Raw genomic sequence first — 123082 nt, 5'->3', positions numbered from 1 at the left:
TCATTATCTCTATACTACTAACAACATCACACTAATCTACATCATAATCAATAACATCATTATCTCTATACTACTAACAACATAACACTAATCTGCATCATAATCAATATCATAACGTTTATAATCAATAACATCATGAGAGGTAAACAACAACAAACCCCTTTATTAAAAAATGTTTCAAAATACAAAGAATGAACAGATGACTATAATAATACCTGGACTAATAATGGAAACACTTCAAGATAAAGAATCTAAAAGACACTAAATAAGATAAAGAATCTAAGAGACACTAAATAAGATAAAGAATCTAAGAGACACTAAATAAGATAAAGAATCTAAGATACACTAAATAAGATAAAGAATCTAAGAGACACTAAATAAGATAAAGAATCTAAGACACTAAATAAGACAAAAAAATAAAGATAAGAAGCAATACTGGAACATGAAACAGACGTAATTGAGCAACTCTCTTAAAATAATTTAAAAAACGATTGTTACCGAATTCCCATGTTAACAAAACCCCATGTTACCCAATACCCCATGTTACCCCAAACTCCATGTTACCCAAAACCCCATGTTACCAAAACCCCATGTTACCCCAAACTCCATATTAACAGAACCCCATGTTACCCCAAACCCCATGTTACCCAAAATACCATGTTACCCAAAACCCCATGTTACCAAAACCCCATGTTACCCAAAATACCATGTTACCCAAAACCCCATGTTAGCAAAACCCCATGTTACCCAAAACCCCATGTTACCCAAAACCCCATGTTACCCAAACCTCATGTTACAAATCCCATTTTAATAAAACCCCATGTTACCCAAACCTCATGTTAATCCAAAACATAAATTACCCAAAATAAATGTAACCCCAAAAACCCCATATTACCAAAACCCCATGTTAAAAACCTCATGTTAAGAAAACCCATAAAAAACCCCATAAAAACCTCATGTTACCCAAACCTCATGTTAAAAATCCCATGATAAAAACACTAAACCTAAAACCTCATGTTACCCTAAACCTAAATAAGATAAAGAATCAAAATCCCATGTTACCCAAAACCCCATGTAACCCCAAAACCCCATAAGATACTAAAACCCCATGTTAAAAACCCCATGTTACCAAAACCCCATGTTACCAAAACCTCATTTTACTCAAACCTCATGTTACCCAAAACCCCATGTTACCCAAACCTCATGTTACCCCAAATCCCATGTTACCTAAAACCCCATGTTACCCAAACCTCATGTTATCCAAAATCCCATGTTACCCAAAACCCCATGTAACCCCAAAAACCCCATATTACCAAAACCCCATGTTACCAAAACCCCATGTTACCCCAAACACCATGTTACCCCAAACCCCATGTTACCCAGAACCCCATGTTACCCAGAACCCCATGTTACCCCAAACCCCATGTTACCCCAAACCCCATGTTTCTCTGGTGGTAAAAACCAAACTAAATGAATAATGGTGGTTGCAGTCACTACTTTTAGATTTCTTCCAAGGTTCTAGAAAGATAAACTAATTCTGAACTTGTTATTAAAATTAAAATCACTTCAGGTTTGTCACCACATTTTAAACACCAGTCCACTGCTGACCATCGATTTAAAACACAAAACTGACCTAAGATCAGCATGTAGGGTCAGATTCATTCTACTCCTACTCCGTCCCCTGGGCTGCTCTCTCCTCTCCCGGTCCAGCTTCAGCTCTGGAGCTCAGAGAGACCATCTCCATGGCATTGACATAAAGATCCATGCTGCTCACCCTGTTCACTCTCTTCTGCCTCCTGGTGGGCTAGAGAGACACAGCACCAACAGTCAGACATTTACTCTCTGGTATCTCCATTCTCTCTCCCTCCCTCTCCCTCTCACCCTCCCCCTCTAGTTTAAATGACTTGTAACGTCTGAGTAAATGTCTTTACCTTGTAGTACAGGTAGGAGGTGGTGATGGATGTCAGTAGGATCAGCAGCACTACAACGTGTCTGATGATGAAGGCTGGCAGAGGAGAGGCTGCAAACAGAAACACCTTTGATGAGGGGACTGATCATCATCACATAGATCTGTGGGAAATCTGTCAATGACAAAGTTATAAGTCTGGTTCATGTTCAGTTACCTGTGATGGTGAGGGGGAGGAGCTCACTCTCAGAGGAGAAGTTATGAGAGAAAACATAATTGTCATAAACACAGCTGTAGTTCCCTTGGTGGGAGTCATCTGCAGCAGGGAAGAGGAAGGCAGCAGAGTGATTGACAGCTGGCTGGGTCTGGGTTCTGTTGGAGCCGGTGAACGTGAGGAGGAAGGAGCCTCCTGGGTACTGTGGCTGAGTGGAGCAGGTGATGGTGAAGTTGTAGCCCCTGAACATCTCGGGCCCCTGGTGGCCCCTGAAGACCCCTCCCATTGGGTCAGTCAGGAAGATATCAGGCTGGACCAGGAGATCTGTAACAATAAAAGAGAACAAGAAAAACCTCTTCAACTAGTTTCCTATAGATATGACAATAACATCAGCATGTAACAGTGCCAGCCACCCTCCCTCACAGGGCAACATGAGTAGTGGGCCTACAGTCACTGAGACAACATATGTTGATATCAGGCTGAAGCAGGACATCTGGAACAAGAGGAGAGAAAAAGAAAACGTAGCTCCTCAACTACTTTCCTCATTTAGATGTGACAATAACATGACATGTGACAGTGGTAGAGAGTAGAGACGTTCACTGAGGTAACACTCACATACAAAAGCATTCTGGGATATTTAAGTTGTATTTGATTCCTACTTGACTGATTGATCTATTTAGTAAAGCAGACTGACAAGTTAAACAGTCATCATGAGAGGTGCAGAGGAAGTTGTATGAATGAAGGAAATCAGTTGAATATAATTATAATATGTTGTTATTACCTGAGCAGATCACTGTGAGTCCAGGACGGAGATCATAACTTCTAAAACATTCCCTCAGTGAAGAATCAGACCCAGAACAGGAAACTCCAAACCCTCTAGTGGTGTTTCCAGGTAGTGATGAAACAGTGGAGCCACAACCCAGCTGTCTACACACTACTGCAGCTACATCCCTCTGGTCCTCGTCATCAGCTCCCACAATCCTCCACTCTCCCTGGTCGTACCGCTCCACTCCACCAGCACAGCGACTGCCTCCTCCCACCAGCCTCACATCATCAGGCTCTGAGAAAAGAAAAGAGAGAGACAGTAATCTTACTATTTTCTCACTAAAACACACCTATATTGTCTCTCATATTCTTCACTCCAGGTGAGAAACAATGTTGATTGAGTGACAAACTGTTTCTTACCTGAGCAGGTGAGTCCAACAGCATTACCAGGTAGGCAGGTGTTGTTCTCTCTGTCTGAGGTGTCACAGTCCAGGAGAAGGGACTCTTTGCCTTTACACTGGAACTCTTTATCCCAGGTCTGACCCTCACCTCCTCCATAGAGCCCCCCCTGTAGAGCTGCAGGAGCCCCACAGCCAACATCCCTACAGACTACCTCTGCATCCTGCCGGTCAAAGTCAGCTTCACACACTGAGGCCCAGGACTGATTGGACTTCACCTCCACTCTCCCAGAGCAGAGACCAGCTCCATCCACAAGCCGCACAGACTCTGGAGAAAAAGAGTTGGTTGAACATTCAATCAGTTTTGTTGATGACACTGTCAAGGACTAAACACAAATATGTTGGATAAAAGATTGTAGTTTGCTATGTTTGATACTGTAAGAGGTAGAAATGGGTTCTTAGTCACTCAGGATCGGGTTGGGAATAATGCAGGCAGGAGACAGGAATAAGTTCACTTCACTTTATAGAAAATAAACAGCTGGACATCCATCAGGCAGCTTCACTTCAGTACCATCTGAACTACAATGATCTGCCCATGAACATCTCCCATAAACCAATATGACAAACACAAATATAATGTTTAAATACATCTGACATCTCTCCCTCTATTTAAATGAAATAAAAACACATAAAACATGATACATGGTAATATTGTATAATGTATAAATAAATCTCTCAATATGACCAGTCTCTTACCTGAACAGATCACATGACGATAATATTCACCATCACAGAAACCAGGTCCTCCTATGATGTCACACTGTCCAATAGAAGACTCATCTCCACTACAAATACTATATAGTCTGACTCCTCTTCTTCCATCTTCAATCAGAGGTCCTCTAGATTCAGATACAGGATTCCCACAGTCCAGCTCTCTACACACAACCTTAACATCTCTCATTATGCTCCACCACCTAAAACATAGACCCAACCACTCTCCTTCATAGAAGATTTCCACTGTCCCAGAACAGGAAGTGGTCCCATTCACCAGTCTGACTGAGAGTTCAGCTGTAAACAGCAGAGAGGAAAACACAGTGGTGAGGACAGATGATGACAGTGATTCTGTTATTCTAACAGCAGTGATGCTTTGTGGTTGACAAGTATTAGTAGTTCCATAAAACACTACTTGTTATTGGGGTTTAGAATGGTTTGTATGGACACATGACTTTCTCCATGTGGGATAATAAAGTTGACTAATATTGAACTGCTATAATCACTGTAGATTTATACTCTACCTACCTGGTGGACTGACACTTTGAGCCTGGAGATCTGGGAGAAAGAGAGAGACAGAGAGAAACAAATGAGAAAGGGAGGAGTCAGAGGAAGAGAGAGACAGAGGTTAAATGAACATCAACATGACCTTTCATGATGTGATGGGGAAGACAGGATTATCGTTGGTATGGTGCAACAACACCCATGTGTACATACACTATATATACAAAAGTATGTGGACACCCCTTCAAATTAGTGGACTCTATTTCAGCTACACCCCTTCCTGACAGATGTATAAAATCAAGCGCTCAGCCATGCAATCTCCATAGACAAACATTGTCAATAGAATTGAGTTAATGAACTCCCCCTCTCTTCTCCTCTCCTCTCCTCCCACCTCTACTCTTCTCCCCTCTCCTCTCCTCTTCACCCCCTCTCTCTCCTCTTCAACCCCTCTTTTCTCCTCTTCTCCCCCTTCTCCCCCTCCTCTTCTCCTCTTCTCCCCCTCCTCTCCTCTTCAACCCCTCTCCTCTTCACCCACCCCCTCTTCTTCCCCCTTCTCCCCCTTTCTCCCCTTCTGATACTCCTCTTCTCCCCCTTTCTGTTCTTATATCCCCTGTTTGGCCCTGCAGGCTCCTCTTGGGGCCACAGTCCCCCCCTCCTGTCTCAGCCTCCAGTATTTATGCTGCATTAGTTTATGTGTCCCCTCTCCAGTTTAATGTTATATCTCTCTTCTCCTGTCTTTAAATGTCCTAATCTCTTCTCTAATTCTCTCCTTCTCTCTTTCTTTCTCTCTCTCGGAGGACCTCCCTAGGACCATGCCCCAGGACTCCTGACATGATGACTCCTTGCTGTCCCAGTCCACCTGGCCATGCTCTGCTCCAGTTTCAACTGGCCTGGGCCCTAGGACCATGTCCCAGGACTACCTGACATGATGACTCCTTGCTGTCCCCAGTCCACCTCCATCTGCTGCTCCAGTTTCCTGTTCTGCCTTACTATTATTCAACCATGCTGGTCATTTATGAACATTTGAACATCTCTTCTCTTATAATCTCCCCCACCAGCCAGAAGAGGACTGGCCACCCCACATCTCTCTCTCTCTCTTTCTTTCTCTCCTCTCAGGACCTGAGCCCTAGGACCGTGCCCCAGGACTCCCATCTCTGACTCCTTGCTCCCCAGTCCACCTGACTGTGCTGCTGCTCTTTCAACTGTTCTGCCCCTTCTAACAGACCATGCTGGTCATTTATGAACATTTGAACATCTTGGTCATGTTCTGTTATAATCTCTACCCGGTTAGCCAGAAGAGGACTGGCCACCCCACATCTTCCTCTCCCTTGACTAGGTTTCTTCCTAGGTTTTGGCCTTTCTATAATCAGGGAGTTTTACCCCTCCGTGGACTTTTACACCTGCATTGTTTGCTGTTTGGGGTTTTAGGCTGGGTTTCTGTACCACTTTGAGATATCAGCTCTGAAGAGAGAGACAGGGCTATATAAATAAATTTGATTTGATTTGATTTGATTCTTTTTTTTTTTTTTCTTCTTCTCCTCTCCTCCCCCCTCTCCACTCCTCGCCCCTCTCCTACCCTCTTCTCCCCTCTCCTCCCACCTCTACTCTTCTCCCCCTCTCTTCTCCTCTCTCCCACCTCTACTCTTCTCCCCCTCTCTCCTCCTCTTCTCCTCCCATCCTCTTCTCTCTCCTCCTCTTCAACCCCTCTCTCCCCCTCTTCTCCCCCTCCCTCTCCTCTTCACCCCTCTCTTCTCCTCCTCCCCCTCTCTTCTCCCTCCTCCCACCTCTCTCTTCTCCCCTCTCTTCTCCTCCCCCTCTCTTCTCCTCTCCTACCCTCTCCTCCCACCTCTCTCTCTCCCTTCTCCCCTCCTCTTCTCCTCATTCTCCTACCTCTCTTCTCCCCTTCTCCCCCTCCTCTTCTCTTCTCTCCTCCCTCTCCTCCCACCTCTCTCTCTCCCCTCTCTTCTCCTCTTCTCCCCCTTCTCCCCCCCTCTTCTCCCCTTCTCCCCCTCCTCTCCTCTCCTCCCCCTCTCCTCCCTCTCCTCCCACCTCTATTCTTCTCCCCCTCTCTCCTCCTCTTCAACCCCTCTCTCCCCCTCTTCTCCCCCTCTCCTCTCCTCTTCTCCCCTCTCTTCCCCTCTCTCTTCTCCCCTCCTCTTCTCCCCCTCTCTTCCCACCTCTACTCTTCTCCCCTCCTCTTCTCCTCTTCTCCCCCTCTCTTCTCCTCTCCTACCCTCTCCTCCCACCTCTACTCTCTCCCTTCTCCCCTCCTCTTCTCCTCATTCTCCTACCTCTCTTCTCCCCTTCTCCCCCTCCTCTTCTCTCTCCTCCCCTCTCCTCTCCTCGCCCCTCTCCTCCACTCTCCTCCCACCTCTACTACTCTCCCCTCTCTTCTCCTCTTCTCCCCCTTCTCCCCCTCTCTTCTCCCCTTCTCCCCCTCTCTTCTCCTCTCCTCCCCTCTCCTCGCCCCTCTCCTACCCTCTCCTCCCCCTCTATTCCTCCCTTCTCTTCTCCCCTCCTCTTCTCCTCTTCTCCCCCTCTCCTCTCCTCTTCAACCCCTCTCTTCTCCTCTTCACCCCCCCTCTCTCTCCTCTTCAACCCCTCTCTCTCTCCTCTCCCCTCTCCCCCTCTCTCCTCTCCTCTCCCTTCTCTTCACCCACCCCCTCTTCTCCCCACTCTCCTCTTCACCCACCCACTCTCTCCCCCTCTCCACTTCACCCACCCCTCTTCTCCCCCTGTACTCTTCACCCACCCCCTCTTCTCCCCCTCTACTCTTCACCCACCCCCTCTTCTCCCCCTCTCTCTTCTCCCCCTTCTCCCCTCTTCTCCCCTTTCTCTTCATCTTCTCCCCCTCTCCTCTTCTCCCCCTTCTCCGTTTTCCACCTCTCTTCTCCTCAACTCCCCCTCTCTCCTCCTCTCTTCTCCCAATTCTACCTCTCCCTTCTCTCCCTCTTCTCACTCCCCTGCTCTTCTCCCCCTCTCCATTTCTCCTCCCTCTCCCACTCTCTTCTCTCCCCCTCTCTCTCCTCTTCTTCTCCCCTCTTCTCCTCTTCTCTTCCCACCCTCTCTCTTCCCCCCCCCTCTCCTCTTCTCCCCCTCTCTCTTCTCTTCTCACCCACCTTCCCCCTCCCCTCTCCTCTTCTCCCCCTCTCTCTCCCCATCTCTCTCCTCCCCCTCTCCTCCCCTCTTCTCTTCTCCCACCTCTCTTCTCTCTCCCCTCTCCTCTTCTCTTCTCCACCTCTCTTCCACCCTCCCTCTCCTCTTCTCCCCCTCTCCTCTCTCTTCTCCACCTCTCTTCCCCCTCCCCTCTCCTCTTCTCCCCCCTCCTCTTCTCTTCTCCCCTCTCTTTCCCCCTCCCCTTTCCTCCCCTCCCCCTCTCCTCTTCTCCACCTCTCTTCCCCCTCCTCTTCTCTTCTCCCCCTCTCCTCTTCTCCCCCTTCTCCCCCTCCTCCGTTTTACCACCTCTCTCTCCTCAACTCCCCCGCTTCTCTCCTCCTCTCTCTCCTCTTCTCCCCAATTCTTCCCCTCCCTTCTCCCCTTCTCACCCCTCTGCTCTTCTCCCCCTCTCCATTTCTCCTCCCTGCTCCCACTCTCTTCTCCACCTCTCTTCTCCCCTCCCCCTCTCTCTTCTCTTCTCCTCTTCTCCACCTCTCTTCTCCTCTTCTCTTCTCCACCTCTTCCCCCTCCCCTTTCCTCTTCTCCCCCTCTCCTCTTCTCTTCTCCACCTCTCTTCCCCCTCCCCTCTCCTCTTCTCCCCTGTCCTCTTCTCTTCTCCACCTCTTCCCCCTCCCCTCACCTCTTCTCACCCCTCTGCTCTCCCCATCTCTTCTCCTCCCCCTCTCCTCTCCTCCCCCTCTCTTCTCCACCTCTCTTCTCCTCTCCCCTCTTACCCTCTCCCCTCTTCTCTTCTCCCTCTCTCTTCTCCCCTCCTCTTCTCCCTTCTCACCTCCCCTCTCTTCTCCTCTTCTCCCCCTCTACTCTTCTCCCCCCTACTCTTCTTCCCCTCTCTTCTCCCCTCTCCTCTCTCCCCCTCTACTCTTCTCCCCCTCTCCTCTTCTCCCCCTCTACTCTTCTCCCCTCTACTCTTCTCCCTCCCCTCTCTTCTCCTCTTCTCCCCCTCTCTCTTCTCTCCTTTCTTCTCCTCTTCCCCTCTCTCCTCGCCCCTCTCCTCTCTTCTCCCTCTCTGTTCTCTCTTCTCCCCTCTCTTCTCCTCTTCTCCCTCTCTACTCTTCTCCCCCTCTCTTCTCCCTTCCTCTCCCTTCTCCCCCTCTCTTCTCCCCCTCTCTTCTCCACCTCTCTTCACCTCCTCTCCCCCTTACCCTCTTATCCTCTTCTCTTCTCCCCTCTTCTCCCCTCCCCCCTCTTCTCGTCTTCTCCCTCCCCTCTCTTCTCCTCTTCTCCCCCTCTACTCTTCTCCCCCTCTACTCTTCTTCCCCTGCCCTCTTCTCCCCCTCTCCTCTTCTCCCCCTCTCCTCTTCTCCCCCTCTCCTCTTCTCCCCCTCTACTCTTCTCCCCCTCTACTCTTCTCACCTCCCCTCTTCCTCTTCTCCCCCTCTACTCTTCTCTCCCTTTCTTCTCCTCTCCTCCCCTCTCCTCTTCTCCCCTCTCCTCTTCTCCCCTCTCTCCTCCCACCTCCTCTTCTCCCCCTCTCTTCTCCTCTTCTCCCACCTCTACTCTTCTCCCCTCTCTCCTCCTCTTCTCCCAATCTCTCTTCTCCCCTCTCTTCTCCCCTCTCTTCTCCTATTCTGCCCCTATCCCCCCCTTATCTCCCCCTCTCCTCTTCTCCCCCTTTCCTCGTCACCCCTCTCTCCTCTCTTCTCCTCTCTCCCTCTCCTCTGGATCTAGTCCCCCCCTTCTCCTCTCCTCCCCCTCTCCTCATCCTCTCCCCCAATCCCTCTCCTCTCCATTTCATTCTGTACTCCAACATCTGCATGGTATTCAAGATAACACACAACATTTCAGCACCAAATTTGTTTTCATCAACCTCAGACTTAAATATCAGTGTTCCAGAACCTCCACCAGGGGAACTAGACTCCTCAAACGGTCCACCACCTTCTCCCAAACTGCCTTCTCAGTCAAACCAATAAAGACATGGAATGGCCTCACCTCAACATGGATCTAGTCCAATCAGACGTGCCTCACCTCAACATGGATCTAGTCCAATCAGATGTGCCTCACCTCAACATGGATCTAGTCCAATCAGACGTGTCTCACCTCAACATGGATCTAGTCCAATCAGATGTGCCTCACCTCAACATGGATCTAGTCCAATCAGACGTGTCTCACCTCAACATGGATCTAGTCAATCAGATGTGTCTCACCTCAACATGGATCTAGTCCAATCAGACGTGTCTCACCTCAACATGGATCTAGTCCAATCAGACGTGTCTCACCTCAGCATGGATCTAGTCCAATCAGATGTGCCTCACCTCAACATGGATCTAGTCCAATCAGACGTGTCTCGCCTCAACATGGATCTAGTCCAATCAGATGTGCCTCACCTCAACATGGATCTAGTCCAATCAGACGTGTCTCACCCCAACATGGATCTAGTCCAATCAGACGTGTCTCACCTCAACATGGATCTAGTCCAATCAGACGTGTCTCACCTCAACATGGATCTAGTCCAATCAGATGTGTTCACACTGATATTGATCTAATAGGCAACAGTGATTTTTTTAATGACACAGAATAAACACTAAAAAGCGCATTACATTTAAATAGCTGTAATAACTTAGCTCTGTACACTATTCTGATTAGATGCTATTTAATGCTGAGTTTGGACACAGGTTTCTATAGGAACACTAAGACACCTGGACCACATATTGAGATGTGCCTTTAGTTAAGTAAATCAGTTGTTACATAAGGTGACAGTTGTAGGTGTCACGACTTCCGCCGAAGTCGGTCCCTGTCCTTGTTCTGGCGGTGAAGAAGGATGGCGGTCTGCGCCCTGCATTGACTATCAAGGTATCAACAAATCACTGTGAGGTACAGCTACCTGCTGCCTCTCATATCCAGTGCGATAGAGTCAATGCACAGGGCTTCTTCACAAAATTGGATCTCAGGAGCGCTTACAACCTGGTGCGTATCCGGGAGGGGACGAGTGGAAGACGTCATTTAGTACCACCTCAGGGCACTATGAGTACCTTGTCATGCCGTGCGGGTTGATGTCTTCCAGGCCTTTGTAGACGAGATTTTCCGGGATTTTCTTTGGTCAGGTAGCCAACAATACTACCGGAGGTTTATCTGGGGCTTTGGTCAGGTAGCCAACTACTACCGGAGGTTTATCTGGGGCTTTGGTCAGGTAGCCAACTACTACCGGAGGTTTATCTGGGGCTTTGGTCAGGTAGCCAACTACTACCGGAGGTTTATCGGGGCTTTGGTCAGGTAGCGACTCCCATTACCTCACTGCTGAAGGGGGACCGGTGCGACTGCAGTGGACGGCTGAGGCGGACAGGGCTTTTGGTCACCTGAGGGCTCTGTTTACCTCGGCTCCCCTGCTGGGATCTGGGTGAGCCGTGCTCTCTCAGCGCTCGGGTCAGCGCCACTAAAGGTCCACCCCTGTGCTTTCTTTTCAAGAAGCTCAGCCAGGCGGAGGAGACGAAACCAAGATGTGGGGACCGGGAGACTGAACCCTCGCCAGGCAAGGTGAAGACTGAACCCTCGCCAGGCAAGGTGGGGGTGAACCCTCGCCAGGCAAGGTGGAGACTGAACCCTCGCCAGGCAAGGTGGAGACTGAACCCTCGCCAGGCAAGGTGGAGACTGAACCCTCGCCAGGCAAGGTGGAGACTGAACCCTCGCCAGGCAAGGTGGAGACTGAACCCTCGCCAGGCAAGGTTGGAGACTGAACCCTCGCCAGGCAAGGTGGAGACTGAACCCTCGCCAGGCAAGGTGGAGACTGAACCCTCGCCAGGCAAGGTGGAGACTGAACCCTCGCCAGGCAAGGTGGAGACTGAACCCTCGCCAGGCAAGGTGGAGACTGAACCCTGCCAGGCAAGGTGGAGACTGAACCCTCGCCAGGCAAGGTGGGCTAAGACAGACACATGTTGGTTTTTACCCTTTTTGTTTTCACTGTCCTACAGACCAGTTTCCCAGAACGCTAAGGCAGACACACTGTCCTACAGACCAGGTTCCCAGAACGCTAAGGCAGACACACTGTCCTACAGACCAGGTTCCCAGAACGCTAAGGCAGACACACTGTCCTACAGACCAGGTTCCCAGAATGCTAAGGCAGACACACTGTCCTACAGACCAGGTTCTGAGAACGCTAAGGCAGACACACTGTCCTACAGACCAGGTTCCCAGAATGCTAAGGCAGACACACTGTCCTACAGACCAGGTTCCCAGAACGCTAAGGCAGACACACTGTCCTACAGACCAGGTTCCCAGAACGCTAAGGCAGACACACTGTCCCGGATGTATGACACAGAGGAGCGGTCCATAGATCACACTCCCAACTTCCAGCCTCTTGCCTGGTGGCACCGGTAGTGTGGGAGCTGGACACGGACATCGAGCGGGCGTTACGTACAGAGCCCACTCCCCTCCACCTGCCCAGAGGGATGTTACAGCCCTTACCCATTCCACAATGACCTTGGTTGCACCTTTCTGTGGACTTCCTCAAGGATCTTCCTCCCTCACGATCCTGGTCATTGTGGATCTGTTCTCTAAGTCCTGCGGTCTCCTTCCTTTGCCCGATCTCCCTACGGCCCTACAGACTGAGGAGGCCATGTTTACACATGTCTTATAGGCACTATGGGGTGCCAGAGGATAGAGTGTCTGATCGAGGTCCCCAGTTCACGTCAAGGGTCTGGAGGGCGTTCATGGAACGTCTGGGGCCTCGGTCAGCCACCTCTGGTTTTCACCTCTGGGTTTTCACCGGTCTGGCTCTCGACCCGAAACCTGCCCCTCCGCCTGCCCTGCCTGGGCCCGCTGGGCCGGGTTCAAAGTCCTGAGGAGACTGAAAGAGGTTTGCTTCAGGTTACAGCTTCCCCCGATTACCGTATTAACCCCTCGTTCCATGTGTCTCTCCTCAGGCCGGTGGTGGCTGGTCCACTCCAGGAGTCTGAGGTGCAGGTGGTTCCTCCACCCCCTCTGGACATGGGGGCACCGGTTTTATGCTTTTCGAGCCATACTGGACTCGGGCGTCGGGCGAAAATCCTTCAGTACCTTGTGGAGTGGGAGGGGTACGGTCCGGAGGAGAGATGCTGGGTGCCGGTGGAGGACGTTTTGGACCCTCCGTTGCTGCGGGAGTTCCACCATCTCCATCCGGATCGCCCTGCGTGTCAAGGGGGGGTACTGTTACAACTTCCACAGAAGTCGGTCCCGCTCCTTGTTCGGGCAGCGACGTCACCGGCCTTCTAGCCTTCGCCACCGGCCTTCTTCCCATCGCCACCGGCCTTCTATCCATCGCCACCGGCCTTCTAGCCATCGCCACCGGCCTTCTAGCCATCGCCACCACCGGCCTTTTGTCTTCTAGCCATCGCCACCGCCTTCTAGCCATCGCCACCAGCCTTCTAGCCATCGCCACCGGCCTTCTAGCCATCGCCACCGGCCTTCTAGCCATCGCTGATCCATTTTCATTTTCCATTTGTTTTGTCTTTGTTTTACACGCCTGGTTCCAATTCCAAATGACATGTTCATTATTTAACCCTCTGTTTTCCCCATGGTTTTGTGCGGGATTGTTTTATGTATGTTTGGTCTGTTACTGTGGGCTCTGTATTTACGACACGTTATTGGAATATTTGAGTAAAGTTACATGTGTTACTCATCTCTACTGTCCTGACTCCTCTGCACCAGCTACACCCAGAACATTACAGTAGGACTGTTAACAAAGTAGCTGAATTGTCAAAGACTGAGGTCACCCAAAGAAAAGTAATTCAGAACTTTCTCTGGTAAAGAATTACAAATCTACCACTTTCATATAAACCCCTCGATACACAGCAGAACATCTACACTGAATCCTTCCACCAAACATCCTGATCTGTTTTAATGAACACTTTTTATGACACTAAAATAACCTTCAACTACAGTATATATGAAGGGATGATTGTCATTGTTACATTATATAGGCTACAGGAAGTTATATTCTTCCATTGTAAATAACAGGTTCTCCCTCCATCTACAATCATCAGATCTGCTTGCAGATGAACAGAATGTCTTGGAAAGCCAGACCTTTAGACCTCATAGCTGTGTAAATTATTGTACCTGCATCCAGTATAGTTGCCTACAAGTTGGGATTTAAATTGATGGACAGCTGTGTAAACATTATTATTTGGTTACCTGTAGTAACAGTAACTTATTTGCTATTTCTTTCAGCTGTAGTTAAAGCTAGCTAACTAGCCACATTTAGCATCACGTAAACTGACCTGGTTACTATCATGGACACTGTGTAAATGGTATGTCCTGCTGTCACCAGTTTTGAGTTGCCTAGCTGTGTAAAAGGAACCTGCATCAGTATAGTTGCCTAGCTGTGTAAAAGGTACCTGCATCAGTATAGTTGCCTAGCTGTGCAAAAGGTACCTGCATCAGTATAGTTTCCTAGCTGTGTAAAAGGTACCTGCATCAGTATAGTTGCCTAGCTGTGTAAAAGGTACCTGCATCAGTATAGTTGCTAGCTGTGTAAAAGGTACCTGCATCAGTATAGTTGTCTAGCTGTGTAAAAGGTACCTGCATCAGTATAGTTGCCTAGCTGTGTAAAAGGTACCTGCATCAGTATAGTTGCCTAGCTGTGTAAAAGGTACCTGCATCAGTATAGTTGCCTAGCTGTGTAAAGGTACCTGCATCAGTATAGTTGCCTAGCTGTGTAAAAGGTACCTGCATCAGTATAGTTGCCTAGCTGTGTAAAAGGTACCTGCATCAGTATAGTTGCCTAGCTGTGTAAAAGGTACCTGCATCAGTATAGTTGCCTAGCTGTGTAAAAGGTACCTGCATCAGTATAGTTGCCTTGCTGTGTAAAAGGTACCTGCATCAGTATAGTTGCCTAGCTGTGTAAAAGGAACCTGCATCAGTATAGTTGCCTAGCTGTGTAAAAGGTACCTGCATCAGTATAGTTACCTAGCTGTGTAAAAGGTACCTACATCAGTATAGTTGCCTAGCTGTGTAAAAGGTACCTGCATCAGTATAGTTACCTAGCTGTGTAAAAGGTACCTGCATCAGTATAGTTGCCTAGCTGTGTAAAAGGTACCTGCATCAGTATAGTTGCCTAGCTGTGTAAAAGGGACCTGCATCAGTATAGTTGCCTAGCTGTGTAAAAGGTACCTGCATCAGTATAGTTGCCTAGCTGTGTAAAAGGGACCTGCATCAGTATAGTTGCCTAGCTGTGTAAAAGGTACCTGCATCAGTATAGTTGCCAGGCTGTGTAAAAGGTACCTGCATCAGTATAGTTGCCTAGCTGTGTAAAAGGTACCTGCATCAGTATAGTTGCCTAGCTGTGTAAAAGGTACCTGCATCAGTATAGTTGCCTAGCTGTGTAAAGGTACCTGCATCAGTATAGTTGCCTAGCTGTGTAAAGGTACCTGCATCAGTATAGTTGCCTAGCTGTGTAAAGGTACCTGCATCAGTATAGTTGCCTAGCTGTGTAAAAGGTACCTGCATCAGTATAGTTGCCTAGCTGTGTAAAAGGTACCTGCATCAGTATAGTTGCCTAGCTGTGTAAAAGGTACCTGCATCAGTATAGTTGCCTAGCTGTGTAAAGGGACCTGCATCAGTATAGTTGCCTAGCTGTGTAAAAGGGACCTGCATCAGTATAGTTGCCTAGCTGTGTAAAAGGTACCTGCATCAGTATAGTTGCCTAGCTGTGTAAAAGGTACCTGCATCAGTATAGTTGCCTAAAAGCTGTGTAAAAGGTACCTGCATCAGTATAGTTGCCTAGCTGTGTAAAAGGTACCTGCATCAGTATAGTTGCCTAGCTGTGTAAAGGTACCTGCATCAGTATAGTTGCCTAGCTGTGTAAAGGGACCTGCATCAGTATAGTTGCCTAGCTGTGTAAAAGGGACCTGCATCAGTATAGTTGCCTAGCTGTGTAAAAGGTACCTGCATCAGTATAGTTGCCTAGCTGTGTAAAAGGAACCTGCATCAGTATAGTTGCCTAGCTGTGTAAAAGGTACCTGCATCAGTATAGTTGCCTAGCTGTGTAAAAGGTACCTGCATCAGTATAGTTGCCTAGCTGTGTAAAATGTACCTGCATCAGTATAGTTGCCTAGCTAAAAAGGTACCTGCATCAAATGTAAATAGATTGCCTAGCTATGTAAATGGGATGTGCAGAAATACAGATAAACCTAGCTGTGTAAAAGATAACCTAATGGTATGTGTAGAAATACAGATAAACCTAGGGTATGGCTAAATGGGGTGTGTAGAAATACAGATAAACCTAGGGTATGGCTAAATGGGGTGTGTCGAATCCCTCCACCAGTTGAAGCTAATTTACTATAAACTCGAAAGTAGTATTTGGAGAACAGCAAAAACTAACAGAAATGCCCCCAGACATTCACTATTTAACTGTACTAGAATGCTTAAAAGGTCGCAAAATGTTTTATATCGGTTATCGGTATGGTTTCTTTTTGGAAAGGAAAATATTGGATATCGGTATCGGCCATAAATGTACTATCGGTGCTTCCCTAATAATAAGGTTGGTAACAAGATGGAAAATCGTTGAGGAAATCTGTTGCAGCTCAAATCGACTACAACATCCACAATGCAATGCTCTCTGTGTGGGCTGGCTGGCTAGCTAAATGTATCTACACACAATAATACCAAAGACAATATCAGCATGTGAAGTAGCTAACTAGCTGTTAAATCACCTAAACAAACTGCACTATCAATTTAGGAGTCTCCAATCTCACCATGTTCAACCTGCAGATCGATGTGTCTCCCAGAGTGGAGTTTAAATCACAACGGCAGATATACTTTTGAGGAGATGGGAAACCTTGACGAACCTACGTCTTTGGCCCACGCGGTGCATTCTGGGCGACTCTGGGACAGGGATCGCTCTCCTTCACGGAGTGAATGGAGTCTACTGGGCACTAGCTCAAAAACCCAACAACGTTGACGATGTTACGTCATTGGCCAACGCGGTGCATTCTGGGCGACGTGAGATGTGAGATAATTAACTTGCTGTCTGTAGTATCGTATAGCTTTGGAATCGTGGCAGAACGTACTTTTGATGAAAACAGAGTTTCTCGACATAAAGTACACTGACTTTGAGAAGGGATTACGTGATGATTGGTTTAGCAACCGCGTGACGCAGCATGACAACGTGAACGTGATTGGTCGACAGTCTGCTGGGTGGGGTGTTATACACGGCACGCAGATCTTTAGAAATGTGAGGATCATTTGAACATTGAAAAACGTTGCCGCCCCTGCTATAATCTACATGAATAATATGGAAATAATTACAGTCACGCAGATCTTTAGAAAAGGATCAATTGTAAATCGCTGCTCTGGCCCCCAATGGTGGAACAAACTCCCTCAATCAATCACCACCTTCCGGAGACACCTGAAACCCCACCTAATACCTGGAAATAATAATCCTTCTCCCCCTCCCCCCTTAAAAGACCTAGATGCACTATTGTAAAGTGGCTGTTCCACTGGATGTCATAAGGTGAAAGCACCAATTTGTAAGTCGCTCTGGATAAGAGCGTCTGCTAATTTAAATGTAAATGTAAATGTCACTCATGAAAAACGTTGTTGACCCCCTGCTATAATGTATATGAAGTCACCCTTGTGGAGCGGTTCGTATAGTGGACTATGACAGTGTCATTGTCTCATGTTCTTCCCACCTACATTGTTGCTCTGCATTCAGAGATGTTCCTAATGATGTCTGCACCCAGATCATGTTGTATTTGCCTGTCTGCATTATTCTCCAGGGAAAGGAAACATTCTGTGAACACTGAAACATTGCATCAACAAGGTGTCTCTGATAATATTGAAACATTGTATAAATGAACGATGCGGCTCGGAGAAACTGAAACATTTAGTATCAACAAGACAACTCTGATAATATTCATATTGCAACATAGTAGTCAACACGGAGGCAGCACGGGCCAGCTGGTCTGTCTGATATTATTGTGTTGAATACGCAGCATCTGGGTGCTCATTACATACTAAAAACAGCCCTACATCCACACTATAGATAAATAACTTAGCAATATTTAATGATGTTATGCAACAATATTGATCTGTTCATCTTTTAATTAAGGAAGATGGACAAGCAACACTGATGGAGTGAGAGGTGGAAATGCATTATACCAGAGGTAGGTAGACTACAGGTAGGGATTAGGATGCAGACAGAGGTAGGTAGACTACAGGTAGGGATTAGGATGCAGACAGAGCAACACTGATGGAGTGAGAGGTGGAAATGCATTATATCAGAGGTAGGTAGACTACAGGTAGGGATTAGGATGCAGACAGAGGTAGGTAGACTACAGGTAGGGATTAGGATGCAGACAGAGAAACACTGATGGAGTGAGAGGTAGAAATGCATTATACCAGAGGTAGGTAGACTACAGGTAGGGATTAGGATGCAGACAGAGGTAGGTAGACTACAGGTAGGGATTAGGATGCAGACAGAGCAACACTGATGGAGTGAGAGGTGGAAATGCATTATACCAGAGGTAGGTAGACTACAGGTAGGGATTAGGATGCAGACAGAGGTAGGTAGACTACAGGTAGGGTTTAGGATGCAGACAGAGCAACACTGATGGAGTGAGAGGTGGAAATGCATTATACCAGAGGTAGGTAGACTACAGGTAGGGATTAGGATGCAGACAGAGGTAGGTAGACTACAGGTAGGGATTAGGATGCAGACAGAGCAACACTGATGGAGTGAGAGGTGGAAATGCATTATACCAGAGGTAGGTAGACTACAGGTAGGGATTAGGATGCAGACAGAGGTAGGTAGACTACAGGTAGGGATTAGGATGCAGACAGAGCAACACTGATGGAGTGAGAGGTGGAAATGCATTATACCAGAGGTAGGTAGACTACAGGTAGGGATTAGGATGCAGACAGAGGTAGGTAGTCTACAGGTAGGGATTAGGATGCAGACAGAGCAACACTGATGGAGTGAGAGGTGGAAATGCATTATACCAGAGGTAGGTAGACTACAGGTAGGGATTAGGATGCAGACAGAGGTAGGTAGACTACAGGTAGGGATTAGGATGCAGACAGAGCAACACTGATGGAGTGAGAGGTGGAAATGCATTATACCAGAGGTAGGTAGACTACAGGTAGGGATTAGGATGCAGACAGAGGTAGGTAGACTACAGGTAGGGATTAGGATGCAGACAGAGGTAGGTAGACTACAGGTAGGGATTAGGATGCAGACAGAGCAACACTGATGGAGTGAGAGGTAGAAATGCATTATACAGAGGTAGGTAGACTACAGGTAGGGATTAGGATGCAGACAGAGGTAGGTAGACTAGGGATTAGGATGCAGACAGAGGTAGGTAGACTACAGGTAGGGATGAGGATGCAGGCCCATAGAAATAATGTTATTTTCGGCTCCCTACAGAAGGGTTTATCAAACCGCTGATACAGTACTGGACTACTAGGGGGGAAATGTTTTTCCAAAAAGTAAAAGATTCAATTTAAATGTTTGTATTCTTGTATTTTTTGGGGGTCACTGCAGCACCCTCATCACGCCTGCTTCCCTTGGCCTGTCCCCTCCCCTCCTCTCTCTCTCCTCTGTCCCCTCCCCTCCTCTCTCTCTCCACTACTCTCTCCTCTGTCCCCTCCCCTCCTCTCTCTCCCACTACTCTCTCCTCTGTCCCCTCCCCTCCTCTCTCTCTCCACTACTCTCTCCTCTGCCCCCTCCTCTCTCTCTCCACTTCTCTCTCCTCTGTCCCCTCCCCTCCTCTCTCTCTCCACTACTCTCTCCTCTGTCCCCTCCCCTCCTCTCTCTCTCCACTACTCTCTCCTCTGTCCCCTCCCCTCCTCTCTCTCTGTCTCTCCTCTGCCCCCCTCCTCTCTCTCTCCACTTCTCTCTCCTCTGTCCCCTCCCCTCCTCTCTCTCTCCACTACTCTCTCCTCTGTCCCCTCCCCTCCTCTCTCTCTCCACTACTCTCTCCTCCCCTCCCCTCCTCTCTCTCTCCACTACTCCTCTGTCCCCTCCCCTCCTCTCTCTCTCTCCACTCTCTCTCCTCTGTCTCCTCCCCTCCTCTCTCTCTCCACTACTCTCTCTTCTGTCCCCTCCCCTCCTCTCTCTCTCCCCTGTCCCCTCCCCTCCTCTCTCTCTCCACTACCCCCTCCTTTCTCTCTCTCGTTCTCTCTCTCTTCCTGACATATAGCATCAGGCCTGTTGAGTTTGACTCAGGTCACATCTATGACGTGACAAACCTTTAAGCAGATAAGATCAGTTAAACCCACATAACAACAGGAAACACTGACATTAGAAAAACTCCACAGGAAACTGCTGGCAGAGCAGCAAAGTTACACATATAGTCTGTGCTATAATATCACCTCTAACTTTCTACTGCTTCAGTTCACCTCTTATAAGGGTTTACTGGACAACTTGAATAAGGTCTGGATGTCTTATATTGAAAACAGTACAACAAAAGGAGTCTGTATTGAAAAGATGCCCACTTCCTGTTTTCAATAGCTGCTGGGTTGTTCAGTCCTGCCCTGGGGGTCTGCTGTCCTGTGTGTTGTCACTCTGGCCTTGACCTAATACACCTGAAACCAATAGTGAATGTTTCACTAAGACCCTAAAGCTGAGTGGGATGTGTTGGGTTGGGGCTCTGCAGGGCAGTGGACACATAGGGACAGAACAGGGAGACCCAGATATACTGTGTGGATGTTAAAGAGCTCTACAGTTCTACTAGGTCATATGAGATGAATTATATGGAGGATGTAATGTAGTGTATATTGTGTGGATGTTAAACAGCTCTACAGGACTACTAGGTCATATGAGATGAATTGTGCTGTTTCTGTGTTAATGTATGTGCAGGTGTTTCCAAACCTTTCCCTTGGGATGAAAACAAACAAAAGGTAGGAATGAAATTGTGTTGGAGAGAGTTGAGTTATGTACTAGACTGGTGGGGGTCAGGGAGAGAGTTGAGTTATGTACTAGACTGGTGGGGTCAGGAAGAGAGTTGAGTTATGTACTAGACTGGTGGGGGTCAGGTAGAGAGTTGAGTTATGTACTAGACTGGTGGGGGTCAGGGAGAGAGTTGAGTTATGTACTAGACTGGTGGGGGTCAGGGAGAGAGTTGAGTTATGTACTAGACTGGTGGGGGTCAGGGAGAGAGTTGAGTTATGTACTAGACTGCTGGGGGTCAGGGAGAGAGTTGCATAAACATTCTGGTGGGGTCAGGGAGAGAGTTGAGTTATGTAATAGACTGGTGGGGGTCAGAAGTTAGACCAATATCTGGTTGGGGTCAGGGAGAGAGTTGATTAATACTATCTGCATTAACATTCTTAGAGTACAAAAAAAAGGCATCCAAATAATGTATCAGAATTAGACCCATATCCATCACTAATTAATATCCATCACTAATTAATATCCATCACTAATTCATATCCATCACTAATTAATACCATCACTAATTAATATCCATTACTAATTAATATCTATCATTAATTAATATCCATCACTAATTAATATCCATCAATAATTAACATCCATCACTAATTAATATCCATCACTAATTAATACCATCACTAATTAATACCCATCACTAATTAATATCCAGAAACAAGTCTTCAATGTCTATAACCACATAAAAACAAGAGACCAGCACTGAAATACCAAGAGATGAACATAGAGAAAAGTCCCTTCATCCAGCTGGTCCTGAAGCTTAGTTCACAAACCACTACTAACCCAACAAAGCCTCAGGACAGAACTCAGACAGTCTGGTCCAAACAAATTATAACCAAACATACATAAACGATGGCAAACTATCTGACCACCGTGACTGAGAAAAAACGGAGAAAAAAATGGGCAATGTACAGACTCAGTGAGCATAGCCTTGCTATTGAGAGAGGTAGGCAGAGAGAAGACAGGCTATGTGCCCACTGCCCACAAAATGAGTTGGATACTGAGCTGTTCTTCCTAACCTCCTGACAAATGTACAACGATATAAGAGACACATATTTCCCTCAGATTACAAAGACCCCAAAATAATTTGAAAACAAATATAATATTGTTATCTGTTAGGTAAAATACCACAGTGTGTAATCATGTCAGCAGAATGTGTGACCTGTTGTGATGAGAACAGGGTAACCAGTGGAGAACAAACACCACAGTAAATAAAACCTAGGACTAGATTTATCACTTTAGTTCATTTCCCTTGACATTTGTACTTCTACTTCTTGTACACACAGCTCACGCTCTCCTACACACACCAGCTGACTGAGAGGACCTTAGTGGAGCCAGCTGGTTAGTGGAGCCAGCTGGTTGAGCAGGCCCTAGTGGAGCAGGCTGGTTGAGAGGGCCCTGGAGCAGGCTGGTTGAGAGGGCCCAGTGAGAGGGACCTAGTTGAGCCAGTTGGCTGAGAGGGAAAGGGCCTAGTGGAGCCAGGCTGGTTGAGAGGGCCCTAGTGGAGCCAGATGGTTGAAAGGGCCCTAGTGGAGCCAGCTGGCTGAGAGGGACCTAGTTGAGCCGACTGGTTTAGAGGGCCAGTGGAGCTGGTTGAAAGGGCCCTAGTGGAGCCAGCTGGTTGAGAGGGCCCTAGTGGAGCCAGCTGGCTGAGAGGGCCCTAGTGGAGCCAGTTGGCTGAGAGGGACCTAGTTGAGCCGACTGGTTTAGAGGGCCCTAGTGGAGCCAGATGGTTGAAAGGGCCCTAGTGGAGCCAGCTGGTTGAGAGGGCCCTAGTGGAGCCAGCTGGCTGAGAGGGCCCTGGTCCGGATGACTGAGAGGGCCTTGGTGGAGCCGGCTGGTTGAGAGGGCCTTAGTTGAGCCGGCTGACTGAGAGGGCCCTTAGTGGAGCCAGTTGGATGAGAGGGCAATAGTGGAGCCAGATGGTTGAGAGGGCCCTAGGGCCCTAGTGGAGCCAGGCTGGTTGAGCCAGGGCCCTAGTGGAGCCAGTTGGGGTCCTTATGAGCCAGCTGGTTGAGAGGGCCCTAGTGGAGTCGACTGGTTTAGAGGGCCTAGTGGAGCCAGCAGGCTGAGAGTGCCTTAGTGGAGCCGGCTGGCTGAGAGGGCCCTAGTGGAGCCGGCTGGCTGAGAGGGCCCTAGTGGAGCCAGCTGGCTAAGAGGGCCCTTGTGGATCCAGCTGGTTGAGAGGGCCCTATAGGAGCCAGCTGGTTGAGAGGGCCCGAGTGGAGCCAGCTGGTTGAGAGGCCCGACAGGGCCAGCTGATGAGAGCCCGAGCTGGTTGAGAGGGCCCTAGTGGAGCCAGTGGTTGAGAGGGCAGGTTGAGAGGGCCCTGTGGAGCCGGCTGGCTGAGAGGGCCCTAGTGGAGCCAGGCTGGCTGAGAGGGCACTAGTGGATCAGGCTGGCTGAGAGGGCCCTAGTGGAGCCAGCTGGTTGAGATGGCCCTATTGGAGCTGGCTGGTTGAGAGGGCCTAGTGGAGCCGGCTGACTGAGAGGGCCTTGTGGAGCGGCTGGTTGAGAGGGCCTTAGTGGAGCCGGCTGACTGAGAGGGCCCTAGTGGAGCCAGCTGGTTGAGAGGGCCCGAGGAGCCAGCTGGTTGAAAGGGCCCTAGTGGAGCCAGCTGGTTCAGAGGGCCCTAGTGGAGCCAGTGGCTGAGAGGGCCCTTGTAATGTTTCCAGCTGGTTGAGAGGTCCCTATGGAGCCAGCTGGTTGAGAGGGCCTAGTGGAGCCAGCTTGGTAAGAGGGCCCGATAGGAGCCAGCTGGTTGAGAGGGCCTGGGCCGGCTGGCTGAGAGGGCCCTAGTGGAGCCATCTGGCTGGAGGTTCTTAGAGGGCCAGTTGTTTGAGAGGGCCCTAGGAGCTGGCTTGTTGAGAGGGCCTTAGTGGAGCCGGCTGACTGAGAGGGCCTTAGTGGAGCCAGCTGGTTGAGAGGGCCTTAGTGGAGCCGGCTGGCTGAGAGGGCCCTAGTGGAGCCAGCTGGTTGAGAGGGCCCTAGTGGAACCTGGTTGAGAGGGCCCTAGTGGAGCCAGCTGGTTGAGAGGGCCCTAGTGGAGCCAGCTGGCTGAGAGGGCCCTAGTGGAGCCGGCTGGCTGAGAGGGCCCTGTGGAGCCAGCTGGCTGAGAGGGCCCTAGTGGAGCCGGCTGGCTGAGAGGGCCCTAGTGGAGCCAGCTGGCTGAGAGGGCACTAGTGGAGCCGGCTGGCTGAGAGGGCCCTAGTGGAACCAGCTGGAGCCAGCTGGTTGAGAGGGCTATAGGAGCCTGCTGGTTGAGAGGGCCCGATAGGAGCTGGCTGGCTGAGAGGGCCCTAGTGGAGCCGTCTGACTGAGAGGGCCCTGGAGCCAGCTGTTTGAGAGGGCCCTATTGGAGCTGGCTTGTTGAGAGGGCCTTAGTGGAACCGGCTGACTGAGAAGGTCTAAGTGTTGCCCTTCCTTGACACTTTCTCTCTCCTCCACAAATATCCCTCCCCTTCTCTCTCCTCTCCCTTTCTCTCTCATTCTCTCTCCTCCACAAATCTCTCTCCTCTCCACCTCTCCACCCTCCCCTTCTCTCTCCACTCCCCTTTTCTCTCCCCTACCCTCCTCTGTCCCCTCCCCTCCTCTGTCCCCTCCACTTCTGTCTCCTCTGCTCACCCCATTCCTCCCCTCTCCTCTCTCTCACGCTGCTCATCTCGTTCTCTCTCTCGTTCTCTCTCTCTCTCATAGTGTTGGACCTGTTGATCTTGACTCAGCTCATAGACCTCTAGCATCTACACCACTCCCTTCTCCTACTCTAACATAACACCAATCTAATATATAATACATAATATATACTCTCATTCATTTACATTAAGACAGATCAATCAATCATTGACACACTGAATATACAACAGTCAGATGCAGGACACCATCACAACTTAACTGACATTAGTGCCTGTCCCCAGATGGACAGTTAGACTACAGTAAAGTACATTTACAGGTGATCACATCATTGTCCTGCTTTGAGACACATTTTTACTGTCTGCTTCCAGTTGTATGTTATTTTACTAACCCTGCAAATTATAATATATCTTACAATATAAAAACATATCTCAGTAACTGTCACACGTGTATATCAGTATAACAGCATCTTACCTCTGCTCCACAACAGGGTCATCAGTACCACTGCAGGTATCATATCTGTCTCTAACTGGGGCTCCACTGAGCGAAACAAGTCTACTGTCATGAAGAGAGGACTGAAGAGTGAGAAATACTGCTAGGCTATATGACTTCTATCTCATTACTTCCTTACTTATATGACGTGACAAACCTTTAAGCAGATAAGATCAGTTAAACCCACCTACATGTCATACTGACATTAGAAAAACTCCACAGGAAACTGCTGGCAGAGCAGCAAAGTTACACATAGTGTCCTATAATATCACCTCTAACTTTCTACTGCTTGAGTTCACCTCTTATAGAATATTGGCTAAATGTTCCACTAAGGCCCAAGAGAGGAACAGGTTACTGGTTCTGATGACATCACTGGTGAGAAGTCAGTGATACAAATATAGTCAGTTGGTTAATATGTCAGTCTCTCTCTCCCTCCTCCCTCGTCTCCTTCTACCAACCCAGTCTGTCAATAAGTCCTATCTCTCTCATCGCTCTCTCCCTCCTCCCTTGTCTCATTCTACCAACCCAGTCTGTCAATAAGTCCTATCTCTCTCATCGCTCTCTCCCTCCTCCCTTGTCTCCTTCTACCAACCCAGTCTGTCAATAAGTCCTATCTCTCTCATCGCTCTCTCCCTCCTCCCTTGTCTCCTTCTACCAACCCAGTCTGTCAATAAGTCCTATCTCTCTCATCGCTCTCTCCCTCCTCCCTTGTCTCATTCTACCAACCCAGTCTGTCAATAAGTCCTATCTCTCTCATCGCTCTCTCCCCTCTCTCTCCCTCCTCCCCTGTCTCCTTCTACCAACCCAGTCTGTCAGTGAGTGAGTGTCACGTTTGTTGTATACATAATGAGCGGACCAAGGTGCAGCGTGAGTAGAGTTCCACATATTTATTAAAGTGAATTTTCAAAAAACAACACAGAATAAACAAACGTGAATTTCGTAGCGCACAGAGCACTAAACCAAAACGGAACAATATCCCACAAACACAGGTGGGAAAAGGACCACACTAAGTATCATCCCCAATTAGAAGCAACGATCATCAGCTGCCTCCAATTGGGAACCATACTCACACCAACATAGAAATTCAAGACTTAGAACATCCCCCAAGTCACGCCCTGACTTATTGCACCATCGAGAACTCCGGGGTTCTCTATGGTCAGGGCGTGACAGTAAGTCCTATCTCTCGCCCTCTTATCTCTCTCTCACTCCCAGTTCCCAGACATTTCAGTTCCCAGACATTTCAGTTCCCAGACATGCCCTAGCCCTCACCCTCCTATCCAACAGGTCCCAGACGTGCCCTAGCCTTCACCCTCCGATCCAACAGGTCCCAGACGTGCCCTAGCCCTCACCCTCCTATCCAACAGGTCCCAGACGTGCCCTAGCCCTCACCCTCCGATCCAACAGGTCCCAGACGTGCTCAATGGGATTGAGATCCGGGCTCTTCGTTGGCCATGGCAGAACACTGATATTCCTGACTTGCAGGAAATCACGCACAGAACGAGCAGTATGTCCGGTGGCATTGTCATGCTGGAGTGTCATGTCAGGATGAGCCTGCAGGAAGGGTACCACATGAGAGAGGAGGATGGCTTCCCTGTAACGCACAACATTGAGATTGCCTGCAATGACAACAAGCTCAGTCCGATGCTGCTGTGACACACCACCCCAGACCATGTCGGACCCTCCACCTGCAAATCGATCCCCTCCAGAGTACAGGCCTCGGTGTAAACGCTCATTGCTTCCTCACCTCTAGTGAGACAAAACCGTGACTCATCGGTGAAGAGCACTTTTGCCAGTCCTGTCTGGTCCAGCGACGGTGGGTTTGTGCCCATAGGCGACGTTGTTGCCGGTGATGTCTGGTGAGGACCTGCGTTACAACAGGCCTACAAGCCCTCAGTCCAGCCTCTCTCAGCCTATTGTGGACAGTCTGAGCACTGATGGAGGGATTGTGCATTCCTGGTGTATATCGGCCAGTTGCTGTTGCCATCCTGTACCTGTCCCGTAGGTGTGATGTTTGGATGTACCGATCCTGTGCAGATGTTGTTACACGTGGTCTGCCACTGTGAGGATGATCAGCTGCCAATCCTGTCTCCCTGTAGAGCTGTCTTAGGCGTCTCACAGTACGGACATTGCAATTTATTGCCCTGGCCACATCTGTAGTTGTCATGCCTCCATGCAGTATGCCTAAGGCATGTTCAGGAAGATGAGCAGGGACCCTGGGCATCTTTCTTTTGGTGTTTTTCAGAGTCAGTAGAAAGGCCTCTTTAGTGTCCTAAGTTTTCATAACAGTGACCTTAATTGCCTACCGTCTGTAAGCTGTTAGTGTCTTAACGACCGTTCCTCAGGTGCATGTTCATTAATTGTTTATGGTTCACTGAACAAGCATGAAAAACAGTGTTAAACCCTTTACAATGAAGATCTGTGTAGTTATTTGGATTTTTACTGTTACGGTTTTCTTCCGTCGAAGGAGAGGAGGACCAAAATGCAGCGTGGTTATCTTCATACATCTTTAATAAAGATAATGACGAACAATACAAAAACCACTAAACGTAACGTAAAAATCGAAACAGCCCTATCTGGTGCAAACAAACACAGAGACAGGAACAATCACCCACGAAACACTCAAAGAATATGGCTGCCTAAATATGGTTCCCAATCAGAGACAACGATAAACACCTGCCTCTGATTGAGAACCACTCTAGGCAACCATAGACTTACCTAGACAACTCTACTATACCACAATCCCATAACCTACAAAAACCCCAAGACAAAACACACCACATAAATAACCCATGTCACACCCTGGCCTGACCAAAATAATAAAGAAAAACACAAAATACTAAGACCAGGGCGTGACATTTACAAATTATCTTTGAAAGACAGGGTCCTGAAAAAGGGACATTTCTTTTTTTGCTGAGTTTCTCTCATCTCTCTTCCTCCTCCCTTGTCTCCTTCTCTCAACCCAGCGTGTCAGTAAGTCCTCTCTCTCTCTCTCTCCCTCCCCCTCCCCCTCCTGAGAAATATTGCTAGGCTATATGACTTCTATCTCATCTCTTCCTTACTTACATGATGTGACAAAACTTTAAGCAGATAAGATCAGTTAAACACACCCACCTACAGGAAAGACTGACATTTGAAAAACTCCACAGGAAACTGCTGACAGAGCAGCGGAGTTACACATAGTGTGTCCTATAATATCACCTCTAACTTTCTACTGCTTGAGTTCACCTCTTATAGAATATTGGCTTAATGTTCCAGCACCTAAATATAAACAGTACCAGCACCCAAAATGAGTACTGATGAGGTTTCATGTTAGAGCAGGAGAAGGGGGGATGTGGTGTAGAAGCTAGAGGTCTGTTACCCAAGTCAACTCAACAGGCCTGATGCTATATGTCAGGGTCAGGCTGGGCTGGGCCAAGAGAGGAAAAGGTTACTGGCTATGATGACATCACTGGTGAGAAGTCAGTGATGAAAATATATTCAGCTGATTTAAATGTCAGTCTTTCTCTCCCTCCTCCTCCTGTCTCCTTCTACCAACCCAGTCTGTCAATAAGTCCTCTCTCTCTCTCTCTCTCATCTCTCCCTCCTCCTGTCTCCTTCTACCAACCCAGTCTGTCAGTAAGAACTAAACTCAGCAAAAAAAGAAACGTCCTCTCACTGTCAACTGCCTTTATTTTCAGCAAACTTAACATGCGTAAATATTTGTTTGAACATAACAAGATTCAACAACTAAGACATACCTGAACAAGTTCCACAGACATGTGACTAACAGAAATGTAATATGTGTCCCTGAACAAAGGGGGGAGGGGGTCAAAATCAAAAGTAACAGGCAGTATCAGGTGTGGCCACCAGCTGCATTATGTACTGCAGTGCATTTCCTCATGGACTGCACCAGATTTACCAGTTATTGCTGTGGTGCTAGAATGGAGAGGAGATCAGTAAACGACAGAACGTATGGTGCTAGAATGGAGAGGAGATCAGTAAACAACAGAACGTATGGTGCTAGAATGGAGAGGAGATCAGTAAACAACAGAACGTATGGTGCTAGAATGGAGAGGAGATCAGTAAACAACATATTTCGATTCTCTTCACTAGACAGCACATTTGACTCATGTTGGTTCCATGTAGAACCCTCTGTTAAATGGAACCCCAAAGGGTTCTACCTGGAACTAAAAGGGTTCTTCAAAGGGTTCTCCTATGGGGACAGTGGAAGAATCCTTCTAGGTTCTAGATAGCACCTTTTATTTAAGAGTGTAAGCCTATATTCAAATCCCCGAGCTGACAAGGTAAACATCTGTTGTTCTGCCCCTGAACAAGGCAGTTAACCCACTGTTCCTAGACCGTCATTGAAAATGAGAATTTATTCTTAACTGACTTGTTAAATAAAGGTTAAAACATAAATAAAACAACTAGACAGTTACAGTACATTTGACATTAAAGTCAAATCCTAATTGTATATGTACTTATCTATATAGACACACTTCCCAGGTTTGATAGAAAAAAACTTGCTACAAAGACTATTTTCCGGACTGTCTCTCCTGATGGCCTCTAACAGCAGAATAAAATAAGTGGGATATTTAAACAGCACTGAAACAGAGTAGGTTGCTAGTTGACGATGTGTTGTAAATTGTTTCAATGCTGCCGTCTACAGATCTTCTAATGTATTGTAATACCACATGTACCAATACAGTAGAATAGACAGTGACACTGTGTAATGATACAATGACCCTCCATCCATGTTCTGCTGCTGTTGTGCAACATTGTGACGCCACTGACATGTTTACAGGTTGCCATGCCGACGAAAGAGAAGGTGTTTTCATTCTGTAACAAGGCCTTCACTTCAGTCTGGATGGCTGGTTGACTGCAGACAGGTTACACAGTATCAGTGGAGGTGTTAGGCTGTTTCTGCTCTCCTCCCAACTACTAATGGAATTGTCCTGCCAATGCAACGTATGAAAATGTATCCAGTCACTACTGTAAGTCTCTCTGGATAAGAGCGACTGCTAAATGACTCACATGTTCAATGTAATGTTCAGTTTGACAATATCAATGGAATAAACCAAAGCAGAGCCATGTATTTAGATATGAACAGATTTCTCGATTGAGGATCATGTCAGTTTTTAGCTACGTTATTAGCTGTTTTGCTCACCAAAGGCGTAACAAAGTGAAACTGTTGATGTCAAAGCCTCAGTTCCGGGAGAGTAGTGGGTGAAACCATTCACCTCAGGAAAAGGGGTGATATAAATAAAGTTTCCTGTCATTATGTGTTACTGAATTCATTAAGATATTTGCTGCCATTGTAGTAATGTTGGTAATACGAGAGATCTTCGGACCTACCATTTTTGTATAATTTTCTTTGAAAGAACAACTAGTAGGTTTTGAGTGCTTCTCCCCTATTTGGGAAGTTGGTCTGCCCGCTCCTCAGTCTGACAGATATTCTGAGAGCAGGTTCGAGTCCTCTTCCTCTGTACATAAAACTGTTTCAAACTGTATAACACAATAGTGGTTTTGGAAAACTGGTTCATATATCCTAAAGTCAATAGCGAATGTGGCTCTGTAGATATTTATTTAGCCGTTCATGAATTGAAGACCTATTTCAGCCAGTTAACCAAGTTGTTGCTGTCTTAGCTAGCCGTGTTAATGACGAGCTAACGAGCACCGTTGGTCTCTGCACTACAATGTCACGCTAGTTATTACCAGCAGGTGATTTACTAGCAGGGGACTTATTGAAATATTAAGTGAATGTTTATTTTCTTACTACCTTAAAAGGTTTATATAAAAGGGTTGTACTTGTGCTCTGTATTTATGGATTAATATCACTTCACATTGAGGGTTTGTATCAATAACGTTACTGTTGTTCCTATCTAACAGATATATTGTGTCCTACCTAACCATGTGTCACTACTATTGTTCCTATCTAACAGATATCTCGTGTCCTACCTAACCATGTATCACTACTGTTGTTCCTATCTAACAGATATCTTGTGTCCTACCTAACCATGTGTCACTACTGTTGTTCCTATCTAACAGATATCTTGTGTCCTACCTAACCATGTATCACTACTGTTGTTCCTATCTAACAGATATCTTGTGTCCTACCTAACCATGTATCACTACTGTTGTTCCTATCTAACAGATATCTTGTGTCCTACTTAACCATGTATCACTACTGTTGTTCCTATCTAACAGATATCTTGTGTCCTACCTAACCATGTATCACTACTGTCGTTCCTATCTAACAGATATCTTGTGTCCTACCTCACCATGTATCACTACTGTTGTTCCTATCTAACAGATGTCTTGTATCCTACCTAACCATGTATCACTAACGTTACTGTTGCTAAACAGGTGTTCTCTGTCTCTCTAGAGAAGACAGGCTATGTGCCCACAACCCACAAAATGAGGTGGAAACTGAGATGCACTTCCTATCCTCCTGCCAAATGTATGACCAGTTCATTCATACTGTATGTTGTAGTCTGTCCAAGAGGGGAATCACACAGACTGATCTCAGTTAATTCATACTGTATGTTGTAGTCTGTCTAATAATTAAATCACACAAGACTGACAGCCTGTAATTTTATTAAAAGCATCCAGTTGATTACATGGCAGTTTAGAGAGCAACATCATAACAATAATCTACCTCATAATCAATATAACATTTATAATCAATAACATCATTATCTCTATACTACTAACAACATAACACTAATCTACCTCATAATCAATATAACATTTATAATCAATAACATCATTATCTCTATACTACTAACAACATAACACTAATCTACCTCATAATCAATATAACATTTATAATCAATAACATCATTATCTCTATACTACTAACAACATAACACTAATCTACATCATAATCAATATCATAACATTTATAATCAAATCAAATCAAATTTATTTATATAGCCCTTCGTACATCAGCTGATATCTCAAAGTGCTGTACAGAAACCCAGCCTAAAACCCCAAACAGCAAACAATGCAGGTGTAAAAGCACGGTGGCTAGGAAAAACTCCCTAGAAAGGCCAAAACCTAGGAAGAAACCTAGAGAGGAACCAGGCTATGTGGGGTGGCCAGTCCTCTTCTGGCTGTGCCGGGTAGAGATTATAACAGAACATGACCAAGATGTTCAAATGTTCATAAATGACCAGCATGGTCGAATAATAATAAGGCAGAACAGTTGAAACTGGAGCAGCAGCACAGTCAGGTGGACTGGGGACAGCAAGGAGTCATCATGTCAGGTAGTCCTGGGGCACGGTCCTAGGGCTCAGGTCCTCCGAGAGAGAGAAAGAAAGAGAGAATTAGAGAGCATATGTGGGGTGGCCAGTCCTCTTCTGGCTGTGCCGGGTGGAGATTATAACAGAACGTGGCCAAGATGTTCAAATGTTCATAAATGACCAGCATGGTTGAATAATAGTAAGGCAGAACAGTTGAAACTGGAGCAGCAGCATGGCCAGGTGGACTGGGGACAGCAAGGAGTCATCATGTCAGGTAGTCCTGGGACATGGTCCTAGGGCCCAGGCCAGTTGAAACTGGAGCAGCAGCATGGCCAGGTGGACTGGGGACAGCAAGGAGTCATCATGTCAGGTAGTCCTGGGGCATGGTCCTAGGGCTCAGGTCCTCCGAGAGAGAAAAGAAAGAGAGAAGGAGAGAATTAGAGAACGCACACTTAGATTCACACAGGACACCGAATAGGACAGGAGAAGTACTCCAGATATAACAAACTGACCCTAGCCCCCCGACACATAAACTAATGCAGCATAAATACTGGAGGCTGAGACAGGAGGGGTCAGGAGACACTGTGGCCCCAACCCGAGGACACCCCCGGACAGGGCCAAACAGGAAGGATATAACCCCACCCACTTTGCCAAAGCACAGCCCCCACACCACTAGAGGGATATCTTCAACCACCAACTTACCATCCTGAGACAAGGCCGAGTATAGCCCACAAAGGTCTCCGCCACGGCACAACCCAAGGGGGGGGCGCCAACCCAGACAGGCCGACCACAACAGTGAATCAACCCACCCAGGTGACGCACCCCCCCCCAGGGACGGCATGAGAGAGCCCCAGTAAGCCAGTGACTCAGCCCCCGTAACAGGGTTAATCAATAACATCATTATCTCTATACTACTAACAACATAACACTAACCTACATCATAATCAATATCATAACATTTATAATCAATAACATCATTATCTCTATACTACTAACAACATAACACTAACCTACATCATAATCAATATCATAACATTTATAATCAATAACATCATTATCTCTATACTACTAACAACATAACACTAATCTACATCATAATCAATATCATAACATTTATAATCAATAACATCATTATCTCTATACTACTAACAACATAACACTAATCTACATCATAATCAATATCATAACATTTATAATCAATAGCATCATTATCTCTATACTACTAACAACATAACACTAATCTACATCATAATCAATATCATAACATTTATAATCAATAACATCATTATCTATATACTACTAACAACATAACACTAATCTACATCATAATCAATCATCTATTTATTTCATAACATTTTTAATCAATAGCATCATATCCATATATATTATTATATAATAATTTTTTATCAATAACATCACTATATAGACTGACAGCCTGTAATTTTATTATATTTTTAATCAATAGCATCATATCCATATATATACCAACAACAAACCAAAACGACGAGGAAAATATGATTTATAATAATACCTGGACTAATAATGGAAACACTTCAAGATAAAGAATCTAAGAGACACTAAATAAGATAAAGAATCTAAGAGACACTAAATAAGATAAAGAATCTAAGAGACACTAAATAAGATAAAGAATCTAAGAGACACTAAATAAGATAAAGAATCTAAGAGACACTAAATAAGATAAAGAATCTAAGAGACACTAAATAAGATAAAGAATCTAAGAGACACTAAATAAGATAAAGAATCTAAGACACTAAATAAGATAAAGAATCTAAGAGACACTAAATAAGATAAAGAATCTAAGAGACACTAAATAAGATAAAGAATCTAAGAGACACTAAATAAGATAAAGAATCTAAGAGACACTAAATAAGATAAAGAATCTAAGAGACACTAAATAAGATAAAGAATCTAAGAGACACTAAATAAGATAAAGACATGAAGACAAAAGCAAAAATCAATACATTCTGGACACAAAACAGACGTAATTGAGATCTCTCTTAAAATAATTAAAGCCACATGTTACCCAGAACCCCATGTTACCCAAACCCCATGTTACCCAAACCCCATGTTACCCAAACCCCATGTTACCCAGAACCCCATGTTACCCAAACCGCATGTTACCCAGAACCCCATGTTACCCCCATGTTACCCAAACCCCATGTTACCCCCATGTTACCCAAACCCCATGTTACCCAAAACTCCATGTTACCCCCATGTTACCCAAACCCCATGTTACCCAAACCCCATGTTACCCCCATGTTACCCAAACCCCATGTTACCCAAAACTCCATGTTACCCAAACCCCATGTTACCCCCATGTTACCCAAACCCCATGTTACCAAAACCCCATGTTACCAAAACCCCATGTTACCAAAACCCCATGTTACCAAAACCCCATGTTACCAAAACGCCATGTTACCAAAACCCCATGTTACCAAAACCCCATGTTTTTCAGCTGGTAAAAACCAAACTAAATGAATAATGGTGGTTGCAGTCACTCCTTTTAGATTTCTTCCAAGGTTCCAGAAAGATATACTAATTCTGAACTTGTTATTAAAATTAGAATCACTTCAGGTTTATCACCACATTTTAAACACCAGTCCACTGCTGACCATCGATTTAAAACACAAAACTGACCTAAGATCAGCATGTAGGGTCAGCTTCATTCTACTCCTACTCCGTCCCCTGGGCTGCTCTCTCCTCTCCCGGTCCAGCTTCAGCTCTGGAGCTCAGAGAGACCATCTCCATGGCATTGACATAAAGATCCATGCTGCTCACCCTGTTCACTCTCTTCTGCCTCCTGGTGGGCTAGGGAGACACAGCACCAACAGTCAGACATTTACTCTCTAGTATCTCCATTCTCTCCCCCTCCCTCTCCCCCTCACCCTCCCCCTCTAGTTTAAATGACTTGTAACGTCTGAGTAAATGTCTTTACCTTGTAGTACAGGTAGGAGGTGGTGATGGCTGTCAGTAGGATCAGCAGCACTACAACGTGTCTGATGATGAAGGCTGGCAGAGGAGAGGCTGCAAACAGAAACACCTTTGATGAGGGGACTGATCATCATCACATAGATCTGTGGGAAATCTGTCAATGACAAAGTTATAAGTCTGGTTCATATTCAGTTACCTGTGATGGTGAGGGAGAGGAGCTCACTCTCAGAGGAGAAGTTATGAGAGAAAACATAATTGTCATAAACACAGCTGTAGTTCCCTTGGTGGGAGTCATCTGCAGCAGGGAAGAGGAAGGCAGCAGAGTGATTGACAGCTGGCTGGGTCTGGGTTCTGTTGGAGCCGGTGAACGTGAGGAGGAAGGAGCCTCCTGGGTACTGTGGCTGAGTGGAGCAGGTGATGGTGAAGTTGTAGCCCCTGAACATCTCGGGCCCCTGGTGGCCCCTGAAGACCCCTCCCATTGGGTCAGTCAGGAAGATATCAGGCTGGACCAGGAGATCTGTAACAATAAAAGAGAACAAGAAAAACCTCTTCAACTAGTTTCCTATAGATATGACAATAACATCAGCATGTAACAGTGCCAGCCACCCTCCCTCACAGGGCAACATGAGTAGTGGGCCTACAGTCACTGAGACAACATATGTTGATATCAGGCTTAAGCAGGACATCTGGAACAAGAGGAGAGAAAACGAAAACGTAGCTCCTCAACTACTTTCCTCATTTAGATATGACAATAACATGACATGTGACAGTGGTAGTGAGTAGAGACGTTCACTGAGATAACACTCAAATACAAAGCATTCTGGGATATTTAAGTTGTATTTGATTCCTACTTGACTGAGTGATCTATTTAGTAAAGCAGACTGACAAGTTAAACAGTCATCATGAGAGGTGCAGAGGAAGTTGTATGAATGAAGGAAATCAGTTGAATATAATTATAATATGTTGTTATTACCTGAGCAGATCACTGTGAGTCCAGGAAGGAGAACATACATTCTCAAACATTTCCTCAGTGAAGGCTCAGACCCAGAACAGGAAGCTCCAAACCCTCTTGTGGTGTTTCTAGGAAGTACTGAAACAGAGGAGCCACAACCCAGCTGTCTACACACTACTGCAGCTACATCCTCCTGCTCCCAGTCATCAGCTCCCACAGTCCTCCACTCTCCCTTGTCGTACCACTCCACTCCACCAGCACAGCGACTGCCTCCTCCCACCAGCCTCACATCATCAGGCTCTGAGAAAAGAAAAGAGAGAGACAGTAATCTTACTATTTTCTCACTAAAACACACCTATATTGTCTCTCATATTCTTCACTCCAGGTGAGAAACAATGTAGATTGAGAGACAAACTGTTTCTTACCTGAGCAGGTGAGTCCAACAGCATTACCAGGTAGGCAGGTGTTGTTTTTTCTGTCTGAGGTGTCACAGTCCAGGAGAAGGGACTCTTTGCCTTTACACTGGAACTCTTTATCCCAGGTCTGACCCCCACCTTCTCCATAGAGCCCCCCCTGTAGAGCTGCAGGAGCCCCACAGCCAAGCTCCCTACAGACTACCTCTGCATCCTGCCGGTCAAAGTCAGCTTCACACACTGAGGCCCAGGACTGATTGGACTTCACCTTCACTCTCCCAGAGCAGTGACCAGCTCCACCCACAAGCCGCACAGACTCTGGAGAAAAAGAGTTGGTTGAACATTCAATCAGTTTTGTTGATGACACTGTCAAGGACTAAACACAAATATGTTGGATAAGAGATAGTAGTTTGCTATGTTTGATACTGGAAGAGGTAGAAATGGGTTCTTAGTCACTCAGGATCAGGTTGGGAATAATGCAGGCAGGAGACAGGAATAAGTTCACTTCACTTTATAGAAAATAAACAGCTGGACATCCATCAGGCAGCTTCACTTCAGTACCATCTGATCTACAAGGTCTGATGCTGTATGTCAGGGTCAGGATTGGCTGGGCCAAGAGGAGAAAAGGTTACTGGTTATGATGACATCACTGGTGAGAACTCAGTGATAAAAATATATTTGATCTCTCCCACATCTCCCTCTTCCTCTCCTCCTCCCTCCTCCTCTCTTTGTGACAGTGGTAGTGAGTAGAGACGTTCACTGAGGTAACACTCAAATACAAAGCATTCTGGGATATTTAAGTGGTATTTGATTCCTACTTGACTGAGTGATCTATTTAGTAAAGCAGACTGACAAGCTAAACAGTCATCATGAGAGGTGCAGAGGAAGTTGTATGAATGAAGGAAATCAGTTGAATATAATTATAATATGTTGTTATGACCTGAGCAGATCACTGTGAGTCCAGGAAGGAGATATAATACATGGACAAAAGTATGTGGAACTCAGCAGTGAGTTTTACAACAGAGGATTATTTTTACGCTCTATGTGGTTCAGAACTCGGCGGTCCGTTCTGTGAGCTTGTGTTGTCTACCACTTCACGGCTGAGCCGTTGTTGCTCCTAGACGTGCCACATTGAAATTCACAGAGACCTTCAGAAAATAAATTTTACTGCCAATGTTTGTCTATGGAGATTGCTTGGCTGTGTGGTCAATTTTATACACCTGTCAGCAACAGGTGTGTCTGAAATAGCAGAATCCACTGATGTCCACATAGTTTTGGCAATATAGTGTATCTTGTTATTACCTGAGCAGATCACTGTGAGTCCAGGATGGAGATCATAACTTCTCTCACACTCCCTCAGTGAAGACTCAAACCCATAACAGGAAACTAAAAACCCTCTTGTGGTGTTTCTAGGAAGTACTGAAACAGTGGAGCCACAACCCATCTGTCTACACACTACTGTAGCTACAGTCATCTGGTCTTCGTCCTCAGCTCCCACAATCCTCCACTCTCCCTGGTCGTACCACTCCACTCCACCAGCACAGCGACTGCCTCCTCCCACCAGCCTCACATCATCAGGCTCTGAGAAAAGAGAGAAACAGTAATCTTACTATTTTCTCACTAAAACAAACCTATATTGTCTCTCATATTCTTCACTCCAGGTGAGAAACAATGTTGACTGAGTGACAAACTGTTTCTTACCTGAGCAGGTGAGTCCAACAGCATTACCAGGTAGGCAGGTGTTGTTCTCTCTGTCTGAGGTGTCACAGTCCAGGAGAAGGGACTCATTGCCTTTACACTGGAACTCTTTATCCCAGGTCTGACCCTCACCTTCTCCATAGAGCCCCCCCTTTAGAGCTGCAGGAGCCCCACAGCCAACATCCCTACAGACTACCTCTGCATCCTGCCGGTCAAAGTCAGCTTCACACACTGAGGCCCAGGACTGATTGGACTTCACCTCCACTCTCCCAGAGCAGAGACGAGCTCCATCCACAAGCCGCACAGACTCTGGAGAAAAAGAGTTGGTTGAACATTCAATCAGTTTTGTTGATGACATTGTCAAGGACTAAACACAAATATGTTGGATAAAAGATTGTAGTTTGCTATGTTTGATACTGTAAGAGGTAGAAATGGGTTCTTAGTCACTCAGGATCGGGTTGGGAATAATGCAGGCAGGAGACAGGAATAAGTTCACTTCACTTTATAGAAAATAAACAGCTGGACATCCATCAGGCAGCTTCACTTCAGTACCATCTGAACTACAATGATCTGCCCATGAACATCTCCCATAAACCAATATGACAAACACAAATATAATGTTTAAATACATCTAACATCTCTCCCTCTATTTAAACGAAATAAAAACACATAAAACATGATACATGGTAATATTGTATAATGTATAAATAAATCTCTCAATATGACCAGTCTCTTACCTGAACAGGTCACATGACGATAATATCCACCATCACAGACACCAGGTCCTCCTTTGATGTCACACCGTGTATTAGAAAAGTCATCTCTCCTACAACTCCACATCATGACTCCTCCTCTTCCATCTTCAATCAGAGGTCCTCTAGATACAGTTACAGGATTCCCACAATCCATCTCTCTACACACATCCTTAACATCTCTCATGCTCCACCAACTAGTACATAGACCTGTCCACTCTCCTTCATAGAAGACTTCCACTGTCCCAGAACAGGAAGTGGTCCCATCCACCAGTCTGACTGAGAGTTCAGCTGTAAACAGCAGAGAGGAAAACACAGTGGTGAGGACAGATGATGACAGTGATTCTGTTATTCTAACAGCAGTGATGCTTTGTGGTTGACAAGTATTAGTAGTTCCATAAAACACTACTTGTTATTGGGGTTTAGAATGGTTTGTATGGATAAATGAATTTCTCCTTGTGGGATAATAAAGTTGACTAATATTGAACTGCTATAATCACTGTAGATTTATACTCTACCTACCTGGTGGACTGACGCTTTGAGCCTGGAGATCTGAGGAGAAAGAGAGAGACAGAGGAGAAAGAGAGAGACAGAGAGAGAGAGAAACAAAGGAGAAAGGGAGGAGTCAGAGGAAGAGAGAGACAAAGGTTAAATGAACATCAACATGACCTTTCATGATGTGATGGGGAAGACAGGCTTATCGTTGGTATGGTGCAACAACACCCATGTGTACATACACTATATATACAAAAGTATGTGGACACCCCTTCAAATTAGTGGATTCTATTTCAGCCACACCCCTTCCTGACAAATGTATAAAATCAAGCACTCAGCCATGGAATCTCCATAGACAAAATTGTCAGTAGAATTGAGTTAAGGAACTCCCCCTCTCTTCCCCTCTCTTCTCCTCTCCTCCCCTCTCCACGCCTCGCCCCTCTCCTCCCCTCTCCTCTTCACCCCCTCTCCTCCTCTTCAACCCCTCTCTTCTCCTCTTCTCCCCCTTCTCCCCCCTCTTCTCCCCCTCTCTTCTCCTCTCCTCTCCTCCCCCTCCCTCTCCTCCCACCTCTACTCTTCTCCCTCTCCTCCTCTTCCTCCCTCTCTCCTCCTCTTCAACCCCTCTCTTCTCCTCCCCCTCTCTTCTCCCCCTCCCTTCTCCACTTCTTCCCCTTTCCTCTTCTCCCCTCCCCTCTCATTTTCTCCTCCTCTCCTCTCTCCTCCCCCTCTCCTCCTCTTCTTCCCCCTTCTCCACTCTCCTCTTCTCTCCCTTTCCCCCTTCTCCCCCTCCTCTCCTTTTCTCCTCCTCTCTTCTCCTTTTCTCCACTCTCCTCTTCTCCCCCTTTCCCCCTCCTCTCCTCTTCTCCCCCTTTCCTCTTCTTCTCCCCTCTCCTCTTCTTCCCCTCCTTTCCTCTTCTCCAACTCTCCTCTTCTTCACCTCCCCTCTCCCTCTCCTCCTCTCACCCTTCTCCCCTCTCTCTTCATCTTCTCCCCCTCTCCCCTTCTCCACCCTCCTCCTTTTCCCCACCTCTCTTCTCCCCCTCCCTTCTCCACTTCTTCCCTTTCCTCTTCTCCCCTCCCCCTCTCCTTTTCTCCTCCCTCTCCTCTCTCCTCTCCACATCTCCCCTCTCTTCTCCTCCCCCCTCTCCTCCTCTTCTTCCCCCTTTCCCCTTCTCACCCCTCCTCTCCTTTTCTCCTCCTCTCTTCTCCTTTTCTCCACTCTCCTCTTCTCCCCCTTTCCCCTTCTCCCCCTCCTCTCCTCTTCTCCCCCTTTCCTCTTCTCCCCTCCCCTCTCCTTTCTCCCCCTCTCTTCTCCTCCCCCTCTCCCAGTCTCTCTTCTCCTCTTCTTCCCCCTCCCTCCTTTACTCTTCTCTCCTCTCCCCTTCTCCCTTTCTCCCCATCTCCTCTCTCCTCCTCTCCTCTCTCCTCCTCTCTTACCCTCTCTCCTCTCCTCCCCCTCACTTCTCCGCTTCTCCCCCTCTCCTCTCTCCTCCTCTCTTACCCTCTCTCCTCTCCCTCACTTCTCCTCTTCTCCCTCTCCTCTCTCCTCCTCTCCTCCCCCTCTCCTCCTCTCTTACCCCCTCTCCTCTCCTCCCCCTCTCTTCTCCTCTTCTCCCACTTCGTTTCTCCTCACCCTCTCCTCTCTCCCCCTCTCCTCTCCTCCCCTCTCTTCTCCTCTTCTCCCCTTCTCTTCTCCACCTCTCTTCACCTCCTCTCCACCTTCTCCTCTTCTCCTCTTCTCTTCTCCCTCTCTCGACTTCTCCCCTCCCCTGATCTACAGCCTCTCTTCTCCCCCTCTCTTCTCCTCCCCTCTCCTCTTCTTCCCCCTCTCTTCTCCTCCCCTCTCCTCTTCTCCCGCTCTCCTCTTCCTCCCCTCCCCCTTTCCTTTCCTCTTCTCCTCTCTTCGTCTCCCAGTCTCTTTTCTCCTCTTCTGTCCCTCTCTTCTCCTCCCCCTTTTCTCCCCCTCTCCTCTCCTCATCTTTTTCTTTTTTCTCTCCTTCAATTCACCTGCTCCCTTTTTCTCCCCCTCTCCTCTTCTAACCCTCTATTCTCCTCTACTCATTTACCAGTCTCTCTTCTCCTACCCCTCCCATATTCTCCCCCTCTCCTCTCCTTTTCTCCCAGTCTCTCTTCTCCCCTCTCTTATTCTTCCCCTCCCTCCTCTCCCTCTTCTCCCCCTCTCTTCTCCCCCTCTACTCTTCCCCCTCTACTCTTCTCCCCCTCTACTCTTCTTCCCCCTGCCCTCCCCTGTCCTCTTCTCCCCCTTCTCCCCTGTCCTCTTCTCCCCCTTTCCTCTTCTCCCCTTCTCCTCTCTTCTTCTCCCTCTCTCTGTTATCCTCTTCTCCCCCTCTCTTCTCCTCTTCTCCCCCTTCTCCCTTTCTCCTCTCCTCCCCCTCTCCTCTTCTTCCCCTCCCCTCTCTCCTCTTCTTCCCCTCCCCTCTCCTCCCCCTTTCCTATTTTCCCCCTTCTCCCCTCTCTCTTCTCCTCTTCCCCTCCCCTCTCTCCTCCCCCTTCTCCCCCTCTCTTCTTCCCTCCCCTCTCTCCTCTTCTCCCCCTCCCTTTCTCCTCTCCTCCCCCTCACCTCAACATGGATCTAGTCCAATCAGACGTGTCTCACCTCAAAATGGATCTAGTCCAATCAGACGTGTCTCACCTCAACGTGGATCTAGTCCAATCAGACGTGCCTCACCTCAACATGGATCTAGTCCAATCAGACATGCCTCACCTCAACATGGATCTAGTCCAATCAGACGTGCCTCAACTCAACATGGATCTAGTCCAATCAGACGTGTCTCACCTCAACATGGATCTAGTCCAATCAGACGTGCCTCACCTCAACATGGATCTAGTCCAATCAGACGTGTCTCACCTCAACATGGATCTAGTCCAATCAGACGTGTCTCACCTCCACATGGATCTAGTCCAATCAGACGTGCCTCACCTCAACATGGATCTAGTCCAATCAGACGTGTCTCACCTCAACATGGATCTAGTCCAATCAGACGTGTCTCACCTCAACATGGATCTAGTCCAATCAGACGTGTCTCACCTCAACATGGATCTAGTCCAATCAGATGTGTCTCACCGCAACATGGATCTAGTCCAATCAGATGTGTTCACACTGATATTGCCTGCTGCTACCTCCAGCCTCTCATAGCCAGTGCGATAGAGTCAATGCACAGAGCTTCTTCACAAAATTGGATCTCAGGAGCGCTTACAACCTGGTGCGTATCCGGGAGGGGGACAAGTGGAAGACGTCATTTAGTACCACCTCAGGGCACTATGAGTACCTTGTCATGCCGTACGGGTTGATGTCTTCCAGGCCTTTGTAGACGAGATTTTCCGGGATTTTCTTTGGTCAGGTTGCCAACTACTACCGGAGGTTTATCCGGGGCTTTGGTCAGGTAGCCAACTACTACCGGAGGTTTATCCGGGGCTTTGGTCAGGTAGCCAACTACTACCGGAGGTTTATCTGGGGCTTTGGTCAGGTAGCGACTCCCATTACCTCACTGCTGAAGGGGGGACCGGTGCGACTGCAGTGGACGGCTGAGGCGGACAGGGCTTTTGGTCACCTGAGGGCTCTGTTTACCTCGGCTCCCCTGCTGGCTCATCCGGATCTGGAGGGGAGCCGTGCTCTCTCAGCGCTCGGGTACGCCACTAAAGGTCCGCCCCTGTGCTCTCTTTTCGAAGAACCTCAGCCCGGCGGAGCGGGACTATGACGTGGGGGACCGGGAGACTGAACCCTCCCCAGGCAAGGTGGAGACTGAACCTTCGCCAGGCAAGGTGGAGACTGAACTCTCGCCAGGCAAGGTGGAGACTGAACCCTCGCCAGGCAAGGTGGAGACTGAACCCTCGCCAGGCAAGGTGGGGACTGAACCCTCGCCAGGCAAGGTGGGGACTGAACCCTCGCCAGGCAAGGTGGGGACTGAACCCTCGCCAGGCAAGGTGGGGACTGAACCCTCGCCAGGCAAGGTGGGGACTGAACCCTTTGGCCAGGCAAGGTGGAGACTGAACCCTCGCCAGGCAAGGTGGGGACTGAACCCTCGCCAGGCAAGGTGGGGACTGAACCCTGTGCCAGGCAAGGTGGGGACTGAACCCTCGCCAGGCAAGGTGGAGACTGAACCCTCGCCAGGCAAGGTGGAGACTGAACCCTCGCCAGGCAAGGTGGAGACTGAACCCTCGCCAGGCAAGGTGGAGACTGAACCCTCGCCAGGCAAGGTGGGCCATGTTGTTTTTTACCCTTTTTGTTTTCACCGTCCTACAGACCAGGTTCCCAGAATGCTAAGGCAGACACACTGTCCTACAGACCAGGTTCCCAGAACGCTAAGGCAGACACACTGTCCTACAGACCAGGTTCCCAGAACGCTAAGGCAGATGCACTGTCCTACAGACCAGGTTCCCAGAACGCTAAGACAGACGCACTGTCCTACAGACCAGGTTCCCAGAACGCTAAGGCAGACACACTGTCCTACAGACCAGGTTCCCAGAACGCTAAGGCAGACGCACTGTCCCACAGACCAGGGTCCCAGAACACTAAGGCAGACACACTGTCCTACAGACCAGGTTCCCAGAACGCTAAGGCAGACACACTGTCCTACAGACCAGGTTCCCAGAACGCTAAGGCAGACGCACTGTCCTACAGACCAGGTTCCCAGAACACTAAGGCAGACACACTGTCCTACAGACCAGGTTCCCACAACGCTAAGGCAGACACACTGTCCTACAGACCAGGTTCCCAGAACGCTAAGGCAGACGCACTGTCCCACAGACCAGGGTCCCAGAACACTAAGGCAGACACACTGTCCTACAGACCAGGTTCCCAGAACGCTAAGGCAGACGCACTGTCCTACAGACCAGGTTCCCAGAACGCTAAGGCAGACACACTGTCCTACAGACCAGGTTCCCAGAACGCTAAGGCAGACGCACTGTCCTACAGACCAGGTTCCCAGAATGCTAAGGCAGACGCACTGTCCTACAGACCAGGTTCCCAGAACGCTAAGGCAGACACACTGTCTCGGATGTATGACACAGAGGAGCGGTCCATAGAGCACACTCCCGAACTTCCGGTCTCTTGCTTGGTGGCACCGGTAGTGTGGGAGCTGGACGTGGACATCGAGCAGGTGTTACGTACAGAGCCCACTCCCCCCCACCTGCCCAGAGGGACGTTACAGACCTTACCCATTCCACAATGACCTTGGTCGCATCTTTCTGTGGACTTCCTCAAGGATCTTCCTCTCTCACGATCCTGGTCGTTGTGGATCTGTTCTACATTTACATTTACATTTAAATCATTTAGCAGACGCTCTTATCCAGAGCGACTTACAAATTGGTGCATTCACCTTATGACATCCAGTGGAACAGCCACTTTACAATAGTGCATCTAAATCTTTTAAGGGGGGGGGTGAGAAGGACTACTTTATCCTATCCTAGGTATTCCTTAAAGAGGTGGGGTTTCAGGTGTCTCCGGAAGGTGGTGATTGACTCCGCTGTCCTGGCGTCGTGAGGGAGTTTGTTCCACCATTGGGGGGCCAGAGCAGCGAACAGTTTTGACTGGGCTGAGCGGGAACTGTACTTCCTCAGTGGTAGGGAGGCGAGCAGGCCAGAGGTGGATGAACGCAGTGCCCTTGTTTGGGTGTAGGGCCTGATCAGAGCCTGGAGGTACTGAGGTGCCGTTCCCCTCACAGCTCCGTAGGCAAGCACCATGGTCTTGTAGCGGTGTTCTCTAAGTCCTGCGGTCTCCTTCATTTGCCCGATCTCCCTACAGCCCTACAGACTGAGGAGGCCATGTTTACACATGTCTTATAGGCACTATGGGGTGCCTGTGGTTATAGTGTCTGACCGAGGTCCCCAGTTCACGTCAAGGGTCTGTAGGGCGTTCATGGAACGTCTGGGGTCTCGGTCAGCCTTACCTCTGGTTTTCACCTCCGCCATCGGGTTTTCAACGGTCTGGCTCTCGACCCGAAACCTGCCCCTCCGCCTGCCCTGACGGAAGCTGGGCCTGCGGATTGTGGGGCCATTCAAAGTCCTGAGGAGACTGAACGAGGTTTGCTACAGGTTACATCTTCCCCCCGATTACCGTATTAACCCCTCGTTCCATGTGTCTCTCCTCAGGCCGGTGGTGGCTGGTCCACTACAGGAGGCTGAAGTGCAGGTGGTTCCTCCACCCCCTCTGGACATCAAGGGGGGCCCGGCGTATGCTGTTTGAGCCATAATGGACTCGAGGCATCGGGCGAAAGGCCTTCAGTACCTCGTGGAGTGGGAGGGGTACGGTCCGGAGGAGAGATGCTGGGTGTCGGTGGAGGACGTTTCGGACCCTTCGTTGCTGCGGGAGTTCCACCGTCTCCATCCGGATCGCCCTGCGCATCAAGGGGGGGTACTGTTACCACTTCCACAGAAGTCGGTCCCGCTCCTTGTTCGGGCAGCGACGTCACTGGCCTTCTAGCCATCGCCACCGGCCTTCTAGCCTTCGCCACCGGCCTTCTAGCCATCGCCACCGCATCGCCACCGGCCTTCTAGCCATCGCCACCGGCCTTCTAGCCATCGCCACCGGCCTTCTAGCCATCGCCGATCCACTTTTCATTTTCCATTTGTTTTGTCTTTGTTTTACACGCCTGGTTCCAATTCCAAATGACATGTTCATTATTTAACCCTCTGTTTTCCCCATGGTTTTGTGCGGGATTGTTTTATGTATGTTTGGTCTGTTACTGTGGGCTCGGTATTTACGACACGTTATTGGAATATTTGAGTAAAGTTACATGTGTTACTCATCTCTACTGTCCTGACTCCTCTGCACCAGCTACACCCAGACCATTACAGTAGGACTGTTAACAAAGTAGCTGAATTGTCAAAGACTGAGGTCACCCAAAGAAAAGTAATACAGAACTTTCTCTGGTAAAGAATTACAAATCTACCACTTTCATATAAACCCCTCGATACACAGCAGAACATCTACACTGAATCCTTCCACCAAACATCCTGATCTGTTTTAATGAACACTTTATACGACACTAAAATAACCTTCAACTACAGTATATATGAAGGGATGATTGTCATTGTTACATTATATAGGCTACAGGAAGTTATATTCTTCCATTGTAAATAACAGGTTCTCCCTCCATCTATAATCATCAGATCTGCTTGCAGATGAACAGAATGTCTTGGAAAGACAGACCTTTAGACCTCATAGTTCTGTCCAATACATTGTGCACTTTTAAAAATATTTATACTTTCCTTACAAGTTGGGATTTAAATTGATGGACACGCCATGATGTCTCAGTGAAAAATGTATTACGGAGTATCTAGCATTTCCATTACTATTTATCTAGCATACACACTCACACTCTTTCAAACATTATTATTTGGGAAAGTTATCAGGGGTAGTAACTAGCATAACTTATTTGACTATTTCTTTCACACACACCTCATTGGCTAGGTTAGCAAGCTAGCTAACTAGCCACATTTAGCACAAGCTCACGACTAAACTGACCTGGCGATCCTACTATCATGGACACTTGTCTCCAAGCAGCATGTTTGTGTTTATGTCCCTGTAGCTGTCAGCAGTTGTTTCAAAAAGACACGGTTTTGAGGAAACTGAGAAAATGATTCTCTCCTCCATGTGTCCAACCGCATGCGACCACCTGCAAAAGGTACCTGCATCAGTATAGTTGCCTAGCTGTGTAAAAGGTACCTGCATCAGTATAGTTGCCTAGCTGTGTAAAAGGTACCTGCATCAGTATAGTTGCCTAGCTGGGTAAAAGGTACCTGCATCAGAATAGTTGCCTAGCTGTGTAAAAGGTACCTGCATCAGTATAGTTGCCTAGCTGTGTAAAAGGTACCTGCATCAGTATAGTTGCCTAGCTGTGTAAAAGGTACCTGCATCAGTATAGTTGCCTTGCTGTGTAAAAGGTACCTGCATCAGTAGTTAGTTGCCTAGCTGTGTAAAAGGTACCTGCATCAGTATAGTTGCCTAGCTGTGTAAAAGGTACCTGCATCAGTATAGTTGCCTAGCTGTGTAAAAGGTACCTGCATCAGTATAGTTGCCTAGCTGTGTAAAAGGTACCTGCATCAGTATAGTTGCCTAGCTGTGTAAAAGGTACCTGCATCAGTATAGTTGCCTTGCTGTGTAAAAGGTACCTGCATCAGTATAGTTGCCTAGCTGTGTAAAAGGTACCTGCATCAGTATAGTTGGATTATATATTATATTAGGAAGTAGTTTTAATACATTTGCTTCTGTCTGAATTTCATTATTTAAAAAACAAAGGTCAGGGGTCAAGCTGAGCCAGACCAAGATTGGAAAAGGTTACTGGTTGTGATGACATCACTGGTGAGAAGTCAGTTCTGAAAAGATATTCAGTTGACTGCATGTTATTCTGTCAGCCCTATCTCTGTTGACATCTCCCTCTCCCCTCCCCTTCCCTCTCTTCATATCCCCTCCTCCTCTGTCCCATAGACACATCAAGTAGTTTGGGTGTGTAGAAATACAGATAAACCTAGGGTATGGCTAAATGGGGTGTGTAGAAATAAAGATAAACCCAGGGTATGGCTAAATGGGGTGTGTCGAATCCCTCCACCAGTTGAAGCTAATTTACTATAAACTCGAAAGTAGTATTTGGAGAACAGCAAAAACTAACAGAAATGCCCCCAGACATTCACTATTTAACTGTACTAGAATGCTTAAAAGGCCGCAAAATGTTTTATATCGGTTATCGGTATGGTTTCTTTTTGGAAAGGAAAATATTGGATATCGGTATCGGCCATAAATGTACTATCGGTGCTTCCCTAATAATAAGGTTGTAACAAGATGGAACATCGTTGAGGAAATCTGTTGCAGCTCAAATCGACTACAACATCCACAATGCAATGCTCTCTGTGTGGGCTGGCTGACTGGCTAAATGTATCTACACACAATAATACCAAAGACACTATCAGCATGTGAAGTAGCTAACTAGCTGTTAAATCACCTAAACAAACTGCACTATCAATTTAGGAGTCTCCAATCTCACCATGTTCAACCTGCAGATCGATGTGTCTCCCAGAGTGGAGTTTAAATCACAACGGCAGATATACTTTTGAGGAGATGGGAAACGTTGACGAACATACGTCTTTGGCCCACGCGGTGCATTCTGGGCGACTCTGGGACAGGGATCGCTCTCCTTCACGGAGTGAATGGAGTCTACTGGGCACTAAGCTCAAAAACCCAACAACGTTGACGATGTTACGTCATTGGCCCACGCGGTGCATTCTGGGCGATGTGAGATAATTAACTTGCTGTCTGTAGTATCGTATAGCTTTGGAATCGTGGCAGAACGTACTTTTGATGAAAACAGAGTTTCTCGACATAAAGTACACTGACTTTGAGAAGGGATTACGTGATGATTGGTTTAGCAACCGCGTGACGCAACATGACAACGTGAACGTGATTGGTCGACATTCTGCTGGGTGGGGTGTTATACAGTCACGCAGATCTTTAGAAATGTGAGGATCATTTGAACATTGAAAAACGTTGCCGCCCCCCTGCTATAATCTACATGAATAATATGGAAATAATTACAGTCACGCAGGTCTTTAGAAATTGTAGGATCAATTGTAAATTGTCACTCATGAAAAACGTTGTTGACCCCCTGCTATAATGTATATGAAGTCACCCTTGTGGAGCGGTTCGTATGGTGGACTATGACAGTGTCATTGTCTCATGTTCTTCCCACCTACATTGTTGCTCTGCATTCAGAGATGTTCCTAATGATGTCTGCACCCAGATCATGTTGTATTTGCCTGTCTGCATTATTCTCCAGGGAAAGGAAACATTCTGTGAACACTGAAGCATTGCATCAACAAGGTGTCTCTGATAATATTGAAACATTGTATAAATGAACGATGAGGCTCGGAGAAACTGAAACATTTAGTATCAACGACAACTCTGATAATATTCACATTGCAACATAGTAGTCAACACGGAGGCAGCACGGGCCAGCTGGTCTGTCTGATATTATTGTGTTGAATACGCAGCATCTGGGTGCTCATTACATACTAAAAACAGCCCTACATCCACACTATAGATAAATAATGTAGCAATATTTAATGATGTTATGCAACAATATTGATCTGTTCATCTTTTAATTCAGGAAGATGGACAAGCAACACTGATGGAGTGAGAGGTAGAAATGCATTATACCAGAGGTAGGTAGACTACAGGTAGGGATTAGGATGCAGACAGAGGTAGGTAGACTACAGGTAGGGATTAGGATGCAGACAGAGCAACACTGATGGAGTGAGAGGTGGAAATGCATTATACCAGAGGTAGGTAGACTACAGGTAGGGATTAGGATGCAGACAGAGGTAGGTAGACTACAGGTAGGGATTAGGATGCAGACAGAGCAACACTGATGGAGAGATGTGGAAATGCATTATACCAGAGGTAGGTAGACTACAGGTAGGGATTAGGATGCAGACAGAGGTAGGTAGACTACAGGTAGGGATTAGGATGCAGACAGAGGTAGGTAGACTACAGGTAGGGATTAGGATGCAGACAGAGGTAGGTAGACTACAGGTAGGGATTAGGATGCAGACAGAGGTAGGTAGACTACAGGTAGGGATTAGGATGCAGACAGAGCAACACTGATGGAGTGAGAGGTGGAAATGCATTATACCAGAGGTAGGTAGACTACAGGTAGGGATGAGGATGATCTCCACTACTCTCTCCTCTGTCCCCTCCTCTCTCTCTCCATTACTCTCTCCCTCTGTCCCCTCCCCTCCTCTCTCTCTCTCCACTACTCTCTCCTCCCCTCTGTCCCTCCCCTCCTCTCTCTCTCCACTACTCTCTCCTCTCTGTCTCCTCCCCTCTCTCTCTCTCACTACCCCCTCCTTTCTCTCTCTCTCGTTCTCTCTCTTCCTGACATATAGCATCAGGCCTGTTGAGTTTGACTCAGGTCACATCTATGACGTGACAAACTTTTAAGCAGATAAGATCAGTTAAACCCACCTACATACAGGAAACACTGACATTAGAAAAACTCCACAGGTAACTGCTGGCAGAGCAGCAAAGTTACACATATAGTGTGTGCTATAATATCAAGTCTAACTTTCTACTGCTTCAGTTCACCTCTTATAAGGGTTTACTGGACAACTTGAATAAGGTCTGGATGTTTTATATTGAAAACAGTACAACAAACGGAGTCTGTATTGAAAAGATGCCCACTTCCTGTTTTCAATAGCTGCTGGGTTGTTCAGTCCTGCCCTGGGGGTCTGCTGTCCTGTGTGTTGTCACTCTGGCCTTGACCTAATACACCTGAAACCAATAATGAATGTTTCACTAAGACCCTAAAGCTGAGTGGGGTTGTGTTGGGTTGGGGCTCTGCAGGGCAGTGGACACATAGGGACAGAACAGGGAGACCCAGATATACTGTGTGGATGTTAAAGAGCTCTACAGTTCTACTAGGTCATATGAGATGAATTATATGGAGGATGGAGAGTTGAGTTATGTACTAGACTGGTGGGGGTCAGGAGAGAGAGTTGAGTTATGTACTAGACTGGTGGGGGTCAGGGAGAGAGTTGAGTTATGTACTAGACTGGTGGGGGTCAGGGAGAGAGTTGAGTTATGTACTAGACTGGTGGGGGTCTAGACAGGTGGGGTCAGAGAGTTGAGTTGTGTACTAGACTGGTGGGGACAGGGAGAGAGTTGAGTTATGTACTAGACTGGTGGGGGTCAGGGAGAGAGTTGAGTTATGTACTAGACTGGTGGGGGTCAGGGAGAGAGTTGAGTTATGTACTAGACTGGTGGGGTCAGGGAGAGAGTTGAGTTATGTACTAGACTGGTGGGGGTCTGGGAGAGAGTTGAGTTATGTACTAGACTGGTGGGGGTCAGGGAGAGAGTTGAGTTATGTACTAGACTGGTGGGGGTCAGGGAGAGAGTTGAGTTATGTACTAGACTGGTGGGGTCTGGGAGAGAGTTGAGTTATGTACTAGACTGGTGGGGGTCAGGGAGAGAGTTGAGTTATGTACTAGACTGGTGGGGACTGGGAGAGAGTTGAGTTATGTACTAGACTGGTGGGGTCAGGGAGAGAGTTGAGTTATGTACTAGACTGGTGGGGGTCAGGGAGAGAGTTGAGTTATGTACTAGACTGGTGGGGGTCAGGGAGAGAGTTGAGTTATGTACTAGACTGGTAGGGGTCAGGAGAGAGTTGAGTTATGTACTAGACTGGTGAATATATAAGCCTAAAGAGTTGAGTTATAAAACTAGACTTAACATTGTGCAGTGAATTAAAACACACCTTGTGTTTCATCACAAAACCAGACTGTTGAGCAACATCTGTCCTGGAAGTCCACAAAACATATTACCTGTACTAACAGATACATGACCTATTGATTTAGAACCACAGAGTTACTAGACTAGTCTCAAAGACAACAGGAGCTGCCTTCACTATTCCAGCACCATTTACACTTCAACATTTCAACATCATCTAATCACCGCTGCTTAGTTAATTTAATGTTTCTGAATATGATGTGGCTGTAAACTCAATCGTTATACCTTTCCTATTGGTGTGTGTTGTGTGTGTGTCTGTGTTTGTGTGCGTGTGTGTGTGTGTGTGTGTGAGTGTGAGTGTGAGTGAGTAGAAAACACATGTTGACTCCTCCATTGTAGAGAAACGCCAAAGCCATCCTCCTCTTTCATGTATCCTACACGTCTGGGACTCTGTCATACAGGACACCATTTTAGTTATTTTTCTCCTAAGGTACCTGGATAAAATGCTTGCTGGAATAACTTCCTGACATGGGCAACGATGTGCCAGGCCAGCTAGTTAACATTAACCTACTACATCTAGCTACAGTACATGTTGAACTTCCATCCTCCCAGGCCAGTTAGTTAACATTAACCTACTACATCTAGCTACAGTACATGTTGAACTTCCATCCTCTCAGGCCAGCTACGTACTAGAACATTAACCTGTGGTCTAGCTAGAGTACATGTTGAACTTCCATCCTCTCAGGCCAGCTAGTTAACATTAGCCTACTACATCTAGCTACATGTTGAACTTCCATCCTCTCAGGCCAGCTAGTTAACATTAACCTACTACATCTAGCTAGAGTACATGTTGATCTTCCATCCTCTCAGGCCAGCTAGTTAACATTAGCCTACTACATCTAGCTACATGTTGAACTTCCATCCTGTCAGGCCAGCTAGTTAACATTAACCTACTACATCTAGCTACAGTACATGTTGAACTTCCATCCTCTCAGGTCAGCTAGTTAACATTAGCCTACTACATCTAGCTAGAGTACATGTTGAACCTCCATCCTCTCATGCCAGCTAGTTAACATTAACCTACTACATCTAGCTGGGGTACATGTTGAACTTCCATCCTCTCAGGTCAGCTAGTTAACATTAGCCCACTACAGAGCTACAGTACATGTTGAACCTCCATCCTCTCAGGCCAGCTAGTTAACATTAGCCTACTACATCTAGCTACAGTGGGGTTGAACTTCCATCCTCTCAGGTCAGCTAGTTAACATTAGCCTACTACATCTAGCTACAGTACATGTTGAACCTCCATCCTCTCAGGTCAGCTAGTTAATCTGTTAACATTAGCCTACTACATCTAGTGGGAGTCATGTTGAACTTCCATCCTCTCAGGTCAGTTAACATGTACTAGACTGGTGTTGAACCTCCATCCTCTCAGGCCAGCTAGTTAACATTAGCCTACTACATCTAGTTGTACATGTTGAACCTCCATCCTACTCAGGCCAGGGGCACAACGAGAATTTGAAATCAAATCAAATGTTATTAGTCACATGGTGGGGTAGGGGAAATAGGTTTTGTCATGCCCTTATCACAACTGTTTTGGGGTGCTTGGACCATGTTAGTTTGTTGGACTGGTGTGACACCAAGAACTTGAAGTTATGCAACCTGCTGGTTGCAGGTTGAATTTATGCTTGAGTTAGAACTCTCTGTTATAATCATTGTCCAGTACAGAGAATAAAAACAACAAGTCCAACTCCCTCCATCCATGTCTAATTAGAAAGGGACAATTTTAGCTAGCTAGACAACAACACAATGAGATGCATTCAAGATTTTCATCTGTAAATTATGACGTTTGATTGTGATGTGATTGGTCTGAAGCCAAATAATTAATATCCAAACAAGTCTTCAATGTCTTAACCACATAAAAACAAGAGACCAGCACTTTTTGTTGTAGCCAGGAGATGAATCACAGCTGAGCTCATCAGTTTAGCTCAACTGATTGGCTAATAATTAATAAAACAATTATCAAGGGAGGCAAAAAGCCTGCTGGTTTCTTATTACTCAATGCTGTGGGCAAACAAAATAATAAACACACACAGTATCTAGAACTACACAATTATTAAATATTTACTGACTAGAAAATATAATAAACCACACAGTATCTCGAACTAGACAATTATTAAATATTTACTGACTAGGAAATATAACAAACCACACAGTATCTAGAACTACACAATTATTAAATATTTACTGACTAGAAATATAATAAACCACACAGTATCTAGAACTACACAATTATTTAATATTTACTGACTAGAAATATAATAAACCACACAGTATCTAGAACTACACGATTATTAAATATTTACTGACTAGGAAATATAACAAACCTACACATGTATCTAGAACTACACAATTATTTAATATTTACTGACTAGAAATATAATAAACCACACAGTATCTAAAACTACCGATTATTAAATTTTACTGACTAGGAAATATTGTAACGATCCTGGGAAGGAGAGGCGGACCAAAATGCAGAGTGGTTGAAGTTCATGTTTTTAAAAACTCAAGCACGAACATAATACAAAACAATAAACGAGGCAAAACCGAAACAGTCCTGGTGCAACAAACACAAAAACAGGAAACAACCATCCACAAATCCCAACACAAAACAGGCTACCTGAAAGGGTTCCCAATCAGAGACAATGACTAACACCTGCCTCTGATTGAGAACCATATCAGGCCAAACATAGAAATAGACAAACTAGACATGTACCATAGAATGCCCACTCAGATCACACCCTGACCAAACAAAACATAGAAACATACAAAGCAAACTATGGTCAGGGTGTGACAAATATAATAAACCTGCACAGTATCTAGAACTACGCAATTATTAAATATTTACTGACTAGGAAATATAATAAACCCACACAGTATCTAGAACTACACAACTATAAAATATTTACTGACTAGGAAATATAATAAACTAGAACTACACCGTATCTAGAACTGACACAACTATAAAATGTTAAGCCGGCTAAATGAAACAGACAGTCTGCCACTGTGACCAGCTTTGTTCAGAAGACACGTTAATTGACATACCAATTAGAACCTCACACAAAATATTAACATCTACAATAGAACCAGTTGCCTTTATGGAGGTAAACTGTTGAGAACCAATCAAGATTGTAAATACTGCATGGAGAAATCACTAATTAATATCCATCACTAATTAACATCCATCACTAATTAATATCCATCACTAATTAATACCATCACTAATTAAGCCATCACTAATTAATACCCTACTAATTAATGCCCATCACTAATTAATATCCATCAATAATTAATACCCATCACTAATTAATATCCATCACTAATTAACATCCATCACTAATTAATATCCATCAATAATTAATACCCATCACTAATTATATCCATCACTAATTAATACCCATCACTAATTAACATCATCACTAATTAATATCCATCAATAATTAATACCCATCACTAATTAATATCCATCACTAATTAATATCCATCACTAATTAATGTCCATCACTAATGAACATCCATCACTAATTAACCCATCACTAATTGAGAGGGCACTTAACATCCACTAATTAATAGGGCATCACTAATTAACATCCATCACTAATTAATATCCATAATTAATATCCATCACTAATTAATACCCATTACTAATTAACATCCATCACTAATTAACATCCATCACTAATTAATACCCATTACTAATTAATACCCATCACTAATTAACATCCATCACTAATTAATATCCATCTAATTAATACCCATTACCCCATCACTAATTAACATCCATCACTAATTAATATCCATCACTAATTAACATCCATCACTAATTAATATCCATCACTAATTAACATCCATCACTAATTAATATCCATCACTAATTAATATCCATCACTAATTAATATCCAGAAACAAGTCTTCAATGTCTATAACCACATAAAAACAAGAGATCATCACTGAAATACCAAGAGATGAACAAAGAGAAAAGTCCCTTCATCCAGCTGGTCCTGAAGCTTAGTTCACAAACCACTACTAACCCAACAAAGCCTCAGGACAGAACTCAGACAGTCTGGCTGAAAGGCCTTATGGAGCCAAACAACGAGCCAAACTATCTGGAGCATCGGACTGATAGAGAACGGACCAAAAATGGAGTCAGCTGGTGAGATAGCCTTAGTGGAGCCGGCTGACTGAAGGGCATTAGTGGAGCCAGCAAAATGAGAGAATAGTGGAGCCATCTGGCTGAGAGGGCCTTAGTGAAACCATCCGACTGATTGAGAAAACGGCCCTAAAAATTGACAATTGTCAGACTGGTTGAGAGGGCCATATTGAGATTACAGAAGGCAGACTGAGAAAATAAATATAATGTGGAGCCCACTGGCTGTTGGGGAAATACCTGAGTGTGGATCCTGACCTCCTGACAAATGTACCAGCGTGTTGAGAGACACTCATATTTCCTAGCAGATCTGGCTGAGAGGGCCCCAAAATAATTGGAGCCAATGGTTGAGAGGGCCCTAGTGGAGCCAGCTGACTGAGATGGCCCAGTGGAGCCATGGCATGAGAGGGCCCTAGTGGACCAGCTGGCTGAGAGGGCCCTACACAGCCAGCTGGTTGAGAGGGCCTTAGTGGAGCCAGCTGGCTGAGAGGGCCATGACTGAGAGGGCCTTAGTGGAGCCAGCTGGCTGAGAGGGCCTTAGTGGAGCCAGCTGGCTGAGAGGGCCTTAGTGGAGCCGGCTGGCTGAGAGGGCCCTAGTGGAGCCCACTGGCTGAGAGGGCCCTAGTGGAGCCGGCTGGCTGAGAGGGCCTTAGAGTGTAGCCAGCTGGAGCCAGCGTGGCTGAGAGGGCCCTAGTGGAGCCGGCTGGCTGAGAGGGCCCTAGTGGAGCCAGCTGGCTGAGAGGGCCTTAGTGGAGCCAGCTGGCTGAGAGGGCCTTAGTGGAGCCGGCTGGCTGAGAGGGCCTTAGTGGAGCCGGCTGATGAGAGGGCCTTAGTGGAGCCGGCTGGCTGAGAGGGCCTTAGTGGAGCCAGCTGGCTGAGAGGGCCCTAGTGGAGCCGGCTGGCTGAGAGGGCCCTAGTGGAGCCCACTGGCTGAGAGGGCCTGGTGGCCAGCTGGATGGCTGAGAAGGCCTTAGTGGAGCCAGCGTGTTGAGAGATCCCTAGTGGAGCCATCTTCTGAGAGGGCCCTCCACAAATATCCCACCCTCACTTCCTCTGGTTGAGAGGGCTCTCCCCCTCCCTTCTCCCCTCCCTGAGAGGGCCTTTACTCTGGAGCCATGCTGCTCATCTCTCTCTCTCTCTCCTTCTGGAGCCTCTCTGACTGAGAGGGCCTTCAGTGGAGCCAGCTGGCTGAGAGGGGCCCTCTGCCCCCCTCCTCCACTATCCTCCTCTCTCTCAGTGGAGCCAGCTGGTTGAGAGGGCCCTCTCTCTCCAGCTGGTGAGAAGGCTTGACTCAGCTCATAGACCTCTGACTGAGAGGGCCTCCCTGGAGCCCTACTCTAACATAACACCAATATAATATATAATACAGCTCTCATTCATTTACATAGAGACAGATACAATCAATCATTGACACACGGCTATACAACAGAGGGCATGACACCATCACAACTTAACTGACATTAGTGCCTGTCCCCAGATGGACAGTTAGACTACAGTAAAGTGGATTTACTGGTGATCACATCATTGTCCTGCTTTGAGACACATTTTTACTGTCTGCTTCCAGTTGCATGTTATTTTACTAACCCTGCAAATTATAATATATCTTACAATATCAAATCATATCTCAATAACTGTCAGCCGTGTGATCAGATAACAGCATCATAGCCTCTGGTCCACAACAGGGTCACCAGTACCACTGCAGGTATCATATCTGCCTCTAACTTGGAGCAGGCAAGTCTACTGTCATGAAGAGAGGGAAGAGTGAGAGCCAGCTGGCTGAGAGGGCACTAGTGGAGTCGGCTGTCATGAGAGGGCCCTAGTGGAGCCAGCTGACTGTGAGGACCCTAGTTAGCCAGCTGGTATGATGTGACAAACTGTTAAGCAGATAAGATCAGTTAAACCCACCTAGTACAGGAAACACTGACTTAGAAAAACTCCACAGGAAACTGCTGTCAGAGCAGCTGGTTACACATAGTGTGTCCTATAATATCACCTCTAACTTTCTACTGCATGAGTTCACCTCTTATAGAATATTGGCTTAATGTTCCAGCACCTAAATATAAACAGTACCAGCACCCAAAATGAGTACTGATGAGGTCTCATGTTAGAGCAGGAGAAGGGGGATGTGGTGTAGAAGCTAGAGGTCTGTTACCCAAGTCAACTCAACAGGCCTGATGCTATATGTCAGGGCCAGGCTGACTGGACCAAGAGAGGAACAGGTTACTGGAGATGACCACTGGTGAGAAGTCAGTGACAAAAAAGATGAAGAGGAGACTGAGAAGAGGAGAGGAGGGAGAAGACTGAGAAGAAGAGAAGAGGGGGGAGAAAGAAGGAGAGGGGGAGATGGTTGAAAGGGAGAGGGGAGCCGGGGAGACTGAGAGGGCCTTAGTGGAGCCAGGGTTGAGAGGGAAGAGGAGGGGGAGAAGAGGAGAGGGGAGAAGAGGAGAGGGGGCTGAAGAGGGCCCTAGTGGAGCCAGAAGGTTGAAAGGGGGAGAAGAGGAGAGGGAGAGGGAAGAAGGGGAGAGAAGAGGAGCCGGCTGAGAAGAGGAGGGAGGGAGAAGACGGAGAAGAGGAGAGGGCCTTAGGGGAGAAGAGGAGAGAAGAGGAGAGGTTAATGATGGTGAGCCTGGCTGCCTTCGGCTCCGGGGGCAGGTGTGTGTAATGATGGTGAGCCTGGGGCATTCGGATCCAGGGTGGGGGAGAAGGTGTGTGTAATGATGGTGAGCCTTGATGGTGAGCCTGGCGCCTCTCCTCCAGGGATAAACCCTCCAGGTGTGTGTAATGATGGTGAGCCTGGCGCCCATCTTCTCCAGGGAGGGGGAGTGGGGGCAGGTGTGTGTAATGATGGTGAGCCTGGCCTCTTCTCAGGCTCCAGGGGGGAGCAGGTGTCAATGATGGTGAGCCTCGCCCTGTCCCTCCAGGGGGAAGGGGGGGAGCAGGTGTGTGTAATGATGGCGGTACACTGGGGTGAGCTCTCTCTCTCCATGAGTGTTGAACCTGGGGATCTTGACTCAGCTCATAGACCTCTATGATCTGAGCCTCCCTTCTCCTACTCTAACATAACACCAATATAATATATAATACATCATATATAGCCTCATTCATTTACATAGAGACAGATACAATCAATCATTGAGCACTGAATATACAACAGTCAGATGCATGACACCATCACAACTTAACTGAGCATTAGTGCCTGTCCCCAGATGGACAGTTAGACTGAGCAGTAAAGTACATTTACAGGTGATCACATCATTGTCCTGCTTTGAGACACATTTTTACTGATGGTGAGCCTTCCAGTTGCATGTTATTTTACTAACCCTGCAAATTATAAAATATCTTACAATATCAAAACATATCTCAGTAACTGTCACAAGTGTATATGTGTATAACAGCATCTGACCTGTGCGCCACAACAGGGTCATCAGTACCAGGCAGGTATCATGTCTGTCTCTAACTGGGGCTCCACTGACATACACAAGTCACTGTCATGTAGAGAGGACTGAAGACTGGGAACGGGAGGCTCAGGTATATGACTTCTATGTCATTCGGGTCTTTGATGTGAGATAAACTTGTTAGCAACTTATCTTGAGCAGTGGTTGAACACCTGGGGGGAGCAAACTGAAAAATCCACAGGAAACTGCTGACAGAGCAGCAACATTTCACATAGTGTGTATAATATCACCTCTAACTTTCTACTGCAGGAGTTCAACAGGTGTAGAATATTGAGCCTGGCGTTCCAGCACCAGGGAGAAACAGTGAGCAGGTGTGTGTAATGAGGTGAGCTGGCGCCTGAGGTCTCAGGGAGGGAGGAGGGGGGAAGTGGTGTAATGATGGTGAGGTCTGTTACCCAGGGAGGGAGGGGGTCAAAGGCCTGATGCTATATGGTCAGGGTCAGGCTGGGCTCCAGAGAGGGGGGTTAGGTGGTTATGATGACATCACTGGTGAGAAGGTGCAGTGATAAAATAATGTATATATTCTCTCTGGCGGTGAGCCTCCCTCTCTAGGGGCTAGGGGGGGGGGCAGGTGTGTGTAATGATGGTGAGCCTGGCGCCTTTAATTTATATTAAATGATGGTGAGCCTGGCGCCTTCGGCCCCAGGGGGGGGGGAAGGGGAGAGCAGGTGTGTGTAATGATGGTGAGCCTGGGGCCTTCGGAGGGGGGAGAAGGGGGGAGAAGGTGTGTAATGATGGTGAGCCTGGCGCCTTCGGGCTCCAGGGGGAGGGGGGGTGAGAGGTGAGTAATGATGGTGAGCCTGGCGCCTTCGGAGAGGGAGGGGAGGGGGGGGGAGCAGGTGTGTGTAATGATGGTGAGCCTGGCGCCTTCGGGCTCCAGGGGGGAGAGGGGGAGAAGGGAGAGTAATGATGGTGAGCCTGGCGCCTTCGGGCTCCAGGGAGGGGGAGAAGAGGGAGCAGGTTGTGTAATGATGGTGAGCCTGGCGAGGGCTCCAGGGGGGAGAAGGGGGAGAGGAGTGGAGGAGAGGGGTGTGTAATGATGGTGAGGCCTGGGCCTTCGGATGGGGAGAAGGGGAGAGGAGAGAAGGGAGAATGAGGTGAGCCTGGGGCCTTCTGGAAGGGAGGAGAAGGGGGAGAGGTGTGTGTAATGATGGTGAGCCTGGGGGGAAGGAGAAGGTGTGTGTAATGAGGGGGAGCCTGGCGCCTTCGGGCTCCAGGGGAGGGGAGAGGGGGAGAAGAGGTGAGCCTGGCGATGAGGAGAGGGGGTAGAAATGAGGGGGAGCAGGGGGGTGAGTAATGATGGTGAGCCTGGGGCCTTCGGGCTCTGGGGGGTGGAAGGGGGTGAGCAGGTGTGGGGGAGGTGCAGGATGGAGAGGAGATGGGGGAGGAGCCTGGGGCCTTCGGGCTCCAGGGAGGGGGAGGGGGAGAGGGGAGCAGGTGTGTGTAATAATGGTGAGCCTGGGGCCTTCAGGGAGAGGGGGGAGAGGGGAGCAGGTGTGTGAATGATGGTGAGCCTTGGGCCTTCGGGCTCCAGAGAGAGGGAGAGAGGGGGGAGGGTGTGTAATGATGGTGCAGGATGGAGAGTAATGGGAGAGCCTGGCGCCTTCGGGCTCCAGGGAGGGGCAGGGGTGAGTGAGGAGGGGGGAGCAGGGTGAAGAGGAGAGGGGCAGGATGGAGAGAAGGCCTGAGGAGAGGAGGGGAAGAAGGGAGAGAGAAGGGAGAAGAGGGGAGGGCAGGTGTGTGTAATGATGGTGCAGGATGGAGAGTAAGGGTGAGCCTGGGGCCTTCGGCTCCAGAAGGGGAGAGGGGGTGAGCAGGTGTGTGTAATGATGGTGAGCCTGGGGCCAGTTCTTCCATGGAATTGTTCAGCTTTGTTACTGTTTGTAATAAAGTCAAGTTGAAACAGGTTCTGGTTTTGGAAATGTTGATTCAATATCTTCCAAACAGTCAATATGTCTAAACTGCACAAACCTGAAATTAAGTTGTTTTCAAGTCCATTAACAACCTCCTGAAAATAAATTTTAAAACCTTCAACTAAAACCAAACGATGTTGGAACATTGCTGGGTATAGTCTTGCTTCCAACGAAAAAACACAAAGGATTGCAATGACATTTAGCTTGGGTGGTTCAGCCCAATGTCAAAACACAGCTTTAATGTGTCCAAATTAATAACCAAATGCAGAAACCATTTGTGATATTGAAAACCTAAACATAAAATGTACCATTCTTCCAAACATCTGCAACTAAATTCATGTTACTTAAACTAGCTTTGTGTACAGGGGAAACACTGTTGTCATGCTGAAACAGGAAAGTTACTGAGATCTTCTTCATTAGGCCATTCTACTGCCAAGAAACACTGTTGTTTTGACAAGTAGTTTGTCTGTTGAAACTGCACAACTGAAAAACACATGGAAATGGGAGATATATTTTAACACCTGGTTAGAGGAAACTGCAGAAGACAGTCAGCTGAAATTTTGGCCCAATTTAATTTGAAGGGGTGTCCAACAAAGGAACTATTGTATATATAGTTTTCATCACTCATCGATATCATGTTGAAATCTTTGGTCCAGGAGAATATCACCTGTGATGCTGTCTGTTAAAACCAGCTCAGAATATCACCTGTGATGCTGTCTGGTCCAGGAGAATATCACCTGGTTAGATGACTGTCTGGTCCAGGAGAATATCACCTGTGATGCTGTGATTCCAGTGGGTCCAGGAGAATATAACACCTGTGTTAGTCACTGTTCTGTTATATCATCCAGGAAATATCACTCTGTCAGGAGAATCAGAGCCTGGATGCTGTCAGTCAGGGTAATATCCCTGTTATGTCTGGTAAGAATCAGACTGTATAGGTCTGGTCCAGGTATTATTGGGGCAGCAGGGTAGATTCATAGAAATGTTATGTAAGGATCAGACTGTATAGGCTATATTACATGTATTTTAGTGTATTATTGGGGCAGCAGCATGTGTAAAATGTCCTATATACAATGTTAAAATATTACATGTATTTAGTGTATTATTGTGACATCATTAAAATACTTAGAATGTTTAAACATTCTCAGGACATCATTAAAATACTCCTTACTAAGAATGTTTAAACATTCTTCCATGGAATTGTTCAGCTTTGTTTAAACATTTTGTGACATCATTAAAATACTCCTTCTAGTTGTTTAAACATTCTACATTGTGACATCATTAAAATTTTACTACAATGAAATAGTTGATTCAATCATTTTCCACAACAGTGTTTAAACATTCTCATAAACATCATTAAAATACCCTGAAACAATGTTTTTTCTACATTGTGACATCATTAAAATACAACTGAAAATAAATATTTAAAACCTTCAACTTAAAACAAACTACATTGTGACATCATTAAAATACTCTTCTTTTCAATGTTTTTCAATGACATCATTAAAATACTTGGTGGTTTAAACATTCTAATGTGACATCATTAAAATACTCCTTTACAATGTGTCCAAATCAATTAAAAGAACATTCCATTTGTGACATCATTAAAAACCTAAACTATGTTTAAACATTCTACATTGTGACATCATTAAAATACTCATATTACAATGTTTAAACATTCACATTTTGACATCATTAAAATACCAGAAACACTGTTTTTTGACAAGTGACATCATTAAATCACTGATATCAATGTTTAAACATTCTACATTGTGACATCATTAAAATACTAACTACAATGTTTAAACAAACTACATGGAAATGGGAGATACAATGTTTAAACTTCTGGTTGTGACAACCTTAAAAGACAGTCAGCTACATTTTAAACATTCTACATTGTGACATCATTAAAATACATGTTGAAACTTTGTGTGATTTAAACATTCTACATTGTGATCACTGGTCATTAAAATACTCATTTTGATTCAACCAATACATGTTTAAACATTCATACATTTTCAATTCTACAGTGACATCATTAAAATACTCATACAATGTTAAAACATTCTACATTGTGACATCATTAAAATACTCCTTCTACAATGTTTAAACATTCTACATTGTGACATCATTAAAATACTCATTCTACAATGTTTAAACATTCTACATTGTGACATCATTAAAATACTCCTTCTACAATGTTTAAACATTCTACACTGTGACATCATTAAAATACTCCCACTACAATGTTTAAACATTCTACATTGTGACATCATTAAAATACTCCTTCTACAATGTTTAAACATTCTACATTGTGACATCATTAAAATACTCCTCCTACAATGTTTAAACATTCTACATTGTGACATCATTAAAATACTCCTTCTACAATGTTTAAACATTCTACATTGTGACATTAATTCATTGATATCATGAAACAACTCCTTCATTAATGTATTTTCTGATGTTTGATCAGAGATCTTTTATCAGAGTATCTCTTGTCACATTGATCACAGCTATAAGATTTCTCTCCTGTGTGTGTTCTCTGGTGTACAATCAGATGACTAGATGAAGTAAAACTCTTCCCACATTGATCACAGCTATAAGGTTTCTCTCCTGTGTGTGTTCTCTGGTGTTTAAACATTCTACATTGTGATACCAGGTTGCTTGACTGTAGTAAAACTCTTCCCACATTGTTCACAGCTATAAAAACTTTCTCTCCTGTGTGTGTTCTCTCTGGTGTATAATCTGAGGCTAGATGAAGTAAAACTCTTCCCACATTGATCACAGCTATAAGGTTTCTCTCCTGTGTGTGTTCTCTGGTGTACAATCTGATGGCTAGATGAAGTAAAACTCTTCCCACATTGATCACAGCTATAAGATTTCTCTCCTGTGTGTGTTCTCTGGTGTGATAACAGGCTGCTTGACTGAGTAAAACTCTTTCCACATTGATCTGGTGTGACAGCTATAAGATTTTTCTCTCATGTGTGTGTTCTCTGGTGTGATAACAGGCTGCTTGACTGAGTAAAACTCTTCCCACATTGATCACAGCTGTAAGATTTCTCTCCTGTGTGAATTCTCATGTGTACTTTTAGTTAATTTAATCTTAAGTAACTCTTCCCACAGTCAGAGCAGCAGTGAGATTTCTTCCCTGTTGGTCTCCACTGGTGTTTCTTGAGGTGTTCTGATCGGGAGGGACTCTTCTCTGCCTCGTCAGCTTCATGATGTTGTTGAGGCTCCCCAGAGGATCCACGATAGTCACGTCTCTCTCCTGTGTGAACAACAAGTCAGACAGATGGTTAAAGGCCCACAACAGCAGAAATCCACTGTAAAAGGTGATGCCAACAGCGTAGCCATGATGTTGTACAACAATTGATGTCTGTAATGAATGTTAAAATTATTTGACAATTGTCTTAAGACAGTCAAGTGAGCAACAATAGTCATATTTTGTCTGGTTTTCACATTAGTAGTAACATCGATGATTGTAGGCTAGAAATAAGTTATTACAGTTGCTGAACCCCTAAGCAGTGTGCCAGACAACCTTTGGTCACCAATATAGGCCCCTTTCTGTGTTTGCTAAATTAGGCGCTCGAGGGCAATGCACACGCAATTTGACCTACTGCAGAAACTCCTCCATGCTAATGTGGAAACCGCTAGTCATACCAATAGGACCATAGACCTACTGTAGGACCCATAACTTCCCCATAACAACAACAACATAGACCTACTGTAGACCTACTGTAGGACCCATAACTTCACCTAACAACAACATAGACCTACTGTAGACCCATAACTTCACCTAACAACATAGACCTACTGTAGGACCCATAACCATAACTTCACCTAACAACAACATAGACCTACTGTAGGACCCATAACTTCACCTAACAACAACATAGACCTACTGGACCCATAACTTCACCTAACAACAACATAGACCTACTGTAGGACCCATAACTTCACCTAACAACAACATAGACCTACTGTAGGACCCATAACAACAACATAGACCTCAACCACCTAACAACAACCTATAGACCTAACTGACCTAGGACCCATAACTTCACCTAACAACATAGACCTACTGTAGGACCCATAACTTCACCTAACAACAACATAGACCTACTGTAGGACCAACATAACTGTAGGACCCCTAACATACAACATAGACCTACTGTAGGACCCATAACTTCACCTAACAACAACATAGACCTACTGTAGGACCCATAACTTCACCTAACAACATAGACCTACTGTAGGACCCATAACTTCACCTAACAACATAGACCTACTGTAGGACCCATAACTTCACCTAACAAACATAGACCTAACATAGACCTACTGTAGGACCCATAACTTCACCTAACAACAACATAGACCTACTGTAGGACCCAACAACAACATAGACCTACTGTAGGACCCACCTAACAACATAGACCTACTGTAGGACCCATAACCACCTAACAACAACATAGACCTACTGTAGGACCCATACCAACATAGACCTACTGTCACCTAACAAATAACATAGACCTACTGTAGGACCCAACAACAACATAAGGACCCATTTTCCCTAACAACAACATAGACCTAGGATTATAAATCATTTAATATTTCAGGTGAAACATGGAAACTAAAATGTGTTTGTCATGACATTTCATAACCTGATCACCAGATAATTGTGTGAATAATCCCACTAGGCTCCTCTGTAATGTGTTGTCATTCTAAATGTCCCGAATGAAGGAAAATAGCTCTGTGTGTTGTACAATAGCCTATCCATTAAGTAACAGTTCTCTACACAAACAGAGTAACGAGACGCTACTGTAAATCAAGCAGTAACATTATAAACATATTTATAGTGTAGTGAATTCAGGGGGAAGTCCTGAGCTGAACTCAAACCTGGGTCTTAACCATGTTGAGGCTATACAGTGCTGATTTACATTGTTTCTAAACATTGGAGTAAAAAAAATCTTATTTGGGGTTCTGATGGGGTACAACAGTTGAACTAAGCTCATGAGGCATGTGTCATATTCTTCAAGAATCAATGGCTATAAATAATATAAATGTAGCAATTACATATTTCCCCTTTAACACCACACATCAGTTCAACAACTGCAGAGTTTGTGCCTCTGTTTTTAAGACAGTACTTACTAGTGTTAATCACGGCCCGGTTTCTCAAAACCATCTTATGGCCAAGTTCACCGTTAGAACCATAGGATGCCTTAAGATGCGTTGGGGAAACCGGGCCCAGATATCCAGGTTCCTCCTCTTCGCCCTCCTCCTCCTTTTTCGATGTGACAGTCATCTCCCCCTCTTTCACTCCACAAACTGCATCCTCCTCCTCTCTCCGCTTCCTCTTCTTTCACGGTAACAGCCTCCTCCTCTTTCACTCTGGACGAGTCTTCCTTTTCTTTCACTGAAACGTCTTTCTCTTCTTCTTTCACGGTAACAGTCTCACCCTCTACTTGTTTTTGTATTGTAACATCCTTCTCTTCCTCCTCCTCTTTCAGGAGTTCTTTCTCCGTCCAGAAGACCTCCTCTACTTTAGCAGGAGGAGAGCAGCTTAGTGAACTCATGGTCGGAGATGTTCGCTAGCTAGCATTAGCAACTAGCCTAGCTCTAAGCTAATTTAGCAAACCAGCTAGCTGACAAACCACGTAAATATATAATTAAATGGAGCAACACGTACATACGACAGAAGTGTGTTTAATACACAGCGACTAATATACACCAAAACAGTGTAAAGAGAGTGAATGTTGTAGCTACGTTTGCTAGAAAGCTACCGAGGTGTCTAACTGTTGTTGTTGAAGGAGCGTCCCGTCCACTAGATTATACGTCACACTGGCAGCGTCGCCTGAACCTAAAAGACGCACATCGCCATCTGCTGACTGGAGGGGCAACGCAGTTGAGGAACCAAAAGTTTATTTTTAATTTATTTCATTAAAGTTGATTATCATATTAATTAAGTCGTTCAAAGAAAAGCATGTGTTGATTGATTCGTTTTTAATGAGTGATAATTTAAAACAAACTCAAGACCCACTACATATTTACATTGAACCATAGTTCTGACATGGATCATTTTGACCCCAGAGGCATATCTTTTATCACAGCCAAAATGTGGTTTATTCATTCAACTTTGTCAATCAACTTGTTCTTAATACATCTAAATCCTGGTTTAGTGTTTCTGTATCAATAAGGACTTTTAACAAATTCAAATCCTTTGGAGTCATTTTGACTCCAGCCAAAAGCACCTTTGATAAATAGGACGTTTATTTCAAATCAGAATCAAATCACATTTTATTGGTCACATACACGTGTTTAGCAAATGTTATTGCAGGTGTAGCAAAATGCTTGTGTTTCTAGCTCCGACAGTGCAGTAATATCTAACAAGTAATATCTAATAATTTCACAACATATACCCAATACACACAAATCTAAGTATTTGAATGTAGGTTTCTCTGTAGACATGATCCATCCCACCAGAGGGTGGAGGGACACCTGTATCAGTGGTTTTGACCAGATAGACACCTGCAGACACACAGTATAGTGCCTCCCATGTTCTCTCCTAAGATTGGACTTTCTATACCACGTATCACCTGACTGTGTACAAAACTGCCAATGATAGAAACCTCTTCCAGTGGTATACAGTGTATTCATTAAGTATTCAGACCCCTTCACTTATTCCACATTTATTTACGTTACAGCTTCATTCTAAAATTTAATATGTTTTTCCCCTCATCAATCTACACACAATACCCCATAATAACAAACCAAAAACAGATTTGACATTTTTGCAAATGTATTTACTTAAGTATTCAGACCCTTTGCTATGAGACTCGAAAATGAGCTCAGATGCATCCTGATTCCATTGATCATCCTTGAGATGTTTCTACAACTTGATTGGAGTCCACCTGTGGTAAATTAAATCAATTAGACATGATTTGGAAAGGCACACACCTGTCTATATAAGGTCCCACAGTTTACAGTGCATGTCAGAGCAAAAACCAAGCCATGAGGTCAAAGGAAATGTCCGTAGAGCTCTGAGACAGGATTGTGTCGAGGCACAGATCTGTGGAAAGGTACCAAAAATGTCTGTAGCATTGACGTTCCCCATGAACACAATGGCCGCCATCATTCTTAAATGGAAGAAGTTTGGAACCACCAATACTCTTTCTAGAGCTGGCCACCCGGCCAAACTGAGACATCGGGGGAGAAGGGCCTTGGTCAGGGAGGTGAACAAGAACCCGATGTTCACTCTGACAGAGATCCAGATTTCCTCTGTGGAGACGGGAGAACCTTCCAGAAGGACAACCATCTCTGCAGCACTCCACCAATCAGGCCTTAATGTAGCAGTGATTAAATTGTCAACATTTATTTCAATGGACAATTCTGTGAACTGTTCTGTGAAAGGTGTTGGCTAGAGATTAATTGCTGGAGCTTGCAGAGATTTGTAGTCTTGCATGTTGTCTACTTTGATGCTAATTAGCATTTTCAAATCTGAGAGTAAAGAGAGACAAATATATTGATAAAAGTATTTGTATTTATTATGGATCCCCATTAGTTCCTGCCAAGGCAGCAGCTACTCTTCCTGGGGTTTATTATGGATCCACATTAGTTCCTGGATACCTTCCTGGGGTTTATTATGGATCCACATTAGCCCTGGCAGCAGCTACTCTTCCTGGGGTTTATTATGGATCCCCATTAGTTCCTGCCAAGGCAGCAGCTTCTTCCTGGGGTTTATTATGGATCCCCATTAGTTCCTGCCAAGGCAGCAGCTACTCTTCCTGGGGTTTATTATTTTTATTATGGATCCCCATTAGTTCCTGCCAAGGCAGCAGCAGGGGTTTATTATGGATCCACATTAGTTAAGGCAGCAGCTACTCTTCCTGGGGTTTATTATGGATCCCATTACTCTTCCTGGGGTCCAGCTAAAATAAAGGCAGTTATACCATTTTAAAAACATGACAATAAATTGACAACACACTGTGTCCTCAGTCACCTTGTCCCAGAGAGGTTTACATGGTTATCAAAACATCACACCAGGGTGAGTCTAAACAAAACACAGCCCTGTGGGGAAAATGAATGGAACCATCTCCCTGTTTGACCTCTAGTTGTTATGGATATTATGACTCTACAGAGACACACAGTGGACGTGTCAAAATATGTTCCATTGATAAATCACACTTTATTTAACCTCAATGTCATCTTGTGTTTACATGGCATTGTAGATTCTAGCTGTATATAGGATGTATTCTGGATGTTTTCAGTGTGTTTTCAACACTTTCAGACAATGGATTAATCACAATTAAAAATAGTGCACTAACATTACACAAAGTGAACTCAAGTCTGACAGCCCAAACAAACACACACATTCTCAGTCAGAAACACAAGTCAGAACACAGCCTCTCGATTCTCTCATGTGTTTTCAGGTTCTCTGACTGGGAAAATGTCTTTCCACAATGAGAGCAGTGGTATGTCTTCTCCTCCTGTGTATTTGTATGTATTCCTTCATGCTCTTTCAGGTACCTTAACCGGGTAAATCTCTCTCCACACTGGGAGCAGCGGTACATCTTCTTACCTGTGTGTGTCCTCTCATGCTTGTTCAGGTTTCCTACCTGGCCAAAACTCTTTCCACAATGGGAACATTGGAAAAGCTTTTCCCCTGTGTGTCCCCTCTCATGCGTTTGCAGGCTCCCTAACTGGGTAAACGTCATTCCACATTGGGAACAGTGGTAAGGCTTCTCTCCAGTGTGTATTCTCTTATGTGTTCTCAGGCTCCCTAACTGAGTAAAACTCTTTCCACACTGGGAGCAGTGATGTCGTCCTGCTGGTTTGGACGTCTCGGGTCTGGTTTCCCTGAAGGACTCTTCCTGCTGTCAGAAGGAGAGTCTGGTCTCTCTCCTGTCAAAGACAAACAGATGATTTAATTAAACAGAGACCTGAATGAAACCTCCACATGATAAAACTTCCTATGATGTATAATCTAGACTAGATACCTCAATCACCTGAAGTCACTTTTCACAAGTGTTATTAAAGCCACTACAAAATGCAGGTCTCTGTGTGGTTCTTAGTCAGAGAGGCCTATAGAATGGTCTAGAATGTCATTGTATGCTGTAGTGTTTACACCAGTCCAGCCTACGCTTGACACTCTAGCAATGATAAAGTACTTTATGATAACGTGGAAATTAAATAAACGATTTGGTATCATTTCTATTATGGAATATTGAATAAGTGTGCTTCAAACGGTTTGCTTGGAATGATTTGTAGCCATCGTCTGGACTACCTGTGCATGAGAGTCCATTCAACTCAGTTTCCCTACATGAAAAAAACGCCATTCCGTAAAGTGTATTCGCGCAAGCAAATTCAAATTAGGAAGAAACTGAAGAGCAGATGGCCTGACCGCGTTTTGCGACTGTCGGCTCACTTGACCGCAGTCAACGATGGGCTGGAAATCGCCTCCAGTTTAGTACAGTGGAATTGCCGTATTGAATGAAGGCAAGTCCATTTCGTGAGACATTTAAGTTGTGATTTTGGGTGCAAATCCATTGTTAACGTTTTGTTGTTGGCCAGCTTCTTGATGCTATTCACATCTTACAGTGTAGCTTTATCAATTCCTACATTAAAAAACGGCATTTAAGCTCAGAACTAGAGTAGAATGCCGTTTTAAAACCACGTATCAGTTCAACAACTATTTTCAAGACAGGACTTACTGGTGTTACTCAGATCTTCTGTCTCCTCCTCTTCTCCCCTCTCCTCCTCCTTCAATATGACAGTTATCTCTCCTTCATTCACTCCGAAAAAAGTATAATCGTTTTCTTCCTCTTCTTTCTGTGTAACAGCCTCACCCTCTACTTCTTCGTTTACTGTGACATCCTCCTCTTCATTCTCCTCTTTCACGACAACGTTCAGCCAAATACCTTCTTTCTCCTTCCAGCAGACCTCTTTTTTAGCAGGAGGGCAGCAGCTTGCTGAGCTCATGGTCGGGGATGTTAGCCAGCTAACCTAGCTAGTTAGCGACTAGCCTAGTGATAGGCTCATTTATCAAGCCAGCTACCGTTACCTGACTAAACGGAAATATGACATGAAATGGGGAAACTAGTTAAAAGACAGAATTATGTTCCAAATACAGAAGTAAATATAGACCGAAGCAGTCTGAACAGCTTGAACGTTTCCGCTAGGAAGCTACTGAGGTGGCTGACGAGATGTTGTTGAAGAAGCGTCCCGTCCACTACATTATACGTCACTCTGATAGCATCGCCTGAAAAACGCATATCGCCATCTGTTGACTGGAGTGGTTAACGCAGATAAATGTTTATTTTATTTCCAGACAAAAAGTGCATTTTTACATTTCTTTCATTAAATAATAATATAAGTCAGACAACTGCAGATTTGTAATAAGTATGAATTTAAAACCTACTCTTTACATTCTACCATCCCAACAGATGTTTATACTACAGTGAATATTAACCAATGAGGTGGGTCTTTCCACATTCTACCAACCCAACAGATGTTTCTACTACAGTGAATATTAACCAATGAGGTGGGTCTTTCCACATTCTCCCAACCCAACAGATGGTTCTACTACAGTGAATATTAACCAATGAGGTGGGTCTTTCCACATTCTACCAACCCAACAGATGTTTATACTATGAACACTTTCAGGTTAATTGAAGTTAAATTCCCAAAAAGCTAAAACAGGTTTGGTCATTATCAGGTATTGGAGCGTTGAAAGATGATGCACAACAACGGTTTCTTCCACAAAACCACGACTTCAATAACCACCGCGGTCAAAATAACTAAAGTAAGTCACCATCGAAAAAACTACCGCTACAATCGACCTGTTCGCAACACATGGGTATTGGATCTAACCTCATTGATCTATCAGTAAGCTATATTTACATGGGTATTGGATCTGACCTCATTGATCTGTCAGTAAGCTATGTTTACATGGGTATTGGGATCTGACCTCATTGATCTGTCAGTAAGCTATGTTTACATGGGTATTGGATCTGACCTCATTGATCTGTCAGTAAGCTATGTTTACATGGGTATTGGGATCTGACCTCATTGATCTGTCAGTAAGCTATGTTTACATGGGTATTGGATCTGACCTCATTGATCTGTCAGTAAGCTATGTTTACATGGGTATTGGATCTAACCTCACTGATCTGTCAGTAAGCTATGTTTACATGGGTATTGGATCTGACCTCATTGATCTGTCAGTAAGCTATGTTTACATGGGTATTGGATCTAACCTCATTGATCTGTCAGTAAGCTATGTTTACATGGGTATTGGGATCTGACCTCATTGATCCAGACAGTCCTCTGGGTAACCCCACTGTCTATAACACTCATCCAGACAGTCAGCTTGTTTGTGATAGTCACTGTGTACCACAAAACCTGTGTATGCGACAGTATTGGCTGATGGAGGCTATTTTCTAGGGTTGTAGATTGGAAGCTATCAGGGAATTCCTGTCCGTCAGCTTCCTGTATAGGTCTGTGCTAAAGCCACCAATCTCCCTCTTAATCATAATGTCCAGATAACTTGATTCATGCGCATCAAAGGTGAGGGTGAATTTCAGATGTCAGAAGTCACATTTAGGTGCCAGGTGTAACTGAGGCTATAGATGCTCCATATCCATTACTTTGAGTGTTTTATATAATACGACTTAATGTGTTTCTGTGTTGCAGGGGCAGTCAAGAAATGGAACAGCAAGGCCACAGAACATGATTTAAGAGGAGCTGTGGGAGACCACCTCAAGCCCCTGGTAGAGTCGGGGGTGGTGTTTATCACTCCACCACGCCTTCAGCAGGCTGGAGAAGTCAGATTGATACGGTTTTTCATACTAAGTGGGACTAAGATGTGTTGCTTTGCACATATTTCTTCATTGGTCATTGGGTTACAATATGTTCAAATCAAGCTTCATTTATACAGCACATTTCAGACATGGATGCAACACAATGGCTTCACAAAGAAAATAAACTGAAATATTTACAACAGAATAAAAAAAACGAAGAATAACTGAAAGATTAATGAGCACTGTAAAGAAATGTAATTGATTAATTGGATGCAATATCCAACCCAAAATATAAGCTTGTTTTTCTCCATCGTTTGCTGTTATGTTCCTCAGCAAGAAAACCAGAATTGTCCCTTAAATAGAAGAGGAAACTAACAAAGAGTCACTGACAACAACCACAACTAAACAGGTGGGGTTTTAGGAGGGGTTCTGAAAGACACTATGGGGGTGTCCACTGAAAGTTGTCTAGTAACAACAACTGGGACCTAAAAGACAGTTACTAAATCTACCCAAGAAGAGGCAAACAAAAGAGAAACCCACACCAAACTTAAAGACAGGAAGCAAACCAAAAAGGTGGTTAAAATAATTTATTACAATCAATACCATTCATACTATTACAAAATCATAATTCTCATTCATTCTTAATTAATTCTATTTACAAAAACATCAAACAAAAACAAACCTCAGGGGAGCATCGTCCCTCCCCGTCATACCTAACCAATACCTAACCCTTTCCCTATCTCCCCTTCCCTAATCTATCCCCTTACCAAACTCACTCTAACACTCCCAGCCCTAAACCCCCTTTCCACCTCTCCCGTGCCGCATGCTTCCCCCACTTCCTCTCCTCCCTCTTCATCCTCCCCTCAAATCACCTTCCACCCTTCTCACTATCCCTTCCACCCCCCAGTCTCTCCCTGTCTTGACTAAATTCTGCCTGGCTTCCCACAGTCCCTTTTTAAAGAGACTCATGAGAAGCCAGAGCAGAAACCTGTCCCTATCCGTTCCCTTTGCTCTCCCTACGCCTCTCTCTAGCCTAGCCCATGTCAAAAAAAAATCACTCCTAACCACACCTAGCATCACCCGTGCCCTAGCCCAGACTAGTCCGGCAAAGGCACAGTCCCAGAATGCATGGCGCACAGTCTCCTCCCTGCCACAAGAGGATCTTGGACAGGTGGGGGATTGCACCAAACTATACCGGTACAAGATGGAAAGTACCGGCAAACGCTTATGAAGGCTCAACCAATTCAGGTCCTTGAGCCTGTTGTCCAGGCCCCGCGCTCCCTCCCAGACCACTGACGAGATGCCCGCTACGGGCGCAGGACTCCCTGCCTGCCTGACTTCCTCGTACAGGTGCCTGTGGTCTAAACCTACTTGGGCAACTTCAACCTTTCCAGCCACTTGGCCGCATGACCAAAGTGCCACGGCAGCTGTTCCGCCCGAGGACCCGTGTTAGACCACACCATTACGCTTCTCGCCTGATACGAGAAGAACACGCGCAGGATGTAACCGGACGGGTGTATCACTGGCTGAGCAAGCTCCGTTAACAAGAAAGAAACAAAAATTGAGTCCAGCTTGAGGGGGAAATGTGGTACCCCCTACCTCCCTCCCCGATGGGACAGATCATGCGTTCCCTGGCGACCCACTCGCACCTGCCACTCCACATAAACTGAAACACAAGCCTCACTAGAGGCCTCCTCAGACAAGCCGGCAATGGGTAGATGTACGCCAAATACAAAAGAGACGGCAACACATCCACCTTTAGGACCAGGACTTTGCCCATAAAAGACAAATACCTAGCCTTCCACATTGCTAGCTTCCTCTGTACCACTGCGATACGCATGTTCCAGTTTAGCGTCGCTGAGCCGGAGGTCTCAAAATGAACCCCGAGAATCCTCAGGGCCCCTTCACAGAGAGATAACCCCCCAGGCACATCCGTTCTACCGCGCCATCTTCCGAAAAACTTGACGGAAGACTTTGCATGGTTCAGAACTGCTCCCGACGCTCGGGTAAAATCCCCAAAGATGGCAAGGGACCTTGTCAGGCACGAGTCCTTGCACAACAGCAAGGAAGTGTCGTTGGCGTACTGCGTCATCTTAACACGCAGCCCACCACTTCCAGGGATCAACAAGCCTTCCACCCCTGTGTCTGCCCTAATGGCAGCCCCCAGAGGCTCCATGTACAGTATGAAGAGGAGAGCCGAGAGTGGGCATCCCTGCCTGACCCCAGACGAGAGGTCAAAAACGTCACCTAAGTGACTATTTACACTAACTCGACACCCCGCTCCGACATATAAAGTACGGATCCATCCTATAAACTTCTCCCCAAATCCTAATCTACCTAACACCCTGAATAGAAAAGATCTATTCACGCGATCAAAAGCTTTCGCCTGATCTAGCGCTGCTACCATTAAAGGCAGCCCTCTATCTTCGACCCAAGATGGAATCCCTGATCAACTGTAGGTTCCATCTTATAGAGCGGCCCTCTACCCCGCGCGTCTGATCCTCGTGGACGACGTAGGGAAGGGCTGTGCGCAACCGGTCTGCTAAAACCTTTGCAAGAATCTTGTAATCTACGCACAGCATGGTCAATGGCCGCCAGTTGCCAAGGTCAGTTGCTTCCCCCTTCTTATAAAGAAGTGACAGCACACCAACAGCCATTGATCCCCCGGGACCCCGTCTCAAGGATGGCCTTCAAGACTTCGAGAACCACTGGTCCAAGTATACCCCAAAACTTGAGGTAAAACTCAGCCGGCAGCCCATCCATCCCAGGCACCTTCCCTTTTCCCATCCTCCTAAGAGCGCTCTCAACCTCTTCTAGTGAGATCTGGGCCTCCATCACGTCTCTAATGTCCTCTGGCAACCGCCGGGACAAGTGTTCTAAAACACGTTTCCCTGCTCTACATCTATTTCCCTTTCCTTAAATAAACCTTGGAAATGATCAGTTGTCACCCTGACCATTTCCTCTGGTTTACTTACTATACTACCATTTTCTTCCCTAACTCCATGCATTACCTTCCTACTCTGCCTGGCCCTAACCGACTTAAAGAACATAGCGGAACAAGTCTCATTATGTTCTAGAAAGCCACTATGCGCACGCTCCAGGAAAGCTCGAGCCTTCTGCTCCTGCAGCTCCCTGAGCTGCGCCTTTAGGGCTGCGAATCTCTCCCAGTCAATCGACCCGCCGAGGTTGCCTGCCTCGTACTCGAGTTCAATTAACCTTTGGATACGATCCACCTCCCTCCTTTCCTCCCTTTTTTTCCTTCTACAATATCCTATTATAAAAGCCCTAATCCTCACCTTAACTAAATCCCACCACTCTAACACCCCCTCGCACATGGACCGGAGGCCGTCAAGCCTCCGAAAGAAACAAAAAATGCGTCAACGAAAGCCTGCTCCTCCAGTATATCCCGATCTAACTTCCAGTACCCCCTACCGAAGAGGCAGACTGGCGACCCTACCTGCAGGAACACCCCGTCGTGATCCGTGAAGAAAACAGGCACCAGCCGCCCAGACAACTGACCCAAAGACCTGGATACAAAAATGTAGTCAAGCCTCCGCGCAACCCCCCCTGGAGTTGCGCCATGTAGGACTATATTAAAATCCCCTCCTACCATTGCCGGAGTAGTGTGCAGGCCACCATCAACCAGACCATGGCAAGCCATTAGCCCAGTGATGGCGCCTGCACTGCTATCACCACCTACCCCTAAATCTATATTAAAATCCCCTCCTATCACCAAGTGCCTGTTTGTAACACACAGGGGCGCCAGACAGTCCACCATCTCCCTCCTGTCTGCCGCCACCTGTGGCCCATACACCCCAATTAACCTATATCTAGCTTCTCTATACTTTACATCTATCCCCAAAACTCTACCCTGCATTATAACAAAAGTGTTCTCCACCTTAACCTCTCTATTCCCACACAGAATCCCTACTCCTGTTGAGTGCACCCCTCCTATGCCCCAAAAAGATCCCCCCTTATCCCACTCCCTCCTAAATCTACACACATCCCCACCATCCCTCAGGTGAACCTCCTGTAAAAAACAGAAATCAAACCCCACACCCTCTAAATAACAAAAAACCGCCCTCCTTTTAACATTATCCCTTAACCCCCTAACAGTTAGACTAAAAAAAGAAACAGAACTATTCATGTAATTATTAACAACAAATAAAACCCCAAAAACCAAAGAAAAAACAGGAGACTCACCCGATGCTCCCCTGGTCCATCTCCACCGGCGGGGACGTCCTCTCCTCTCCTGACGCCCCCCCGTCCTCCATCCCAACCCATGACCCAGGCAGTGTGTTGGGTCCTCCCTCCCCACCCACCATCCCCCCCCCTCCCTGTTTGCCTCGGGGCTGCATGTAGGGGACCCCATCTCCTCAAACAGGAGTTGGGATCCCTCTAGCAAACAGCCCACCGACCCCTCACTGGAGTCATCCACTAAAATGCAAGGGGCTGAGGCAAACAGGGAGGACAAATTACCCTCCCCCGCCACTCTCTTAGCCCCCTCCCCCTCCACACCCCCTCCCTCTCACTTCCTGCCAAGCTCCCCTCTTCATCCCTTTCTTCTTTGGTGAAGGAGGTAGCGGGGAGACACAACGTCCCATCCCCGTTAACTCCTCCACCAAATCCCTCATTTCGACCTCGAGGAAGCCTGGCAGGCTGTCCCCCACTCCTTCCCCCATCCCCCCCCCAACCTCCACTCCTCCCTCCTTCTCCTTCACTGTCCCCGTTCCCTCTTCCACTCCTTCTCGTACCACTGTCCCCTTCTCCCTCTTCTCTGCTCCTCCACGTTCTTCCACCTTCTTTTTAATCTCTCCTTCTTTTTCCTTCTTTCCATCTTCTCTCCTCTTTCTTTTCGCCTCTTCATTCTTCCCTTCTTCGTCCTTCTCCGTCTTTTCCCCTGTGCCATCCGTACAATCCGCGTGCGTCCTCTCTTTCCTCCCCCATCCCCCGCTCCCCCCCCCAGCTGCAGACGCGTATGACCTGTGACGAGCCGGGCAATCACGCCACAGGTGTGCTCTTGAGCCACACCCGTGGCAAGCCTTGGGCTCGTCACATTCCTTGGCCTCGTCCTCTTCCGACCCACAAAATCGACACCTCTTGGCGCTGCACGAGGCCAGGATATGGCCATAGGCCATACAACGCCTGCAAAATGGAGGCTGATGGGCCCCCTGTCAGCCCCCAGGGAGAACATCGCCGGAGGATGGAGGTAGCCATCCTCACTCTTCGGGGACTCCCTGAGTAACGCCTGGAAACCTCTTCTCCCGTCCCAGAAACCCAGGGAGTCCCTGAGGTACCTCGCTGAGGAGACATTGTCCATGTATCTCCCCAGAAAGGCCCTCACTTCTTCATCCTTCACATGCGGATTGTACATGTTTACGGTGACCACCCTGAAGTTGTTCTTTGCCAGGCTGGTCACCGCATAATGGCACAGGGGTCCTTTTTTTCCCGCTTCCTTTGCCATCTTCAATACGTCATCATGTTTCTCTTCCTTGTGAAATGTCACATCAAAACCTTTTTCATTTGGGTTGCCTTGGAGGCAGAGCACTTCCTTCACCTCTATCTTGAGGCATCCCATCAATATGGTCCTTCCAAAAGTTTCCCTGCCCCAAGACACCATCTCCTTTTCAGTCCATGAAAATCTTACGGTATTTGCTATACCAGTCCCCGGAACCCACCTGGTTTGCTTGTTTGGATTCATTTTTGTCTTCTTCAAAATAAGGCTCTCTTCAGTACGAAAACCTCAACCTGAAATTAAAACATCCTCAATAGGACGAAGGTGGAGCAACTAAAGGTGTTGACTCTCCACATCTATCAAGACGACTGGCATTCTGGGCCAGACACTCTTAAATAGCACCTGGACCAGCTCAGGTGAAACACCTTCACACTAACGAGATGGACAAGCCAGCACAGGTGTAACACAAACTTACTAAAATACTCCTACTACAATGTTAAAACATTCTACATTGTGACATCATTAAAATACTCCTACTACAATGTTAAAACATTCTACATTGTGACATCATTAAAATACTCCTTCTACAATGTTAAAACATTCTACATTGTGGCATCATTAAAATACTCCTTCTACAATGTTAAAACATTCTACATTGTGGCATCATTAAAATACTACAATGTTAAAACATTCTACATTGTGGCATCATTAAAATACAATGTTAAAACATTCTACATTGTGGCATCATTAAAATACTCCTACTACAATGTTAAAACATTCTACATTGTGACATCATTAAAATACTCCTTCTACAATGTTAAAACATTCTACATTGTGACATCATTAAAATACTCCTACTACAATGTTAAAACATTTTACATTGTGACATCATTAAAATACTCCTTCTACAATGTTTAAACATTCTACATTGTGACATCATTTCATTGATATCATGAAACAACTCCTTCATGTATGTATTTTCTGATGTAGAGTTTTGTTCCATCTAGCCATTTGACTTTACACCAGAGAACACACACAGGAGAGAAATCTTGTAGCTGTCCATATTGATACAGATACACTAAACCATGATTTAGATGTATTAAGAACAAATTGATTGACAAAGTCATGAATAATGGAATAAACCACATTTTGGCTGTGATAAAAGATATGCCTCTGGGGTCAAAATGATCCATGTCAGAACTATGGTTCAATGTAAATATGTAGTGGGTCTAGAGTTTGTTTTAAATTATCACTCATTATAAACGAATCAATCAACACATACTTCTCTTTGAACGACTTAATATAATATTACACTTTTATGAAATAAATGAAAATACACTTTTGGTTCCTCAACTGTGTTGCCCCTCCAGTCAGCAGATGACGATGTGTCTTTTTATGTTTTATTTAATATATAAAAAAAATTATTCAAAATACAGACCAACAATTGACATTATTTCATCATACAAAACAGAACTAGTATCAACTAGAAAATACTAAAACACACAAAATATCAATGAAGTAATAAAAAAATTACTATTTTAGTGAAATTGTTATCATTCTGAAAAAATCTATAATGATTCAGGAAAATGTTTTTTCTTGTTGTTATTCACTAGGGTTAATGTTTTAATAAAATATTTAAATTCAGTCAGAAAAATTTGTAATTTTGGTATAGAATTTTGGAATTTTTGTTTGTGTACAAAGTATTTGGCAACAAGAATAAAAAGAATCACAATCACTTCAGTGGTTTTGTTGTCATTGCAATAGTAACATATTATATCCTTCATGTTAAACATGGGCAGTGTTCATAATGGTAAATAAGTATCTTACAAGGTTTTCCCAAAATTCTGACACAAATGTACATCAAACAACAAGTGGGACAGATTCTCACCTTTTTCACAGAAAACACAGATATCATCAACAGCCACATGTGGACATCATAGAATTACATGGATATATCTGATGTAACATGTTAAAGTGCTCTTCCTTAACCTTGTTTGTTATACAGTATTTGTAAAGCCTTAACCAGGCATGTTTCCAGACAAGGTCAGGAATAAGAAGCAGGTTCCACAAACACTTTCCTCTCGGTGGAAGTTGGTTTTGTGAACGGAGAATTTGTCTTATATATTTATTACAACAAGATTTCTCAAGATTTCTCAAGTAAACCCAAAGATAAGATGGGTTTTCACCTTCCAATCTGAGTTCTGGATCAACTTTGTGATCATTACCAAAGATAAGATGGGTTTTCATTAGTGTAGTTAGACCCCTGGGAACGGCTCTGAGTTCTGGATCAACTTTGTGATCATTACCAAAGATAAGATGGGTTTTCATTAGTGTAGTTAGACCCCTGGGAACGGCTCTGAGTTCTGGATCAACTTTGTGATCATTACCAAAGATAAGATGGGTTTTCATTAGTGTAGTTAGACCCCTGGTTCTGGAAACGGCTCTGAGTTTTCTGGATCAACTTTTCTGGATCAACTTTGATCATTACCAAAGATAAGATGGGTTTTCATTAGTGTAGTTAGACCCCTGGGAACGGCTCTGAGTTCTGGATCAACTTTGTGATCATTACCAAAGATAAGATGGGTTTTCATTAGTGTAGTTAGACCCCTGGGAACGGCTCTGAGTTCTGGATCAACTTTGTGATCATTACCAAAGATAAGATGGGTTTTCATTAGTGTAGTTAGACCCCTGGGAACGGCCCTGAGTTCTGGATCAACTTTGTGATCATTACCAAAGATAAGATGGGTTTTCATTAGTGTAGTTAGACCTCTGGGAACGGCTCTGAGTTCTGGATCAACTTTGTGATCATTACCAAAGATAAGATGGGTTTTCATTAGTGTAGTTAGACCCCTGGGAACGGCTCTGACCACAGAAATAAACTCTCTGAAAGGAATTGGAAACTCTTTCAATGTTATAAATTGTTCATATGTGAGAATATTACCTCTGTTGTCAAAAACATCAAGAACAAAGTCGTTATTCCTCTCATGCCAGCTGGGGTAGAACAATGACTTATTCCTTACAGTTATGTCTGAATTATTCCACAAAGGAGCTTTATGTGGGGAAAAATGTGCAGGAAACATATTTTCCAGGCCATTAAAGCTGGTTGGTGAAACGTAGCCAATTTAGTGGGTAATCTTTCAGGAATATAATTACATTTCAGTAAAATTGAAGACCTCTCAACTTATGAAACACATGATTTGGAAGGAAATACCATATTGAATCAGTATTGATCAAACATCTTTTCAACCAGTTGATCTTGAAAGTGTTATTTATGTCACAAAGTCCACCACTTCCAGACCTCCTTCATCTCTTTTATTAGAGGACTGACTCTTTTAGTTTGTGAGATGTATTTTTCCAGATGAAGTCAAGAAAGGTCTTATTGATCTCTTTACAAGTAGCAGGATTTACACATAAAGATAATGAGGGGTCCACAAAACCAGACAGTCCCTCTGCCTTGGACAGAAGTCCTCTCCCAAGTATAGAAACATCTCTTTGGAGACAATTATTACATATATTTTTGGTAAAAACACACATTCTTAATTTTAGGAGAGAAATTCATATGTTGTCTGACTAAGTGGTTTTGACAGATGTATTCCTAAATATTTAACACAGACTTTTACAGGAATATTTTATATTTCTTTATCATCAGAGTCAAATAAACATAAGATTTCTGTACTATATAAACACTGCTAATCCAACAATAGTGCTAGGTGTCTGTACTATATAAACACTGCTAATCCAACAATAGTGCTAGGTGTCTGTACTATATAAACACTGCTAATCCAACAATAGTGCTAGGTGTCTGTACTATATAAACACTGCTAATAACAATAGTGCTACACTATATAAACACTGCTAATCCAACAATAGTGCTAGGTGTCTGTACTATATAAACACTGCTAATCCAACAATAGTGCTAGGTGTCTGTACTATATAAACACTGCTAATCCAACAATAGTGCTAGGTGTCTGTACTATATAAACACTGCTAATCCAACAATAGTGCTAGGTGTCTGTACTATATAAACACTGCTAATCCAACAATAGTGCTAGGTGTCTGTACTATATAAACACTGCTAATCCAACAATAGTGCTAGGTGTCTGTACTATATAAACACTGCTAATCCAACAATAGTGCTAGGTGTCTGTACTATAATAAACACTGCTAATAAACAACAATAGTGCTAGGTGTCTGTACTATATAAACACTGCTAATCCAACAATAGTGCTAGGTGTCTGTACTATATAAACACTGCTAATAAACACTGCTAATCAACAATAGTGCTAGGTGTCTGTACTAATCCAACAATAGTGCTAGGTGTCTGTACTATATAAACACTGCTAATCCAACAATAGTGCTAGGTGTCTGTACTATATAAACACTGCTAATCCAACAATAGTGCTAGGTGTCTGTACTATATAAAACAATAGTGCACTGTACTAATCCAACAATAGTGCTAGGTGTCTGTACTATATAAACACTGCTAATCAACAATAGTGCTAGGTGTCTGTACTATATGCTAATCCAACAATAGTGCTAGCTAATAAACTATATAAACACTGCTAATCCAACAATAGTGCTAGGTGTCTGTACTATATAAACACTGCTAATCCAACAATAGTGCTAGGTGTCTGTACTATATAAACACTGCTAATCCAACAATAGTGCTAGGTGTCTGTACTATATAAACACTGCTAATCCAACAATAGTGCTAGGTGTCTGTACTATATAAACACTGCTAATCCAACAATAGTGCTAGGTGTCTGTACTATATAAACACTGCTAATCCAACAATAGTGCTAGGTGTCTGTACTATATAAACACTAAACACTGCTAATCCAACAATAGTGCTAGGTGTCTGTACTATATAAACACTGCTAATCCAACAATAGTGCTAGGTGTCTGTACTATATAAACACTGCTAATCCAACAATAGTGCTAGGTGTCTGTACTATATAAACACTGCTAATCCAACAATAGTGCTAGGTGTCTGTACTATATAAACACTGCTAATCCAACAATAGTGCTATGTCTGTACTATATAAACACTGCTAATCCAACAATAGTGCTAGGTGTCTGTACTATATAAACACTGCTAATCCAACAATAGTGCTAGGTGTCTGTACTATATAAACACTGCTAATCCAACAATAGTGCTAGGTGTCTGTACTATATAAACACTGCTAATACAACAATAGTGCTAGGTGTGCTAGGTGTCTGTACTATATAAACACTGCTAATCCAACAATAGTGCTAGGTGTCTGTACTATATAAACACTGCTAATCCAACAATAGTGCTAGGTGTCTGTACTATATAAACACTGCTAATCCAACAATAGTGCTAGGTGTCTGTACTATATAAACACTGCTAATCCAACAATAGTGCTAGGTGTCTGTACTATATAAACACTGCTAATCCAACAATAGTGCTAGGTGTCTGTACTATATAAACACTGCTAATAGGTGTCTGTAACAATAGTGCTAGGTGTCTGTACTATATAAACACTGCTAATCCAACAATAGTGCTAGGTGTCTGTACTATATAAACACTGCTAATCCAACAATAGTGCTAGGTGTCTGTACTATATAAACACTGCTAATCAACAATAGTGCTAGGTGTCTGTACTATATAAACACTGCTAATCCAACAATAGTGCTAGGTGTCTGTACTATATAAACACTGCTAATCCAACAATAGTGCTAGGTGTCTGTACTATATAAACACTGCTAATCCAACAATAGTGCTAGGTGTCTGTACTATATAAACACTGCTATATAAACACTGCTAATCCAACAATAGTGCTAGGTGTCTGTACTATATAAACACTGCTAATCCAACAATAGTGCTAGGTGTCTGTACTATATAAACACTGCTAATCCAACAATAGTGCTAGGTGTCTGTACTATATAAACACTGCTAATCCAACAATAGTGCTAGGTGTCTGTACTATATAAACACTGCTAATCCAACAATAGTGCTAGGTGTCTGTACTATATAAACACTGCTAATCCAACAATAGTGCTAGGTGTCTGTACTATATAAACACTGCTAATCCAACAATAGTGCTAGGTGTCTGTACTAAACATAAACACTGCTAATCCAACAATGTACTATATAAACACTGTAATCCAACAATAGTAGGTGTCTGTACTATATAAACACTGCTAATCCAACAATAGTGCTAGGTGTCTGTACTATATAAACACTGCTAATCCAACAATAGTGCTAGGTGTCTGTACTATATAAACACTGCTAATCCAACAATAGTGCTAGGTGTCTGTACTATATAAACACTGCTACATCCAACAATAGTGCTATCCAACAATAGTGCTAGGTGTCTGTACTATATAAACACTGCTAATCCAACAATAGTGCTAGGTGTCTGTACTATATAAACACTGCTAATCCAACAATAGTGCTAGGTGTCTGTACTATATAAACACTGCTAATCCAACAATAGTGCTAGGTGTCTGTACTATATAAACACTGCTAATCAACAATGTGCTAATCTATATAAACAACTAATCCAACAATAGTGCTAGGTGTCTGTACTATATAAACACTGCTAATCCAACAATAGTGCTAGGTGTCTGTACTATATAAACACTGCTAATCCAACAATAGTGCTAGGTGTCTGTACTAATAAACACTGTACTAATCCAACAATAGTGCTAGGTGTCTGTACTATATAAACACTGCTAATCCAACAATAGTGCTAGGTGTCTGTACTATATAAACACTGTTAATCCAACAATAGTGCTAGGTGTCTGTACTATATAAACACTGTAATCCAACAATAGTGCTAGGTGTCTGTACTATATAAACACTGCTAATCCAACAATAGTGCTAGGTGTCTGTACTATATAAACACTGCTAATCCAACAATAGTGCTAGGTGTCTGTACTATATAAACACTGCTAATCCAACAATAGTGCTAGGTGTCTGTACTATATAAACACTGCTAATCCAACAATAGTGCTAGGTGTCTGTACTATATAAACACTGTAATCCAACAATAGTGCTAGGTGTCTGTACTATATAAACACTGCTAATCCAACAATAGTGCTAGGTGTCTCCATATAAACACTGCTAATCCAACAATAGTGCTAGGTGTCTGTACTATATAAACACTGCTAATCCAACAATAGTGCTAGGTGTCTGTACTATATAAACACTGCTAATCAACAATAGTGCTAGGTGTCTGTACTAAACACTAATAAACACTGCTAATCCAACAATAGTGCTAGGTGTCTGTACTATATAAACACTGCTAATAACAATAGTGCTAGGTGTCTGTACTATATAAACACTGCTAATCCAACAATAGTGCTAGGTGTCTGTACTATATAAACACTGCTAATCCAACAATAGTGCTAGGTGTCTGTACTATATAAACACTGCTAATCCAACAATAGTGCTAGGTGTCTGTACTATATAAACACTGCTAATCCAACAATAGTGCTAGGTGTCTGTACTATATAAACACTGCTAATCCAACAATAGTGCTAGGTGTCTGTACTATATAAACACTGCTAATACAACAATAGTGCTAGGTGTCTGTACTATATAAACACTGCTAATCCAACAATAGTGCTAGGTGTCTGTACTATATAAACACTGCTAATCCAACAATAGTGCTGTAGGTGTCTGTACTATATAAACACTGCTAATCCAACAATAGTGCTAGGTGTCTGTACTATATAAACACTGCTAATCAACAATAGTGCTAGGTGTCTGTACTATATAAACACTGCTAATCCAACAATAGTGCTAGGTGTCTGTACTATATAAACACTGCTAATCCAACAATAGTGCTAGGTGTCTGTACTACTATAAACACTGCTAATCCAACAATAGTGCTAGGTGTCTGTACTATATAAACACTGCTAATCCAACAATAGTGCTAGGTGTCTGTACTATATAAACACTGCTAATCCAACAATAGGTGTCTGTACTAGGTAATCTGTACTATATAAACACTGTAATCAACAATAGTGCTAGGTGTCTGTACTATATAAACACTGTTAATCCAACAATAGTGCTAACTATATAAACACTGCTAATCCAACAATAGTGCTAGGTGTCTGTACTATATAAACACTGCTAACACTGCTAATAAACACTCCAACAATAGTGCTAACTATATAAACACTGTTAATAACAATAGTGCAGTTAATCTTCTAGGTGTCTGTACTATATAAACACTGCTAATCCAACAATAGTGCTAGGTGTCTGTACTATATAAACACTGCTAATAACAATATTATCCTACTGAACAGTACAGCTTGCTAGGTTGGTCTACTATTATCCTACTGAACAGTACAATTGGGTTGGTCTACTATTATCCTACTGAACAGTACAGCTTGGGTTGGTCTATATTATCCTACTGAACAGTACAGCTTGGGTTGGTCTACTATTATCCTACTGAACAGTACAGCTTGGGTTGGTCTACTATTATCCTACTGAACAGTACAGCTTGGGTTGGTCTACTATTCTACTGAACAGTACAGCTTGGGTTGGTCTACTATTATCCTACTGAACAGTACAGCTTGGGTTGGTCTACTATTATCCTACTGAACAGTACAGCTTGGGTTGGTCTACTATTATCCTACTGAACAGTACAGCTTGGGTTGGTCTACTATTATCCTACTGAACAGTACAGCTTGGGTTGGTCTACTATTATCCTACTGAACAGTACAGCTTGGGTTGGTCTACTATTATCCTACTGAACAGTACAGCTTGGGTTGGTCTACTATTATCCTACTGAACAGTACAGATTGGGTTGGTCTACTATTATCCTACTGAACAGTACAGCTTGGGTTGGTCTACTATTATCCTACTGAACAGTACAGCTTGGGTTGGTCTACTATTATCCTACTGAACAGTACAGCTTGGGTTGGTCTACTATTATCCTACTGAACAGTACAGCTTGGGTTGGTCTACTATTATCCTACTGAACAGTACAGCTTTGGTTGGTCTACTATTATCCTACTGAACAGTACAGCTTGGGTTGGTCTATTATCCTACTGAACAGTACAGCTTTGGTTGGTCTACTATTATCCTACTGAACAGTACAGCTTGGGTTGGTCTACTATATCCTACTGAACAGTACAGCTTGGGTTGGTCTACTATTATCCTACTGAACAGTACAGCTTGGGTTGGTCTACTATTATCCTACTGAACAGTACAGCTTGGGTTGGTCTACTATTATCCTACTGAACAGTACAGCTTGGGTTGGTCTGACTATGAAAGACCTACTGAATCATTTAGGTCATTCAACACTGTTTCTCGTGTTTTCACACAGGGTGCCTTTCCTTCTCTGGGAAAAATGTTTTACTAAATTAGAGTAAAACAGTACCATGACCTACAAGAGCAACATACCAGTATTTAAAACTAAAAACAAATAGCTGGTATAAATTATACAATATTAAAATACAAATTATAAATTTCTTCTAAACTGGCTCTGCTGAGAAAACAGTTATGTGCACACAGTGCTAAAATAATGATATTCTCAAAGTTGAGCTTGTCTTTGCAAACTGATGATGCACTGCCAGTAATTATCCTGTTAGGACAAATGTAATACAGACCAGTTAATGTCATACTGTATGTTGTAAATTGTACGTGTGAGGAAGATCAACAAGAGGTTTTGGCTCCCACAACAATTTGGAGATCCTCTGCCAGTGCTGTAATATTTACATGTGCACTGTACTGTTAAAGTGTAGTAGCATGTTGGTGAAGGTATAGGTTATTGAAGTTTCCACACTAATCTATTCCTGTCAAATCCTGTCATGAAGGGAAGTGATCATACACTTTGGGAGAAAGGAGAGATTATTGGGGCAGAGACCAGGTATGTAGACTGACCCAAACTTAAGGAGCTTTGACTATGTCCAGACTCAGTGAGCATAGCCTTGCTATTGAAAAATAGGCTTCAGACCTCAAATGAAATATGTTTTAGTTTCAAGTAACTAATAATGTAGTTAAAACAAATAGGGGTAATTAAAGACAACAGTAAAATCAATAGCAAGACTAATACAGGTCATACCTGTATCCAGAGAAGACATGCTATGTCTGCCCAAAAATGAGGTGGAAACTGAGATGCACTTCCTAACGTCCTGCCAAATGTTACCAGTTAATTCATACTGTATGTTGTAGTCTGTCCAAGAGGGGAATCACACAGACCGATCTCAGTTAATTCATACTGTATGTTGTAGTCTGTCCAAGAGTGGAATCACACAGACTGATCTCAGTTAATTCATACTGTATGTTGTAGTCTGTCCAAGAGGGGAATCACACAGACTGATCTCAGTTAATTCATACTGTATGTTGTAGTCTGTCCAGAGGGAATCACACAGACTGATCTCAGTTAATTCATACTGTATGTTGTAGTCTGTCCAAGAGGGGAATCACACAGACTTCTCAGTTAATTCATACTGTATGTTGTAGTCTGTCCACGAACACTGAATCACACAGACTGATCTCAGTTAATTCAAACTGTATGTTGTAGTCTGTCTAATAATTAAATCACACCAGACTGACAGCCTGTAATTTTATTAAAAGCATTCAGTTGATTACATGGCAGTTTAAGAGCAACATCATAACAAAATCTACATCATAATCAATATCATAACATTTATAATCAATAACATCATTATCTCTATACTACAACAAACATTTATAAAAATGTTTCAAATCAATATCAAACATTTATAATCAATAACATCATTATAATAATACTACTAATAAACATAAACACTAAGATAATCATAATCTAATATCATAAATATAATCAATAACTATCATTATCTCTATACTACTAACAACATAACACTACTACATCATAATCAATATAAAGAATCATTTATAATCAATAACATCATGATAAAGAATCTAAAACACTAAATAAGATAAATGTTAATCAAAATACAAAATAAGAATAAGAATCTAAATCACTAAATAAGATAAAGAATCTAAGAGACACTAAATAAGATAAAGAATCTAAGAGACACTAAATAAGATAAAGAATCTAAGAGACACTAAATAAGATAAAGAATCTAAGAGACACTAAATAAGATAAAGAATCTAAGACACTAAATAAGATAAAGAATCTAAAAAACACTAAATAAGATAAAGAATCTAAGAGACACTAAATAAGATAAAGAATCTAAGAGACACTAAATAAGATAAAGAATCTAACAGACACTAAATAAGATAAAGAATCTTAAGAGACACTAAATAAGATAAAGAATCTAAGAGACACTAAATAAGATAAAGAATCTAAAGACACTAAATAAGATAATAATAAGAAAAATCTAAGAGACACTAAATAAGATAAAGAATCTAAGAGACACTAAATAAGATAAAGAATCTAAGAGACACTAAATAAGATAAAAGAATCTAAGAGACACTAAATAAATATAAGAGACAAAACCCCATTTGGAACAAAACCCCATTGAGCTACCAAAAATAATTAAAAACCCCATTGTTACCAAACCCCATGTTACCCAAAATCATGTTACCCCAAAACCCCATGTTACCCAAAACCCATGTTACCCAAAACCCATGTTACCCAAAACCCCATGTTACCCAAAACCCCATGTTACCCAAAACCCATGTTACCCAAAACCCCATGTTACCCAAACCCCATGTTACCCAAAAACCATGTTACCCAAAACCCCATGTTACCCCAAACCCCATGTTTCTCTGGTGGTAAAACCAAACTAAATGAATAATGGTGGTTGCAGTCACTACTTTTAAAAGATTTCTTCAAGGTTCTAGAAAGATAAACTAATTCTGAACTTGTTATTAAAATTAGAATCACTTCAGGTTTGTCACCACATTTTAAACACCAGTCCACTGCTGACCATCGATTTAAAACACAAAACTGACCTAAGATCAGCATGTAGGGTCAGATTCATTCTACTCCTACTCCGTCCCCTGGGCTGCTCTCTCCTCTCCCGGTCCAGCTTCAGCTCTGGAGCTCAGAGAGACCATCTCCATGGCATTGACATAAAGATCCATGCTGCTCACCCTGTTCACTCTCTTCTGCCTCCTGGTGGGCTAGGGAGACACAGCACCAACAGTCAGACATTTACTCTCTAGTATCTCCATTCTCTCCCTCCCTCTCCCCCTCCCCCCTCCCTCTAGTTTAAATGACTTGTAACGTCTGAGTAAATGTCTTTACCTTGTAGTACAGGTAGGAGGTGGTGATGGCTGTCAGTAGGATCAGCAGCACTACAACGTGTCTGATGATGAAGGCTGGGCAGAGGAGAGGCTGCAAACAGAAACACATTTGATGAGGGGACTGATCATCATCACATAGATCTGTGGGAAATCTGTCAATGACAACGTTATAAGTCTGGTTCATGTTCAGTTACCTGTGATGGTGAGGGAGAGGAGCTCACTCTCAGAGGAGAAGTTATGAGAGAAAACATAATTGTCATAAACACAGCTGTAGTTCCCTTGGTGGGAGTCATCTGCAGCAGGGAAGAGGAAGGCAGCAGAGTGATTGACAGCTGGCTGGGTCTGGGTTCTGTTGGAGCCGGTGAACGTGAGGAGGAAGGAGCCTCCTGGGTACTGTGGCTGAGTGGAGCAGGTGATGGTGAAGTTGTAGCCCCTGAACACCTCGGGCCCCTGGTGGCCCCTGGAGACCCCTCCCATTGAGTCAGTCAGGAAGATATCAGGCTGGACCAGGAGATCTGTAACAATAAAAGAGAACAAGAAAAACCTCTTCAACTAGTTTCCTATAGATATGACAATAACATCAGCATGTAACAGTGCCAGCCACCCTCCCTCACAGGGCAACATGAGTAGTGGGCCTACAGTCACTGAGACAACATATGTTGATATCAGGCTGAAGCAGGACATCTGGAACAAGAGGAGAGAAAAAGAAAACGTAGCTCCTCAACTACTTTCCTCATTTAGATGTGACAATAACATGACATGTGACAGTGGTAGTGAGTAGAGACGTTCACTGAGGTAACACTCACATACAAAAGCATTCTGGGATATTTAAGTTGTATTTGATTCCTACTTGACTGAGTGATCTATTTAGTAAAGCAGACTGACAAGTTAAACAGTCATCATGAGAGGTGCAGAGGAAGTTGTATGAATGAAGGAAATCAGTTGAATATAATTATAATATGTTGTTATTACCTGAGCAGATCACTGTGAGTCCAGGAAGGAGATATAATACATGGACAAAAGTATGTGGAACTCAGCAGTGAGTTTTTCAAGATATTATTTTTAATCTTTAGTTGTCAACTTCTTGTTGCTCCTGAGTGAAGACTCACTGAGCTGAGATTGTTGAAAACACCTGTCACCTTCCCTACTAGTGGCCATATAGTGTATCTTGTTATTACTGAAGATCACTGTGAGTCCAGGAAGGAGATCATACCTGGAACACTCCCTCAGTGAAGACTCAGACCCAGAACAGGAAACTAATCCCTCTAGTGGTGTTTCCAGGTAGTAGAAACAGTGGAGCCACAACCCAGCTGTCTACACACTACTGCAGCTACATCCCAGTCCTCAGCTCCCACAATCCTCCACTCTCCCTGGTAGTACCACTCCACTCCACCAGCACAGCGACTGCCTCCTCCCACCAGCCTCACATCATCAGGCTCTGAGAAAAGAAAAGAGAGAGACAGTAATCTTACTATTTTCTCACTAAAACACACCTATATTGTCTCTCATATTCTTCACTCCAGGTGAGAAACAATGTTGATTGAGTGACAAACTGTTTCTTACCTGAGCAGGTGAGTCCAACAGCATTACCAGGTAGGCAGGTGTTGTGTTTTCTGTCTGAGGTGTCACAGTCCAGGAGAAGGGACTCATTGCCTTTACACTGGAACTCTTTATCCCAGGTCTGACCCTCACCTTCTCCATAGAGCCCCCCCTGTAGAGCTGCAGGAGCCCCACAGCCAACATCCCTACAGACTACCTCTGCATCCTGCCGGTCAAAGTCAGCTTCACACACTGAGGCCCAGGACTGATTGGACTTCACCTCCACTCTCCCAGAGCAGAGACCAGCTCCATCCACAAGCCGCACAGACTCTGGAGAAAAAGAGTTGGTTGAACATTCAATCAGTTTTGTTGATGACACTGTCAAGGACTAAACACAAATATGTTGGATAAAAGATAGTAGTTTGCTATGTTTGATACTGTAAGAGGTAGAAATGGGTTCTTAGTCACTCAGGATCGGGTTGGGAATAATGCAGGCAGGAGACAGGAATAAGTTCACTTCACTTTATAGAAAATAAACAGCTGGACATCCATCAGGCAGCTTCACTTCAGTACCATCTGAACTACAATGATCTGCCCATGAACATCTCCCATAAACCAATATGACAAACACAAATATAATGTTTAAATACATCTGACATCTCTCCCTCTATTTAAATGAAATAAAAACACATAAAACATGATACATGGTAATATTATATAATGTATAAATAAATCTCTCAATATGACCAGTCTCTTACCTGAACAGGTCACATGATGATAATATTCAACATAACAGACACCAGGTTCTTCTATGATGTCACACCGTCTAATAGAAGACTCATCTCCACTACATCTACTAGATAGTCTGACTCCTCTTCTTCCATCTTCAAACAGAGGTCCTCTAGATACAGATACAACATTCCCACAATCCAGCTCTCTACACACAACCTTAACCTCTTTCATCATGCTCCACCACCCAGTACATAGACCTGTCCACTCTCCTTCATAGAAGACTTCCACTGTCCCAGAACAGGAAGTGGTCCCATTCACCAGTCTGACTGAGTCTTCAGCTGTAAACAGCAGAGAGGAAAACACAGTGGTGAGGACAGATGATGACAGTGATTCTGTTATTCTAACAGCAGTGATGCTTTGTGGTTGACAAGTATTAGTAGTTCCATAAAACACTACTTGTTATTGGGGTTTAGAATGGTTTGTATGGACACATGAATTTCTCCATGTGGGATAATAAAGTTGACTAATATTGAACTGCTATAATCACTGTAGATTTATACTCTACCTACCTGGTGGACTGACACTTTGAGCCTGGAGATCTGAGGAGAAAGAGAGAGAGAGACAGAGGAGAAAGAGAGAGACAGAGGAGAAAGAGAGAGAGAAACAAAGGAGAAAAAAGGAGTCAGAGGAAGAGAGAGACAGAGGTTAAATGAACATCAACATGACCTTTCATGATGTGATGGGGAAGACAGGCTTATCGTTGGTATGGTGCAACAACACCCATGTGTACATACACTATATATACAAAAGTATGTGGACACCCCTTCAAATTAGTGGATTCTATTTCAGCCACACCCCTTCCTGACAGATGTATAAAATCAAGCACTCAGCCATGCAATCTCCATAGACAATACACATGCACACTATATAAACACTCACTAGACTACACATACACACTATATAAACACTCACTAGACTCCACATACACCTACAAACACTCACTAGACTACACATACACACTATTCTAAACACTCACTAGACTACACATACACACTATATAAACACTCACTAGACTACACATACACACTACAAACACTCACTAGACTACACATACACACCTATATAAACACTCACTCCCCCTCCACATACACACTATATAAACACTCACTAGACTACACATACACACTATATAAACACTCACTAGACTACACATACACACTACAAACACTCACTAGACTACACATACACACTATATAAACACTCACTCCCACACATACACACTATATAAACACTCACTAGACTACACATACACAATCTTAAACACTCACTAGACTACACATACACACTATATAAACACTCACTAGACTCTCACATACACACTACAAACACTCACTAGACTACACATACACCTATATAAACACTCACTAGACTACACATACACACTTATAAACAGTGATGTCATTAACCCCCTCTTCTGATGTTATTATCCCCCTATATTATGGGGTATAGTGATGTTATTATGGGGTATAGTGATGTCATTATGGGGTATAGTGATATCATTGTGGTGGATAGTGATGTTATTATGGGGTATAGAGATGTTATTATGGGGTATAGAGATGTTATTATGGTTTATAGAGATGTTATTATGGGGTATAGTGATGTCATTATGGGGTATAGTGATGTCATTATGGAGTATAGTGATGTCATTATGGGGTATAGTGATGTCATTATGGAGTATAGTGATGTCATTATGGGGTATAGTGATGTCATTATGGGGTATAGTGATGTCATTATGGAGTATAGTGATGTCATTATGGGGTATAGTGATGTCATTATGGAGTATAGTGATGTCATTATGGGGTATAGTGATGTCATTGTGGTGGATAGTGATGTTATTATGGGGTATAGAGATGTTATTATGGGGTATAGAGATGTTATTATGGGGTATAGTGATGTCATTATGGGGTATAGTGATGTCATTATGGAGTATAGTGATGTCATTATGGGGTATAGTGATGTCATTATGGAGTATAGTGATGTCATTATGGGGTATAGTGATGTCATTATGGGGTATAGTGGTGTCATTATGAAGTATAGTGATGTCATTATGGGGTATAGTGATGTCATTATGGAGTATAGTGATGTCATTATTGGGTATAGTGATGTCATTATGGAGTATAGTGATGTCATTATGGGGTATAGTGATGTTATTATGGGGTATAGTGATGTCATTATGGGGTATAGGGATGTTATTATGGGGTATAGTGATGTTATTATGGGGTATAGTGATGTTATTATGGGGTATAGTGATGTCATTATGGGGTATAGTGATGTCATTATGGGGTATAGTGATGTCATTATGGGGTATAGTGATGTCATTATGGGGTATAGTGATGTCATTATGGGGTATTCAGTGATGTTATTATGTGGTATAGTGATGTTATTATGGGGTATAGAGATGTTATTATGGGGTATAGTGATGTCATTATGGGGTATAGTGATGTCATTATGGGGTATAGTGATGTCATTATGGGGTATAGTGATGTTATTATGGGGTATAGTGATGTCATTATGGGGTATAGTGATGTCATTATGGGGTATAGTGATGTCATTATGGGGTATAGTGATGTCATTATGGGGTATAGTGATGTCATTATGGGGTATAGTGATGTCATTATGGGGTATAGTGATGTTATTATGGGGTATAGTGATGTCATTAAGGCTGTAACATATCAAAATGTGTTAAAAGTCAAGAGGTCTGAATACTTTCTGAATGCACTTTTTCACAACCAGTAAATGTTAAACTTTCATTCAAATATTTTCTCATGAATGTTGATTAACGGTCATTTCAATTAAAATTGCTACACTTGATCAACAAGCTGTTTTATTTCATAACATTTATGATTTTGTCCATTTTTTTTTTTTATTGTTCTGTCAATTTAATTATTGTCTTTTGTTTGAATGTCCTGTCTTTATTGTCATTCCTGTCTATTATGAGTGATGACGCCTCCCCTACGCATGGAAGTAGGCTACTTTTCCTGTTATGAGTGATGACGCCTCAGTACGCATGGAAGTAGGCTACCTTTCCTGTTATGAGTGATGACGCCTCAGTACGCATGGAAGTAGGCTACTTTTCCTGTTATGAGTGATGACGCCTCTACGCATGGAAGTCCCCTACTTTTCCTGTTATTGATGACGCCTCAGTACGCCTAGAAGTCTCCCCCTTCCTGTTCTGAGTGATGACGCTCGTACCCCCTGGAAGTCTACTTTTCCTGTTATGAGTGATGACCCTCAGTACGCATAGAAGTAGGCTACTTTTCCTGTTATGAGTGATGACTCCTCCCTACGCATGGAAGTAGGCTACTTTTCCTGGTTCCCTGGGTTCTAAAAGTGGGGATGTTTTATTATCTCCCTAAATTACCAGAACTCTGAACTATTTTGTTTCTCTGAAAACCACAGAACCAATACAGCAATATAGGCCTATTCTCAACTTGTTCTCCTATTCTGCCCATAGTAAACTGCATAAAAATCTGTCCTAAATTGCTAATATATGCAAATGATTATATTATTGGATAGAAAACCTCTCTTCTAAAACCGTTTGAATTATGTCTGTGAGTATCTCAGAACTCACAGGGCAGGCAATCTTCCAAACTAGTTTTGAGATCCTGAAAGTTGGGGCAACTTTGACGTCATCGCCCCCTCCCTTCCCAACAAGTTATGGATCTGGAAACACTTCTTATGTCTTCCACTAAGATGTCCTCATTTAGTAGAGCGTTTAATTGTGCAAATGCTGTGAACTTTGACCCAATGAGGCGAAAAACGTTGAGTGTCGCGAGGATTTCCATGTGCGTTAGGGCGCGCTTTGGGCACAGAGCTTCATTTGTTCCCTGAGGGGAACCCCTCGCTTTAACAGGTTTTAACACAGCAGGATCACATTTGGTATTCATCAACCTCAGACTTAAATATCAGTGTTCCAAGAACCTCCACCAGGGGAACTGTAGAATCCTCAAACGGTCCACCACCTTCTCCCAAACTGCCTTCTCACACAAACCAATAAAGACATGGTATGGTCTCACCTCAACATGGATCTAGTCCAATCAGACGTGTCTCACCTCAACATGGATCTAGTCCAATCAGATGTGTCTCACCTCAACATGGATCTAGTCCAATCAGATGTGTTCACACTGATATTGATCTAATAGGCAACAGTGATTTTATTAATGACACAGAATAAACACTAAAAAGCGCATTACATTTAAATAGCTGTAATAACTTAGCTCTGTACACTATTCTGATTAGATGCTATTTAATGCTGAGTTTGGACACAGGTTTCTATAGGAACACTAAGACACCTGGACCACATATTGAGATGTGCCTTTAGTTAAGTAAATCAGTTGATACATAATGTGACAGTTGTAGGACTGTTAACAAAGAAAAGTAATCCAGAACTTTCTCTTGTAAATTTATATAGGCTACAGTAAGTTATATTCTTCCATTGTAAATAACAGGTTCTCCCTCCATCTATAATCATCAGGTCTGCTTGCAGATGAACAGAATGTCTTGGAAAGACAGACCTTTAGACCTCATAGCTCTGTCCAATACATTGTGGATTTTTTATTATTTATTCTTTCCTTACAAATTGGGATTTAAATTGATGATGTCTCAGTGAAAATGGTATATATATATATATATATATATTATGAAAACAATTTAGAAAACTTCACTCAAATCCTGTTAAAATGTATATAGAGGTATTAGTCTCATGCTAGAGTATATAAATGATATTCTTCCATTTTAAACAGCCTAACAGGCTCCACCATCTCTAATGATCTGGTCTGCTTGATGATGAACAAAACGTAGACCACAGGATGATTATTATATGACTGACCACATCTCTGTACCTCACACACAATCCATGTTTGGCAGATGCTCTTCACACACAATCCATGTTTGGCAGATGCTCTTCACACACAATCCATGTTTGGCAGATGCTCTTTACACACAATCCATGTTTGGCAGATGCTCTTTTCATTTACAATTGAACCCTTAGCCTACAATTTCTACGGCCGTGTGGAAATCTGTAACGCCAGATCAGTTTGGCCTGTAAACGATGGAAAGATGAGACTCAGGAACACGATGATGTTCTCCGTTTTGCTCTATGGCCCCTAAGCATCGTCTGAGGTCATACAGTCCATCTGCTAACTTCTGTCTGTAGTGTCAGAACCGTTTGAACGACACACTAACATGACCCCACTATGGAAAGGTGAGTCTCTCAGGAACACAGACAGGTTGTTGTGATCTAGGACACACTAACATGACCCCACTATGGAAAGGTGAGTCTTTCAGGAACACAGACAGGTTGTTGTGATCTAGGACACACTAACATGACCCCACTATGGAAAGGTGAGTCTCTCAGAACACAGACAGGTTGTTGTGATCTAGGACACACTAACATGACCCCACTATGGAAAGGTGAGTCTCAGGAACACAGACAGGTTGTTGTGATCTAGGACACACTAACATGACCCCACTATGGAAAGGTGAGTCTCTCAGAACACATACAGGTTGATGTGATCTAGGACACACTAACATGACCCCACTATGGAAAGGTGAGTCTCTCAGGAACACATACAGGTTGTTGTGATCTAGACACACTAACATGACCCCCACTATGGAAAGGTGAGTCTCTCAGGAACACAGACAGGTTGTTGTGATCTAGGACACACTAACATGACCTCCACTATGGAAAGGTGAGTCTCAGGAACACAGACAGGTTGTTGTGATCTAGGACACACCATCATGACCCGCTATGGAAAGGTGAGTCTCTCAGGAACACAGACAGGTTGTTGTGATCTAGGACACACTAACATGACCCCACTATGGAAAGGTGAGTCTCTCAGGAACACAGACAGGTTGTTGTGATCTAGGACACACTAACATGACCCCACTATGGAAAGGTGAGTCTCTCAGGAACACAGACAGGTTGTTGTGATCTAGGACACACTAACATGACCCCACTATGGAAAGGTGAGTCTCTCAGAACACAGACAGGTTGTTGTGATCTAGGACACACTAACATGACCCCACTATGGAAAGGTGAGTCTCTCAGGAACACAGACAGGTTGTTGTGATCTAGGACACCCACAAGCTTTACAAGACTCGTCTGAAGGTCTCCTGGTACCAGTTTAACACATTTATGGAAGTATATATGGAGAGTTTAGTTCCAAACAATAAGGGTTAAATAATGTCAAATATTAATATGAGTTTCCTGATCTTTCTTATATCTCCCAGATACAAAACATTTTTTTCCCCCAAAATAAAAAAAATCCCAAGACTATTTCGCCCTAAACAGACATTTTTTCCCCCTTTATTTTACTAGACAAGTCAGTTAAGAACAAATTCTTATTTTCAATGACGTCCTAGGAACAGTGGGTTAACTGCCTGTTCAGGGCAGAACGACAGATTTGTACCTTGTCAGCTCGGGGGTTTGAACTTGCAACCTTCCGGTTACTAGTCCAACACTCTAACCTACCCTGCCGCCCCATTACATGGTGACAGACTATCTGATAGAAAACTGAGGAAAACATGTACAATATAGAAATGAAGTGAGCATAGCCTTGCTATTGAGAAAGGATTGAAACAGGCAGAGAGAAGACAGGCTATGTGCCCACTGCCCACAAAATCAGTTGGATACTGAGCTGTACTTCCTAACCTCCTGACAAATGTAGAACGATATAAGAGACACATATTTCCCTCAGATTACAAAGACCCCAAAATATAATATTGTTATCTGTTAGGTGAAATACCACAGTGTGTAATCATGTCAGCAGAATGTGTGACCTGTTGTGATGAGAACAGGGTAACTAATGGAGAACAAACACCACAGTAAATAAAACCTAGGACTAGATGTATCACTTTAGTTAATTTCCTTAAAATGTGTACTTCTACTAGTTGTACACACAGATCACACTCTCCTACACACACCAGCTGACTGAGAGGACCTTAGTGGAGCCAGCTGGTTGAGAAGGCCCTAGTGGAACCATCTGGTTGAGAGGGCCCTAGTGGTACCATCTGGTTGAGAGGGCCATAGTGGAACCATCTGGTTGAGAGGGCCCAGTGGAACCATCTGGTTGAGAGGGCCCTAGTGGTACCATCTGGTTGAGAGGGCCATAGTGGAACCATCTGGTTGAGAGGGCCATAGTGGAACCATCTGGTTGAGAGGGCCATAGTGGAACCATCTGGTTGAGAGGGCCATAGTGGAACCATCTGGTTGAGAGGGCCATAGTGGAACCATCTGGTTGAGATGGCCCTAGTGGAACCATCTGGTTGAGAGGGCCCTAGTGGAACCATCTGGTTGAGATGGCCCTAGTGGAACCATCTGGTTGAGAGGGCCCTAGTGGTACCATCTGGTTGAGAGGGGGCCTAGTGGAACCATCTGGTTGAGATGGCCCTAGTGGAACCATCTGGTTGAGATGGCCCTAGTGGAACCATCTGGTTGAGAAGGCCAGTGGTACCATCTGGTTGAGAAGGCCCTAGTGGAACCATCTGGTTGAGAGGGCCCTAGTGGAACCATCTGGTTGAGAAGGCCATAGTGGAACCATCTGGTTGAGAAGGCCATAGTGGAACCATCTGGTTGAGAAGGCCATAGTGGAACCATCTGGTTGAGAGGGCCATAGTGGAACCATCTGGGTTGAGAAGGCCCTAGTGGTACCATCTGGTTGAGAAGGCCCTAGTGGAACCATCTGGTTGAGAAGGCCCTAGTGGTACCGGTGTACCGGCAGAGTCAATGTGCGGGTCACCGGTGTCAAGGTAATTGAGGTAATATTTACATGTAGGTAGAGTTATTAAAGTGACTATACATAGATAATAACAGAGAGTAGCAGCAGAGTAGGCGAAGGGGGGGGGGACAATGCAAATAGTCTGGGTAGCCATTTGATTAGATGACTCAGTGATGTACTGGGCCGTACGCACTACCCTCTATAGTGTCATGCGGTCAGAGGTCGATCAGTTGCCATACCAGGCAGTGATGCAACCCGTCAGGATGCTCTCGATGGTGCAGCTGTAGAACCTTTGAGGATCTGAGTACCCATGCCAAATCTTTTCAGGCTTCTTTTTTTTTCGTGCCTGCTTCACGACTGTCTTTGTGTGATTGGACCATGTTAGTTTGTTGGTGATGTGACACCAAGGAACTTGAAGCTCTCAACCTGCTCCACTACAGCCCCGTTGATGAGAATGGGGGCGTCCTCGGTCCTCCTTTCCTGTCTTTCACAATCATCGCCTTTGTCTTGATCACGTTGAGTGAGAGATTGTTGTCCTGGCAGCACACGGCCAGGTCTCTGACCTCCTCCCTATAGGCTGTCGCACTGTTGTCAGTGATCAGGCCTACCGCTGTTGTGTCATCGGCAAACTTAATGATGGTGTTGTAGTCATGCCTCGGCGTGCAGTCATGAGTGAACAGGGAGTACAGGAGGGGACTGAGCACACAGCCCCGTGTTGAGGATCAGTACAGGAGGGGACTGAGCACACAGCCCCCGTGTTGAGGATCAGTACAGGAGGACTGAGCACACAGCCCCCGTGTTGAGGAGGATCAGTACAGGAGGGGACTGAGCACACAGCCCCCGTGTTGAGGATCAGCGTGGAGGATGTGTTGTGACCTACCCTTACCACCTGGGGGCGGCCCGTCTTACCACCTGTTGTTACCTACCCTTACCACCTGTTGCTACCTACCCTCACCACCTGGGGCGGCCCGTCAGGAAGTCCAGGATCCAGTTGTAGGGGAGGTGTTCAGTCCCAGGGTCCTTAGCTTAGTGATGAGCTTTGAGGGCACTATGGTGTTGAACGCTGAGCTGTAGTCAATGAATAGCATTCACACATAGGTGTTCCTTTTGTCCAGGTGGGAAAGGGCAGTGTGGAGTTCAATAGAGATTGCATCATCTGTGGATCTGTTGGGCGGTATGGAAATTGCAGTGGGTCTCGGGTTTCTGGGATAATGGTGTTGATGTGAGCCAGGACCAGCCTTTCAAATCACTTCATGGCTACAGACGTGAGAGCTACCGGTCGGTAGTCATTTAGGCAGGTTACCTTGGTGTTCTTAGACACAGGGACTATGGTGGTCTGATTGAAACACGTGGTGGATCTAATTTAATACATTTGCTTCTGTCTGAATTTCATTATTTAAAAACAAAGGTCAGGGGTCAAGCTGAGCCAGACCAAGATTGAAAAGATTGCTGGTTGTGATGACATCACTGGTGAGAAGTCAGTTCTGAAAAGATATTCAGTTGACTGCATGTTATTCTGTCAGCCCTATCTCTGTTGACATCTCCCTCTCTCCTCCCTTCCCTCTCTTCATATCCCCTCCTCCTCTGTCCCATAGACACATCAAGTAGTTTGGGTGTGTAGAAATACAGATAAACCTAGGGTATGGCTAAATGGGGTGTGTAGAAATACAGCTAAACCTAGGTATGGCTAAATGGGATGTGTAGAAATACAGATAAACCTAGGGTATGGCTAAATGGGGTGTGTAGAAATACAGATAAACCTAGGGTATGGCTAAATGGGGTGTGTAGAAATACAGATAAACCTAGGGTATGGCTAAATGGGGTGTGTAGAAATACAGATAAACCTAGGGTATGGCTAAATGGGGTGTGTCGAATCCCTCCACCAGTTGAAGCTAATTTACTATAAACTCGAAAGTAGTATTTGGAGAACAGCAAAAACTAACAGAAATGCCCCCAGACATTCACTATTTAACTGTACTAGAATGCTTAAAAGACGGCAAAATGTTTTATATCAGTTATCGGTATGGTTTCTTTTTGGCAAGGAAAATATTGGATATCGGTATCGGCCAAAAATGTACTATCGGTGCTTCCCTAATAATAAGGTTGGTAACAAGATGGAAAATCGTTGTGGAAATCTGTTGCAGCTCAAGTCGACTACAACATCCACAATGCAATGCTCTCTGTGTGGGCTGGCTGACTGGCTAAATGTATCTACACACAATAATACCAAAGACAATATCAGCATGTGAAGTAGCTAACTAGCTGTTAAATCACCTAAACAAACTGCACTATCAATTTAGGAGTCTCCAATCTCACCATGTTCAACCTGCAGATCGATGTGTCTCCCAGAGTGGAGTTTAAATCACAACGGCAGATTTCACGGAGTGAATGGGAGTCTACTGGGCGCTAGCTCAAAAACCCAACATTAACACGAATTTAGTCAACAAGAAGTACAACATTACCAGTCTTTTCCGAGATGTGAGGTAATTAACTTACTATCTGTAGTATCGTATAGCTTTGGAATCGTGGCATTACGTACTTCGAAGAAAATAGGCACATTTCTCGACATACAGTATACTGACTATGAGAAGGAATTGCGTGACGATTATCTTAACCTGTTAGTCCTATAGGGGCATTATTTCATTTTTGGATAAAAAGACGTGCCCGTTTTAAGCGCAATATTTTGTCACGAAAAGATGCTCGACTATGCTTGGAATTGATAGTTTTGGAAAGAAGACACTCTTACGTTTCCAGAACTGCAAAGATTTTCACTGTGAGTGCCTTATAACAAAAGCTTCAGGCAAAACCAAGATGTTTGAGCGACCAGGAAATGAACAGGATTTCTGAAGCTACGTTTTCCATGATCGCCTTATATGGCTGTGAATGCGACAGGAATGAACGGACACTTTCTGTCGTTTCCCCAAGGTGTCTGCAGCATTGTGACGTATTTGTAGGCATATCATTGGAAGATTGACCATAAGAGACTACAATTGCCAAGTGTCCCGCACGGTGTCTGCGTGGAAATTGGTGTGCAAAAGTCAGCTACCAGTATTTTTCCATCCGAATCAGAGAAGAATGCAGGCTTCCAGGATCGGCATTTCAATGAAGAGATATATGACAAAACACCTTGAGGATTGATTCAAACAACGTTTTCCATGTTTCAGTCGATATTATGGAGTTAATTCGGAAAAAAGTTCGACGTGTAGGTCACTGAATTTTCGGTTAGTTTCGGTAGCCAAATGCATAGTAACAAACGGAACGATGTGTCCTACACAAGAATCTTTCAGGAAAAACTGGACATCTGCTATGTAACTGAGAGTCTCCTCATTGAAACATCTGAAGTTCTTCAAAGGTAAATTATTTTATTTGATTCCTTTGCTGGTTTTGTGAATATGTTGCGTGCTAAATGCTAACGCTAAATGCTAAGCTAGCTATCACCACTCTTACACAAATTATTGATTTTCTCTGGTTCTAAAGCATATTTTGAAAATCTGAGACGACAGGATTGTTAAGAAAAGGATAAGCTTGAGAGCAGGCATATTTATTTCATTTCATTTGCGATTTTAGAAATCGCTAACGTTGCGTTATGGTAATGAGCTTGAGGCTGTAGTAACGATACCGCATGCGGATGGGGCGGACTAACCGCGTGACACAGCATGACAACCTGAACGTGATTGGTCAACAGTCTGCTGGGAAGGGCGTGATATATTGTTTCATCAAATTGGATTCCTATCTCCTTTTCTATAATGTCTCTGGCAAAGGCACCATGCAATGCATCCTGGACTAAAGAGGCAGACAAATAGGAGAAACGTGTTAGACCCTCCGTTAAATTACCAGTTTCTCAAGGCAGGAATATCACAAAAGTATGATCAATGGCTTCATTTTCTCATGTGCTTCCCACCTACATTGTTGCTCTGCATTCAGAGATGTTCTAATGATGTCTGCACCCAAATCATTTTGCCAGTCTTTATAATTCACCAGGCAAAGGAAACATTCTGTGAATACTGAAGCATTGCATCAACAAGGTGTCTCTGATAATATTGAAACATTGTATAAATGAACGATGAGGCTCGGAGAAACTGAAACATTTAGTATCAACAAGACAACTCTGATAATATTCACATTGCAACATAGTAGTCAACACGGAGGCAGCACGGGCCAGCTGGTCTGTCTGATATTATTGTGTTGAATACGCAGCATCTGGGTGCTCATTACATACTAAAAACAGCCCTACATCCACACTATAACTACATCATTTAGTTGACCTTTTAATGACCTTATGCCAACAATATTGATCTGTTCATCTTTTAATTCAGAAAGATGGACAAGTAGCACTGATGGAAAGATGTGGAAATGCATTATACCAGAGGTAGGTAGACTACAGGTAGGGATTAGGATGCAGACAGAGAAACACTGATGGAGTGAGAGGTGGAAATGCATTATACCAGAGGTAGGTAGACTACAGGTAGGGATTAGGATGCAGACAGAGAAACACTGATGGAGTGAGAGGTGGAAATGCATTATACCAGAGGTAGGTAAACTACAGGTAGGGATTAGGATGCAGACAGAGAGAGGTAGACTACAGGTAGGGATGAGGATGCAGACAGAGGATGATGATGTAGTCCTATTGTTTTTTTTAACTAGGCAAGTCAGCTAAGAACAAATTCATATTTACATTGACAAACTAGGAACAGTGGGTTAACTACCTTATTCATGGGCAGAACAACAGATTTCTACCTTGTCAGCACAGGGATTCGATCTAGCAACCTTTTAGTTACTGGCCCAACACTTTAACTACTAGGCTACCTGCCGCCCCTATAAGCAAAAAGTGTATTTTTGGCTCCCAATAGAAGGCTATATATCAAACTGCTTATACAGTACTGGACCACTAGGGTGAAAAAATGTTCCCGGAAGTTTACAAAAAATTATAAATTACATATTTGTATTTTGTTTTATTTTTTGTGGGGAGCTGCAGCACCCACATCATGCCTCCTTCCCTCAGCTATACTCTGTCTCCTCCCCTCCTCTCCTCTCCTCTCCTCTCTCCTCTCCTCTCTCCTCTCCTCTGCCCTCCCCACCCCTCCTCTCTCCTCTCCTCTGCCCTCCCCACCCCCTCCCCTCCTCTCTCTCTCCCTCTGCCCTTCCCACCCCTCCTTCCCTCAGCTATACTCTGTCTCCTCCCCTCCTCTCCTCTCTCTCTCCTCTGCCCTCCCCACCCCCGCCCCTCCTCTCCTCTCCTCTCCTCTGCCCTCCCCACCCCCTCCTTCCCTCAGCTATACTCTGTCTCCTCCCCTCTTCTCTCCTCTGCCCTCCCCACCCCTCCCCTCCTCTCTCTCTCCCTCTGCCCTCCCCACCCCCTCCTTCCCTCAGCTATACTCTGTCTCCTCCCCTCTCTCTCTCCTCTTCTCTCCTCTGCCCTCCCCACCCCCCTCCCCTCCCCTCTCTCTCCTCTGCCCTCCCCACCCCCTCCTTCCCTCAGCTATACTCTGTCTCCTCCCCCTCTCTCTCTCCTCTTCTCTCCTCTGCCCTCCCCACCCCCTCCCCTCCTCTCTCTCTCTCTCCTCTGCCCTCCCCACCCCTCCCCTCCTCTCTCTCTCTCCTCTCCCTCTGCCCTCCCCACCCCTCCTCCTCTCTCTCCTCTCCTCTGCCCTCCCCACCCCTCCCCTCCTCTCTCTCTCCTCTCCTCTACCCTCCCCACCCCCCCTCTCTCTCCTCTGCCCTCCCCACCCCCTCCTTTCTCTCTCTCGTTCTCTCTCTCTTCCTGACATGTAGCATCAGGCCTGTTGATCTTAACTCAGGTCACAGACCTCTGCCATCTACACTCCCCCTTCTCCTACTCTAACATAACACCAATATTAAATATAATACATCAAATATACACTTAACTCTTTCATTTACATAGAGACAGATACAGTCAATCATTGACACACTGAATATACAACAGTCAGATGCATGACACCATCACAACTTAACTGACATTAGTGCCTGTCCCCAGATGGACAGTTAGACTACAGTAAAGTACATTTACAGGTGATCACATCATTGTCCTGCTTTGAGACACATTTTTACTGTCTGCTTCCCAGTTGTATGTTATTTTACTAACCCTGCAAATGGTAAAATATCTTACAATATTACTGTCACACGTGTATATCAGTATAACAGCATCTTACCTCTGCTCCACAACAGGGTCATCAGTACCACTGCAGGTATCATATCTGTCTCTAACTGGGGCTCCACTGACGAAACAAGTCTACTGTCATGAAGAGAGGACTGAAGAGTGAGAAATACTGCTAGGCTATATGACTTCTATCTCATTACTTCCTTACTTCTATGACGTGACAAACCTTTAAGCAGATAAGATCAGTTAAACCCACCAACATACAGGAAACACTGACATTAGAAAAACTCCACAGGAAACTGCTGGCAGAGCAGCAAAGTTACACATAGTTGTCCTATAACATCACAAGTTCACAGCTGATTATATACATGTGGTCACTACCTGGTGGTATGATCACCTACGTCAATGTATGTGTGTATCAATAAGCTGAGGTTACCTTATAAAGTAACCTGGTACAGTAGCTTCTCTGAATTCATTAGCATTGACCACTGTCACACAATATCAACATGTCAAAACCAGACAGTGGTTACTTCTCTTTATCTAGTTTCAGTTTGACTCAGACCCAGCCTGCAAGCACACTCTCACAACAGCGAGGGCCTAACCACAAAGACTAATATAGACTCAGACCCAGCCTGCAAGCAGACTCTCACAACAGCGAGGGCCTAACCACAAAGACTAATATAGACTCAGACCCAGCCTGCAAGCACACTCTCACATCAGCCAGGGCCTAACCACAAAGACTAATATAGATGCTTGTACAACGTATTGACAAGAGATAAAAAGAATCTGCCCACTCCATCAAACAATGGGTACAACAACACAGGGCATTCACGGACCTCATGGAACCACGGACCGCACCTGCAGAAACTGGACAAGCACCTGTAGAAACTGGACAACAGGGGGAAGCAGAGGAGATACCTATCATAGACTTCTCCCAGCTGACGCTTGACATACCCCCACGCCACATCCAGTGGTAGAAACAACCAGCTGGTATGATTGAGTAGAATCAGCCAACAGTAACACGGAAGCAGCAATGTGAGAGTCAGTAGTGCATGACCTTAAATGGTAATAATAGGAAGCAGCAATGTGAGAGTCAGTAGTGCATGACATTAAATGGTAATAATAGGAAGCAGCAATGTGAGAGTCAGTAGTGCATGACCTTAAATGGTAATAATAGGAAGCAGCAATGTGAGAGTCAGTAGTGCATGACCTTAAATGGTAATAATAGGAAGCAGCAATGTGAGAGTCAGTAGTGCATGACCTTAAATGGTAATAATAGGAAGCAGCAATGTGAGAGTCAGTAGTGCATGACCTTAAATGGTAATAATAGGAAGCAGCAATGTGAGAGTCAGTAGTGCATGACCTTAAATGGTAATAATAGGAAGCAGCAATGTGAGAGTCAGTAGTGCATGACCTTAAATGGTAATAATAGGAAGCAGCAATGTGAGAGTCAGTAGTGCATGACCTTAAATGGTAATAATAGGAAGCAGCAATGTGAGAGTCATTAGTGCATGACCTTAAATGGTAATAATAGGAAGCAGCAATGTGAGAGTCAGTAGTGCATGACCTTAAATGGTAATAATAGGAAGCAGCAATGTGAGAGTAGACTCAGACCCAGCCTGCAAGCCCACTCTCACATCAGCCAGGGCCTAACCACAAAGACTAATATAGACTCAGACCCAGCCTGCAAGCCCACTCTCACATCAGCCAGGGCCTAACCACAAAGACTAATATAGACTCAGACCCAGCCTGCAAGCCCACTCTCACATTAGCCAGGGCCTAACCACAAAGACTAATATAGACTCAGACCTAGCCTGCAAGCCCACTCTCACATCAGCCAGGGCCTAACCACAAAGACTAATATAGATGCTTGTACAACGTATAGTGGCAGAGTTTTAGACACATAGAATCAGTATCTATTATAAGGCCTGCAGCAAAACAGATGAATCTTCAAGTCCCCTTAATCACTAATGGGGAGGGTCTTTGGGACCCAACCTCTACAATGACATTAACACTTGGTAGAATATAGAACTTTTACAATTAAACATATTGGTTGTCCCTGTTGGGTAGCAACTTCACCAGCTTGTTGTTGTTGTTCTGAAGCATCTTGTGTGATGTTGGTCTTGAGGGGAGAAGGTGAGAGAAGATGGATTCTATTCATATGCTGTCCAGCTTCTGAAGAACGTATGGTGCTAGAATGGAGAGGAGATCAGTAAACAACAGAATGTATGGTGCTAGAATGGAGAGGAGCTCAGTAAACAACAGAACGTATGGTGCTAGAATGGAGAGGAGCTCAGTAAACAACAGAACGTATGGTGCTAGAATGGAGAGGAGATCAGTAAACAACAGAACGTATGGTGCTAGAATGGAGAGGAGATCAGTAAACAACAGAACGTATGGTGCTAGAATGGAGAGGAGATCAGTAAACAACAGAACGTATGGTGCTAGAATGGAGAGGAGATCAGTAAACAACAGAACGTATGGTGCTAGAATGGAGAGGAGATCAGTAAACAACATAACGTATGGTGCTAGAATGGAGAGGAGATCAGTAAACGACAGAACGTATGGTGCTAGAATGGAGAGGAGATCAGTAAACAACAGAACGTATGGTGCTAGAATGGAGGGGAGATCAGTAAACAACAGAACGTATGGTGCTAGAATGGAGAGGAGATCAGTAAACAACAGAACGTATGGTGCTAGAATGGAGAGGAGATCAGTAAACAACAGAACGTATGGTGCTAGTATGAAGAGGTGAGGAGGTCAATAAACAGTATATTTAGATTCTCTCCACAACTAGACAGTTACAGTACATTTGACATTAAAGTAAAATCCTAATTGTATATGTACTTACCTATATAGACACACTTCCCAGGTTTGACAGACAAAAACTTGCTACAAAGACTATTTTCCTGACTGTCTCTACTGATGGCCTTTAACAGCAGAATAAAATAAGTGGGATATTTAAACAGCACTGAAACAGAGTAGGTTGCTAGTTGACGATGTGTTGTAAATTGTTTCAATGCTTCCGTCTACAGATCTTCTAATGTATTGTAATACCACATGTACCAATACAGTAGAATAGACAGTGACACTGTGTAATGATACAATGACCCTCCATCCAATGCTGCTGTTGTGCAACATTGTGACGCCACTGACATGTTTACAGGTTGCCATGCCGACGAAAGAGAAGGTGTTTTCATTCTGTAACAAGGCCTTCACTTCAGTCTGGATGGCTGGTTGACTGCAGACAGGTTACACAGTATCAGTGGAGGTGTTAGGCTGTTTCTGCTCTCCTCCCAACTACTAATGGAATTGTCCTGCCAATGCAACGTATGAAAATGTATCCAGTCACTACTGTAAGTCTCTCTGGATAAGAGCGTCTGCTAAATGACTCACATGTTCAATGTAATGTTCAGTTTGACAATATCAATGGAATAGACCAAAGCAGAGCCATGTATTTAGATATGAACAGATATCTCGATTGAGGATCATGTCAGTATTTAGCTACGTTATTAGCTGTTTTGCTCACCAAAGGCGGAACAAAGTGAAACTGTTGACGTCAAAGCCTCAGTTCCGGGAGAGTAGTGGGTGAAACCATTCACCTCAGGAAAAGGGGTGATATAAATAACGTTTCCTTTCATTATGTGTTACTGAATTCATTAAGATATTTGCTGCCATTGTAGTAAGGTTGATAATACGAGAGGTCTTCGGACCTACCATTTTTGTGTAATTTTCTTTGAAAGAACAACTAGTGTGTTTTGAGTGCTTCTCCCCTATTTGGGAAGTTGGTCTGCCCGCTCCTCAGTCTGACAGATATTCTGAGAGCAGGTTCGAGTCCTCTTCCTCTGTACATAAAAACTGTTTCAAACTGTATAACACAATAGTGGTTTTGGAAAACTGGTTCATATATCCTAAAGTCAATAGCGAATGTGGCTCTGTATATATTTATTTAGCCGTTCATGAATTGAAGACCTATTTCAGCCAGTTAACCAAGTTGTTGCTGTCTTAGCTAGCCGTGTTAATGACGAGCTAACGAGCACCGTTGGTCTCTGCACTACAATGTCACGCTAGTTATTACCAGCAGGTGATTTACTAGCAGGTGACTTATTGAAATATTAAGTGAATGTTTATTTTCTTACTACCTTAAAAGGTTTATATAAAAGGGTTGTACTTGTGCTCTGTATTTATGGATTAATATCACTTCACATTGAGGGTATGTATCAATAACGTTACTGTTGTTCCAATCTAACAGATATCTTGTGTCCTACCTAACCATGTATCACTACTGTTGTTCCTATCTAACAGATATCTTGTGTCCTACCTAACCATGTATCACTACTGTTGTTCCTATCTAACAGATATATTGTGTCCTACCTAACCATGTATCACTACTGTTGTTCCTATCTAACAGATATCTTGTGTCCTACCTAACCATGTATCACTACTGTTGTTCCTATCTAACAGATATCTTGTGTCCTACCTAACCATGTATCACTACTGTTGTTCCTATCTAACAGATATCTTGTGTCCTACCTAACCATGTATCACTACTGTTGTTCCTATCTAACAGATATCTTGTGTCCTACCTAACCATGTGTCACTACTGTTGTTCCTATCTAACAGATATCTTGTGTCCTACCTAACCATGTATCACTACTGTTGTTCCTATCTAACAGATATCTTGTGTCCTACCTAACCATGTATCACTACTGTTGTTCCTATCTAACAGATATCTTGTGTCCTACCTAACCATGTATCACTACTGTTGCTCCTATCTAACAGATATATTGTGTCCTATCTGTCAATGTCTGTCATCACTATTTGATATCTTTCACTGCAGATAAAAACTGAGTCAACCTGAAGTGTGGGTGTCCGTGTGCCTTTCTTCTGGGGGGCGATGTGAAGTTGGTTCCACCAGGTGTCTGTACTATATAAACACTGCTAATCCAACAATAGTGTAGGTGTCTGTACTATATAAACACTGCTAATCCAACAATAGTGCTAGGTGTCTGTACTATATAAACACTGCTAATCCAACAATAGTGCTAGGTGTCTGTACTATATAAACACTGCTAATACAACAATAGTGCTAGGTGTCTGTACTATATAAACACTGCTAATCCAACAATAGTGCTAGGTGTCTGTACTATATAAACACTGCTAATCCAACAATAGTGCTAGGTGTCTGTACTATATAAACACTGCTAATACAACAATAGTGCTAGGTGTCTGTACTATATAAACACTGCTAATACAACAATAGTGCTAGGTGTCTGTACTATATAAACACTGCTAATCCAACAATAGTGCTAGGTGTCTGTACTATATAAACACTGCTAATCCAACAATAGTGCTAGGTGTCTGTACTATATAAACACTGCTAATCCAACAATAGTGCTAGGTGTCTGTACTATATAAACACTGCTAATCCAACAATAGTGCTAGGTGTCTGTACTATATAAACACTGCTAATCCAACAATAGTGCTAGGTGTCTGTACTATATAAACACTGCTAATCCAACAATAGTGCTAGGTGTCTGTACTATATAAACACTGCTAATCCAACAATAGTGCTAGGTGTCTGTACTATATAAACACTGCTAATCCAACAATAGTGCTAGGTGTCTGTACTATATAAACACTGAATCCAACAATAGTGCTAGGTGTCTGTACTATATAAACACTGCTAATCCAAACAATAGTGCTAGTGTCTGTACTATATAAACACTGCTAATCCAACAATAGTGCTTGGTGTCTCTATTTCCTACTGAACAGACAATAGTGCTAGGTGTCTACTATAAACACTTACAGCAATAGTGCTTAGTCTGTACTATTAAACTGAACAGTACAGCTTGGGTTGGTCTACTATTATCCTACTGAACAGTACAGCTTGGGTTGGTCTACTATTATCCTACTGAACAGTACAGCTTGGGTTGGTCTACTATTATCCTACTGAACAGTACAGCTTGGGTTGGTCTACTATTATCCTACTGAACAGTACAGCTTGGGTTGGTCTACTATTATCCTACTGAACAGTACAGCTTGGGTTGGCCTGTAACAAGTAATTAAAGAGTAAAAAGTAATTAAAGAGCAACAGTAAAATAACAATAGCAGGACTATATACAGGTCAGTACCTGGCTCTCCAGAGAAGACAGGCTATGTGCACACAGCCCACAAAATGAGGTGGAAACTGAGATGCACTTCCTATCCTCCTGCCAAATGTATGACCAGTTAATTCATACTGTATGTTGTAGTCTGTCTAAGAGGGGAATCACACAGACTGATCTCAGTTTATTCATACTGTATGTTGTAGTCTGTCCAAGAGGGGAATCACACAGACTGATCTCAGTTAATTCATACTGTATGTTGTAGTCTGTCCAAGAGGGGAATCACACAGACTGATCTCAGTTAATTCATACTGTATGTTGTAGTCTGTCTAAGAGGGGAATCACACAGACTGATCTCAGTTAATTCATACTGTATGTTGTAGTCTGTCCAAGAGGGGAATCACACAGACTGATCTCAGTTAATTCATACTGTATGTTGTAGTCTGTCCAAGAGGGGAATCACACAGACTGATCTCAGTTAATTCATACTGTATGTTGTAGTCTGTCTAATAATTAAATCACACAAGACTGACAGCCTGTAATTTTATTAAAAGCATTCAGTTGATTACATGGCAGTTTAGAGAGCAACATCATAACACTAATCTACATCATAATCAATATCATAACATTTATAATCAATAACATCATTATCTCTATACTACTAACAACATAACACTAATCTACATCATAATCAATATCATAACATTTATAATCAATAACATCATTATCTCTATACTACTAACAACATAACACTAATCTACATCATAATCAATATCATAACATTTATAATCAATAACATCATTATCTCTATACTACTAACAACATAACACTAATCTACATCATAATCAATATCATAACATTTATAATCAATAACATCATTATCTCTATACTACTAACAACATAACACTAATCTACATCATAATCAATATCATAACATTTATAATCAATAACATCATTATCTCTATACTACTAACAACATAACACTAATCTACATCATAATCAATATCATAACGTTTATAATCAATAACATCATTATCTCTATACTACTAACAACATAACACTAATCTACATCATAATCAATATCATAACATTTATAATCAATAACATCATTATCTCTATACTACCCAACCCATAACACTAATCTACATCATAATCAATAACCCATAACATTTATAATCAAAACATCATGAGAGGTAAACAACCAAACCCCTTTATTAAAAAATGTTTCAAAATACAAAGAATGAACAGATGATTATAAAATACCTGGACTAATAATGGAAACACTTCAAGATAAAGAATCTAAGAGACACTAAATAAGATAAAGAATCTAAGAGACACTAAATAAGATAAAGAATCTAAGAGACACTAAATAAGATAAAGAATCTAAAGACACTAAATAAGATAAAGAATCTAAGAGACACTAAATAAGATAAAGAATCTAAGATAAAGAATCTAAGAGACACTAAATAAGATAAAGAATCTAAGAGACACTAAATAAGATAAAAGAATTTAAGAGACACTAAGATAAAGAATCTAAGAGACACTAAATAAGATAAAGAATCTAAGAGACCCCATAAGATAAAGAATCTAAAGACACCAAATAAGATAAAGAATCCAAGAGACACTAAATAAGACAAAGAATCTAAGAGACTAAATAAGATAAAGAATCTAAAGACACTAAATAAGATAAAGAATCTAAGAACACTAAATAAGATAAAGAATCTAAGAGACACTAAATAAGATAAAGAATCTAAGAGACACTAAATAAGATAAAGAATGTAAGAGACACTAAATAAGATAAAGAATCTAAGAGACACTAAATAAGATAAAGAATCTAAGAGACACAAATAAGATAAAGAATCCAAGACCCCAAATAAGATAAAGAATCTAAGAGACACTAAATAAGATAAAGTTACCTAAACCCCATGACTTAAGAAAAGAATCCCTATGTTACCCAAAGAATCTAAGACCCCATGTTAAAGAACTCCTAAATAAGATAAAGAATCTAAACCCCATGTTAAAGAACCCCATGTTACCCAAACCCCATGTTACCCTAAAGACCCATAAGAAACCCCAGAACTAAGAGACCCATAAATAAGTTCCCAAACCCAAGATAAAAACCCCATATTAAGAGACACTCAATAAGATAAAGAATCTAAACACCAAATAAGATAAAGAAACCCCAAGAGACCAAAACCCCATAAACCTAAAACACCAAAAACCCCAGATAAAAATCCATGTTACCCAAATAAGATGTTACCCAAATCCCCATGTTAATAAACCCCAATGTTACCCAAAACCCCATGATACCCAAAACCCCATGTTACCAAACTCCATGTTACCCAGAACCCCATGTTACCCAAACCCCATGTTACCCAAACCCCATGTTACCCCTCCTGTTACCCAAAATCCCATGTTACCCAAACCCCATGTTACCCCAAACCCCATGTTACCCAAACCCCATGTTACCCCAAACTCCATGTTACCCAAACCCCATGTTACCCCATGTTACCCAAACCCCATGTTACCCCAAACTCCATGTTAACAAAACCCCATGTTACCCCAAACCCCATGTTACCCCAAACCCCATGTTACCCAAACCCCATGTTACCCAAAACCCCATGTTACCCAAAACTCCAAGTTACCAAAACCCCATGTTACCCAAACCCCATGTTACCCAAACCCCATGTTACCCAAAACCCCATGGTACCCAAAAACCCCATGTTACCCAAACCCCATGTTTCTCTGGTGGTAAAAACCAAACTAAATGAATAATGGTGGTTGCAGTCACTACTTTTAGATTTCTTCCAAAGTTCTAGAAAGATAAACTAATTCTGAACGTGTTATTAAAATTAGAATCACTTCAGGTTTATCACCACATTTTAAACACCAGTCCACTGTTGACCATCGATTTAAAACACAAAACTGACCTAAGATCAGCATGTAGGGTCAGATTCATTCTACTCCTACTCCGTCCCCTGGGCTGCTCTCTCCTCTCCCGGTCCAGCTTCAGCTCTGGAGCTCAGAGAGACCATCTCCATGGCATTGACATAAAGATCCATGCTGCTCACCCTGTTCACTCTCTTCTGCCTCCTGGTGGGCTAGGGAGACACAGCACCAACAGTCAGACATTTACTCTCTGGTATCTCCATTCTCTCTCCTTCCCTCTCTCCCTCCCCCTCTTCCTCTAGTTTAAATGTCTTGTAACATCTGAGTAAATGTCTTTACCTTGTAGTACAGGTAGGAGGTGGTGATGGCTGTCAGTAGGATCAGCAGCACTACAACGTGTCTGATGATGAAGGCTGGCAGAGGAGAGGCTGCAAACAGAAACACCTTTGATGAGGGGACTGATCATCATCACATAGATCTGTGGGAAATCTGTCAATGACAAAGTTATAAGTCTGGTTCATGTTCAGTTACCTGTGATGGTGAGGGAGAGGAGCTCACTCTCAGAGGAGAAGTTATGAGAGAAAACATAATTGTCATAAACACAGCTGTAGTTCCCTTGGTGGGAGTCATCTGCAGCAGGGAAGAGGAAGGCAGCAGAGTGATTGACAGCTGGCTGGGTTCTGTTGGAGCCGGTGAACGTGAGGAGGAAGGAGCCTCCTGGGTACTGTGGCTGAGTGGAGCAGGTGATGGTGAAGTTGTAGCCCCTGAACATCTCGGGCCCCTGGTGGCCCCTGAAGACCCCTCCCATTGGGTCAGTCAGGAAGATATCAGGCTGGACCAGGAGATCTGTAACAATAAAAGAGAGCAAGAAAACCTCTTCAACTAGTTTCCTATAGATATGACAATAACATCAGCATGTAACAGTGCCAGCCACCCTCCCTCACAGGGCAACATGAGTAGTGGGCCTACAGTCACTGAGACAACATATGTTGATATCAGGCTGAAGCAGGACATCTGGAACAAGAGGAGAGAAAAAAGAAAACGTAGCTCCTCAACTACTTTCCTCATTTAGATGTGACAATAACATGACATGTGACAGTGGTAGTGAGTAGAGACGTTCACTGAGGTAACACTCAAATACAAAAGCATTCTGGGATATTTAAGTTGTATTTGATTCCTACTTGACTGAGTGATCTATTTAGTAAAGCAGACTGACAAGTTAAACAGTCATCATGAGAGGTGCAGAGGATGTTGTATGAATGAAGGAAATCAGTTGAATATAATTATAATATGTTGTTATTACCTGAGCAGATCACTGTGAGTCCAGGACGGAGATCATAACTTCTCCAACACTCCCTCAGTGAAGACTCAGACCCATCACAGAAAACTCCAAACCCTCTAGTGGTGTTTCCAGGTAGTTCTGAAACAGTGGACCCACAACCCATCTGTCTACACACTACTTCAGCTATAGACATCACGTTAGAGAAAGATCCCACAATCCTCCACTCTCCCTGGTCGTACCGCTCCACTCCACCAGCACAGCGACTGCCTCCTCCCACCAGCCTCACATCATCAGGCTCTGAGAAAAGAAAAGAGAGAGACAGTAATCTTACTATTTTCTCACTAAAACACACCTATATTGTCTCTCATATTCTTCCCTCCAGGTGAGAAACAATGTTGATTGAGTGACAAACTGTTTCTTACCTGAGCAGGTGACTCCAACAGCATTACCAGGTAGGCAGGTGTTCTTCTCTCTGTCTGAGGTGTCACAGTCCAGGAGAAGGGACTCATTACCTTTACACTGGAACTCTTTATCCCAGGTCTGACCCTCACCTTCTCCATAGAGCCCCCCCCCTGTAGAGCTGCAGGAGCCCCACAGCCAACATCCCTACAGACTACCTCTGCATCCTGCCGGTCAAAGTCAGCTTCACACACTGAGGCCCAGGACTGATTGGACTTCACCTCCACTCTCCCAGAGCAGAGACCAGCTCCATCCACAAGACGCACAGACTCTGGAGAAAAAGAGTTGGTTGAACATTCAATCAGTTTTGAGATGACACTGTCAAGGACTAAACACAAATATGTTGGATAAAAGATTGTAGTTTGCTATGTTTGATACTGTAAGAGGTAGAAATGGGTTCTTAGTCACTCAGGATCGGGTTGGGAATAATGCAGGCAGGAGACAGGAATAAGTTCACTTCACTTTATAGAAAATAAACAGCTGGACATCCATCAGGCAGCTTCACTTCAGTACCATCTGATCTACAAGGTCTGATGCTGTATGTCAGGGTCAGGATGGGCCAAGAGTAGAAAAGGTTACTGGTTATGATGACATCACTGGTGAGAACTCAGTGATAAAAATATATTTCATCTCTCCCATATCTCCCTCTTCCTCTCCTCCTCCCTCATTCTCTCTTTGTGACAGTGGTAGTGAGTAGAGACGTTCACTGAGGTAACACTCAAATACAAAGCATTCTGGGATATTTAAGTGGTATTTGATTCCTACTTGACTGAGTGATCTATTTAGTAAAGCAGACTGACAAGTTAAACAGTCATCATGAGAGGTGCAGAGGAAGTTGTATGAATGAAGGAAATCAGTTGAATACAATTATAATATGTTGTTATTACCTGAGCAGATCACTGTGAGTCCAGGAAGGAGATCATACATTCTGGAACACTCCCTCAGTGAAGAAACAGACCCAGAACAGATAAATCCAAACCCTCTAGTGGTGTTTCCACGTAGTGCTGAAACAGTGGAGCCACAACCCATCTGTCTGCACACTACTGCAGCTACATCCTCCTGCTCCCAGTAAGCTACCACAGTCCTCCACTCTCCCTGGTCGTACCACTCCACTCCACCAGCACAGTGACTGCCTCCTCCCACCAGCCTCACATCATCAGGCTCTGAGAAAAGAAAGAGAGAGACAGTAATCTTACTATTTTCTCACTAAAACACACCTATATTGTCTCTCATATTCCTCACTCCAGGTGAGAAACAATGTAGATTGAGTGACAAACTGTTTCTTACCTGAGCAGGTGAGTCCAACAGCATTACCAGGTAGGCAGGTGTTGTTCTCTCTGTCTGAGGTGTCACAGTCCAGGAGAAGGGACTCTTTGCCTTTACACTGGAACTCTTTATCCCAGGTCTGACCCTCACCTTCTCCATAGAGCCCCCCCCTGTAGAGCTGCAGGAGCCCCACAGCCAAGCTCCCCACAGACTACCTCTGCATCCTGCCGGTCAAAGTCAGCTTCACACACTGAGGCCCAGGACTGATTGGACTTCACCTCCACTCTCCCAGAGCAGAGACCAGCTCCACCCACAAGCCGCACAGACTCTGGAGAAAAAGAGTTGGTTGAACATTCAATCAGTTTTGTTGATGACACTGTCAGGGACTAAACACAAATATGTTGGATAAAAGATTGTAGTTTGCTAGTTTGTAGTTTGATTGTAGTCTTAGTCACTCAGGATCGGGTTGGGAATAATGCAGGCAGGAGACAGGAATAAGTTCACTTCACTTTATAGAAAATAAACAGCTGGACATCCATCAGGCAGCTTCACTTCAGTACCATCTGAACTACAATGATCTGCCCATGAACATCTCCCATAAACCAATATGACAAACACAAATATAATGTTTAAATACATCTGACATCTCTCCCTCTATTTAAATGAAATAAAAACACATAAAACATGATACATGGTAATATTATATAATGTACAAATAAATCTCTCAATATGACCAGTCTCTTACCTGAACAGATCACATGACGATAATATTCACCATAACAGACACCAGGTCCTCCTCTGATGTTACACTGTCTAATAGAAGACTCATCTCCATAGCAACTACTATATAGTGTGACTCCTCTTCTTCCATCTTCAATCAGAGGTCCTCTAGATTCAGCTACAGGATTCCCACAGTCCAGCTCTCTACACACAACCTTAACATCTCTCATTCTCCACCAACTAGTACATAGACCTGTCCACTCTCCTTCATAGAAGACTTCTACTGTCCCAGAACAGGAAGTGGTCCCATTCACCAGTCTGACTGAGAGTTCAGCTGTAAACAGCAGAGAGGAAAACACAGTGGTGAGGACAGATGATGACAGTGATTCTGTTATTCTAACAGCAGTGATGCTTTGTGGTTGACAAGTATTAGTAGTTCCATAAAACACTACTTGTTATTGGGGTTTAGAATGGTTTGTATGGACACATGAATTTCTCCATGTGGTATAATAAAGTTGACTAATATTGAACTGCTATAATCACTGTAGATTTATACTCTACCTACCTGGTGGACTGACGCTTTGAGCCTGGAGGTCTGAGGAGAAAGAGAGAGACAGAGGAGAAAGAGAGAGACAGAGAGAGAGAGAAACAAAGGAGAAAGGGAGGAGTCAGAGGAAGAGAGAGGCAGAGGTTAAATGAACATCAACATGACCTTTCATGATGTGATGAGGAAGACAGGCTTATCGTTGGTATGGTGCAACAACACCCATGTGTACATACACTATATATACAAAAGTATGTGGACACCCCTTCAAATTAGTGGATTATATTTCAGCCACACCCCTTCCTGACAGATGTATAAAATCAAGCACTCAGCCATGCAATCTCCATAGACAAACATTGTCAGTTGAATTGAGTTAATGAACTCCCGCTCTCTTCTCCCACCTCTACTCTTCTCTCCTCTACTCTCCTCTTCTCCCCCTCTCTTCTCCTCTCCTCCCCTCTCTACTCCTCACCCCTCTCCTCCCCTCTCACCTCTACTCTCCTCCCCTCTCCTCCCACCTCTACGCTTCTCCCCTCTCCTCTCCTCTTCACCCCCTCTCACCTCCTCTTCAACCCCTCTCTTCTCCTCTTCACCCCCACTCACCTCCTCTTCAACCCCTCTCTTCTCCCCTCTCCTCTTCTCCTCTTCTCCCCTCTCCTTTTCTCCTCCTCTCCTCTCTCCTCCCCACTCGCCTTATCTCCCCATCTCTTCTCCTCCCCCTCTCCTCTCCTCTTCTCACAGTCTCTCTTCTCCTCTTCTTCCCCTCCTCTTCTCCAACTCTCCTCTTCTTCACCTCCCCTCCCCTCTCTCTTCATCTTCTCCCACCTCTACTCTTCTCCCCTTCTCCTCTTCTCCCCCTCTCTCTCCCTCTCTTCTCCTCTCTTCCCCCTCTTCTCTCTCCTCTCTTCTCCTCTTCTCCCCAATTCTACCCCTTTCTTCTCCTCTTCTCACCCCTCTGCTCTTCTCCACCTCTCCATTTCTCCTCTCTTCTCCTCTTCTTCCCCTCCCCTCTACTTCCCCTCCCCTCCCACCTCTGCTTTTCTCCCCCTCTCCTCTCCTCCTCTCTTCTCCTCCCAACTCTTCTTATCTCCCCCTCTCCTCTTCTCCCCCTCTCCTCACCTCTTCTCCCCCTCTCCTCTTCTCCCCTCTCTTCTCCTCCTCTCCCCTCTTTCCTTTTCTCCACTCTCCTCTTCTCCCCCTTTCCTCTTCTCCCCTCCCCTCTCCTTTTCTCCTCCTCTCCTCTCGCCTCCCCACTCGCCTTATCTCCCCCTCTCATCTCCTCTTCTCCCAGTCTCTCTTCTCCTCTTCTTCCCTCTTCTCCCCTCCCCTCTCCTTATCTCCCCCTCTCATCTCCTCTTCTCCCAGTCTCTCTTCTCCTGTATGTATCTTCTCCCCCTCCTCTCCTCTTCTCCCCCTCTCTCCTCCTTTTCTCCCCTCTCCTCTTCTCCCCTCCCCTCTCCTTTTCTCCTCCTCTCCTCTCTCCTCCCCACTCGCCTTATCTCCCCCTACCCCTCTCCTCTCACCTCCTCTCGTACCCCCTCTCCTCTCTCCTCCCCTCTCTTCTCCTCTCCTCCCCCTCTCTTCTCCCCCTCTCCTCTCACCTCTCTTACCCCCTCTCCTCTCCTTCCCCTCTCTTCTCCTCTTCTACCCCTCTCCTCTCTCCTCCTCTCTTACCCCCTCTCCTCTCCTCCCCCTCTCTTCTCCTCTCCTCCACCTCTCTTCACCTCCTCTCCACCTTCTCGTCTTCTCCCCTCCCCTCTCTTCTCGTCTTCTCCCCTCCCCTCTCTTCTAGTCTTCTCCCCACCCCTCTCTTCTCCTCTTCTCCAGCCTCTCTTCTCCTCTCCTCTTCTCCTGCTCTCCTCTTCCGCCCCACCCCTACCCCTTTCCTCTTCTCCTCTCTTCATCTCCCAGTCTCTTTTCTCCCCCTCTTTTCTCCTCTTCTGTCCCTCTCTTCTCCTCTTCTCCCCCATTTTATCCTCCTCTCCTCTCCTCTTTTCTCCCTCTCTCCTTCAATTCACCTGCTCTCTTGTTCTCCCCCTCTCCTCTTCTGACCCTCTATTCTCCTCTACTCATTTACCAGTCTCTCTTCTCCTTCCCCTCCCCTATTCTCCCCCTCTCCTTTCCTTTTCTCCCAGTCTCTCTTATCCTCTTCTCCCCCTTTCCTCTTCTCTCCCTTTCCTTTTCTCCCCTTCTCCTCTCCTCTTCTCCCCCTCTCCTCTCCTTTTCTCCCATTCTCTCCTCTCCTCCCCCTCTACTCTTCCCCCTCTACTCCCCTCTCTTCTCCTCTTCTCCCCTCTCTTCTCCTCTTCTCCCCCTCTCTTCTCCTCTTCTCCCCTTTCCTCGTCACCCCTTCTTTTCTCCTCTTCTCCCCTCTACTCCCCTCTCTTCTCCTCTTCTCCCCCTCTCTTCTCCTCTTCTCCCCCTCTCTTCTCCTCTTCTCCCCTTTCCTCGTCACCCCTTCTTTTCTCCTCTTATCCCCTCTCTTCTCCTCTTCTCCCCTCTCTTCTCCTCTTCTCCCCTTTCCTCGTCACCCCTTCTTTTCTCCTCTTCTCCCCTCTACTCCCCCTCGCTTCTCCTCTCCTCTACTCCCCCTCGCTTCTCCTCTCCTTCTCCTCTCCTCTCCTCTTCTCTTCTCCCCCTCTCTTCTCTTCTCCTCCCCTTCTCCTCTCCTCCCCTCCCCTCTCCTCTCCATTTCATTATGTACTCCAATATCTGCCTGCTATTCAAGATAACACACAACATTGCAGCACCAAATTTGTTTTCATCAACCTCAGACTTAAATATCAGTGTTCCAAGAACCTCCACCAGGGGAACTGTAGACTCCTCAAACGGTCCACCACCTTCTCCCAAACTGCCTTCTCACACAAACCAATAAAGACATGGAATGGTTTCACCTCAACATGGATCTAGTCCAATCAGACGTGTCTCACCTCAACATGGATCTAGTCCAATCAGACGTGTCTCACCTCAACATGGATCTAGTCCAATCAGACGTGCCTCACCTCAACATGGATCTAGTCCAATCAGACGTGTCTCACCTCAACATGGATCTAGTCCAATCAGACGTGTCTCACCTCAACTTGGATCTAGTCCAATCAGACGTGTCTCACCTCAACATGGATCTAGTCCAATCAGATGTGTTCACACTGATATTGATCTAATAGGCAACAGTGATTTTATTACAGTTGTAGGTGTCACGACTT

At 44.4% G+C, this 123082-nt stretch overlaps 2 protein-coding genes and 1 long non-coding RNA gene across 3 annotated transcripts; all 3 read right to left on the bottom strand.

The window, feature by feature from the left end:
* Positions 1–1391: 1391 nt before the first annotated feature.
* Positions 1392–107180, bottom strand: LOC135571201 (scavenger receptor cysteine-rich type 1 protein M130-like). Its single transcript, XM_065016993.1, has 20 exons — positions 106665–107180; positions 39226–39255; positions 38689–38994; positions 37955–38260; positions 37556–37834; positions 36266–36571; positions 35862–36140; positions 35085–35405; positions 34893–34981; positions 34634–34765; positions 12458–12649; positions 12197–12266; positions 11984–12054; positions 4583–4610; positions 4040–4351; positions 3306–3611; positions 2902–3180; positions 2124–2444; positions 1932–2020; positions 1392–1804 (listed from the first exon to the last, which is right to left on the bottom strand). The coding sequence occupies exons 1-20, from the start codon at positions 106705–106707 to the stop codon at positions 1670–1672; spliced, it is 3894 nt and encodes a 1297-aa protein (XP_064873065.1). The 5' UTR covers positions 106708–107180; the 3' UTR covers positions 1392–1669.
* On the bottom strand, positions 69173–71364 carry LOC135571208 (uncharacterized). Its single transcript, XR_010463681.1, has 2 exons — positions 70722–71364; positions 69173–69912 (listed from the first exon to the last, which is right to left on the bottom strand). It is a non-coding gene; the product is annotated as an uncharacterized LOC135571208 (long non-coding RNA).
* Positions 107181–115388: 8208 nt separating the features above from the next.
* LOC135571207 (uncharacterized) lies at positions 115389–117494 on the bottom strand. Its single transcript, XM_065016997.1, has 5 exons — positions 117313–117494; positions 116912–117187; positions 116140–116454; positions 115948–116036; positions 115389–115820 (listed from the first exon to the last, which is right to left on the bottom strand). The coding sequence occupies exons 2-5, from the start codon at positions 117081–117083 to the stop codon at positions 115686–115688; spliced, it is 711 nt and encodes a 236-aa protein (XP_064873069.1). The 5' UTR covers positions 117084–117187; positions 117313–117494; the 3' UTR covers positions 115389–115685.
* Between the last annotated feature and the right edge of the window lie 5588 nt (positions 117495–123082).

This window comes from Oncorhynchus nerka, unplaced genomic scaffold (genome assembly GCF_034236695.1).
Source record: "Oncorhynchus nerka isolate Pitt River unplaced genomic scaffold, Oner_Uvic_2.0 unplaced_scaffold_696, whole genome shotgun sequence".
Taxonomy (NCBI): Eukaryota; Metazoa; Chordata; class Actinopteri; order Salmoniformes; family Salmonidae; genus Oncorhynchus; species Oncorhynchus nerka.
This window is presented reverse-complemented; position numbering and strand designations above follow the sequence as displayed.

What these genes read in the sequence shown, in the direction of transcription:
- LOC135571201 (XM_065016993.1), bottom strand. Translation starts at nt 106,707, where the DNA reads ATGATACCTGCAGTGGTACTGATGACCCTGTTGTGGAGCAGAG. An exon ending in TGTTGGACTCACCTGCTCAG is followed by an intron (nt 36,141 to 36,265) that starts GTAAGAAACAGT and finishes TTCTTTTCTCAG; the next exon opens with AGCCTGATGATGTGAGGCTG. An exon ending in ACTCACAGTGATCTGCTCAG is followed by an intron (nt 35,406 to 35,861) that starts GTAATAACAACA and finishes TTATTGTTACAG; the next exon opens with ATCTCCTGGTCCAGCCTGAT.
- LOC135571207 (XM_065016997.1), bottom strand. Translation starts at nt 117,083, where the DNA reads ATGTCTATAGCTGAAGTAGTGTGTAGACAGATGGGTTGTGGGTCCACT. An exon ending in ACTCACAGTGATCTGCTCAG is followed by an intron (nt 116,455 to 116,911) that starts GTAATAACAACA and finishes TTATTGTTACAG; the next exon opens with ATCTCCTGGTCCAGCCTGAT. An exon ending in CCTCCTACCTGTACTACAAG is followed by an intron (nt 115,821 to 115,947) that starts GTAAAGACATTT and finishes GTGTCTCCCTAG; the next exon opens with CCCACCAGGAGGCAGAAGAG.